This window comes from Lygodium microphyllum, chromosome 19 (genome assembly GCF_053477565.2).
Source record: "Lygodium microphyllum isolate KBCC chromosome 19, Lygodium_microphyllum_v1.1.10, whole genome shotgun sequence".
In the NCBI taxonomy this organism is placed as follows: domain Eukaryota; kingdom Viridiplantae; phylum Streptophyta; class Polypodiopsida; order Schizaeales; family Lygodiaceae; genus Lygodium; species Lygodium microphyllum.
The window spans coordinates 36,771,544-36,915,722 of NC_141153.1; the positions used below are offsets into that span (position 1 = coordinate 36,771,544).

At 41.9% G+C, this 144,179-nt stretch overlaps 1 protein-coding gene across 4 annotated transcripts; it reads right to left on the reverse strand.

Moving 5' to 3' along the window:
* Nucleotides 1-10,779: 10,779 nt before the first annotated feature.
* On the reverse strand, nucleotides 10,780-95,704 carry LOC148019754 (uncharacterized). 4 transcript variants are annotated; one of them, XM_087699907.1, is made up of 7 exons: nucleotides 95,509-95,704; nucleotides 57,321-57,484; nucleotides 57,147-57,228; nucleotides 55,688-55,754; nucleotides 12,970-13,155; nucleotides 12,821-12,881; nucleotides 10,780-12,686 (listed from the first exon to the last, which is right to left on the reverse strand). In XM_087699907.1, the coding sequence occupies exons 2-7, from the start codon at nucleotides 57,433-57,435 to the stop codon at nucleotides 11,032-11,034; spliced, it is 2,166 nt and encodes a 721-aa protein (XP_087556033.1). In that variant the 5' UTR covers nucleotides 57,436-57,484; nucleotides 95,509-95,704; the 3' UTR covers nucleotides 10,780-11,031. The 4 variants fall into 4 exon arrangements, with proteins under 4 accessions (XP_087556033.1, XP_087556031.1, XP_087556034.1 ...); XM_087699905.1 differs by having other exon boundaries at nucleotides 57,321-57,502; XM_087699908.1 differs by having other exon boundaries at nucleotides 57,298-57,502.
* Between the last annotated feature and the right edge of the window lie 48,475 nt (nucleotides 95,705-144,179).

Consider the following 144,179-nt stretch of genomic DNA (forward strand, 5'->3'; position numbering starts at 1 on the left):
GAGGTAATCACCTTGTCCTTATCTAGCTCATGCCTTCTAATGCCCATCACATCAAGCTTGAAGTGGATTTTCTTATCATCAAACTAGATGCAAGAATTATACTACTAGCTAGAGCCCTACTAGTTCTTGCTCTACCATTAGGGGGGAACCTTCCAATATAGACCCCTACTACCTAGGCATTGGTCAATTGCTCTTATGTAGTCTTTACTAGTTCAAGGTGCTGGAGCCCTTGTGAGGCCCTTGGGAAGGTGTGACATCCATTATTCCACTTTGACAATTGAAAGCATAGACTAACTAATCAATTACTTATTCTACTTTGGAAGCCACAAATAGATCTGATGCTATGTTGGTAGTCGTTCATTTCCAAACAAGGCTATAGAATGACACAAACCAATGCTTTAGAGTTTTGCATAAAATATTTCAAGTTTTGACTAGTAATAAATGCATATCATTTTAAGTTAAATCTTCAATCAAAGAAGGGGGTTTCTTTCCAATTCTATCATTTCATCACAATTATCCCAATTATTTTTTGTTTAAACTCTTTCTCAAGTTTTTATCCCAACCCTCGATTGTATTTTTTCTTTTTTTGTGGATAAATTTCTATATTCTTATGTGACTAAATCTATTTTTTATTTACCAAGTGTCTCTTCCATTAATTACAATCTATTTTTTTGTTTAGTTGAAAATTAAGGACTATCTAATTATTTGGATTTTTTGTTCTAATTTTTCTTACTCTTGAACTTCATTTGATGTATCCAAAATTTTTCAACCCCTTGGTTACATAATGTAGATTTTTTAAACTCACCCTTATTATTGATAGTGAAATTTAAAATTATCAAACATAAAAAAATTCTAGTATTTTTTCCATTACTTGATCCCCAAGTCATTATTATTACAATTTTCTAGTAATCTCCCTTTGAATTTTAACTCTAAAATATTTTCTAATTTTAAGTACACATTAAATTTTGCTACTTTGTTATCACCAAAATTTTATCTATATTTTTAATTTCATTATCAGTTTTTGTTTCTTATAATATTTTATCATTCTAAGACATTAAATTCTACCAAATTTTTATCACTAAAATTCATCCTTATTTTTATTTTTACTATCAAATTTTATTTCTCATAATTTCTAATTACATTTATCATTCATCTTTCTAACAATGATAATTTCAAAAATTTACCAAATAAACTTTGAAGTAGAAATACATAGGATAGCTTGGACTTTTTGGGTTATGTTTGTGTACTTGGATTTGTTATTCACAACCAAGGATAGTCCAATAATGTTTATACATCTCCAAGGTGCCATGTTATCAAAGGGTGAGGTGAGAAATAAAGAAGAGAGGTCGTTTGTCAATGTAGGCCCCCATGCACAATCTTTTCTACTTCCCATGTCTATCTCACAAAGGCATCTCACCCAAGACCCAAGAACAGATAGGTATCTACTAACTCGCCAAGGTCCACACATGGGAAACAAAGCTCTAAATCTGTCTTCCCAAAGGGTAGGAGATGAACATATGAACTGGTGTCTCATCATTAGTGCAAAAGATACATTGTCCATGCTAGATCTTATGTGCATATAGAACATCCCCAGTAGGCAGACCACTAATAAGCACTCTCCATGCAAAAAATTTCCCCTAATAAGGAATCTTGGACCTCCAAAATTAAAGAAATCTATTTTGCCACTTCTTTTAGCTATTTGGAGCACACCATACTATTATTAGCTTTCTCACTCACTCATCTCTTATCCTCTACCATCTTATGATAGATTTGATTTGTTGACCTTTCCTAAAAATCATCATGTTTCAAACACATTAAATGCTACCAAGTGGAAGTAGGTTTAAAAGCAAGCAGTGGAATATATTGTTGAAGCTGCTCTTGCAAGGTCAACCAAGTCTAGCTAAAGCCTCTAGCCATGCGAAAGTATTGGCAGGAATGATAGCATCACATACCATTTGCATCCCCAATCTAGCCATCTGATCAAATTTATCTTGATATCTTTATCAAGCAGCCTAGAAGTGGCCAACACTTCTGCCATGTAATGAATTAGACCACTTTCAGAGATCAGGAGGATGCCAAACTGTAAATTGAAGAATCTCTTTCCAAGAGGTAATCAAATGAGTAAAAAGAAATGACTACAACATTTTAAGAGGCAATCTAGAAATCCTAGCCCAAGCAATAAGAGGTTACACTAATGATGATAGATTGAGCCACTTTGAGGTGCATATCGAGAGGCTAGGCCTAGGATTTCCAATACCTCAAATGTCATGAATTTAGGAGGACATCCAATCAAGCAATGCTCAAGGAGGCACATCCACACCAATAGGATATCCCAAGTGCCCAGTAATATCTATTTTAAAAACAACAGCTTCTTACTAGCCCAATTCTTGTAGATTTGTCTCCATACAAAAAATTAATGAATATTTTTTAGCATTAATATGAAGACTTGAGGCCAAACCAAAGAGACTCCAAATAGCCATTACTCGATTGACATTGGTTTGGTCAGCTGCCTTAAGAAACATAAAGGAATCATCTACCAAAGATTGACCCATAAGTTGAGAACCACTAGGAAGAGATAAATCGTTTTTTGATTCATATTGGTTTGCCGATTATCTTTAAGAAACATAAAGGAATCATCTACCAAAGATTGACATAACTGCTAGGAAGAGATAAACTAATAATATTCCCATTATTAACCATATGATCTAGCAAAGAGACTGTAGGGTGAGTGACTAATGCAAACAATAAAGGACTGAGAGGGCATCTTTAATGAAGAGAACAAGATAAAGCAAACTCATATGTGACTCCCTGATTAAGCACAACATGTGCCACTACATCATGGCTAATAGTGTCAATAAAAGAACTCATGCGGGGACCAAAGCCCATGGTAGACAAATTGCCCCATGGACTAGCTGACATGATCAAAAGCCTTTTTAATATCTAACAAGATCATAATAACATGTTGGCCAAAGGCTTTGACATAATGAATCCCCATATGAACATCCAAAATATTATGCATGATGTTCCATCCCTTAATGAAACTATATTGACGTTGAATCAACTCTGGAAATGCTTTCTGTAATCTATTGGCAATGACTTTGGAAAAGATTCTATATAAGGATACCATAATAGAAATGGGTCTCCACTATGTTAAAGTATATGGGAAAAGAACCAAAGAATAGCTCATTAGGGAGGCATCCCAACCCAGGCTTTTCCCACATGGAAAATAGGATAGCACTTAATGTCACCCCCTTTCCTCCACCACCCATTACCATGCCTTCTCCTCCCCTCCAACATCATATACCTCAAGCCCCCTCCTTCAAGCCTCTACCATCTCACCCATGTTACCCCTCTTGGCAAGGCATACTACTACAAACCCTGGCCCCTCTCATTGGGGCTAGCGGTGAAGGAGAAACCATGAGGCTGTTGCAAGAATATGAACCCCCCCCCCCCCCCCCCCCCCAAAACACTGGACTTGGGGGTGAAGGAGAAGCTATGAGGTTGTTGCTGCTGCAAGAAGAGAGATAGAGAGAGAGAGAGAGAAGAAGAAGAAGAAGAAGAAGAAGAAAGAGAAACAAGAGAGTGTGAGAAGAAAATAAACTTATTATCACCACCCTTGGTTTCGGATATGACTCATCCATTGATGCATGCCCTACTTGCTTGCTTGCCTTTGTGTTTTAATCACTCTTTTATATGTTGAACAATTTGTTTTTTGGGTGCATGCAACAATTGATTGGTGCATTTAGCACGCATGTTCTGTCTAGGGATATTGATGCATGGCCTATTTTTAGGTGTAATGGGCATGCTTTGTCGCGAAAATATGGTATTCAACATACCTCTACTTTTCATGCTAAATTATAGTATTTGCACTCTTTGTTGGAACATTTGGTTAGTATGCAATAGGCTAGCACTACTGGTGATGACTTGGTCACATGCACCCAATGGATGAACTGTGAAGTTCAAGCTCTTCAAGAGAAAGAATATGCTAAGTTCAAATTTCTAGCTCATTTGTAAGCTTTGCACGATAATAAATATCAAACTCATGACATATTTGCTAGTCCAGGCCAGAAATATGCTCAGGAGTATATTGTGCGATTGATGAACGAGCAAGTTGATATGGTTGTTGAGCCAACATCTATCATTCAAATGTGCCGCTTTGAATACTATAGATCTTTATCAGGTCCACAAGAAGTTCTTTTTTATTTTGTTCATTCTACTCATAGATGGCCCCTAGCTCACACTGCTAGTTATGTGGAGGGAGAGGTTCGAGCTTATTAATTAGTCAATTAGTTATTAGTTATTTTTCCACCAAGATAAGATATTAATAGCATTTATAGTCTAAATAGTTACTAGTTCAAGGAGTTAATACTTATTTTAATATAGCTAAGTAGTGTTTAAATATACAATAGTAATAATAGCAATTAAATACTAATTGATGTTTGAGATTACTACATTAGTTTATCATTATTATAGGCTTGACTACAACAAAGATATGTGGGATCTTCAAAATACGATCTTTGTCAAGGTTAGAATCTTCTTACAAAACTATGTTTCTTACTAGAACCTATGTTTCTTATCTTGAACAGTAAAGAAAAAATAAAGAAAAGGAAAGAAAATTTAATAGTGTATAGGGAAATGGCACCTTCCCCATAATTATAAAACAATGCAGAGACATATGCTAGCTCTTTGACATGTTACTTGTATAGCATGTTATATGTTTTTAAGTTATAAGAGTTGTCTTTACAAAAAAAGTTAGTGAAATATGAAAGCCGCCACATCTCAAAGTTTAGCCAAGTAACTTTTTTGGTTTTTGGTTTTTGGTTTTACATGCAAGTTTATCAAACTAAATGCATGACTTATGAACTTCTTACCTCACATTCATGTGTAAGTTCTAGAAGCAATGGACGCCATGTGCAATCATTTTGAGCAAGGAGAGAGAAAGACAAGTCAATATCCACAATAACACAAGTCATCACTAACTATAATTCTCATGCAATTAAAGTAGTTGTAGTTATTCAAGTACCCAACAACACAAGGGTAACCCCACCAATTTCACATGCTTTGAAACAAGCCTTCATCCACACAACATTTGACTTGATTGTATGGACTTGGGCATGTAAACTAATTTTTTTTCTTAAATATGTAAAAATTACCCACTAGTTAAGTTTGATTAACTTTCCCACTTTTAAATTTGTTTCTCAAATATGTAGAAGCTAAAGGGTTAATACATCATTACTATTTATTACTTTAAGGTTTGCTTGAGTAACTCCCGAATCAAGGACACAACCCCCAAGCCTATGGCAAAAGGAGGAGAGGTTTGGTATTCAAGATATAAAGAGGGGTTTTTTTGAAGGGTGATTTAATAAGGAAAAAGGGAAAGGTGAGTCTTTGAAAAGTTGATACATGGCTCTCTCTCTCTCTCTCTCTCTCTCTCTCTCTCTCTCTCTCTCTCTCTCTCTCTCTCTCTCTCTCTCTCTCTCTCTCTCTCTCTCTCTCTCTCTCTCTCTCTCTCTCTCTCCAAAGGGCTTACAGTGTCACTTGGATGCACTATATACCTTTTGCAGAGATAGAGATCTCACAAGGAATCTCGAAAAAACCAAAGTCATGGTATTCAACACCTCGGCAACATGGGTTACCCAAGCTGTGTATCAATTCACATTTGGGGGAACTATAGTGGAGCATGTGAGAGAATATGTATACCTAGGAGTCACTTTCTCTAGCTCGAGATTTTTATTGAGGGTAGCTAAGGCCCAGTTGGCACATGAGGCTATGCAACACTAGGAGCCCTTGAGAGCCAGTGTGTTCATATACAAATCTCGCACCAAACTATGGTTGTTTGACACACTAGTCACACCTACTCTTTTGTACAGAGCGCATGTCTGGGGTTGCAACCTATATCACAAATGATTGAGCATGCCGCGAGACTAGCCCAATAGAGACTGATATGATGGTCATGATTGCATAGAGAGACCATTGGTGATGATGATATCACGCATGATCAGGAGTAAGCCCTCCACCCCACTCCCTATCATCAAAGTAGAGTTACGGGTAGCAACTATAGTTGTGGAGGCCCTCTTTAGAACAATGGCTTTCTTATAGAGGATATGGGAGCTCCCATGCCACAAATATCCTAGATTGGCATTGACTTCCTCTAGATCACTAGTAGAGGCAAGTGAGAGGAATTGTTGGTACTCACACACGGCCACTTGGATGAGCTTACATAGGCTAGACATCAACTAGCTCCCTCCCTTTGACTATAGCTTGGACTATCCTACACTTCATCTTAGCCAATCTCAGCTAAATTTAGTCATGAGGGCCAATGTCTAAAAGAGTTGAAAAAAGGACTTGGATCCAACCGACGCTCCCTCTAGGACTCAAGATGGAGTTTTATCGAAGAGCCACTTCCTACACCTCTCTAAGGATGGATTTATTGTCCATAACCATAGTTTGGAAAGTTTTATCAGACAGTCACACTAGACAAGGCCATTGCACTTTGTTGAGCACGGCGACCTCGACTATGTGGCTAACAATTGAGGGATCCATATCATAGTCAAATCAAAGCCATCATTACAAGACATAAGAGGCTAGCCCGTTGATACATTAGCAAGATGGAACTGGATCACATTATGGTTGGAATCATGTGTCGATCTTGACATTTAGAAGCTAAACATTTTATACATTTAGTTTTTTAGACATAGTGATCTTTAGATGTTAGCCTTATACTAGGATGTATTTTTTTCTCTTTCGTGACGATGAGATGACATTGGACAAAGATGTACTTTGGTTTTGCCACATAGGTCATGTTGTCTTTTTTGTGGATGTTTATATATATATATATATATACCTAGAGAGAGGAATTTTTTTCCAATTAAATATGTGAGATGAAATTATATTTTAATGGTTGAACATGTGCATGCAATGTGTGTATACCACAAAACACCCACAAACGCACATATAATAAAAAAACATATACTAGAAAAACACACACACCATACATATACATGTGCATGTACGCGTATATCCAAACCATCATATACATATGTATGCACATATGCACGCATGCCTATACTCATGTGAACATATGAGTGAGAAAATATGGAGAGAGCAAGACAGAGAGAGAGGGGGGGAGGGGGAGGGAGACTTAAAAAATCTAGGAGAAAGAGAGAGAACTATGAAAGAGAAAAGAGAGGAAATAAAAGAGAGGATAGAGAATAGATACAAACTTTAGTTTTTATTCGTCTCACCAATTCCAAACCTATGAGGTTCATTGTTTGGCAACCAACAACTTTGAACTACTACTTTTATCAACAAGGCCATGTTGTCATAGCCTCCTCCTCCTCAATGACCATTAGTGGTTAGCTTCCTTCACATTGTTAATGCTAGCCTCTGGTAGGCCCGTTACATTCTTCATTACATTAATAATTGTGGTTTGAGGTATGGGAGTAAACTAAGTAGATTGTCTATAATGCTAGACTCTAGCAGGTCCATTACATCCTTCATTACATTAATAATTGTGGTTTGAGGTCTGGGAGTAAACTAAGTAGATTGTCCATAATGCATCAAAAGAGGTAAGTTGAATTCAAATATAATTTCAAAAATAATGTTAATAGTTAATAAGTGTGCTTTGAGTTGCGACACCTAAGGATGTGAAGTGCCCTAATCATTACAAACACTAATGTGAAGCAATGGCCTAAAGTTGGTTCAAAGCACTAGGAGAATCTAAGCACGGAGTAACTAGTATGCTATTACTAGACACCCATTGTTATTATCTATGTGGACATAGAATTTAGAGTTTTGTACGATATGCAATAGTTTGTTTGAAGACTTTTTTGGCTTAGGCTCATGCTAATGACACATTTTTCATGCCAAAAAATGATTCTTGAGGTGTCAAAATACTAATTGATAGATTAGCTACATTTGAATTACGACCAAGCTCCACATAGATTTTACCAAATCCAGGCTTTTGCTTCTCAAATAATGTGTCTACCATAGTTTCCTCTAGCCATGACTTTTGCAACCACATGAGATTATTATAGACTTAGTATGTGCAAATTCATTTACCACTTTTGACATAGACCATCATGTGGTAGCAAGTGAGGCCTTACCAATTGCCTTGTTTGACAAAAACAAGCCTGCGGAATCATTTTGGCTAGACCATATGTATCAATACGAGTATGAGCATAAGGAGACTAGTTTGTGGATCATTGGAAAGTCGCAGTTGATAATTTTGAAAGGTAAATTACAAACCATTGATATTCAACCCAATGTATATCAATCCCACATGCAATTGTCTAGCAAACCACCACCACCAACACAAAATTATATGCACATTGATACATTGTTGTTTTGAAAGAACCCTTGGAGGTTCAAGGACATGTTAAAGCTTATCATTCTCTTAATTTGGACAGATAATATTAGTGATGTAGTTGATGGTGATGGTTAGGTGTTTACATTGCCATGTGTATATCAAACACATGGACTTGGTGTGCATCGTATGCCCATTTGGAGAAAAATAATTGGACAGATAATATTAGTGATTAGTGATGCAATTGATGGTGATGGTTAGGGATTTACATTGCCATGTGTATATCAAACACATGGACTTGGTGAGCATCATATGCCCATCTGGAGAAAAATAAGGATTTTCTTGGAGGACATTCAACCTAGCCTCCTATAAATAAAAATAACATACATGGATTGGGCAATTAAAAGAAACACCTCAAGATGTCATGCTTTTCCCACAAGTAACAAATCGATTGAGACTTATAGGTATGTTTCACATTCACCTTTGATACACAAGCATGCCGATGCATTGTGGCATTTGGATGAACCACTCATATTGTGGAAAATTAATCTTGATGGACTTAGAAAAATGGATTTCCTTTGAATCAAAGAATGTTCCTTTAGAGATGTATGATCGAAGCATTACCTATGGGGCAAATATTGGAAAAAGTATATATTACTTCCTCTCAATGTTTGAGATGCTCACATGCCACTCAAGCCATCCCCCAATCACCTTTAGCACTTTGCATAGCCACTAGAGGTGTTTTGGATAGACTCTTTTAACAATTGCATGTCAAATTTCCTACACAGACTTGAGAAAATCTTCCAATTGGTTGGCAAATTTTCAACCTCAACCTTCTAAATACTCCATCTTCTTCACCTAGGCCAAATTTTAGGCTTTATGGGCGATGTAGGCTCAAAAGAACCTTGCATTCTTGGGCATTTAATTGTTCCACACTGCAGGTGGTTTCAAGGCCCAATGAAACAATCTATCTATCATAGTTGCCTGCATGTGATTTAGACCCCACTCATATGGATCTAGTTTAATCATTGTTTTATACTTCCTTGGAAAAATTTTCCATGAAAGTCTATTTTCCTTGCACATTAATGAGTTACTCAGCACGTGTGTCTGTGAATGTGTGTGTGCAGAAGTGCACGTGCATGCGTCTGTGAGTGTGTATGTGCATGCAGTCAGGTGTGCATGCACCCTGTGATAATTGTTAGTTTCAAGTTAGAGGGCTAGCAGTAAAAAAATGTTGCAATTTCCATATCAATGTCCAAGAGCTCAACTAAAACCTCCATTACATCATTTGTACAATTAGTTGTGATATACAGTTTTGACTAGATAAGCTCTTTTATGTCTCAATTAAAGTTGAAGTAGTCATTCAGTGAGCATTCTGAACTAGTTCACCTTTTGCCAAACCATATTCACTACTTCAAAGTAGCCCTCAGATTTGAAGGGTACAGAAGAATCTTGATTTTGAGGAAAAGCTTACAATTAGACCTCCTAATAGTTCGTATCTGTAGGTTTTGGAGGCACAATAAATAAATTTACTTGTGATGGTCCTTTTGAAGGTAACTGGCTGCCTTGCCTTCGAACTTCAAGCTTCAGGCAAACAAGTTCAATCAAAGGAATACTGTGACCATTGGAGTCTTCAGCTGTGATATCTGGCTTGTGCATGGATGTTCTCAAAAGGAGTCGATGTCCATACATTGTACTTATTGATAAATGATGCGTAGGATGTGTGGATGCTACCTTACCTTTGATATGTTGTGAACATTCTACTCGCTGGTATATTTAGATCTAGCTTTCAACAGCATGGAACATGTTCTAAACCCTGCATTTGTACCACCTCATTGCCTTCTAACCAAGCTGGAGAAGTCTTGAGCAAATTAGAACACCAGAAACAGAAGCTTTTGCATTTTCTTCAGCAAAGCAGTTAGAAAACCAAGGGGTCTTGTTGAGACAAACATCCCTTACATTCATAATACCAAAGAAGCAAGGTCTAATCCTATGGAAAGTATCTTACCAGCTTTCAAGGGAAGAGCTTTATAAAAGAAATGAGATGAGCAGCATATCCTTGAGCAAATGATATTAAGTGCAACATGGAATTATAATCACTAGCTGGAAAAAATGCATTCAATAGTAAAGCAGCTCCCGTGGGACCGATTTCAGTTCATTACTGTAGGAAATTAACAGCAGATTACAGGCAAATCTTCAGGCTGATGCTTCAGCATGTAATTCAGCTGGTCCCCCATTACCATCGGACACTAGCACCCTGCCAAGTCATATGGAATGAATTTTCCCGGGTGTATGTCGAATTATTCTACCAAGAGCAGTTAAAAATAGTAGTTATTACTAAGCCCTTCTTGGCCAATATATTAGTTAGCCTCCAACTGCAGCATTCAGTTGCATTTGTCCATTTGGAATGGAGAGAAATTGCAGCAGCTGGTCACTTACAGGAGCTATTTAGAGAACCTTATTTCAGCCTAAGATACCATCAAGAAAAACATGATTTTAATTCACAAGGATTAAGCTTGGTTGATAAAGCAGTATGTAACTGCTGGCACTAGCATCTAACTGAAAACACAACTTCGATATTTTGTTAAAAATGATAGTGATACAAAAACATTGGATTGCTCCAGTAGCTGCATTCAATTTCCTTATCAGTAATTTTCAAGTCCACGCTTGGTATCAGAGTGAAATCTTTGAGCGTATTCTCTTGGCTCCCTTGAACCACTAGATACTCAATATTGTGGCCACTGCCTGTGACTTCTATTATATTCTGACCAGTTTCTAGATGATTGACTTGAGCCTTTATGTTGTCCTGACCTTTGATGAGAGTCACTGAATCTATTGATATAATCTGCATCAGAATGCATGCGGGAAACTTCACCATATGATGTCTGTTGAGCACCCAGTTCTATATTCCATTGATGATGAGCATTAACATTTTCCCCATAGTGAGATCTGCCAGGCTTTATCCATCCTGTCGATTGATTGTATCCATTTTCTTCGCTTGATAAGCCAATTTGAACTTTCAATGGGTCGTGATTGTGCGTGTCTAGGTTCCTTACTGATATCGTCCAGCCTGCACTTCTCTGGTTCTCTAACATTCTTCTTTCCCCATAATATGCATCCCCAAGTTCCCTTTGAGCTTTGGTTACCATCTCTGGTTGAAACCCTTCAAGGTCACAGTCCACAACTCTTGATTTGTTATAGTTCCATCTTTTGTAAGTGTAATTGCTAGCTTGATGGTGATATCTTGGGCTTCCTCTGTGTTTAGGCCAGTTTTTGGAGCTAAAATTATCCAACTTATTTCTAAGATCAAAGTGGCTTTCATTTTGTGGGTAATGAATTGCGCTACCACTCCTTCCCTTCTTCCCTGTGCCATACCAATTATTACTATGCGACTCATGATTGCCCTTATCAGTATAATGTCTGTGATACTTGAAGTATGAAGACTCTCTGGAACTTCTCACATACGGTTTTGCCACCCTTACTTTATCAAAACCCTTTAGTCTACTATGCTCAGTATAAAACTTCTTCCCGGGATTTTCACACATTGGCATTTCAGTCACCCTTGGCTCAGCAGAGATCAATGGGCAGTCTTCTCTTTTGTAGCGAACTTTAATCTGGTTAGCAGAACCTTCAAAATGAGACATCCTTTCATCAGGAGACTCGTCCATTGCCATATCCATGTTACCTTTGTTTTTTCCCAGTTGACTAGCTTCTCTTCTTTTTGGTTTCTTGTTTGATTCTTCATCTACACGTTCCCCACTTCGCTTAGAACTAGAGTCGTTCTTTCCTACAAGTGGCAGGCTTATTTGCTTATCTTCCTTGTTTAGTCTTTCAGTAATGCACCTGTATTGGTGATTACACTCATTCTCTTTAGCATGAGATGGAATCAACACACACTGGTTATCTGTGGGTTTGGCATTGTCCAAATCAACTGTTCGCACAACATTTGAATGTAGCGGCACAACAAACCTCAAAGGATATGAAGATGTGTCACAACATTCCTGCAATTTGCTAGACATTTCTCTGCATGTCGTTTGAAGACAATATGTCTCTTCACCTTTGTTCTGACTATGTAGCTCAATATCCAGATTTGATTCCTCCAAATTGACTTGATTGACATTAGTGCTTTTTTTGGCCTTTCCATACACTCTCTTTCTATGATGGCCATGTTTTTGAAGGCCTTGTTCATGCCCAAAATCCTGGACCACCACATCACCAGCTTTGCTCACCACATGCTTAGAAGTAAGCACAATTTCACTGAAGTAATCCCAAAGTGGACTTGCAGAGGTAAGGCTAGGCTCTCCAAATGGGTTCTTTTCTATGTAAGACTGAACATCTGTGGCAACAAGAATGCCTTTCAAATACCTTAGCAATTCACAACCTACATAATTGCCAAGGACAAAGCAAGTTTAAGAGTCAATAATGGCATACATTACCAGACATCCAACCAGTTTTAAAGTCAAAATGAAGTAAAATGTGGCATTCTCTCCTGGTGCTAGCAGGTGCCAGGCTTACCTAAGAAATTATCTTCAGAATCAGATACAGTGTATGAACGTGGGAAAATTGCTGTATGAGGCTGAGCCAAACAACAAGAGCATACGTCAAATCTTAGAATATGCACACAACTTCCCTGGTGTGGTTTTTTTTTAAAGAATTCCTCTTACAGGGTTGAGTAAGGCTTTGTATGGAGTATCATCAATAAGCAAAGTATTAGCAGGACCATAGTCCCCTTTCTTCCAGGGCAGATTTGGCTTGACAGTTTCCCACAACCTAGCAAGTTCTTTGCAAAAGACAGGCTTGTGCTCGTTATCGGGGGCTTTCAATCCAGTGTCTGTACAGTCTGATTGACCCTGCAAAGCAAAAATAACAACTAAAAACATCCTTAAAACAAAAAATTATACAGGTGATATTCAATCCAGTGTCTGTGCAGTCTGATTGATCCTGCAAAGCAAAAAAACAACTAAAAACATCTTTAAAACAAAAAATTATACAGGTGATATTTGCTGTGTCACTTTAGTGATTTAGGAATTGATGTACCTCAAATCCAGTTTGAATGATAACTCTAGACCCCAATATTGGTATCACAAACCCATGAAAATGGTGGCCAATTTCAAAAGCTGTATTTTAATACTTGCAGCCTTCTAGAACAACATAGTTTGAAGTACAATATTAGCACCCTAAGACAGGTGGATATCAATAGCAATGTTTGAAGCACAATGGTGGCACTCTAAGACACATGAGATTGCACAACCAATCATGAGGCTATGGTCAGGGCAACAAGAGAACATATGGAAATGAGAGTAAGGGTAGCTATTTATAAGTTTATAAGCCCTAAAGGGATCCAATGTTTGGTGCTAGTAGGTTTTATTTTTGTATAACCATACCTTACACATCTTAAAAGAATTAGGGTTGCCCAAAGTCTCTTACTCAAGGTAAAATATTCCCCTTGCTTCTGACACTTAAATATTTTACCATGTGAGACCACCATTTCATCATGACATCTCAATGAGTGTACTATCTTTATGCAACAAGGCTAACCTATGCAATCTCAGGGATTTCATCGCTCTCAAGTTGGTCACTGCTTATACACCAAGAAGGCAGCAAATGGCAGCCTTATTCTCTTGGTTTTGTATGTGGATGACATGCTGATTGTAGGCAGGGACGTTCATGCCTTGGACTCCTTGAAGCAGAGTTTACACAATAGCATTGATATGAAGGATCTAGGTGAGGCCAATCACATTCTTGGCATGTGTATACTTTGAGACAAATCAAAGGGTTATCTGTCAAAAACAGGAGTATGTCACTAAGGTTTTGCAACGTTTCCATATGGAGGGGGAGGAAGCCATTGATGTACCATTGCCTCCATATGTGAAACTTAGTGCAGATGACAGCCCTACATCTGATGATGTTAAGGGTGAAACGGCCAAGATACCTTATGCTTCAGCTGTTGGTAGCTTGATGTATGCTATGGTTGCTACACGTCCTAACATTACATTTGCGGTGGGAGTGGTTAGCAGATACATGGCATATCTTGGCAAAAAGCATTGGGAAGCAATGAAGGGTATCATGAGATACCCTAAGGGCACAAAGGATTTGTGTAGCTGTTGGTAGCTTGATGTATGCTATGGTTGCTACACATCCTGACATTACATTTGCGGTGGGAGTGGTTAGCAGATACATAGCATATCTTGGCAAAAAGCATTGGAAAGCAGTGAAGGGTATCATGAGATACCCTAAGGGCACAAAGGATTTGTGTATCTGCTTTGGTAAGCAGAATTCATCTATTGTTGGCTTCACGGATGTAGACTATGCTAGTCATCCTGACTGCAAGAAGTCTACTTCAGGATATGTGTTCACTTTCACACGTGGAGCAGTCTCTTGGATATCCAAGCTACAAAAGTGTGTTGCATTGTCTACTACAAAGGCAAAGTATGTGGCCGCCACTGAGGTATGCAAAGAGGCTTTATGGCTTTCACGTCTGGTGAGAGAGCTTGATATTATAGAGGTTCCTATCCTCCATTGTGACTATCAGAGTGCTATCATGCTAGCACGGAATCCTATCTTTCATGCAAAGACAAAGCACATACAGGTGAAGTATCATTTTGTCAGGGATGTACATGACAATAAGAGCGTTGAGCTTGTCAAGGTACATACAGATGATAACCCTACAGACCTCTCGAAGGGTCTTCCAACAGAGCAATTTGCTTATTGCCACCAGATAATTGGAGTTGGATAGTATATATGTATTTCAACTTTGTACATACATAGACTTAGCTGATTTTTTTCTCTACCTTCAAGCACGTTGCCTTTAGGTGGGAGGTGGTTGGGAATAAAGACTCACCGTTCTTGCATTCCCTAACCTACAAACAGGTACTCATATGTCCTTTATTGCGTGTTGCCTATCCTAACAATATACACCAACAATGTCAAGCACTATCTGCCCCATCACATTCACCTCCAACAAGCATAGTCGGCCCACATCACCTCACGCTGCCCCCACGACATTCTCATACTAGGCCCCAACGGCCATGACACCCCGGATTGCACCTATTTCTTCAAGTATCACAGATGACAATGCTAAGAAAAAGAGGTCCAATTATTGCACAAAAAAAGAGCATGTTGTTGACGAATGTAGAAAGAGCATGGCAAGTGAAAAGAAGAAACAATCAAACATGAGTGTTGCTAAAAATTCAGCAATGCAAATTATGCAACCACACATTTGGCACACTTGGACATTGGTCAAATCTTATGCCTTTAATGTTTATATGATCCTTCTTCCAATGAGCATAGTCTTTTAGTGGCAAAAAATTGCAGCACATGGTATTTTGACAGTGGAGCTTCCAAGCACATAACATCCTTTTGTAACTTGTTTGTATCATATGCAAATGTACAAAAGGGGGGATCAATTGTATGTGCAAATAATGCTTTATGTGCAATTCAAGGCATTAGTCAAATTCCCATTATTGGAGTGAATAGAAAAACTATCATGCTTGAAAAGGAAAAATTTTAATTTCAATGCCATTGCATGTGCTAGTTTTGTGGTTAAATTCCACATGGATTAATGTAGTATCTATGATTGTAATTATGGGGATGCCCTCATTGTCACCGATAATACATTGTATAATGGACTCTATGAGCTTTGATTTATATGAGAGGAGAGCATTAACGGATGCATTACAGGTTGATGCCACCATTGTGGATGACACTAGGTTATGGCATGCTTGGTTTGGTCATCTTAATTATGGAAAAATACATCATGCTTCATTTGCCAAAGGTGAATCTATGCATGCTGATAAAAAATTACAACTTGTGCATAGTGATGTTTGTGGACCCATGCATGTCAAATCCATCGAAGGAAACTTGTACTTTGTTACATTCGTTGATGAGATGACTTGTCATTGTTGGGCATATGCTTTGAGACACAAATCAGAAGTTTTTGCATGCTTTAAAACCTTCTTGGCCTTGGCTAAAATGGCAGTGGATGCAAGTAATTACACTACATACCAATTGAGGAGGAGAATATATATCGCCCGAGTTCAACTCTTTTTTGGCTGAAAAGGGGATTATCCATCAATGTACTATGCTTTACACACCTCAAAAAAATGGTGTGGCTGAAAGAAAAAATCACACCTTGATGAAAATGGCATGTATGACCTCACATAATAAGCTACCCCCAAAGTTTTGGCTTAATACTATCATGTGTGCAGTGTATGTGCTGAATCGTAGCGCAACTAAAGTATTGGCTAAATGTATGCCTTATGAGGCTTGGAATGGCCGGAAACTAGTAGTGTCACATATTCGTGTCTTTGATTGTTTGGAACATGATTTGGTGCCACAACCACGAAGACAAACTCCAAGAGAAGGCTGTCAAATGCATTTCTATTGGTTATAGTGCAAAAAGTAAAGGGTACCACTTATACTAACCCTCTACCAACAAGATTTTTGTTAGTAGAGATGTGGTATTCGAGAACGTGTTGTTCAGTCCTTCATGGACTGCAAAAATCAGCCCAAAGTGGGGCCTATGGACATGTTTGACAATTTGTTGCCATTGTTTTTTCTTTTTGAAAGTAAAATGTGGCTAATTATATTACTAAAAAAAATTGATTACAACAAAGTACTCATGCTCGATAAACTAGCTGGAGCTGATGCAAAGTCACAAATACATCATGTATACAAGCCTCTCAAGGCCGTCTAGGGGGGATGGGGGCAAGAAGCCATGGATGGGGGGTGTAACGCCATCTAGGGCTGCCTACCTACATCACGAAGAATAGGTCCTGGCCTCCCTGAGTACGCAGGAAGTGAAAACGGAGCTCCTGACGAGCATGAGACTCGCCCTGCACTTGGTCCCATCGGCCGCAGAGGGAGTGGATGATGGAGGTCCAGAGCTCTGCCAAAGTCGCTTATACTGAAAGGCTCTCCCCGCCAAAAACCTCCTGGCAGCGCACCTTCTAGATGTGCCACCCAGTAAGACTCCCTACGATCTCCCATACCTCAGAGCGGTCTGTTGTGGGCTCCAGTACATGGTGGCTGGGTAAAGCCTCCAAGCCGCCCACTGTGCAAGACCCAGCCTCAATGATGAAAATCGTGTCCTACATCCCGGCCTCATACAAAAGGTGACGGCCCTCGCCGACTGCCTTGCCAGCAGAAAGTTCCCCATGAGATACATCCAAAGCTAGGTGCCAGACGACGGAGAATGCGGCATGCTCCTCTCCATACGAGCTCTGCCGCCTCACACGACCAAAAGCAATGCTTTGGAGTTTCCAGAAAGAAACGTGAAATTTTTTTATAAAGGGTTTTTTAATAGTTTTAAACTAGGGAAAGATGCTTTAAACCTCCATGGAATTTTCTCTTAAACAAAAACAAGTGAATTGAGAAAAAGTGATAAAACATGAAGCAATATAGTCAATTCAGAATAACACATTACACATCCATGATCCATAATCCATTGTTGACTATTGTCAAAGATTAATATTTAAATAAGCTATACTATAATCAAACCTTAAACATCATGATCATTGATTCATACATATCACATAAAGAAAATTGAAAGACATTTTACATAGCCCATGTGCAAATAGTAATGTAAAATGGGTGAAGTGGCAATATCATGATTCTCATTTCAAAACAAGTTACAAAATGACAAAATGTCAAAATCCAAAATGAATCATGATACATCATAGATAACACTCATAAATGAAACTAAAGTCATATAATGAACTATCCAAACAATAATGGTCCATGGACGCTACACTGACTAAGTGAAAATCCCAAAAAGATAAGACTCTAGAGTCTAATCCAAAATCATGAACCCTCATGAGTTATGACTCATGAGTCACTACTCAGGCTCATCATCATCACCATCGCTACCACCATCATCATCATCATCTCCATCCTTATCCTCCTCACTCACACTCCAATCGTCCTTTGTGTCATTTATGACACTAGCTCAAGCACTAACTGCTACCATCCTACTGGAACCTTTTGCTAGAATTGATGCATCAGCACCCCTAGCCCTAGATCTTGTTTGATACCAAAGCTGTGCTCTCTCTGCTGCAAGTAAGGCTCACACCTCATCATCCTCATGTGTAGGATGCACCAATTTTTCTAAGTGAATTTCCACCTTGAAGGAGTTGGGGTTGATCTCATTTGGTCCCCTGCAATTCTGTCTTTTGCGTAGGGCTATTGACAAGGCAAAAGCTAGTAGGTGCAAAAGCGAACAGGCAGAGGAGCTGGCATGGGAGTTGGGACTGTTGATGGTCAGCACGGCAGGAGCAGATAGTCGACAGGGTGAACAAGCACACAAGTGGACAGGCAGAGGAGGTGGCATGGGACTATCGATGGTTAACGAGGTAGAATCAGGACCAAACGAGCGTGACAGGAGGCATGAGTCGTGATAGGCTGTGCATGCGATAAGTCACGAGTGATGAAAGGTACATTTCTTTTGATTTTTTTTGCTTTTTTTTTTCCATCGACCATAGACTAACACTAACCTTTATTTTTTTACAGAGGACTAACTCACGTTTTTTTTTTTGGGGTCCCCCCTTCCCACGTTTTTTATGTAAAGAAACGTTTCGTACTTTACGAAACGTTTCGTAAGTTTCAAAGGCAAAGAAACGCGTTTCTTTGCTGCTATGGTGTGCTCTAACCTCAGTAAGGGCATAGACATTGAGGACTCCAAGGCACGAGTCCCAATATCCAATCTAATCCATAGAACCCTCCCTGCCACAATCGTTCTATGGTCATGTACACAGGCGATGAGGCTCGGGCCAATAGAGGTGTATACGCCTCCACTCTCGCCGTGGGCACCGATGGCGTACTCCCAGTAAGTGTGTGAACTGCCTAGGAGTACCTTCCCTACCTGATGGGCCTGGGCAGGGTGAGCTTGTGCTCCTGTGCAGAAGTAAGATGTCGATCCGTCCGGCGAGGGCAAGCTGCAACTCTTGCTGAACAATCAACTTCCTAGAACCACATGTCCCACTGTAGTGGAGGCTATTCACATTCCAGGATGCAAGATGTAAACTCATAGGGAAACCTGTGACTCACCGAATAGGCATCTGTTCGGTGTGGAAGTTGCTGATGAAGAAGAAGAGCTATGGAACATGCAGATACGCTTTGCTACATGCCTAGACAATAAACTCCATTCCCCCATGGTGTCCCTCAAGCGGTGGCCCTCGGGCGAGACCATGGGGTGATAGATGCTCCAAGTGGTACCACCAAGGCATCTATCAATCAAGCTAAGAGGCGTGACTCTATGCACTGGTAGAAATGGGCCACATGTGCCAGGGGCCACTCGATCACATCCATCGGTGCTCTCCACTGTGGAGGGCTCAAAAAATGATGCTTAGATGTGGAACCTCAGCACTAGCCCATCAATTAATGTCCATCACGCAACTTGGCCATTGTTGGGAAAAGAGTACTAGTCCTCCTCCTCCCATCCACTGGGAGATGTGGTCTGCCACCTCACTCTTCACCTCCTCCTCTATATGTGTCATCGTCCAATCTCCTGTGTGAGAGGTCTGAAGGAAGAAAGCATAGTTTGGTCCATCCAGTGGTGCTAATAAATGGACCTTACCACTCTACCTTGACTTACGTACCACAAAGATCCCCACCCCCAAAGGTAGTGGAAACTCTTCGCAACTCTCAGGTAGGACCACGGGCCACTGCAAAAGAACTCCTGTGGTAGCAACAACCCGTCACAGGAAATTGTGACGAGCACCAAGGACACATGAACTTGTGGCTGTGTGGGGAAGGGGGGGCTAGACTATTGCTGGTGAGTGGCGAATGTTGGCGTATGGGGCTCCTCACCTCCTATGGGAACCGGGGGGAGGGGGGGGGGGGGGGGGGGGGATCACCTATCCTAGGTGGGGATCAGGGGGGTTGATCGGCGGGGAAGAGGAAGATCGAGGGATGGTAGAGTAGTTGGAGGTACGAGGCAGTAGGGGGCAAAGCTATGGAATCTCCAGTGAGGTAGCCTGTGACGCCTCCATGGGTGGCGGATGTGGAGGCCTGTGGTCATGCCGGGTGGGATCAACAAGGGGGGCTGCAGGGTGCTTTGTCGGGGGGCCGACACTTGCCCTCTTGTTCCCTGCTGCCGTGGTTGTGTCTAAGGGGCTGACTACAACCCCCCCTACCGTCTCCCTCTCCATCGTCTCTGGACCCGTGTAAAACCATCAGTGTCCACCTACGATCCAATCGGCGGAGCTGCCTTGGCTCCGAAGTGCATGCAATCTGCTACCTAATGCCCAAAGTCATGGCAATGTAGGCACTGCCTTGGCTGCCCAATCACAATAACCTGCTACCTAAAAGAGTGTCTGGGGGGAGCCGCGGGGGGGGCCCGGAGGGGGGGGGGGGGGGGTGGGAAAAGAGGATGGGCGGGGGGGTCACCTACACTAGATGGGGATCAGGGGGGCTGATCGGCAGGGAAGATGGTGGGGAGAAGGAAGATCGAGGGATGGTAGAGTGGTCGCAGGTACGAGGCAGCGGGGGGGAAAGCTATGGAGCTCGAGTGAGGTAGCCTGTGACGCCTCCATGGGTGGTGGATGTGGAGGCCTGTGGTCCTGCCGGGTGGGATCAGCAAGGGGGGCTGCGGGGTGCTTTGTCGGGGGGTCGACGCTTGCCCTCTTATTCCCTGCTGCCGTGGTTGTGTCTAAGGGGCTAACTACAACCCCCCCTACCATCTCCCTCTTCATCGTCTCTGAACCCATGTAAAACCATCAACGTCCACCTATGATCCAATCGGCGGAGCTGCCTTGGCTCCAAAGTGCATGCAATCTGCTACCTAATGCCCAAAGTCATGGCAATGTAGACACTGCCTTGGCTGCCCAATCACAATAACCTTCTGCCTAAAAGAGTGTCCACCTCCCTCAATCTCCAGAAACTTTGGTATATTCTTTGTATCTTCCACTGCCACCCGTACCTTTGGGACTCTTGTGGCTGTCACTACATCCGCGAAGGAGACGGGAAGAACTGTACCGAAGAGCATCCAAAGTCCTCCACTAACTAGCGATACTCTATTGCTAGTCTGGAGAAGAGTAAGGTGATCCAATGTCTAAAAAACCTGTTATGGAGCGCAAATGCCTCCACTGTAAAGCCACTGTACTAGGGAACCATGTAAATGACCCCCTTCATGGAAACATAAGGTGAGCTATCCATGAGCTCACGGGCTGCGTCTACAGCAGTGAGTCGAACCATGAAGATCCCTTGACCCATGAGAATTGCCTCCATGATCTGCATTGTGCCAATGCGCAACGTGGAGTGAAGCCAATCCCGAAGCTGGCCCCTAGATGGGGAGTGTCCTACAACCTGACCAAACATTGTTGTTTCTTTCAGCTCCAGCTCTGTGGCATGAAGGGCTAAGAGCTGTTTCTCAAAGAGGACGATGGGCAAGGAGTTTGACTAGGGGACGCTCGTAGAATGCACTGGCGTCTAACCAAAGGTCTCCATTGCGTGTCCTTACTAAGAACCTACCAATCACGCTGCTATGCTACCAGAGGGGAAGGGGAAGAGAGTTGTTGCAGAGGGAGGGAGCAACTGGAGGAGAGGGGTGGGAGGGGGTGGGAGTGGGAGTGGGAGTGGGAAAATGCTATTTTATGATGGTGGGGGAGGTGCTGGACACCACTAAAGGCCGGCTCACAACAGGCATAGCGCGGGTGTGGTGGATCTACCAAACGGGCCCTGGGGGGGGGGGGGGGGGGGGGGGGGAGTGGTGGGGGGGAAGAGGATGGGCGGGGGGGTCAACTATACTAGGTGGGGATCAGGGGGGCTGATCGGCAGGGAAGATGGTGGGGAGAAGGAAGATCGAGGGATGGTAGAGTGGTCGGAGGTACGAGGCGGTGGGAGGGAAAGCTATGGAATCTTGAGTGAGGTAGCCTGTGACGCCTCCATGGATGGTGGATGTGGAGGCCTGTGGTCCTGTCGGGTGGGATCAGCAAGGGGGGCTGCGGGGTGCTTTGTCGAGGGGTCGACGCTTGCCCTCTTGTTCCCTGCTGCCGTGGTTGTGTCTAAGGGGCTGACTACAACCCCCCCTACCGTCTCCCTCTTCATCGTCTCTGGACCCGTGTAAAACCATCAACGTCCACCTACGATCCAATCAGCGGAGCTGCCTTGGCTCCAAAGTGCATGCAATCTGCTACCTAATGCCCAAAGTCATGGCAATGTAGACATTGCCTTGGCTGCCCAATCACAATAACCTGCTGCCTAAAAGAGTGTCCACCTCTCTCAATCTCCAGAAACTTTGGTATATTCTTTGTATCTTCCACTGCCACCCGTACCTTTGGGACTCTTGTGGCTGTCACTACATCCGCGAAAGAGGCGGGAAGAACTGTACCGAAGAGCATCCAAAGTCCTCCACTAACTAGCGATACTCTATTGATAGTCTGGAGAAGAGTAAGGTAATCCAATGTCTAAAAAACCTGTTATGGAGCGCGAATGCATCCACTATAAAGCCACTGTACTAGGGAACCATGTAAATGACCCCCTTCATGGAAACATAGGGTGAGCTATCCATGAGCTCACGGGCTGCGTCTACAGCGGTAAGTCGAACCATGAAGATCCCTTGACCCATGAGAAGTGCCTCCATGATCTGCACTGTGCCAATGCGCAACGTGGAGTGAAGCCAATCCCGAAGCTGGCCCCTAGATGGGGAGTGTCCTACAACCTGACCAAAGATTGTTATTTCTTTCAGCTCCAGCTCTATGGCACGAAGGGCTAAGAGCTGTTTCTCAAAGAGGACGATGCACAAGGAGTTTGACTAGGGGACGCTCGTAGAATGCACCGGCGTCTGACCAAAGGTTTCCATTACGTGTCCTTGCTAAGAACCTACCAATCACGCTGCTATGCTACCAGAGGGGAAGGGGAAGGGAGTTGTTGCAGAGGGAGGGAGCAACTGGAGGGGAGGGGTGGGAGTGGGAGTGGGAGTGGGAGTGGGAGTGGGAGTGGGGAAATGCTATTTTATGATGGTGGGGGAGGTGTTGGACACCACTAAAGGCCGGCTCACAACAAGCATAGCGCAGGTGTGGTGGGTCTACCGAACGGGGCCGGGGCTGCAGGGCAGAAGTGGCGGGGGATCAAGGCGAAAGAGGGGGGGGGGGGGGGGGGGGGGGGGGGAGTGAGAGCGCGCTGGGGGGCAGCGCTCCACAGGAGGGGAGTAGGCGAGGCAATAGATGAAGGAACAGTGCGCCACGAGGCAGTAGGCGGGGGGGAGCTGATACGATGGCAGGGACGAAGCAGCACCGCATGCGACGGCAAGGAGCGTTCAGTCACGAATTTGTTTTCTCTTCATAAGTGTAATCTGTCATGCTTGTTGCTATTGTTTCAGCAAGGTGCACTTGATTTCAGCAACCTATTGAGGGTTTACAACAGTAAACCATACTGAACAACAGCCTGATTTTCAGCCCATTAATCAAGGCAATCCTAATTATGAAATGGCCAATGAGAGGGCTGGTATTTGGCAAGCTAAAACAGCCCCTAGATGGATGTTAAATACATTACAGGACAACAAACAATCCATTCCACTTCACGGTTGAACTAGAGCAGCCACTCACCATGCACAAGGTAACTTGGTTGCGTAGGCACTCATAGCTACTACATGCAATGAGAAACTTGTTTCTTTAAATGGTGCTTTACAAAATGAACATTGGATGGCAGCTATGCAATCAAAGATAGACTCTATTCATAAAAATGACACATGGGAGTTACATGACTTGCTTGTTGGCAAGCGTGCTATAAACACAAAGTGGGTTTATAAATTAAAACACAGATTTGATAGCAACATTAATCGCTATAAGGCACGTCTTGTTGAGAAGGGGTATGCCCAACAGCATAGGATTGACTATGATGTAACATTTGCACCCACTTCACATATGGCCACCATTCGCAATGTCATCACTTTGGCTACTCATTATGATTGGCATGTGCATCAATTGGATGTGAAGACTGCTTTTCTAAATGGTGATCTTCATGAGGAGGTTTATGTCACTCAGCCTCCTAGCTTTATTCAAAAAGAGTCAGAAAGTAAAGTGTGTTGTTTGCATAAGGACCTCTATGATTTAAACCATCCACCTAGGGCATGCTATGAGAAGATACATGCATACTTGACTACTCTTGGCTTCAGTAATTCACACACTAACTTTTGAAAGCACACTTTATGTCTGCAAAGATCGGGATAGCTTCTTGATTCTCATTCTTTATGTGGATGACATGCTGTTGAATGGACCTCATGAGACACATATTTCAGCCTTAAAAGCTGAATTACAACATATGTTTGATGTGACATTGTTCACTTGTTCATTGTGAGAGTATATGAGTGCGCATGCTGCTGAACCCTAATCTAACATGTACAAAGGTCACATTTTTGCACTTCACTAAATCTGTAATGGGAATCACAAACTCTCTCTAACAGCCATGAGCAGAACCTACCAAATTAGATGTACAAGAGTTGAACTAACCACTTAAATCATTCATTATCAAAACTCTATTAGTATCTTGTCTTTTTGCTATAGTTCTCCAATCAAAGGTCTTGTTCAATGATTAAAAGTGTACTTCGGCATAAGTGTATGTGCCGAATGTTTTGCATTGAGTGTTGCTTTTGATTTGGTTTAATCCTTAGGCAACCATCCAATGAATTGAAAATCACTTTTTGCCAACTTAATCACTCTTCTACTTTGATAGGTGATCAGTATTTTTTTACTATATATTTATTTACTTACTGACATTGGAATGTATAGAATAGTAACATTGAGGTTCCATACCCTCAATTGAAGACTTTTGGAAACCGACCTTCAAAAGTAATATAAACAAAGAAAAGTCCATGTTAGCACTAGTAGATGGTTTCAATGCGTACACTTGGAAAACCTTTTGGTGTCTTTTTCATATTTTTCTGACACTCAAGAATTAAAACATGAAGAGAAAATTCACACGCAATCACATGCAATGAACCAAGACACATTGCAATTGACGTTGACTATGGTATCACTAAAATCTTGTCTTCTAGTCATCCTCTTAGGTTTTTCATGAGTAAACATGCAGCGTCACAACATCCACCCCCTCTAAGCGTGCACATTCTCTAGATGGGCCACAGCTACTCATCCTCATCTCCTCCAAGCTCTACGGTCAACTCATACTCTTCTTCTACATCAGGATCATCAACTATATTATCAATGTCTTCCTCTTCCTCTATTGCGTCTCTGGCATCCGACTCGATCTCTATCAAGTTCTCAATTGCATAGGCTTCTTCATCTTTTTTCTTAAATACTTTAATCCTTTTACCCGCAATGGGTATCCTCAAAATTGTCCCATCAAGCTCTGAAAGTACGTAAGTAGCATTGTCATAGACATGCTTTACCACATAAGGCCGAAACTATCTTTTCACTATCTTTCGGATAGTGCTATGTTGATTTTCCATGTTGTTGTCATAGGTCAATACCCAAACACCCTCTTCCACTGTTCTAGGCTACAGCCTATGTTTGTTGTTATACATGTCCTTATTCTGCATCCTAGCTTCCTTAAGCTTCCACACTGCTTTCTATACATCCTATGATTTTCTATAAAGCTGACGTATGCAAAGAGCTAAGAGCTCCTCCTTAGACATATCCTCCTACCAAGGCAAAACACTGTAAGGGTGCAAGTCTCTCTAGGCATCACTTGCTTTTGCCCATACATCAACTTTGTAGGCACTGTGTAGTACGGTCTGCCCATAAGGCATAAAGCAACATCCTCAACCAATCCCTAATCTCTCCACTCCAAGATCTTTCACTCTTCCCATTACCCTCCAGATTATAAGAAAAAGTCAAGGCCAGCTTGATACCATGCCTAGAGAATAATTCCCTAGCTTTGTCTGCATCCAACTCACGTCGATTTGCAATGATCGTCCCAACACACCCATACTTGCAAAAGGTCTCTTCAAGCAAAAACTTACATATGACATTGGTAGCCTTTGTCCTCAACGCTCTACCCTCAACTTGGTTGGTTAGGTCTTCTCTAGCTAGAACAATGTATCTGATCTGCAAAAGACTAGTCAACATACTAATTAAAGGGCGATACGCAACGAGAAAGAAAGCAAGGTACTAGAATTTTTTACAATAGTGCGAATTTGGTAACGTCAAGAAGTAACCAATGTAATTTGAGTGCTAGGCTCACTCCCACGTAAGTTGTAATAATCCTTGTGGAGTCGAGTTCCACTTCGGTTTATAACATCTACTTGTAAATGCAAGGTCAAGTTTGATGGACAATAGAATGGTCTAGGCGCCCAAGGGGTAAAAGGGGTTGTAGCCCTCTAAACCTATGTATAAAAGCCAAAAAGTTAATGAAAGAGATCATTCGAGTGTGTACCAACTTCTGAGTGAGTTCTCTTCTACCTACATTCTATTGACTAAAGCTCATATGTGTGCCATTGAGAGAGGGAGTTTTTGCCTCAACACGCTTTGCTCAGCAGTCGAAAGAGGCGACTAGTAGATAGTGCATTCGGTTCAAGAGCTTGCAAAAGAAGGCAATGTCACTTGGATTGTGAGACCACCTTGACTTGCTAAGACTACAACGATGAGAGAGAGCTCTAGGTGTGTCTACTACAAACTTAGTCCGATTGGTTGCTTTTGCTGCCTATGAGAGTAGCCATTGCATGAGAGAGGTGAGAGATGGTCTATCTCGAATGGTTGAACTCTTGAAACAATAGGAGCTCTACATGCTGGCCGAGAGATTAGGTGAGAGAGTGAGAGACTAGATGAGAGCTTGTCTACCACGGATGGTCGAGCTCCTGAAACAATAGGAGCTCCGCACATTGTTAAGCACCATTGTAGCACGACATTTTGGTTCCATTCCCGAGATAGCGAAATCAACCATCCGGAGCATTCATCTCCCTACCATGCATAGGAATAGAAAACGGGCTGTGAACGCCAAGCGAGAGATGGAGGGAGGTTTAATTTTTGCTTACACAATAGCTGTTTTCAAAACATGCATGGTTAGATTAGGAAAGGAGAGAGTGTGGTGTTAATATTCCTCTCTCTTACAATAGGTTGCAATAGGTTACTGTAGAATCTAGAAGTAATCTCAGGTAAGGTTAGTATTGGTTAGGAGTAGGTACATGTCGAATGTCTGCTATAGAACTCCAGGGGAGACACTAAACCGTTGAGAAATGAACATGCTAAGGGAGTCCCCCTTCTAGATAGAACTAAGAGAAGCATTCAAGTGTGAATCCGAGTGTGACCGTTCAAGGGCAAGAAGCACTCGAACATAGGAGAGCTAAAGGGAAAGAGTTCAAAATCAAAAAGGAAAAAATAAGTAAATAAGAAAGCAAGTAAATCGGATGGCCACTTATGCTTGTGTAACATTTCGACTTGACGGCCTCTCATACTTGAGTAGCATTCTTGCTCGAATAGTGCATTTGCTTTCACATTTGGATGGTGCATTCACTCGAGTGGCCACTTGGCACTTGGATAGTAGGTATGCTTTCTCACTCGAAGGGTGTGTCAACTCGAATCCCCCATGGCCACTCGAATGGCATGTATGCTTCTGAGACTCGGATGGGTGTGTCCACTCGAACGGTGCTTTCTCACTCAAATGGTATTCCACTGGAGTGTTACCTTGGAAGCTATTGAATAGTCGCACTAGATGCAACTCTCCCTTTCTCCTTTGACACTCTCTCTCTTACTTAACCTACTTCTACTCTCTCATGCCTCTACCTCCTCTCATACCATACACTATTATGATCCAATTAGAGGGAAGAGAAGAGGCCATATGCTATCATGCTTTGTGGAGGTGTTGCACGATGGTCCAACTAAGGTGTGTGGCTCACGCGTATAAGCCCTCTATGCCTTGTTTTAATCTCTCTCTCTCTCTCTCTCTCTCTCTCTCTCTCTCAAGATGCGTCACCCTTGGAGATGCCCTTCTTGCTCTATCTAGCATCGAATCGCACACTCGGATGCGCATTTAAATACACCTTTGATGCCCTTCTCCCTCTCGTCTGATTCGAGTGTAGGTATTGATGGGCACTTGAACCTCCTTTTTCGAAGTGCACTGTCACTAGGTCTTCTACCTTAACTCAAGCAGTCACTCTTTGACATGCAGTCTCTCTCTGTCTCTCTCTCTCTAGAGATAGTTACCACGACATTCCCTCCTGCTCAGATCACCCCTTGACATGGGGTCAAATGTCAATTCAAGTGCCCAAGTGCATATACCAAGCAATTCTTGCACAAATTGATGAAATTCTGCAAAAGCCCCAAATTTTTCAGGTCCAACATGCACAAATTTCACTCAAATTGACGAAATTTCACTGAAACATGAAAAGCCCCAAAATTTCACGAGCAATTGTGCACTGATTTTGCAACTTCTGAGTCAAGTTGTCCACTTCTACATCAGAGTTCCAATTCCGGGAAAAGCCCCAAATTTCTGGATCAAAAATTGCACATTGTGCTTGTGCATATGAACACCCGGCAGAGGGGAGAATGTAAAATTTCAGGAATTTCACAAAAAATTTAACGAAAACAGGAAGACGTCCGTCGACTTGTTGACCTGTCCGATAGCGTCAACACCTGCCAGTGTGTGCCGTCAACGCCTGCCCGCATGTGCCTTTACCACGTCACGTCAGCGCCAGCATGTCACGTCAGCCCGTTTCGTCCCATCTGCCCGTTTCGTCAGGTTGCAACACGTCCGTCCCTTTTGGCGCCTGTCTGCACACGAGCCTGCCTGCGACTTGTCTTTCACACTTGCCTATTGAGCCCGCAACTTGTCTGCTGCACGTCTTGACTGCGCACGCCCTGATTAGCCTGCGACCTGTCGCACGTCCTAACTAGTACTCGTCACCTCAGGCGTGTCACCTCACGCCAGTTACCTCAAGCCCGACACCCGCTCTGAAACCGCTTTGTAGTCGAGAAGTCTGTGCGTGAGCTGAGCTGAGAGTGAAGGTGCAGAGAGTCTAGAGCAGTAGAGTGAGCAGGACACAATAGGGATACGGTACAATGACGAGTGTACCACATTTTTTAGGTTTTGAATATATATAAAGTACAAAGTGTAAGGGTGCATTGACACCCCAACACAATAAAAGGAACAGTGAGCCTTTATTCCCAACATAAGTGAAGACTTAGTCTTGTGCATTCGGAACTTGGATAACACCTTCACCGTGTTTGCCCACAACTACGACAAGCTAGACCTTGGTGTCTTGGATGAGACCACGGCTCAAGCCGTCGCTTCCCTACCCTGCTTGTGGAAAGAATTCCAATTTATTTTCACAAAGGTCCCCCTCAATCACTGATGAGCTAATCACCACACAAATTTTACATGAAAAAGCTCCTAAGGGCAGCCTCATCAACTCCTTCAAGCACAACCATGTAGTGACCGCTCCTGACGACCTCGTGTATTTGGATCAACTAGCCATATCTAAGTCTAGGTTTCTACAAAAGTGGTTCACACTATATGCATAGTGGGAGCGCACGGGGTGCCCAATCATGACCAATGCTGAGCAACACCGCAACATTAAGACATCGAAATATGATCCAACTTATGCTACCCCTATCTCATTCCACATCCTTGCAATGACCTATAGCCCACCACTTGAGGAGAACATCCTACTCAACCCCTACCTCGACAGAATTCTCACTGAGGAGGAGCTTCACATCGCTAACATGATGGACTAGAGAGACTTCCTAACCGATATCCTCACCTACATAACGCATGTTGGCATACACCCACATGACATAGATCATTATGCAGCATTGAGATATAACCCTTAGATCTACCATGCTCTTGCAAACCCCATAAGGTAGAATCCACCTTGTACATAGCTACCATGTGCACATACGTGCAATTCATTTTCTTTTATTCTTCTTAAAAAATCACAAAAGGCACACCTAAAATTGTCCCACCTCCAACTTCGCAATCCTAGGAAGTATTGCACCCAATAAGTGGAGCGAGGACACAAAAGAAAGAACATAGGAAAGCAACACAAAAACGCCTAAAGTGAGCACTTGAGTGTCAAATTAGAGATGTTGATATTGACTAAGACTAAATTGCTAGTGGCAATCATCTCTTCATGTCTCTAAAATTAAACTTTCATTATTAATATTCATCATTAGTTTGAGCAAACAAGGCCTCACATGAATGTTTCCTTTGCACAAATGGCTACTAAGACGCCCTAGCAAGTAGAAGTCGTCAGAGACACCAGGTACGATGTGGAGCTGAGTTCCGTCTCCTAGGAAACCTAGACAAGATAATCGACAACAACACCCTTGCCAAGAAGCTCATCTCGAATTGTAAGTTGGCCACTTATGTTAAGGCAATGTCTGGACCAACACGGGTGTTAGGATGCCCAACCTTCATACAAACCTTTGTTGTCCATGGAATTAGATGTAAACCATTGAAAACTGAGCACAATCCGATCATAAACTGATCACCTACTAATCTGAGAACTGATCACAAACTGCTGCAAATGTGACCCCAAATTGATCACAAACTCATTGCAAAAACTGACCAACAATCAATGTAAAAATTGATGCACAACTGATCCAATAAGTGACCATAAACGGTTCTCAAGCTTATCAAAAACTGAGCTGAAATTGATCAGAATTTTTGTCTCAAAATTGAGGCAAATTTCATGCTAAATTAATCATAAGCTGATGCAAAAGTATAGTTCCAATGCTCGGTTGAAACTCATACTCATCTGCATACATCTCACAGTGACTAGTACACTAAGTAGTGACCTCATGGGAAACATACTGTTAGCGCAGTACCTTGGATGCATGCTGAATATATCCGAGATCAACTATATATGAGAGCTGTCCCTAACTGGAGAAATGGAAGTGCTACCTCCCCCTTGAGCATCAAGTAATACCCCGGACCCTGGCTCTGCTGAACCTGACGAAGCCCGGACTAAAGTCGACTCTAACTGAAAGGCATCTAGGTAAAGCTACAACAACTGAGGATGGTCTGCCAAGTCATCCTCTTCCATCCATTTGGCATTCATTGGTGAATAATTCTGAAATTTCATTAAGTATCTCCTGGAAACTTTATCTTTGAAATTTCTTTCCTTATGTGCCAAAATCTGCTTAGGTACCAAAATCTCATCTAGCTCCTCAACCTCCAGCTGAATTTTAGTAGACATATCCTTTGGCACATCACCATGAAAAGGCCTCAACAAACTGACATGAAAGACTTTGTGTATCTGTCAATGTGGAGGTAATTTCAGCCAATATGCCATATCGTTGATCTTCTCCAACACCTGGAAGGGCCCATAGTATCTCATACTCAACTTCGGATACAATCTTTCTCTTCCTTTCATCTTTTTCAGCCTTGCCTTTTCAAAACGGAGTAATACATAATCTGCAAATTGCAAAGCACATCTATGGCGATCAGTTGTCCTCTTTTGCTTTCCTTGCGATCTCTGAAGTGCATATTTTATCTTTGCATAGGCTATATCCAAGTTTTCCACATAACGATCAGTCTCAAAGATCTTATCCTTAGTTTGCAGAATAGATGGTATCTTCTTGCCACCCTCAACCACTTCAAATGGAGCTTTGCCCATAGAACTATGCACTGTGTTGTTGTAACAAACTCAACCAAGGGCAAATACTGCTCCCACTGTGTCTTGTGGTCTGAAACATAGCACCTCAAAAGATCTAACACTGTGGAATTTGCTTCATCAAACTGACCATCTGTCTACGGATGGAAGGATGATGAGAATTTCAACGTGGTACCCATATTCTCAAACAAGCCCTTCCAAAATAAATTGGTCATCCAGGGGTCTCGATCGCTAATGATCGACTCTAGCATACCATGATACTTAAAAGTTGTGCTGCAAAAACAATCGTGCCATATGATCAACCTTTATTTTCTCCCTTACCGGAATGAAATGGGCTTGTTTACTAAACCTACAAATGATAGTTCATATCCCATCAATCCCTGTAGGTGTCTTAGAAAGCTCAAAAATAAAGTTCTGCAATGCTCTACCAAGGTCTATTTGGAATAGGCAAGGGCTGCAATAAATCCGACATCTTTTGTCTATCATGCTTTACCTTCTCGCATACGATACATGTCTTAACAAACTATTCTACATGATGCCTCAAAGCTAGCCAATAAAAGAAATGCTCCACTGCCTTGACCGTAGCATCAATACCTCTGTGTCCTGCATACGGAGGAACGTGACTTTCTGTGATAATTCTAGGCCTTAATTGCTTTGTGACACATAGTCGTCAATGCATCATAAGAAATCCATCTCTTAGCACAAAGTGTTCATGCCTTTGGCCATTCCAAATTTGATCATAAACATTAGCAAAGTCCGAATCAGTAATATATTGCTCTTTCATGGCATCCAACTCAGTGTGATAAACCATGCTTACGGCTGAAATTTGTGGCTTACGTGTGACAATGCATCGGCACCACAACATTCTGTTTACCATCAATATGTACAATCCGAAAATGAAACATAGAGAGAAAATTTGCTCATCTCATATGCTTCTCTAACAACTTTGTCTGCGTCAGAAAGTACCTCAAAGTTTGATGGTCTGTCTGCACTGTAAAATTAGCCCCCAACAAATAATGTTTCCGCATTGACAGTGCACGAATTACAGCCAAGAGCTCTTTCCCATAGACCTGCAAACTCTTTTCTGCACTGTGGAGAATTCGGCTCTCATAGGCCACAACTCAATTGTTCTGCATAAGAACAGCCCCAATGGTGTTACCACATGCATCACATTGAACTATGACTAACTTCCTTAGATTGAGCAACACAAGCACAGGATCTAAAGTCATCTTTTCCTTCAACTTTTCAAATGCTGAAATTTCCACTATTGTCCATCTAAATGGCACATCCTTCTTCTACAAGGCATGCAATGGAGATGCAATTTTAGCAAACCCGCGTGCATACTTCCTATAGTAAGAACATAAATCCAAGAAACTGTGGATCTAATGCATATTCCTCAAAGGTGGCCATGATCGTATTGCCTCAACCTTTGCAAGGTCCATGCGAATACCATCAACTCATACAATATGCCCCAAAAAGTGGATTTCATGCAAGAAGAATTCACTTTTCTTATCATTGATAACCAATCTATACTCACGTAATTCATTGAATACAATGTCCAAGTGTTTTCTATGCTTAGCCTCATTTTTTGAATAGACAATCATGTCATCAAAGAAAGTGTCCACAAATCCTCTATGTGGCCTGAAGATACAATCCATCATCCAATTAAAAGTGGCACGAGCATTTGTAAGTCGAAAAGGCATAACAAGAAACTCATACAATCCAAAAAATATCCTGAAAGTTGTCTTAGGCACATCTTCCAGTCTAATGCGCATCTGATGATACCCACTTTTCAAATCTATACGGCTAAATATGACTGCCCCTTGCAATCTATCCATAACATCATCGATCCGAGGAATCGAAAAGCAATTCTTTATTATGATCTTGTTCAGAGTACGATAATCAACACACATATGCCATGAACCATCCTTTTTCTGCACTAAAAGCATTGGAAAACAAAAAGGAGATGAGTTGGACTGAATCAACCCTTTTTCTAACAACTCATTAACCTGACTCATAATCTCCTCCTGTTGGGCTGCATTGACTCTGTAGGGTGGCTTATTAAGTGGGCTACTTTCAGAGTTAAGATCTATGCCATGATCTTTTGGCCTTTCAGGCGGTAGCTGCCCTGGAAGTGACTGAGAGAAGCAATCAACATACATTTTCAAAAATGACATGCGATCCTTCTCTAACTTAGACATATTCCCAACATTCTCACTATCATCTTTATCCTTAGTAAAAACCAAGTACGTTGAAAGATGATCTTTTATTACTTTAAAAATGGCAATTGCAAATACAACAGGGACAAATTCACCTTTCAACTTTACATCAAGTGTGAGTACCTTTCCCTTATGCTAAATAGTAATCTTTTTTGCACGAGAATCAATCACTGCATGCATACGGTAACACCATGGCATACCAAGCAATACATCACAACCCTTGAGTGGAGCAATAAAGAACTCTTTGCTGTCCACATATCCTTGTATGTGCAACCGAAGCTTTCCAATGAGCGGGGTGACAGGCTCTGCATGGCCTTTACATGCCATTCCAACTTCCCCCATAGGTCCCATCTCATACTCTCTGATGCCTAGACGGGCGACCATGTCAACAGAGATGAAGTTGGCTCGTACACCATTATCAAAGAAAATCAATGCATGTTGATCCCTAATTTTGCCCCATGCACTGCACAACTCAGTAACATCATCATTGGGCTAATCACTAACAACATTGGGCACCAATCCCACTGATGTTTTGGGCTTCTTTCCTTTAGAATCTCCCTGATTTTCTAATTTTCCAACTTGCTACCTATTGGGACAGCAATCCCTTGCAATGTGACCCTCCTGTTCACAAATAAAACATTTATTTGCAGCCATCAATTCCCTACGTTGTGCCAATGTTTTCGAGCCCTTTCTTTGTTGTTTTGGCCTCTTTTCAAGCTGATTTTCAGATGCTCCATCCCTTGGAAGATATCTTCTTGCTGTCCCCTGCTTGTTGAGACCTCCAAATGGCTGTCTTTTGCAGCAAATTGTTGTTCTTTGATTAGAAAATGAACCAACAACTCCCTTTTTCTCTCTCTTCCAGGCTATAAACTAACTAAATGGCTAAGATCCAGCCCCCAAAAACGTTTTCTTAGTTTGCACGAGCATTTTTGCTAAGTGGAGTCTTCATCTACCCCTTTTCTCAACCTTAAACACCTTTTTATTCGGCTTCTCCCCACTCTCTAGGAAGCCCGAATTCTTTCCACGCAGGAAAGCATCGGCTGTAGCAGTAGTCTCTATAAGCTAAGACATGCTAGACATGGTGGATTTAATGCAAAAATCTCTGGTTCCTTTGGGCAGCCCACAAACATATTTTTTCACTTGCTCATGAAGGAGTATGGGGTGATAAGAAGTAATAGGCAGCAATGCATCCCAAAACTTCTTATTATATTGCTCCGTACTCATCCTTTCTCAACATTTATCAGCCATTTGTAGCAAATCTCAGTCAAATTTCGTGGACAGCAAGAGGATTTCTGCTGTAAATCCTAAATTTCTACAGAAATTAGGGTTTGACAACCACCTTGGGACCCATGCTAATAGGAGAAGGCATCGTACATTGAAATCAACACCTAATATTCGTCGAATTGACAAGGATTTCAAATGCCAACCCGTCCATTGTAAATTGGGGCAGCATTTGACCAGTTGGTGGTTCCATTTGTGCAAGTCCTGGGTGAAAATCAAGGGGCAATTGGCCCAAATTACTTGCTGATTGTATATACAGCGAGGGGTTTTTAGATCAGCAAAGGAGATTGTGGAATCTCAACTTGTACACTGTCCATTGGTAATCAAAGTTAAAGAACTACTGAAAGGGGAACCAGTTTTGGGGCCAACCGGGTTTCTATTGTCCAAGATTGTTGAGGTAACATGTGCATTTCAGTTTATGCTCAATTTTTAATTGCTGTAATTAAGTGCTTGATCAATTTCACCACCCTATCCGAAGAGAAAGATTGGTTTCATACTCCACTCTATGTTCACATACTGTAAGCCCAATACATCAGCCACTAGGATTCCAAAGGGACTCATGGAGAACATACTATCTGAAACAATTTTTAAGCAAAATCTAAACAATCTCTGAATTGATAATGTGGTGGAATCGCTTGCAAGAGCAAAAGTAGTGATACACAAACCCCCAAGAATAGTGACCAGCTCATAAGCAAGACTAGCACATAGTTGCATTCGTACTACGTACGGACTAGTTTGTTTTGTATGGTTTATTCCATACCGTGCGGTACATGTCCATACCAATTCGTACCATAAAACATGCTATTTTTGGCCTATGAAGACTAGACTACACAATACCTTCCAACTCCCAAGCCGTATGTTTATTATCATAATTTCAAGCCTCTCTCACTCTCCCAACTTCCAAGATGAATATGCAATTCCAAGCGCATCCCTCCCTCCCCCCCCCCCCCCCCATCTCTCTCTCTCAAAAGAAAGAAGAGTCTCTTTGTCCAATGACCCTACACTTTGCTTTGTTGTATGGTGTATTACATATGCACTCCCACCTATCTTCTGGTAGCGCATTGCGCATGTTGCCCCATAAGGTTTTGCATTGTTACCTCATGTATTCATCCTATTAACTCAAGTGACATTGCTATTTTAGCTCTAAACATGTGTTCTATTATCTGTAATCCAAAATAACCATGTTATTGTTTTTTTTTCTTACTGATATAATTCCGTACCTGTTGGGCCGCCGCCACCAATTAGGAAGCACGAGAGTCCATTCGCCACCCAGCCACGCTTAGAAAGATGCCGAAAGGAGAAAAAACGTGTCTCCCCCTGCCAACCGTCATTTTCTAGCGAGTTATGCTAATTTAACTCACTTTCTTCCTAAGCCCCTCTGAACACCGTACGGGCGCCCAAGGCCCCCTGGACGGTCATCTCTCGTGTTGTTTCCCCATTCTCTAGTGTTACATTCATTAATGTATCAGTACCTTATAAAATCCTAAGGTTTCAATTAGTATCGTATTTTATTGAATTGTACCGTATCGTACTTGACAACCCTGGGCTAGCCATAATCACATAAGGTTCAGCTCTTACTAGAGTAATATGCACAACATTAAGTGCATCCGTGGCAAGAATCTTTACGGTTGGCTTCATGGTGAGCGGAGATAGTGGCCCTCCTAAAGCAAGCCCACCCATCACCAAAACAACCACCACCACCACCACCACCACCACACAAAGGAAAGAACATATACAAAGAGGAGATTAGGGTGCAGGAGGCACAGTAGAACAAGGAGAAGAAAAACAAAGAAAAAGAGAAAGAGAATGGGAGGATGTTGGATCGGCAAGATGTAGGAGCTCTTCATAGAAGTTGTAGACTCAACAGTACACAAAGAAGCATCCATTCTGTTAACCAACAACCTTGAGAGGCATTCTCAAGGTAGCAGCTAGCCAGAATGGCGCTATCTCATTCTTGAAAATGATGGAATTGCTTGGGATTCCTACTATTATGCACGTACAGCCAAGCAAGTTGACCCCACATATTGCCCCTATCCTTGCAAGCACCTCCAATACCACAAAGAAAATCATGGCCGGTAGAATTTCCCCAAAGTTCCCAATTTTCATGACTCAATGTTTGAGAAGACATCATTTCCAACCAAGGGACTTGCTCCCTCGTTCAAGTTGTTTGTAGGACATTCACCAACTGTCTTGATGAGGTTTTCATCACCACTTGCAATTACTTGAAGGTACTCATTATACTGCTACAACAACCACCCACCCTATACAAAGAGAGATTGTAACCCCTCTTCTTTGATGTGAATGCAGGAATAGACATAGTTGCTACGGTGTGGTTGCACCTCCGTGCCTTGCTCCTGCCCACATATTTCAAAAGTATTCTAGAAGATATGGTGTACAATTGGTTTGCCTTGTGCACCCACCCATTTTATCCAGAATCCTGCCTCACCTTGAAGCTAGACACAAAGAAGTACCTCCTGAGTGGGAGCTGCTTGACTAGAACGCTTTGACCACTACCTTAGGAGTGAAGCATGTTTGCATGGGAGGGAAGGCGGGGGGGAAGATTTGCATAAGCGCACCTTGCCTAGGGGCCTCAAGCTTCAAAGTAAAGCCTGAAACCCCAACCTTTCTCCCACAGCATAGATTTCGGGCTCATTAAGGGCGGACATCTCGAATCACCTAACTGACCTATCTCCTTGAACATCACATTGCACCCCCTCCCATGCACCAATTGGGTCCTCAAGTGTGGGAAAACATTCTAAGTTTGTTTGGAACTCAATCCAACTCCCGGTTGTACCAGCATGTGCACCATCCATAGTACTAATAAGGTCAGCGCACCCCTTAGGAAGGGCACCAACAAATCTGCAAGTATGGTAGACATGGTGCAAGACCCATCAACATCAATGTCCTAGCATCATCCACACCCAGCCATGTGCCACACACCCTGTGTGTTAGCCCAGCAACAAGCAATCTTACTCTTCCAGCATCAGTCACTATTCTCCCACTGCCTCAACACAACAGTCGTCCCTAGACGCCCTTTTCCAATGCAATATGCCCCACCAAATCATCCCCATAGGAGTGCCATGAAACTAGCACTCGTCTAGGAGGGGGTTAAATGTTAACTCCATCAAACGACGAGCAATGGAAAAGAAACCAATGTAATTCAATAAATATCAACTCCATAGTGCGAGTTTTAGTAACATCAACAAGTAACCAATGTAATTCAAGTGCCAAGCTCACACTCATGCAAGTTGTAATAATCTTTGCATAGTCAAGTTCCACTTAGCTTTAACATCTACTTGTAAATGCAAGGTTAAGTTTGATAGACAATAGAATGGTCTAGGCGCCCAAGGGGCAAAAGGGGTTAGATCTCTCTAAAGTTTAAACCTAAGTATAAAAGCCAAAAAGTTAATGAAAGAGATCATTCCAGTGTGCACCAACTTTTGAGTGAGTTCTCTTCTACCTATATTCCATTGTCTAAATCTCATGTGTGCGCCATTGAGAGAGGGAGTGAGAGAGGGATAGAGTGAGGGAGAGAGCACTACAAGGGGAGTGTGAGGAATGGGTCATGAAGCGCTCGGCAATCCTCCACCTTCTTTTACCTCAGTACACTTCGCTCAACGGATGCAAGAGGCAAGTGGACTGTGCGTTCAGTTCAAAAGCTTGCAAAAGAAGGCGGTGCCACTCCCATAGTGAGACCACCTTAGCTTGCTAAGACTACAACGATGAGTGAGCTCCAAGTGTGTCTACTACAAACCTAATTTCATTGGTTGCTTTTGTTGCACGGTTGTAGCTCAACAACACACTAAAGAATACAATTGTCAATCTCTACATGACTCAACAAAGTGGGATATATCCTTGTACATCCCTTTTCACTAGGAACGTTCTTTGATCTTCTCATATATAGCCCACACACCTCCGTGTCCAACCCATAAGCTCTCATTGAACTCTTTCATGACCTACAACTGTGTAGTCCTGTCATAGACTACTCTTGATGGTTCCCCACCTCTCTTCTTAGGATGCTTCCATAGCAACCCATCTCTAAAGAAATACCGTATGTCTTCCATCTAATTTTTCTAAACCCTATATCCGATCATTTAATTCTCTTAGTCAATGTACTCAACAACTGACCTATCTACAACCATTCTCATATGTAACGATGCTCTGAGAATGCCTCAACTAAAGAAACATGACATATGTGATCAATCATAGTGGCTGAAATCTCACCCTCATCATTATTTGCAATAAGTGTTTCCTCATCCTCGAATCCAACCCTAGATAGCATATTAGCACAACTGGATTTTCTTTCCCTACAATATGCCTAAATTCTCAATTCATGGACTTTATATATGTTATCCACCTAAGCATAGCAATATCAAATGTAGAGCAACCAGTGTGATCATCCCTTACAAAGGCAAACATTCACTCTCAACCACAAGAGAAGCACCAATGAAATATTCTTTGTCACACTTGAGAGCAGTCACAACTCTCCAAAGCTCTCTTTTAATCTATGGATACCTCCTCTGACTCTCATTCAATACAATCTCTAGATCCACACATCCAATCTCATGCAAGTAAAATGCAAATGCTCAGCTATATCTCTCTTAACATCCCCTCAAAGCATTGTCACTCTGCAAGAAGCAAAAAATCCCCATTCCCGATCTTTAACTCTGCCAATGTCTCTATCGAAAACTTATGACCGATATTTTTTGGATTCCTCAAATTCGATTACTTGGCAGCTCTCTTCATTTTCTCATCATTGTTAGGAGATAATGGCCCTGCAACTAGTCTCACTTTTTTGTCAACTATTTTGTACTTGATCTGAACCCTAGCTTCACTCTTTTTCTCTAGTAAACCCAACTTTTGATGCAAATGGGCAGCACCCAACTTTGTCAGCTGAAATAAATCAGCCCTCTTCTCTTTGGATTGCATGCAAACAGCCCTAAACCTGTATGCTGAAATGAATCAGCATCAAACACTTTTGGTTGAAATAACTCAGTCCCCCTGTAACTTTGTTGGCTGAAATAATTCAGCCCTCTTCTTAGTTTACTGAAATATATCAGAGGATAACTCTTTTTGCTGAAACAAAACTCAACATCCAAACCTTTCTGCTGCATAAAAAATATCGCAATGGGCACCAATTGTTGGAACTAATTAAGATTAATCAATGACGTGTGTAATTTCAAATTTGTGGATTTTTTGCTTGCTGTAAGTCGTATTAAATCAGGTCATCTACCATCCTATCCAAGAAGGAAGGCTGGTTTCAAGGTTCCATTGACCGGATACATCAACTCCCTTGAGTAGGTGTTGTTGAAATGCACTTAGCTAATCACAAATTCAACAAAGAGCAAATTCATTGGCTTGCGCACAAGTGCCTTGAGTCTGAGTCTCAGTCAAATGAGGACATTTGAAGCTCTAAAATTGAGTTTGTCTATCATTTTTATGTGTTTTAGACACTCTAGATGAAGGGTACACCGGTGCATTTCATTTCCGGCATGGTGACCATTTTTGTCAATTAGGCACGCTAGCCCACATTTTGGGACTGGCCAATTGTATACTAGTTGTGGTCCTAGTTTCCCTATTGATGGCCTCCACCAAGTTCGAGGTAAAACAACCCCCAAAATTAAACACAAGTGAACTGCCCTTTAGAAGCAAAATTTAATGAAAAATCATTAAGGTAAGTTAAAGGGGGGAAAAAGAAAATTTTGGATTAGCTCTATCATGGAGAGATGTCATGCAATGATAATGTGGCACAAGTGTGAGAGGAGATGAGAGGACGATGTCGGGCAACGTGTCTGCACTTGTAAGCGTCCCCTGGGAGACGGAGGTGGCGGCCACAGGCCGTTGTCAAGAAAGAGCAACAGGACATTGGAGATTGACAGCAAGCGACAGGATTGGTGCATCAACGACAACTCAGGCAAGCAGACTGAGCAAGCTCAGCACAACTGACGGTGGCGGGATGAAGTAAGATGGCGCTTCTAGCAACAAGTACAAGGCATGACTGATGGGCTGACTGGGCAGGACAAGTGGTGATCAACACTGCTAGGGTCAGCAGCATCACATGCAAGTAAGTACTGCATGGGACTATTCTGTAGCGCTTGGGACACTCCTTCTCCTTCTTCTACTTCTTCTTCAGCATGGATGGCAGTATTGGCAGCACAGCAAAATAGGAAGTCAGCAATGGAGGAGATGACACATCCAACCCACTATGATTCCACTATCGGGTATGGAGCTTGAGAGAAGACCGGCAGGCTACAGTGGATAAAAGTCCATTAATGTCTACATAAGGCCAATGTGGCCTATGAGACAAAATCCAGAGTACACCCATGTCTAATGTCATCTCATCAGTAAGGTAAAGATAACATTACAAATAAGTTGGTGACCTATGAAACAATACTGAAAATAACTATACAATGGGACTATGCTAGGGTTGAACCATGTGTAGTGTTGTTCCATCGATAGAAAAGGAAAGGAAAGGAAAGGAGAACCAGATCTGATAGAGCCATGTACAAAAGTGTGGTGGAGACTATGGGCTGTAGCTGATCTCAAGATCTGCACGTGATCTCAGCTATGATGCAGTCCCTAGCTGCTTCACTGATATGCCTGGTGGTGAGTCTTCAGTGTCTCATGATAATGGCTCTAATCCGACTATGGTGTGGCCTCCTCAGACGTGGTCCTGGTAGACAAGGTCATCATGCTCGACGAAGGGAAATGGCTCTATCCAATGTGACTCCACGGTGTGGCCTGTAAGGTGTCTGGCGGGGTGGCTCTGTCTCTGCTAGGCTAGTAGTGTCAATAGGGTCGGCTCTATAGAAGAAGTCTGTCACAACTCTCTGCGTGTGTACTTCTAGATGAGCTGGCCTCCTGTCTCGCACTAGTGCAGTTCGGCCCCTCTTGAGCCCCAGGAGGAAAAGACCTAGGCATCTCTAGTCCTCATACTCCATGACGCGACGAAGAGGTCCAAATCCATCACGGAAGATGCATCTGCATATGTAGTGCTCCTCCCTCTTAGGCTCTCGACCACAAAGTTGGCAAGTCCTATCCTCTGCTAGGGTATTTGTCCATTTGTCTGTCTCCATCTGAAGCCTATGTGAGGAGGTGTGAATCTGTCCGATTGCAACCTGTATGCTATGGGAGAGATGGGTGTCCATATATGCTGGCCGAATAGTGAAACCATCATCAGAGAGACACAAGAAATGACTTCGGTAGAACTCCATCCTCGATCCTAGAGGGAGTGGTGGATGGATCCATGTCCTTGATGTCTCAATCCTCAAGATATCAACTCTGATCACCTGGTTTAACTCTGATCAGCTGAGAGAAAGTGTAGGGCAGTCAAGGCTATAATCCAAAGGTGGAAGATGGTCAGTATCCAAACCATGTAGGCTCATCCAAATAGCCATCTGTGAAAACCAACAGTTCTTCTCGCCTCCTGCTGCTAGTTGTCTAGATGAGGTTAGTGCCAATCTAGAGTATCTATGGTGTGGAAGTTTCCATAGTCTGTGCCAAAAGGTCACTGCCCTAAAGAGTGCCTCCATAACTATAGGTGTTGCCCCTAGCTCTGCTCTGACAATGGGATGTGGGGTGGAGGGCTTACTCCTAATCATGCGTGCTATCATCATGATCAATGGCCTTCCAATAATAACCCAACCTTCATAATAATCCCTCTCTACTCCAATCTGATCAATGAGTGGGCTAAGACGCCTATGGTACAAGCTGCAACCCCATACCTCTGCTCCATATAATAATGTAGGTGTGACTAGGGTGTCAAACAACCAGAGTTTGGTGCGGGGCTCCTAGAACTGTATGTGAGCACATTGACTCTCGAGTGCCCCTAGTGCTACGTATCCACCTACCAAAGAGACACACACGTGCGCGCACACGACTCTTGCAAGCACTCGAGCTGAATAGATTGATTAAATGATTTAGTGAGATGAAAGTACAACTGATGGGGCCTGAATATATAGGCTAAGGTGTGTACCTGATCCTTCAACCCTCATTTAATGCTAAGTGGTGTAAAAAGTATTCACACCAAAATGCACACTCTTACACACAATAATGTGCGTTTGTACACAAGTATGAGTCACAACTAACATGACCAACCACCCTCCCATGATCTTCTTTCTTGTGTAGTCTGCTACATGTGGCATACATAAGGTATTGAAGCAAAGACCCCCAAGTTGTCAAGAGGAGATTGGCAAACAGCCAGTAATTTGGAGTGGATAGGTCAAGGATAGAGAGGGCTTGTGGCTTGGTGAGCACAGACACATTCAATGGGCAGCCTAGGAGGCTAGCCCAAGTTGCTCAATTAGAGTTGAGAGAAACATCTACTAGAACTAAGAAGACAAGCATAGAAGTCCCAATGCAAGTAGTAGGAATGGTCAAGTTACAGAGGTCCTAGCCGAGTCGAGCAGAATCTGCCAAGAGGCAGCCATACAAGCTAGGCAGCAGAGGTGGGAGGAGGAGAGAGCACTCCGGAGGGACCTTGCAGCCACGCAAAGATTATTACAGGAGGCACCAGGGGATCCCACCCTCCACGCACAGGAGGTGTGCGCGCGAGCAGCCATTGCTGGCCTAGAGGACAAGCGCTCAAAGTTCTCTTTTCGAACCTCAGCAGCCTTTTGGGCACGGAAGGGGGACACGATGTGCAGAGAGTTCTTCCAAGTGCACTAGTCTCGCACCGCAGGAGAGCAAATACGTAGCCTTCAGGATCAGTATGGAAGGACTTATTCTAGCCCAAACGAGGTGATGGAGATTGCCACCGACTATTACACGCGCCTTTTCCAACAAGAGACAGCTTCAACTAGAGGACAGAGATGTAGACAATAGGTCTGGAATCACATCCTGTCCCTCGTCACAGAGGAGATGGGGCACTCCCTCCTAGCCCCCTTCACAGAGAAGGAACTAGAGAAGGCTTTCCATACACAAGATGGGCAAAAGTGCCTGGGAGAGGATGGCCTCTCTAAGGCCTTCTTCACTACCTACTGGGAAGTGGTGAAGGATCCCCTACTGATGGCCTTCCAGGAGATTTTCACTTCAGGGCATATGCCAAAGAGTCTTTTGGCAAGTCTTATCAGTCTTCTCCCCAAAGGGGAAAACCGGTTGGAGCTTTCCCAATGGAGACCGATCACATTATTGTCAGTGGCTTATAAGGCACTGGCAAAGATGATTGGTAGGCGACTATGCCCCGTCCTTCCAAACATCATTCATGACACACATATAGGCTTTGTCCAGGATAGGAGCATCCTAGACTATGTATTTACCTTCTTCGAGGCGACAAAGTGGGCTCAGCACAGTGGGCAGAGACTGGCCGTACTACTCTCGGATTTCGAGAAAGCTTATGACAGGGTGGACTGGTATTTCCTAGAGGGCACCATGGTGAGGTTGGGATTTTCCCAGGTTTGGATTCGCGGGCTCTCCGCCCTTTACAGATCAGCCACCAACAGGGTTCTCATAGGTGAAAGACAAGGGGAGGAGTTTCGGCTGGAGAGATCGGTTCAACAGGGCTGCCCCCTAGCCCCATACCTGTTTCTACTCTTTGCAGAGGTGATGTCTCACTTCCTCAAGTCATGTATGAGCGGATTACGCGGCCACTGACTTCCAGTGAGAGAGGAGACTGAGTTGTTAGACTCAGAGTATGCAAATGATACAACACTCTACATAGAGGATGATGAGTTGATGCTGGAGAGAGTGAGACTGGCTCTTGACGTATTCTGTTCTACAACGGGAGCGAAAATCAACTGGCGAAAGTCGGTTGGTTTCCTCACAGACCCGGACTCTAGCACGGAGTGGGGTGTCCACCTGGGATTTAGATGGGTGAGCAGAAGACAAACCGTCTGGTACCTAGGGTTCCAGGTGGAACTTGACATTACTCTTGCCCAGTAGTTTCTTTCTATCCTTGATTCTATTTGGAGGAGACTGACCTACTGGAGCATGGTTCGCCTCTCACTAGCCAACCTAGCCCTGGTGGTTAACCAAGTCCTCCTAGCGATGGCCTGGTGCATCGCCTCATGTTGGTACTTCTCCTCATCATACATAGTACAGCTTCGCCGCTTAGTGCGGAACTTTCTTTGGTCAGGGTCAGATGGGTCTAGGGATTCCAGGGCCAAGGTGGCGTGGGCGACCATCATACGGCATCGGTCAAAGGGAGGACTTCGGATCATAGACCCAGTGAAAGGTGAGAAGGATCGAAGCTTGCACGCGAGCTATGGCGGGAGAGCAAGAGCAAGAAAAGAGAGAGACAAGAAATGGGAACTCCAACAATCACAATGTGTGACCGGGCCTTCCTTTATTCAAACTGTCACTAAAAGAATAAAGAATAAAGTGACGTGATGGGCGCCCGCCACCTGCAGTATGCAGTGGCGGGTACTGTCAGTGTAGTAATACACAGGGCGGCACGACGGAGGCGCCTTTACCCCCAACAACCTCCCACTTAAAGGCGAATCTGCCCTAGTGAGAGAGAAAAGAAAAAAGAAAAGACAGTACAAATGTACATAGGTACAAGGGATGAGGAAAGGCAACATCTCATCCAATGCCCATCAATCTCCTGAGGAAGGCAAAGCGCTCAGTAGTGAGGCTTTTTGTTAGCAGATCTGCAGGATTCTCGTCAGTGTAGATCTTGACAAGGTCAACAGACTTGTCCTCCACAACACCACGTATAAAGTGATATCTCACCTCAATGTGTTTTGTCTTCGCATGGAAGACCGGATTCTTAGCCAACTGAATGGCACTCATAGAATCCGAATGCAATGTAGGTATAGCATCAATCCCAAGGTCAGTAACTAAACGGCCTAGCCATATGGCCTCCTTGCAAGCCTCAGTGGCTGCAACATACTCGGCCTCAGTGGTAGACAAAGCCGTACACTTCTGAACCCTGGACATCCAAGAGACAGCCTCTCCAGCATAGGTGAATACATAGCCAAAAGTGGACTTCCTACTATCTGCATGTCCTGCATAATCGGAGTCAGTGTACCCCACGACCCCTGTATCCTGGCTGCCATAGCAAATACACATATCTGCTGTGCCCTTGAGGTACCTCATGATACCCTTCACGGCATCCCAATGTCTGCTGCCAGGTGTAGCCATATAGCGTGCCACAACACCAACTGCATGCGCAATATCTGGACGAGTGGCTATCATGGCATACATCAAACTGCCCACGGCTAAAGCATAAGGGATCTTGGCCATCTCAGCCCTCTGCTCATCTGTCTGCGGACAATCGGCCTGTGATACCTTCACATAAGAAGGTAATGGACAGCCAATAGGCTTTACGTCCTGCATGCGGAAGCGCTCAAGGACTTTATGAATGTACTCCCGCTGTGAGAGATACAAAAGCCCCTAATGCCTATCGCGCTTAATGCGCATCCCAAGTATATGTGAGGCCTGTCCCAAATCCTTCATCTCAAAGCTCTTCTTCAGCTGAGATTTAAGAGCATCTAGCTCATCATGAGCTTTCCCTGCTATCAGCATATCATCAACATAGAGTACCAAGATAAGCAAACTGCCATCACGGGCTTTCTTCGTATAAAGACACGGATCCATAGCACTCCTGCTGTAGCCCTGTGATTGCATAAAGGCATCAAACTTATGATACCATTCCCTAGGTGCCTGCTTCAAGCCATACAAGCTCTTCTTCAACTTGCACACTAGGTGCTCCCTGCCAGGTTCTGCAAAGCCCTTAGGCTGATCCATATAGATCTCATCATGCAAGTCCCCATGTAGAAAAGCCGTCTTGACATCCATCTGATATAGATCTAAGTCAAGCTGTGCAACCAAAGCCAAGACTAAGCGCAGGGTGGTCATCTTAACCATAGGAGAGAAGACCTCATCAAAGTCCACACCATGTTCCTGCTTAAAACCCTTTGCTACCAATCTAGCCTTGTATGCCGGCTTGGGGTATCCAGGGGTACTTTTCAGCTTGTACACCCACTTGCATGGCAAAGCCTTCTTGCCCTTGGGCAAGGCAACCAAATCCCAAGTCTCATTCTTATGCAGGGAGTCTATCTCAGACTGCATAGCCCTCTCCCAGGAGTGACTGTCACCCCTGCGCATAGCCTCATCATAAGTGAAAGGCTCTCCTGCATCTGTAACCAAAACATAATGCATAGAGGGCTGAAATCTATCAGGTGGACGTCTGTCTCTAGCAGACCGTCTCACCGCAGGCTCTGCTGCCTGTCTAACTACCTGTCCAACACCCTGGCCCTGTGGAGGAACTGCTGCAGGCTGTACTACTGCTGTGCTGGAGCGCTAGGCTCCTCCTGAAAGATCACTCTGCGGATCTCAACCACCTTCTCAGGCTGCCTGTGCATCTTGTCTTCATGGAAGACGACATCATGGCTGCGTACTATTTTCTGCGCTTGCGGATCCCATAGGCGATAGCCCATCTCTCCTGACTCACCATAGCCAAGGAATATGCATTTAATGCTCTTTGGATCCAATTTACTCCTCTTGTCCTTGGGCACATGGCAGAATGCCTCACATCCAGAGACACGAAGATGCGCATAAGAGGGTGGCTTACAAGCCCAAACTTCCTCTGCAACCTGGAAATCCAATCCACTGGAAGGTGATCGGTTTATGACATGCACTGCCGTACTAACTGCCTCAGCCCAAAAACTCTGGGATAGGCCTACATGGCTAAGCATAGAGCGCACACGCTCCTGAATAGTCCTGTTCATGCGCTCAGCCAAACCATTCTGGGGTGGGGTGTAAGGGGCAGTCAACTGACGCTTAATACCCATGTCATCACAAAACTGCTCAAAAGCATGCGAGACATATTCTCCCCCATTGTCAGTCCTAAGGCATTTCAGCCTATACCCAGTCTGGTTCTCAACAAGAGCAAGCCAACGCTGAAAGACTGCCAAGACATCGGACTTTTGCTTTATGGGATAAGTCCACACTTTCCTAGAAAAATCATCAATGAAGGTAACAAAGTACTTCGCGCCACCCATAGACATGCAAGGCATAGGCCCACAAACATCGGAATGCACCAATGCCAAGGGCTCACTCATGCGTGGCCTACCCGATTTCTTATGCGTAGACCTATTCTGCTTACCATAAAGACAATGATCACACGAGTCAAAAAGTGCATAGTCCAAAGGCGGAAGATACTGCAAACCAAATAACATTTTCATTCCCTTCAAAGACATATGCCCCAAACGGGCATGCCAAAGTGATACATGTGGGATAGAGCCCACTGCCAAAACATAGTCTACAGAAGACCCAGATACAACAAGAGGATAGAGGCTGCCAGCCTTGGCGCCTCTAGCAAGCACAAGTCTGCCTTTGGTAATCTTCCAGGCAGAATCCCCAAAACAGACATGAAACCCTGCATCATCCAACTGTCCTGCAGACATAAGACTGCGCGTAAGCGCAGGTACATGACGTACATCCCTGAGCAAAAAGGAACTGCCAGTGGAAAACTGCAACTGAATATCTCCACAGCCCACAATATCAAGAGACCTGTCGTCTCCAAGTCTGACTGATCCAGATACAGTACGGTAAGAGTGAAACCACTCACGGTAAGGCGTCACATGGAAGGACGCACCTGAATCCAATAACCAGCACTGTGCATACATACTAGATGTCTCAGTCAAGTGTGAAGCATCAGAAGAACTAGCTGCAAGTATAAACTCATCACCACCATCGGACTCCTCAGTCTGCGTGACATTAATTTCCTCAATCTTGACGTTGGACTTCGCAGGTACTATGCTACGATCAAAGGACTTCTCCTGCACTTTATCTTTCCCCTTATCCTTGCGCTTCTCATTGCGCAACTCATGACACTGTGGTCTAATATGGCCCTTTTTCCCACAATGATGACAAGTGACATTTGCATTGCGCCCACGCGACTTACTACATGACTTGCCACGAGATTTAGACCGACCCTTCTACGAGTCACGGCCTCGGCCATTACCACGGTCATACCTGTCATTCCTGCCTCTAACTGTCAAAGCATGACTACCACGAGAGGCATCCAAGTTTTTGCGATTCACCTCTTCCTGAAGAAGAGCACTCTCAACATCTGCCAATTTTAGAGTAGCACTAGAGGCACAAAGAGCAGTGCGGAATACATCCCATGACTCATTCAGAGTCCCAAGCAAGAAAAAAGGAGTTACTTCCTCTCCAAAGGTGATATCCTGCGAAGTCAGGTTCTTTAGTATAGCATGGAACTGGCTCAAGTGAGCAGACATAGTCGCATTATCCTTCATGCGCAGATCCATAAGCTGCTTCAACCAGTACATCTGACTCGCCGGACTTTTCTTATCATAAAGATTCTTGATCTTATTCCATAGATCCCATGCACTCTGTGCTTCCTCAAATACATTATAATGTACCTGTTCAGTGAGAGACAATACAATCGTGGACTTGCATAGCTCATCAAGTTCAAGCCAGTCGTCATTGTCCATAGTTTCAGGCTGCTCCCCACTTAACCGAAGTGGCTTAATCTGAGATTTCTGCACCAAAACCTGCCATATTTGACTCTTCCAGTAAGAGTAGTTGGTACCATCCAACTTTGTAATGTTAAAGATGGCACTATCATGCGAAGATGACGCCATTATGCAGGCTGGAAATGCCCAAACAGTCCAAAACTGCTTGCTGTTTTACTGCAGAAACTGCCCAAAAATGACCAAAACGGGGTCCAAAGGGCGAGCAAAGTGTGCCAAAAGTTGCTGCCCACTTAGTACTAGGTGCGGTACACCAAATCAGGATATTTCAGCATGAAAAGTACACCTCAGTCCACCAATAACTGCTTGCTGTAATAAATTGCAGGTATGCAGTCTAGAGAGCAAACTGTCCCAAAATAGGATCCAATGTCAAGCAAACAATGCTAGGTCCAAAGCTGGCATGAAACGGACATAAGCAAGGCCAATGACAGTGAAAAGAACATGAGGTCAACACCGAAGCATGTCAAAATAACATCTACCAGTGAAAGGCACACCCCCAGACACTCTAGGCAAAGTGTTCCTGTAACTGCCAAAACCTGACACAAATAGGTGTCTGCTCAAAGAGAAAGATCCAAATATGAGACTCAGCTCATAAGCATCCTGTGAACCAAGAGTACATCAATGCATATCCATAAAGATCGGAGTATGATCCCAAAGTCTCAATGCGTATGTAGCTGCTCAAGACATAAACTGCTCCAAATACATGTAAGTGCTCCAATAGCATGCAACTGTCAAAGGGCAAGCAAGCATGTAAAATGCTCCCACTGGCACAAAAGGCGTACAAAGCGAGCTCAGAAGCTCAAACAACCCAAGAGAAAGCACCAGTGATAAGTGACCCTGTCAATGCATCAAGCGCATCCAAGAGAGCATGACATACATGAAGCACCGGTCGTATTAACCATGAAGCAATACATAAGTCCAAATAAGCTCTCGGTCAACTCAATGACATCCAAATAGCAACCAAGATCAATGATCAAGTAAGCCGGGAATGCTCAAATACATCCAAATCCAAGCTCCAAATGTCGGTATGGCATACACGAACCAAATAGCATATGTCACGAACCAAAGCATGTAATGCAAAAGCCTAACTGTCAAGCAGAGACATGAGGCATAGGCGGTCCACGAGCATGCCAAGTCGGTCCAAATGCCAGTGAAGACGGAGCTAATACGAAGCTCAAAAGCATCCCATAATCTCATACATATGCTCCAAGCCGTCCCCAAATGTGAGAGACATCATGCCAAAGCTCAAAGCATACATCCGGTATCGGTAGGTAAGTGCTAAAGCATGTAAAGTACCTTCAGCCCACTGTTATTCCAGCATGTATTTACTATTCTAAACAGTAGATTTCAGCCCCGAATTCAAGCCAAAATCATGGTCAAACCAAATGCATACATCCCCAATATATCCGGGTAGGAAGTAGATCGCGTACGGGCATCAAATAAGGTAACCGGAGTAGAGTATAAGCATCAAATGCCAATGCCAAGTGTGGCTGCCCTGTTTCCAGCACTGTATAACAGTAAATAACAGTCCCAAATCAGCCAATATTTCAAGCCAAAATCATGGCATAATCATGTGCATACATTCCCAAGGCACTAGGCATCATGTAGACCGCATACGGGCATCAAATAGCACAACCGGAATGGAGTATAAGCAACAAATGCTAATGCCAATGGTGCTGCCCTGTTTTCAGCCTGTTATGACAGTTTATGACAATCCCAAATCTGAAGAAATCAGCCCTGAATGATCAAGACCAATGCCCAAAGCTTGAATGACATCAAACATAAAGTCTATAGCCCTCTTGATCAAGGTAGAGAGCAAGAAGCAATGGCCAAGTGTGGAGCTGAAGTAGATGAGTGCTCACAGCCTGGAAAAAAATGATGCAATCTGCCCTGTTGGTGCTGAACTTGCTGCTGCTCCACATGGGCTGAAAAGGGGGTAATGGGGGGCTCAAGAAGGGCCTATCAAAGGCCTATGACAAGCCTCTTTGAGCCTTGATAGGTGTAAGGCACAATATGAGGGGAATAAGCTTCAAGGGTTTGAAGCCATGGCTGCCCTTGCTGTTTGCAACCTGTAGACTGAAATAAAACCCTGAAAGAATGATCAAATACCTCAGTATCAATGCCTTGAAGGTGCCTCAATAGGCTGGGAAGATGCTCGGGAAGCCGGGGAGTGACAGGAGCTCAAGGAGATCGGATATGGATGCCGGGATGGAGATCCAATGCGTGAAGCGAGTCGATGCGAAGGTCGGGAAGCACCGAGTCGAGCTCGAGCAAGAGAATGCCAAGCTCTGATACCAGTTGAAAGGTGAGAAGGATCGAAGCTTGCACGCGAGCTATGGCGGGAGAGCAAGAGCAAGAAAAGAGAGAGACAAGAAATGGGGACTCCAACAGTCACAATGTGTGACCGGGCCTTCCTTTATTCAAACTGTCACTAAAAGAATAAAGAATAAAGTGACGTGATGGGCGCCCGCCACCTGCAGTATGCAGTGGCGGGTACTGTCAGTGTAGTAATACACGGGGCGGCACGACGGAGGCGCCTTTACCCCCAACACCCAGAGTATCAAAATATGGCCCTCTTGGGCAAGCTAGTTGTCCGCGGTCTCACACCAGGCAGGTAGACCTAGAAGGTCTTATTGCAGGAGGGCCTTCAAGACTGTAGACCAAGGCTTGGCGGTGAGTAGAGGCCGTCCCTGAGATGGATCTTCACGTCAGCCCAGATCATCCCCCCCAGATCACCTTTCCTACGCACCTTACTCCGCATGTGGCAGAGCCTCCGTAAGGCCCTAATCCAAAGCCCCCCAGGTTGCTAGGAGGAGATAGACTGTCAGCCATTGGGATGCCGGCCTGGCTCATACCATCAGGACATGGCGGAAGGTGTAAAGGATGGCGGACGAGAAGGTGCTACTACGAGTATCAGGCTGCCAGAGAGGAGTGGAGTTGAGGAGACTGGAGATAGATGCAGCAATACCTCTGGAGTGGCTTGCTCCCCAAATACGAGAGCCGATAGAGCCCAGGGAGGTATGGGCAACTAGGTTTTCACCACTGAGCATCCCCCTACAGGTGGCAGGTAGAGTGGGCGGCGCCCCACAGGGGACTTTCTTCACCGTTCGGGAGGAGGGGTGTCTGGCCCTTGACAAAGGGCAGCAGGATGAGGAGATAGCCGCCCTTTTGTGGAGGGGGATTCAGGTGGTGGGCCTTCAGGGAAAGACATGGCGACTGGACCCCTATGTTTTTTGGAAGGAGCTCAAGGAGTGGCACCTTTGGATCTGGGTGGGCAGACCACTTGATGAGCTGGAGTGGAATCTAGAAGAGTGGCTATGGCCTGCCACTGCGGTCGCCAAGAAGCCACCTAGGTTCCTAGAGTACACTGCCAAGATTGGCAAACATGTACTGATACAAGAGGATATGGATTGGGCGTTGTCACGTAGCAAGCACTAGGCGGAGCACACCATCACGGAGCCTTTCCGACAATCCTTCTGGTGCCGCCTATGGGATAGTGGGAGGCCGAGGAGGTGTCGTATTTCTTATGGCTGGTGGCACATGGAGGCTTGGCGGTGGGAAATTGGCTTGCCCAGATGCAGAAGGAGGGAGGTTGTAAGCATTGCACACACCAGCCTCTGGAAACCCCAAAGCACTGCCTTTGGTCATGTGAGGAGGCACAGCTCATGTGGAGAGGAGCATGCCGCATTCTTCGCCGTATAGCACCCAACCTTGGATGTATCTCATGGGGAGCTTTCTGTTGGTAGGCAGTCAGCCAAGGCCGTCACCTTCTGTATGAGGCCAAGATGCAGGACACGATATTCATTATCGAGGCAAGGTCGTGCACAGTGGTCGATTCGGAGACTCTACCCATCCCCCAGGTACTAGAGCCCACAGCAAACCGCTCGGACGTATGGGAGATCATAGGGAGTCTTACTGAATGGCATATCTGGAAGGCACGGTGTCAAGAGGCTTTCGGTGGAGAGAGACTTTCAGTACATGCGACCTTAGCAAAGCTCTGGACCTCCATCATCCACTCCCTCTACATGTCCTTGATTCACAAAACCTATGGGATCTTGTGCAGGGGTTGGAACCCCAACCTGATTTTGCATTGGTTCCATACGAGGTCGTTCACTCATGGAAGGCTAAGAATGCCTCCGCTATTGTCGAGCTGATACAGGGTTTATTCCCTGACCCCCCCCTGGCTTCTTGCCCCCATCCCCCTAGACCGCCTTGAGAAGCTTGTATACATGATGTATTTGTGACTTTGCATCAGCTCCAGCTAGTCTGTTGAGCATGAGCAATCCGTTGTAATCAGTTTTTTTGAGTAATATAATCAGTCACATTCTACTTGGAAAAAAAAGTAGTACGAATGGTCATCAACAAACACCCTCCCCCCGATCCCCCCAACCCGAAAAAGACACTTTATTCCTCCTTGTACAAGAGGGTAGCAAGTTAGACTTGGATAGAGGGCAACACTAGATTTCCCCAAACTCCCTTGGAGAAGGATCTATGTCATTGGACTGCAAGGCAAGTAATGGAAGCTAGACCTTCAAGGTACTTGATCAGACATCCATGAGTGGCAGCTGTGGATATGGAAGGGCTGAGCCTTGGATGACAGTTGGACACACACACACACATGCATTAACGTCTACACAAGGTCAATGAGGCCTATGAGACAAAATCCAAAGTACATCCATGTCTAATGGCATCTCATCAATAAGGTGAAGATAACATTAAAATAACTAAGTGGCCTATGAAACAATGCTAAGAAATAACTTTACGATGGGACTATGCTAGAGTAAAACCATGTCTAGTGTTGTCCCATTGGTACACACACACAGAGAAGAATGTATACTTGGCCTTACACGTGAAGTTAAGGATATAGCAAACATTCAAAGGGCATTAGACATGTTCATACACAATGACAAAACTCACATATAATCCATGAAATTCTAGCTTCCAAAATATCCAACAAAGCCTTCCTTAGATTAAATTTTCTCCTTTTTACCACCATCGTCTTCATTTCTCAGCATGATATGCCTTTATCCTATTTGCAGCTTATGATAAGGCTAATTCTGACTATGCACAATATCTCAAAAGCAGCTGAAATATCCAGTTAGAACAAGTCCAAATCTAAGTTTATGCATCATTCACAATTAGGATTATTGTCTAGTCATCATTAAAACCATAACCTTGGACAGCAAAAAACATGCCCATGTTGCAAAGATAACACACAAAAGGAAAGATCAAGCATCTCGTAAATTTCCCCTTCAGGAGCTCTAGTGTCTCATTATTTAAGTCAAATCCCTTAAACCTGGAGAATCTCCTCCACAACATAGGTTCAATCCTGGAGTCCCTAGTCCTATGGATCCACCTGTCATGTATTAAATCGAAACCACTAAAATATTAGATATGTAGGTCCAATCAATATAATTTTCTTTGTCGATTCCCATTCTTTGGTCTTTCACGCATATATTCGATATTTGCTTAAGTAAGATTTCTTGGAGCAGCAAGAACCAACCTACTATTTTTTGGCTATGCATTTCACATTAGCATTCAAAGTTAATTCATGTCACTATTGATAAGCAAGATTGTCTTCATCTATTGCAGCCATCGCCTTTCTTCTAGTTCATCCAGAAGTAGCTGCAAGCTGCTCTACGATATCATCTACTACATTGACTGCCCCTTGGCTGCTGCATTTTTCTTATCCTCACCTCCAGTCTACTGCATCAACTTTATTTTTGGCGGTTTTGATGCACATGGGATCTGTGCTCAAAGAACACTCTCCCTCAGTCAGCTCCCACCCACAAGGTGAGATAGTCATATTGAGCAGTGATGAACAAACTTTTGAAAAAGCTATAAGAAATTGCTTGGTTTTAAGAAAACTTCCATGATAAAGATTGCACCTGTGGAAGTAATATATGACTTAAATGTATATAAACACCATAACGTTTCATACCCAACAGAATGCTAATCTCTTTTTATCATCTCCCAACACAAAATCAACCAATCTCTTTACATTGCACCTGCATATTTCAAAAAAAAAAGGAACAAAATTTACTAAAGCCACAAAATTGGAGAAATCTCGTAATACAAACACTCCTCCCATACTAGTTAAATTATATGATACAGCACAATAGTATACAAGAGATGTGTTAATTAATATGTTATATCTTTTATTCAAATCAACCATGCTTCCTTTTAACCTTAACTACATAACACGCTGCTAAGGAAGCTATCCAAAAATGTAAAGTTCTAGAAATGATCAAAAAGCGGGAGTGATGAGTCTAACTGCCCCTTTAAATGTAAACCCTAGAAAGTTGAAGCCTACCAAATTCTAGATTCCAAACCATCCTTGCCTATGAGACATACTGACTAGGAATGGATGTTCATACCCCTTGAGATGCCATCTCCGGCACAAAAGTCAAAATGGCACATCCCAAAAAACATGGGGATGTCCCCCTATCCTACCCATCATAGACATCCCCCATCTTGCTCATCTCTTGCCCCATCTCCTTATGAGGGCCATTTGATACTTCCTTTTTCTTTCCTTTTTAGTTTTTTAAAGAGGTGGGTTTTGTAATTTCAAGGTCCTATTGCTTTTCCAAATGTTTTAAATTTCCAGACATTACCCTTTTGACACAAAATATTAGACACAAAAAAAAATCAGCCCACATCTTCCACTTACTCACACAAACAAATGCATGTCCTATGATAGTAACAATGTATACCACATAGCAGAAAGAAATTGAACTGTAATTGTTAACAATCTGCATCATACATGGTCACATATGCACATGTAGTCAAGCATGCACGTATGCGTGTACACACACCTATGCCCACACACCCAAACCTGATACACAACCACCCATCACATGACATTTGTTGCTTAAGATCCTACATCCAGCACTTGAAGATTTCTAAAAAATACCTAAACACAGTGCCTCATCAGTGATCAGAATAAGAGATACAATGAGCTTTGCTGCTTTATGCAAAAGACAAGAAGTGAGGATGCAGTACAACTTGAAAAAAAAAAAGGCAGTCTAAATGTAATGCATCACAGAAGAGATGCAATCTACTCTTATGTGTATTTTAAGTGAAATGTAGGAGATTGAAATTCAAAGCATGTTACTTCAGAATCCCATTAAACTCCCGAGCTATTAAAATATTATATCATCATGATGACACAGAGAAAATAAGATACAATCTAGCTACTATGGACATTAACAACAAACACTTGATCAACTGCCCCTGAGAACCAAAACAGGACTAAATGTATCACCTGCTAACTTCTGAAAACATTCTGCCACAATTAATAGGAAGTAAGCTTTTCTTTTTGCTTTCACTTGTAGTTCTCTTTGTTTTTTTTTTTTTACTAGGATATTATCTACAGTAAATAAAAAAGTTCCAAAACTTACATCCGAGCAGAAGACCATATGCCAACCACAAAGTTGTCTAGGCAAAACTGTAGGAACTCTTCAACAAATGGTCGCTTATACACTGCATGCAAGTTCACCATAAGCTTTTCAAATTGAACACCAGATAAACAAAGAACCATTGAGCACTTACGTGCTATTAACAAGGCTTAATACCAAAGCGTCTGCCAAGTTTGGCATCTGGTGCTTTTTCCGGGAGTGGCTCAGTGTCAAAGTAAGTATCCGCAAGAAGACCATTCACATCCAGCACAAGCAGCATTTTAAGCGGCATCTTTTGCTTTAGCTTCAAGTGCAAGTCTCCCCAAAGATCTTCAAAATTCCTGTGAAGCATCAAATAACTACTGGCAAAATCATGAAACAAACCATTTTCTTAGTGGTAAAACATGCAGTACAGAAATGGTGACTGTTATACATTAGCACTAACCCCACAAGAACTGATGGAAAATTATCTCAAGATCTCCCTCAATGATATCTGCCTCTACTTCAAAACGCAAACATTCTAACACTTGATTACAGACTGTTGCTGGCAGATTGCATTCACACCCACTCAACTTGCCTCTTGTAAACCAAGCCACAAAAATTGCAAGTGCTGAAATTGTTGCTTCTGGATAAATGCATTATGAATCCATCTTAACACATGCTCCCCAACATTGCATAAGCACAAACACCCTGGACAAAATCAGCATGATATAACTCGCCAGCTAGTTACAGCATGTATACTGCACCTGGGCGCTGCCACTACATGGACCCCTCTCAATGCCAAATGGGATAGCATGGCCAATAGAGAAACAAACTAGATTAGTCAGATGAGATGGATTGATCAGACAAGTCAAATGGGTCAAGTTGACCCTAACTCATCAAACTTGCAGAGACTGGACTTAGAGAAATCTATCAAGCTGTGGCAGGTTGGGCAGCAAATCCTCTTTAAGGCAACCCCATCATCATCACCATGACCTAACATTGAGACATCCCCTAGAATCCAACATGTACACAAGACATGACACAAGCCGTACCCATGATGTAAACCATAAGTGAATGGACATCAGACTCACCTCCCATCTGTAGAGTGGCTCACCCAAGTCTGGGGTCAGCAGTGTAAAACGCCACACTCACATCCTAAGAGCTTGCATACCACCAACCCACACAGTCTTAGTGTATGAATGCAACAGCCAGCCTTGAGGCCTATCAAAAAGACTCGTTTGCCTAATCCTAAAGTGCCCTTCATGCATTCACACTAAGTCACTCATGACCCAAGGTTGTGACTAATGCTGCACATGCCCATCCTCGATGTAGGATGTAACAATTCCCCCCTTTATGAATGATTGCTGTACTCGTAATATCCTCTAGACAAAGTGGGAAAAACAACTCTTCAATAAACGTACTGTCTACAAAGTAGCTTCCATCTCCAAGCGCTTTTTCCACTTGACTAAATACTCATGATACACGGACTGATGTGTTAAGAAGACTACTAGGGTTTGCACTAAGGACACATAGAGTGTACGACCACGACAGAAACACAAAGACACAGACACAGACACAAAGGGCAAAACTCAAACCCTAAATGCAAAACTCAAAACTCAAACCCTGAACGCAAAACTCAAAACTCAAACACAAAAACTCAAAACACAAACAGAAGAAGGGAGAGAGAGGACACAACTCTGAAGTGAATGAATGCTGTAAATGAATATAAGAGTGTACAGTGTGCTCAAGGGCAGAGCAATGTCGGAGTGTGATGTCCACCGAAGACAGATCCCAAGTCTGTGACCATCAGTTGGAGTGTAGGAGTGCTGAATAGTGAATGGCAGCAGGCTGGTCACCAAAATGCAGCAGTCTAGAGGCTGGAAACTGGTAAACACAGCAGTGTACCACCGATCGGGGGCTGGAAACTGTGCACAGTCTGCTGTAGACAACAGGCTGAAACAGTGTCTGAGAGTGTCAGGGCCTGCAATGCTGAAAACGCAGGCTGGCTGACCCCGCAGATGATGGACAGCAGGCTAAACAGCAATCTGGGAAAATTTGGAGCAATTGCCAGCAACTGAGAGCTATCGCCTACAGCAATGGACAGGCTGAAGATGATATGGCTGCAGTCGATGATGGCTGGACAGCAGATAGAGGCGGGCTGCAGGCTGGAAACTGGGCGCCAACAGCAGCAAAGGGTGTGTGGGCTGGTGTAACCTGCAAAACAAGGATGATGACTGAATGGGAGCAGCCTGTCTATTTATAGATGTGGAAGGGCGCCCCAAAAATTAGAGTTTCCACTAAACTTTCTTGAACCGCTCCCCGTTTTAGGGTTTCCACTGAACTCTCTCAAACCGCTCCCCGTTTTAGGGTTTTACTCTAAAAGAGCATTTTTAGTGTGTTTTGGGGCTGTTTAAGAGGCTAATCAGCAAGTAATGCATATTTTAGCTCAACAGATGTGATCATTTTGTCCTACAGTTAAGAATCAATTTGAGTTCAACTCGAACATGAAGTAGTATTTTCTAGTAATGGGACCTCCTCAATTGGGACACTCAATAAACCTTGTGCCAGTTGTTATTTCAAATAACTCACATGGAAAATAAGAGAATTCAGATATTCAAAGGTAGATCCAACTTATAAGAGATGCTACAATTGTTCTCAATAATTTGGAACAGTCCACAATACCACAAAGATAACTTCTAGCACTTGCCGGTAGTCATCAAATCGAAGTCCTTTGGGACATTGAGGTAGATCCACAAGCCCTCCTGGTGCTCGAGGAGTATCATTTCATTCAGCATAAACTATAGCACAATCCTAGGTTATTTTGATGCTTTTCTTTGCAATCGTCTCAATTTCAATATATCCTGCAGAAAGTCAACTACAAAATCCATCTTCACTCTCTTGAGCTTGATGGCAAACCGTAGTTTTGGCTCATAACCATACATCAACATAAATGAGCCAATCCAATGGCTGAAAGCTTAGCACCATTGTAAGCAAAATCAATCTGTAGAAGATAATGCTCCCAATCAAATTGTCTATGAGAGACATATGCATACAGCATATCCTTTGCTATGATCTTCCTCGCACGAATGAAATGAGCCTACTTGCTAAATCTGCAAATCACAGTCCATATCACATCATTCCTTGTAGGTGTCCTCAGAAGATCAAATATAAAATCCATGGTTTTGCTTTCCCATAGTCTATGTGGGATGGGCAAAGATTGTAACAAGCCTAGTGCCTTCTAATGGTCAAATTTTACCTTTTGACGAATAATGTATGCCCTAACATAGTAATCAACATCACGTCTCAAATCTAGCCAATAAAAGGAATGCTCATTTGCCTTAATAGCAGCATCAATTTCTCTATGCCTTGCATATGGCGGAGCACGGCTCTCGATGAGAACCTTAACCCTAAGCTACTTTGTAACACATAACCATCCATGCATCATCAGAAAATCATCTTTGATAGTGTAATGCTCATGATGTTTACCATCAAACAACCAATCACAAATTCTGGCAAAATCCTCATCTTCTCCATACTATATCCTCATCTCATCTCGCTCATGATGATAGGCAATGGACACTACTGAAACCTTGTGGTTTCCTAGACAATGCATCTGCCACAACATTCTTTTTACCTTCCATTTACACTATCAAAAAGCGAAACAAGGATAAGAAGTTTGCCCAATCCATATGCTTCTCAAACAACTTTGTCTAGATGGGTGAATATCTCAAAGTTGATGATCTATTTGCATAGTAAAATCAACCCCAAGAAAATAGTATTTCTAGGTAGAACGAGCGTGAATTCCAGTCAACAATTCTTTTCATACACCTGGATATTCTTTTCTGTACCCTGCAACACTCTGCTATCATAAGCTATTACACGTCCTTTCTACACCAGGATAGCGTAAGCTTTTCTTTCAGCTTTTCAAAAGCTGCAATTTCTATTCAACCCATTTGAAAGGTACACCCTTATGGAGCCTGACGGAGCTGGGATAAGTGAGCTGAGAGTGAACGTGTCCGATAACACACACAAAGAGTAGAGAGCATAGTAGTTACCAGGAACGGGGAACGGGAACGGGAACGGGAACGGGACCCCCCGGAACGGGGGGAACGCCTAAAGTTAGGGAACGGGAACGGAGGGAACGGCATAATATATATATATATATATATATATATATATATATAGAGAGAGAGAGAGAGAGAGAGCTCATAGATTAAGTTAGTTGGAAGATTGCATGGTGGAAGTGAGATGAGTAGCATGATATCACCGTTGCATCTTGCTCACACCAAATCTGGACAAATCCCCAAATTTTCCAAGTCCTGCGTGTACTAATTTCAGTGAAATTGAAAGAATTTCACTAAAATGTGAAAAGCCCCAAAATTTCCGGGTAGATGTGCACCGACTTTGCAATTTCTGAGTCAAATTGTCCAATTTTGTGTTAAGATCCCCAAATTCGAGAAAAGCCCCAAATTTTTGAGCCGATTTTGAACAGATAAGAGATCTTGTGCTCACGCATGCGAAACCCCATCAATGGGTGAAGGAGATTTCAAAAAAAAGACTGAAATTTTGAAAAAATCTACGGGTCAACGGACCCGTCAGTCGTGCGCTGTGACGCCCGCCTTTCGCCGTTACGTACTGGTCGCCGTGTCCGCCGTGCAGTCGCCCCGTCGCGTGCAGTTGTTCCCTATTACGTATCGCACAGCAATCGCCTCCAGTCGTCTGTCCAAGCTTGCTGCAGTTCCAGGGAACGGCCGTTCCAAACAGGGAACGGTTGCTGGAACGGCCCGGAACGGTGTGGAACGGGGCTGGGAACGGGCAGGAACGTTCCATGGGCGTTTCGCTAGTAGACACATGCCGGAACGCGTTAATCCGTTCCTAAGGCCCGGAACGGGCGTTCCCTGTTTCTATGGTAGAGAGACTAGTAGAGAGGAGAGTGAGCACGACACACTTGATGTTCGGTACAAAGACGAGTGTACCACTTTTTAGGTTTTGATAATATATATAAAGTACAAGAAGTGTAAGGGTGCGTTCACACCCTAACACGGTAAAAGGCACGGTGAGCCTTTATTCCCGACAACCTCCCACCTAAAGGCAACGTGCCTAAAGGGAGAGAAAAGAATCAGCTAAGTCTATGTATGTACAAAGATGAAATACACATATATTATCCAACCCCTATCATCTAGCGGCAATGAGCAAACCACTCGGCTCGAAGACCCTTCGTGAGAAGGTCTACAGGGTTATCATCTGTATGTACCTTGAAAAGTTCAATGCCCTTGCTGTCAAGTACATCCCTGATAAAGTGATACTTCACCTCATAGTTGGGTTCGTATGTTGTACAGACGTGTCCGTACCGTACTGTACTTACGGGTACGATCTATACGGGTTCGTACGAGATTGTACGGTTTTTTGCCGGTTTGTACAACTTTGACTGTGGGGAAAATAGCCATTGCCTGATTTTCAGCCGTTTATGGCCGTTAGGCTGCGCCCATACTTGCCTTATGCCATGGACCATAGTCCATATCATATATGCTATAATGCTCATTGCTTGCCAATGTTGAATGGCCATTGGGTTGCCTTATTGCAAATACCATATCATATATGGTATAGGAGAGCCTCTTCCACTGCCAAGTCCACACAGAGACAAGGAGTATTGATTGATCAAGCCATTCAACTTAGCCGATCCAGACATCCTAGGCCTTGACACAAACACCGACGACACCTTCATAGGTAGATATAGGGGATTATTGCTCGGCTCTAGCTAGGCCCTCCATACCCACATGAGATTGTACCATTTGGAGTTCATTGTTACTAGAGAGAGCTCTATGTTTACACATAGCCATAGTTAGTTTCCTTTCTTATTTTGCTTTGTGCTACATATTTTGCCCAGACAGTTGTATCACCATACACATGATTATAACTCATGGTCTCATAGGTCATTTTGGCCTTTTATAGACGTTAATATATCATTTCATCTCTCTCTCTCTCTCTCTCTCTCTCTCTCTCTCTCTCTCTCTCTCATGCTCCAAGGCTCAAGACTCAAGAGTCAAGCTCCAATGCTTTGAGTTCTACCGCCTTGCGACATTTGATGTATGTTTTTGGCTTTCCCTCCTTTTGTAGCACATCACATTAATGTAATGGCAATGTTATTTTGTCTCTAAATGTACGTTCTATCAAGTGTTGTCCAAATTACTTGAATTTAGAGTGTCTTTTTTTTAAACGTACTAATAACGTACCGTACCTTAAATTTTTATAAGGTATCAATTAGTACATACTAATAACGTATTGTACTGTACCCTACCGTACCTTCGTACCCGAACAACTATGCTTCACATGTATGTGCTTTGCCTTTGCGTGAAAGACAAGATTCCGTGCTAGCATGATGGCACTCTAATTGTCACAGTGGGGAATAGAAATCTCTGTAATACCAAGCTCTCTCACCAGGCGTAAAAGCCATAAAGCCTCTTTGCATGCCTCCGTGGCAGCCACATATTCTGCCTCTGTAGTAGACAATGCAACACACTTTTGCAGCCTAGATATCCAAGAGACTGCTCCTCCTGTGAACATGAACACATATCCTGAAGTAGACTTCCTGCAATTAGATGGCCAGCATAGTCTGCATCCATGAAACCAACAACAGATGACTTCTGCTTACCAAAACAAATACACAAATCCTTTGTGCCCTTAAGGTATCTCATGATACCCTTCACTGCTTCCCAGTGCTTTTAGCCAGGATATGCCATGTATCTGCTAACCACTCCCACCACAAATGTGATGTCAGGATATGTTGCAACCATAGTATACATTAAGCTACCAACAACTAAAGCATAGGGTATCTTGGCCATTTCAGTCTTTCCATCATCTGATGTAGGACTATCATCTGCACTAAGTCTCACATATGGAGGTAATGGTACACTAATGGCTTTCCCCCCCTCCATATTGAAACGCTACAAAACTTTAGTGACATACTCCTATTGTGACAGATAAAGAAGACCCTTCGATCTATCTCCGAGTATATGCATGCCAAGAATGTGATTAGCCTCTCCAAGATCCTTCATATCAAAGCTATTGTATAAACTCTGCTTCAAGGAGTCCAAGATATGAACATCCTTGCCTGCAATCAGCATATCATCCATATACAAAACCAAGAGAATAACGCTATCATCTACTACCTTCTTGGTGTATAAGCAATGATCAACTTGAAAACAATGAAATCCCTAAGATTGCATGAATGTATCAAATTTGTGATACCATTCTCGTGGTGCCTGCTTCAGCCCATGCAAACTTTTTTGGAGTTTACATACTGCGTGCTCTTTTCCCTTTGCAGCAAAACCTTCAGGCTACTGCATATAGATCTTCTCATGCAGATCACCATGTAAAAAGGCAATTTTTACATCCATATGTATGAGTTCCATGTCTTCAGATACAACCAAGCCCAAGATGGTTCGCAAAGTAATCATTTTGACTACAAGAGAAAAGATTTCATCAAAATCGATTCCATGTTCTTGCTTGTATCCTTTAGCAACCAAGTGTGCGTTGTACTTTGGCAAAGAACCAGAAGTGACTTTCATTTTATAAACCCATTTGCAGGGTAGCACTTTTTGTCCTTTTGGCAAACATACCAAATCCCAAGTGCTATGGTCCATTCTTCATGAGGGATTCCATCTCTGATAGCATTGCTTTGTGCTAATTCGTACTATCATGTCTCTCCATTGCTTCCAAGAAGCATAACAATTCACCACAATCTATTAACATGACATAATCAGCCACATAGTTTACACCAAGAACAAATCTATCTGGCTGCACTCTAGTCGACCTATGGATCCAATGGTCAAGATTTACTGGCTATTCAACCTGCAAATCTGCATTAACAGCTTGTTGTTCTGCAGGTTCAGCATGCTGTACGACTGGTTCAGGTTGTTTCAAAGGCACATGTTCTTGTTGAATTTGTGGGACATCATGGGCAAGATGCTCCTGATCATTTTCAGCATCATTCCCTGCATTTTCAGGGACATTTACTGCAGGTATTTGCTGTTGTATGAGCATTCTTTGCTGTCCTATTGGTACATCCTCTCGAATACAACCCTTCTAACCTCCTTTGTTCTTTCGGGCTGTTTGTGCATGCGATCTTCCTGGAAGATAACATCATTGATGCCTACTACTTTTCTTTTCTCAGGATCCCATAATCGACACCTCATCTCATCTTCATCACCATATCCTAAGAAAATACATTTACAAGACTTTGGCTCAAGTTTGTTGCATTCTTCCTTGCCAATGTGCGCAAATGTCTCGCAACCAAACGCTCTCAAGTGAGCATACGAATGTGGCTTGCCCGACCACTCTTCTTGAGAGACTCCCCCCTCCAAAGACCTATTTGGTGACCGATTAATCAAGTGTACGGCTGTCATAACAGCCTCTGCCCAAAATCCAAGGGATAAAGTAGCATGTGATAGCATTGTACAGACCTTGTCTTGAATGGTCCTGTTCATACGCTCTGCAACACCATTTTGGGGCAGATTATGAGGAGCAGTAAGCTCCCTTTTAATCCCTTTGCTGTCACAAAAGTCTTGAAAGGCTTTGGACACATATTCCCCACCATTGTCAGAGCAAGGGCATTTTAATGTCTTGTTGGTTTGATTTTCAACAAGTGCCATGATTTAAATTTATTCAAGGCCTCGTCTTTGCGACAAATTGGATAAACCCATACTTTGCATGTGGCATCATCAACAAAGGTAATAAAATACTTATTTCCCCCTAAAGATAATCTTAGCATTTGACATACATCTGAATGTACCAACTCTAAGGGTGAAGACTTTAGAGATAGAGATTTTTTGTGTGACGTTGTTAAGAGTCACCTCCTACCACGTGGCAGTTTTGCCACGTGGCAACAGTCGGATTGTCCAACAAATGCAGTCGGCTGCATTAAATGCAACTGACCTACCTATTTTGGCATTTTACAAGGCATTCTTTTCAGCCTTTTAGAGGCTGAGTTTCCAGCAGTTTTGATCGCTTGTATTTGACAGATTTCAGCCTGCTGGTGATGGAGACAACACTCAGGACTGACAGAGATCGAGGTCCTCAAGGTGAAGAGATACACAGATATTCTCTTTGCACCCGTATATAATTCTGCATCCTTATACAGCATTCTTCACTGCAGATTTTTTGTGTTTCACTGTCTCTTTCTCTCTCTCTTCTCTCTCCGTTCACTCTTTGTCATGGTCATTTGCTTCCGCATTGCTTCACTCTGACATGGTACCAAAGCATTGAAGGACTAGGGTGGACCTAACTAAAGAGGAGTTTTCAGCGCAACACAAGGCTGTGTTTTCAAGTGCGAGCAGGTGGGCTGCGCATCAGAACAAGGCTAAGGCGAGCGTGGGCGTGCGAGAAAAGAGAAGGTTTGCTGAAGCTGCTACTGTTTTTCTGCTGTTAGAGAAGGAAGAAGGCTGTACTTTTGCCTTCAAGTGCAGATTTTACCTTTTCATCGCCTCCAACGGGCTGAAGAAGGTTCAAGACTTGAAGACAAGAGCCCTAGCACACTGCATTTTCACAATCAGAGGGGTTTTCTTTTACGTTTGTGCAAGCATTGCAAGTGAAGATGTCTACTAAGACTGACATGGAGTTCCAGGCGATCATGGACTAGAAGGTCCCTGTCTTACAGGCCCTTCCATCAAATCAAAAGCTCGATGGTGACAATTACCACATATGGCATGTGATGATGTTAGCCATATTGGAGTCTTATGCTTGTGATGGAGGAGATCAACCAGCCCTCGATGGGAGATGAGTCCAAACTCTCTTCAAGTACTCGTGCGGAGTTGACCAAGGCCCACTCTCATTGGGACAAATTGAATGCCAGGATTCATTCTTTTCTTTTTCTATCTTGTACAACAACTGTGATAGCCCATATCGAGCACTTGACGGTGGTTCGAGAGATATGGTTGCAACTTGATCAAATGTACAACCGGATGACCCTTATAAAGAGGATTTCTTTGAAGGTGCAAATGCAGACCTTGTTTGTGAATAAGTCTTCTTCGCTTTGGAAACACGTCAACAAGCTTCAGCAGCTTCAGATACAGGTTCAAAATGCGGGGAAGCCCATTTCCTCCGAAGACATGGAGATCACTTTATTGTCCCAGTTGCAGCCACAATTCGGTACTTTTTATTCCGCTCTTATTGCTTCAGAACAAAAGTGGACTCTTCGATGGGAAAAGTTGGTTTCTATGGTCTTTGACCGAGAGGAACAATTGAAGAGACACAATGCTTCCAAATCAGAGGCATTGATTGATCAAGCCTCTTAGAAGAAGGAAAAGGACCAAAACAAGGAGGACAACAAATCCAAGAAGGACAAAGAGAAAGAATCAACATTCCATATTTGTGGTAAGACCGGCCATTGGAAGAAGGATTGCCTCGACAAGGACAAGAAGGACACCAAGAAGAAGGATACGAAGGATTCTGGAGCGCTGCCTGCACCCTCATCAGCTACTTTTCTACACTTAGCGGTCATTGAGGACCCTACAATGAAGACTTCTGATGCTGCGATGACAACTCCTCAAGCTTGAGAGTGGATCATGGACAATGATGCCTGTCAAAAGATGACGTACCAACGAGACAGTTTTGTGGAGAGGAACACGGAGTGAACTCAATAAATATAGAGAGGAAAAGAGAAGAGAGAAGAAACTTTGATGAATGGAATGATGAAGTTCTAAATCATGGAGTGAATGTGATACAAGGAAACAAGGGTGCCGCAGAATAAGGAAGATGATGAAGACAGCCATGAACCACGAACCGCAATGTCCTCTTCAAGGGGTGTGAGGGTAGTAGAGAGGCTGGAGAAAAGAGGTGATGGACTGAATGAAACAGCCGCAAGGAATGAATGAGAGAGTGGCCTATAAATAGGCATAGTCAGTCTAGGATGGCGCCCCCTTTTTAGGGTTGCAAACCCTAAACGCAAAACGCAGAAATGCAAAAACGCAAATTCCAAGTGAAGGGTGAAGGGTTTCTCAACACCCCCTCTCAGGCCCAAAAAGGAGAACAAGAGAAGAGTGAGGTGGAGATGCAATGCTTATGCAGCAAGTACCACTTGGACAGTGTCTCTCGTGGGGAAATTGTTCGCTTGCCCAAGCGCCCTAGTACAAAGATGATGAAAACATGCAATGCATAGGAGAAATGTTGAGCTTTGTGTGGTGTCGAGAACCATAAGGATATGCCCGTACTTGATCTCAAGAGGTGGCTCCATGCTGACCAATTGACGAAGAAGATCCACCCTATAATTTGAGAATACCACCTGAAAGGAGACCTTTGAAGATAGTCAGGAGACTAGATGAGCTGTAGAACCCGAAACTCAACCTTGGGAGTGAAGCCACTAGCTTCGTGACTCCATGCTGGAAGGAATACGAAGGCCTAGCCACCAAGTCGCTGTTGAAGAACCAAGGGGCCCGATCTAGGTGGTACCTGAAGATCCTGGGTATTAGTAGAAGAGATGACTGGTCGAAGATAGCCACCCCAAGAAAGGAGAGGATGGGTGAAGAACTTCATGTGGAGTAGGTTCCCCCTCTGAGGTGGGAGGTGGAGGGGCCCCCGCTGAAGTCGAAGAAGAAGTAGATGCCCCTTCTGAGGGCAAAGAAATAACATCCCCCTCTGAAGTAGATAGGAAATTCAAATACTCATGGATCACGGACTCCAAAATGTTTGATGACGAAGGAAGTGCCGCCGGTCGGGCCAAAAAAGGTATCTAGGGTGCCGAAGAACTCCCAAAGGTAGCCTCTCTAACCTGAGTAGTCGAGGGTGGGGAAGGGTGGGGCTCAGAATGAGCAAGAGGTGGGCAATAGTCGCTGTCTCTCAGTGGAGCAGACTGGGAAGACGAAGAAGAGGAAGGAGTCGAGCAACCACTGTCTCTCGAAGGAGTAGACTGACGAGGAGACGGTATCAAACAATCACGGTCTCTCAGTGGAGTGGACTGCAGAGCCGTAGGTCGTAGAAGCCACTGTACCTGAAAATAAGTGGGAGAAGACTGCCATTGACATTGCGACGATCTCCAGGAGATAGTAGCGCCAATCGATCCTCCATGTGCTCGAAAGGACTTAGTGCGCATCGGATGCGTCTTATTGCCTTGAGCATAGTACTCTGATAGCCGATGTAGAATGATCTCTATGGCCTAGAAAGGAGAGGTGGCACAAGGAGTGCTTGGTGGAAGGGGGGGTGGGGAGCAAAGGTCGAAGTCGGCAAGCATCGGTGGTGTGTCCGATGATGCCACAGTAGGAGCACCCAGTAATCTCATCATCTATTGGTAAAGAAGCCATGGATACCAGTGTGCCTTCCTGAAGAAAAAACAGGTCAACCACCATGAACCACAAACCGCAATGTCCGTCACAAGGGGTGTGAGGGCAATGTGAAGCACGAATTGCAATGTCCGCCTCAAGGGGTGGGAGGGCAATGGAAGGGCTGGATATGAGCTGCCTGTGGGAGGAGGATGCGACCGGTAGTAAGAGATCGCAACTAGTAGAAAAACGCAGGTGAGGAGAGAGAAAAACTAAAAACACACGCAGGACAGCTTGCAAGAAAGAGAAAGACTAAAAACGTAGGTAGCAGGAGAGAGAAAGACTAAAAACGTAGGCAAGATAACTTGTAGGAGAAAAAAAGGCTAAAATCGCAGGCAACAGGACTATGATGACGTGGCAGGTTGTACGGCAGCATGTCTACATAGGAACAACAGTCGCTTGGCTGGAATCAACTCCAGACTGCATGAAGAGAGCTGGAAATTAGACACCAACTAAAAGAGACACCAATGGACAGCTTCGGCTGAGATGTCCTTCGCGAACAGGGTGTGGGCAACAAGCTGAAACACCTAAAATTTGCAAAAATGAGATTTTGATGCAACGGAAGAAGAAAAGTGGATGCCGAACCCGCCACTGGTCTTTGCCTTCACTGGAGTGGAGGATCTTTGCCGTTGTTTGAGCAGATCCGGCTCTGATACCATGTCAAAAGATGACGTACCACCGAGACAGTAGGGTTTGCGGGGAGAAACACGGAGTGAACTCGGCAAACATGGAGAGGAGAAGAGAAGAGAGAAGAAACTCTAATGAATGGAATGATGAAGTTCTGAATCATGGAGTGAATGTGATACAAGGGAACAAGGGTGCCGTAGCACAAGGAAGATGATGAAGACAGCCACGAACCACAAACTACAATGTCCTCCTGAAAGGGTATGAGGGTAGTGGAGAGGCTGGAGAGAAGAGGTGACGGACTGAATGAATCAACCGTAAGGAATGAATGAGAGAGTGGCCTATAAATAGGCATAGTCAGTCTAGGATGGCGCCCCCTTTTTGGGGCTACGAGCCCTAAATACAAAACGCAAAAACGCAAAATCGCAAACTACAGGTGAAGGGTGAAGGGTTTCTTAACAGTGCCTCCTGGCACATGACTCCTTCGATAGTAGATGTTGCCCATTTGCGACCATCGTATGGGCAGATACTCATAGGAGACAACTCTTCTGTGTCTATTGCTGCACGGGGTGAGATACAGTTGATTCCAAATGGACGTAGTGGTACCCACACTTTCGAGGTGTTGCATGTGCCAGGTTTAGGGTATCATTACTTTCAGTGCATAAGATTTATTCTCTTAGTCTCTTGGTGGAGTTTGACAGTGATGTTGTTCAAGTTCTTAATCATGGATCAAGGAAGGTTCTCTCTTCAAGGTATGAGGAGAATGGCATCTACAAAATGAAGTCTTCTTCCGCTCTTACCTCTCTTCTTTTTACCTCTCAGACAAAGTCCGAGCTATGGCATGCTCGGTTTGGCCACCTAAACTATGAGTATCTTCGGGAGGCGTCACAAGGATCACTTGTTCGAGGTTTGCCAAACATAGTGGTGAGACAACAACCATGTGTCTCCTATATTCATGGGAAACAGCATAGGGATGCAATTCCCAACAAAGCTTAGAGGAGGTCTACTTCACCTATGGAGCTTGTATCTACGGATCTTTGTGGCCCGATGAGGAGTGAGTCCTTCAAGGGGAGCTTGTTACTTCATGCTAATCGTAGATGACTACAGCAGGATGACATGGGCCTATTTCTTGACATTGAAGTCAAAGGCTTTCTCCCACTTCAAGGATTGGCTTCTCTTCAAGGAGAACCGATCGAGCCCGAGATTGAAGACCTTGCGCTCAAACAAGGGTGGTGAATTTTTTTCTAATGAGTTTGCTCGTTTTTGTGCAGATAGAGGTATTCACCATGAGTTTGCTAATACCAACACTCCTCAAGAGGATGGCATGTTGGAGTGGAAGAACCGAAGTGTGATAGAGATGGCACGCACCATGACGGAGCACAGACAGACATCTCAGTTTTTGTGGGCCGAGGCAGTGGCTACGGCAGTCCACATCCTAAATTGATCCCCCACTTTGCCCTTTAATAGGATGACACCTTTTGAGGCTTACTTTGGGACTAAGCCTGATGTCTCTTATTTCAGGATCTTTGGGTGTGATGCCTATGTGCACATCCCGAAGACGCAGCATGACAAGTTTGAGGTAACTTCCCGATGACAGCAGGTCTTTGTTGGCTACAACTCCCAGTCCCAAGGTTATCGCTTGTTTGATCCCGTCAAGCGGGATGTCTACACGAGCTGAGGTGTGCGGTCCGTGGACGTTCTGGCCACAGAGGGGGGTGAGGAGCACCCCATACTTGGAGATCCAAGTGAGAGTTGGGCTCCCGCGACATTTCCTTTGGAGCCAAAGCCTCTTGATGGAGATTCTTCCTTAGAATCTGAGTCTTCTCTTCCTCCGGCCACCCCAGTGGAGATTTCCCTAGTGGATGTACCCGAATCTTCAGTAGATGGAGAGCATCGAGAAGAGATTCGGCCTCCTCCTCGTTGGGCCCATGACACCCTCCGAGATTCAGGGATCGAGGGGGTCCCTAAGGAGTGGGAACCGCAGGATGGATTGTGGAGGTCATGGAGGCACCAAGCACATACTACGGAGCTTGTTTGCTCTAACTACTCTTTGGTGTCCCGTGTTATGCAGGATAGAGAGCCTACATCAGTGAAGGAGGCTTTACAATCTGATCATTGGCGGAAGGCGATGAAAGCCGAGTTGGAGGCTATTGAGCGGAATGGCACTTGGTTTCTTGTGCCTCGTCCCTCTCATAAGAAGGTGATTGGTGTCAAATGGGTCTTCAAGACCAAGTACCATAGTGATGGCTCCTTGGACAATGACAAGGCTCGCCTTGTTGCTAAAGGTTTTACACAGCGCCCAGGTGTTGACTTCCATGATACTTTTGCCCCTACAGCTCACATGGCGATTATTTGTGTTGTTCTTGCCTTGGCTGGCCATAGGAGAAGGCCTGTTTTTCAGTTGGATGTGAAGTCGGCCTTCTTGAATGGTAATTTGAAGGAGGAGATCTATGTAGAGCAGCCTCCTTGCTTTGGTTCCTCATATAGGCACGTTTACAGGTTAAAGAAGGCCTCTTATGGCCTGAAGCAAGCTCCGTGTGCTTGGAACGAGAAGATTGATTCATTCCTCTAGGCCAAGTTGGGATATCGGCACTCTAGGGCCAATCCGCAGCTTTATGTGCACACTTCCGAGGGAGGTCATGTGTTGTTTGTTTTGAATGTTGATGACTTGATTATTGCAGGTGCTCATAGCCAGAAGGTCGAAGAGACGAAGGCAGCCCTACACCAGACGTTCGAGGTGACGGATTTAGGACTTTCCATTTCTTTTTGGGCTATGAGATTTATCAGTCTCAAAGGGGGATTTTCATCTCTCAGCAGCGATATGTACAGGAGCTCTTGGTGACTTTTGAGATGGAGGATTGTCAGTCGATTTCTACTCCTATGGATCCGAACTAGAAGCCCACTTCACACCTAGATTCTCCTTTGGTATATGCTACTCGCTACCATTAGTTGATTGGCTCATTGATTTGGCTCCTCAACACACGGGTTGATCTATGTTTTGTCGGGCATCAAATGACCATGTAGCATGAGCATAAAATGTAATGACAGGGGGCTGCCTTGTTTTGGGCTGCCTGTGGACTGTGTAAAACAGTCAATGGCTAAGCAAGATCAGCTCCAAAACCATCTCACATGATAGGCATACATTCCCACATCATTCGGGACCAACCGGGCAATCAATGTCAATGCCAATGTGGTCCAAACATAAAATGCTAATGTATCACTGCTGTAAACTGTTTGTGAACAGTCCTGAACTGAAGTAAATCAGCCCACAAATCAATGCCAAGTCAAATGCCAAGTGCCGGGGGGTCCAATGGACCAAGATCAAGTGCCAATGAGTAGCCGAGTGGGTGGGAGAGCTGGAGAATGATCATGTGCTGTCCAGGGCCTGCCAAAAAATGGCACAAATTGCCCTGAAGGGGGCTGATCACGTTTTTGATGAAGGGGGGGCTGAAGGGAGCCATAAGGGGGCTCAATAGGTGCCAATGAAGGCCCAAACAAAGCCTCATCAAGCCAAGCAAGGCGGGAAGCTTCAAGCTTCAAGGGGGAAGCTCATCAATGGCTGCCCCAACCTGTAAACCCTGTTGTACCTGTGTGGACTGAAGAATGAGAGAGAACAAGATCTCATACCTCGTGTAGATGCCGGGAAGAGCTCGCGAAGGAGTGGCTTTGATACCAGTTGAAAGGGATGCAGGAAACGCGGGAGAGAAGAGCACACACAATGTAGGTGCTGTCAACAATGTTATGACAGCCTTATTGCACTTTCATATATATATGGATAAAGAATATAGGCGGTCACTATACACGGGCAAGCCCAAGGGCCTTTCCCCCAACACTCAAACATTTGTCAAAGTGAAGCAATGCAGAAGCGAATGACCATGACAAAGAGTAAATGGAGAGAGAAGAGAGAGAGAAAGAGACAGTGAAACACAGAAAATCTGCAGTGAAGAATATCGTATAAGGATGCAGAATTATACACAAGTGCAGAGAGAATATCTGTGTATGTCTCTGCCTTGAGGACCTCGATCTCTACAGCCTTGAGTGCTGTCTCCATCATCAGCAGCCTGAAATCTGTCAGATAGAAGTGATGAAAATTACTGGAAACTTAGCCTCTAAAAGGCTGAAAAGAATGCCTCGTAAAATGCCAAAATAGGCAGGTATGCAACCAACTGTAGTTGGATAGTCTGATTGCTGTCACGTGGCACTGTTGACGTGGCAGGAGATGACTCTCAACACCCCCTCTTAGATCCTGGACAAGGCAGCAGACTGAGGGATTCGGAATGTCGAATGAAGTAAAGCCTGGGGAAGGGCCTTCATAAACAAATCTGCAAGATTGTCTTCAATCTTACAGTACTCCACATCAATGGTCACATACAAAAGCTTCTCCTTGATGAAGTGATACTGGATCTCGATGTGCTTCGTCCGGGCATGGAATATGGGATTCTGTGCCAAGGCAATGCAACTCTCATTGTTGCATCGCAAGATAGTAGGATGAGTTTGGGGGCAGCCAAGCTCCTCCAACAACCGCCAAAGCCACACAGTCTCACATGTGGTAGAAGACGTAGCCCAATCCTGAGCCTCAATCGAAGATAGGGCTACCGTGGGCTGTTTCTTGCTACTCCAAGAGATAGCACCAGCCCCCAAGGTAAAACAATAACCTATAGTAGACCGCCTGCGATCCTTGCTTGTGATCCACATCGCCAGCCCAATCTGAATCACTCCAACCTGCAAGAACAAGATCAGAAACACCTGTACATGTTGGATAATGAATCCTAAGTCGGAGGTTCCCCTCAGATACCGTAGTATCCTTTGAGCAGCCTGCTAATGCACTTATTGAGGCGCACTTATGAATCCAACCAAGAGACCTACCGATTGGTGCCTACATGTCTGGGAATGTATGCCTATGAGTTGGCACTTAATTTAAGCTTGGTTTGAGCATTATTTTACTCAGTTTTGGACTATTATTTGCTGCTAGAAACTTCAGGGTTGAAGCTATTTATACTACAATTGGGTTATGCCTATTGGTCACGGGGTGCTCCCGGCTACTCGGTATGATGTCATGATGTATTTGGACTATGCCACATGTCCTGTTTATGCTCTGGAATGCTTTTGAGCTGAGATTAGAGCTTGATTTGAATTTGACTGTCACTTCTTTGCAGCTGGCATTTCATCTATGACATGGTTTATGCCTAGGCTATCCAGTACAGGTTATGATGTCTTGGTGAATGCTTTATGCTTTGGCTGTGGATGGCAGTTGTTTGAGCTCGTCTCAACATTCATTTGAGTATTCCCTTCAGCAGTTAGACATTGACTTGGCTTTTTCTATTACGACTTGGCTTTTTCCGTTACGACCTTGGATGCTATATGGGACTTGATGCTCTGATTATGGATCTTGGCTATTACTTGGATGCACTTACAGGCATTGAGCAGTGAACTGCTCCCTTGTTTTGGCAGTTGCCTATTCAGCTGTGATTGCTCGTTTGCATTCGATATGCGGGATACTTACTGATCAGTGGACTTGGATAGTGCTTGGGATTTACAGTTATGGCCGTCCTGCTTCTCTATTGTATGGCATCTATGCTATTTGGGCTGCTATTGCCCGTATATGTCAGGGAGCAGTTGATCTTTATGGCCATCCATGTATGCACATGGTCTGCTGCTATGTATTTTACAGAGCCTCTTACCTGGATGCTTTTACACAGATATTTGGGCTTTTACTAGAGCTTGATTCTTGCGGGCTTATTTGCCACCTACCGTTCTTGGCTGGACATGTATGTCAGTACATGGTATGAGACACTGCAAAGTTATGTATACTCCTATGTTTCAAGGATGCTTATGCATTTATGGCTCCGAGGCATGCTTATCCTTTATGGCTGCGAGCTACAGTGGTTGGATATGTCATGCTTTTGTCTGCTAGGCTTGTCCGTGTGGGAGCCTTTGCATCCATGGTTGATGTCTGTGTGTTCTCCCCTTCTGGTTTGGATGAGTCCCCTTTGTAGTATGCTATGACGACTTCCAGCTCTTCTAGTCATGCAGACAGTCCTCTTGATAAGCCTGTTCTCTCTAATGAGAGTTCCCCTGATTCTTTGAGCTCCTTGGATGTATTGGACAGCCCTACTCATGCTATTACGGAGTAGTTGTCCTCTTCTACAAGTTTTACAGGTTTTGTTTGCTTTCATTATGGAAAGACACGGTATGTGAAGCATAAATGCTTCAAGTGGATTAGAAAGCAGAAAAGATTGCGCCACACTAGACATGAGAGCAGAGTCAGTGATACAGTAGGTGACACCACTGTTAATAGTGGTATGGTGCATGTAGTTACCCATGATGATGCAGCTAAGCCTAGACTCCTGGCATCGTGTTACCCTGCAGATTACTTGCTCAATGATACGGCCTATACCTTTGATTGGCTTTTAGACAGTATGGCATCTTGTCATGTTACTCCACATAGAGCTTGGTTCTCTTCTTACAGGGAGGTTGACGGATGTATTTCTTTGGGCCTTGAGCAGGATTGTCATGTTATTGGTACAGGGAATATACACTTGGCTTTGCCAAATGGGTCCTCTCTTATGCTCCGTAATGTCTTGCATATACCTGCGCTCAGTAAGAGCCTGATCTCTGTCAGTCAATTGCATGGTGCAAGATATTATGTCTCTCTTGGAGATACTTCATGGAAAATCCATCGTGATTGCTTGGTATTGACCAAAGGTGCTAGATATGGCAGTGATTATGTAGTGCATGTCTCTCATGTGGGAGATTCTATGGTTGCAGTTACACAGATACCACATGCATTGTTATGGCATTGTCGCCTAGGCCATGTATGACACACTGAGATGGATGCTTTATGTGATATGGGCTGATTGTCTGCTCTTCCCCATGCTACTTGCCCTCATTGTACTCATGGTCCGTGCAGAGCCTCTTTGGCTTATGGCGATCGTGTGAGGCATGCTCCTCTATATCTAGTCCATGTTGTAGTATATGGACATATGCCTTCCCAGTCACTTGGTGGAGCGTCGCATTTTGTGACCTTCATGGATCATGCTACCCACCGTGTTTGGGCTTACCCTTTGGTACGGATTGAGGATGCCGTTACTATGCTTGACAGGTTTATGAATTCTGCTAGTAGCAAGCCTAGATGCTTACAGATGGATTATGAGAGTCATGCTATCCCTCCCAGCTTACGGATCTCTTGTCAACAATATGGCATTGATTTCTTATGCCACGGTATTATGGGATTGCTCATGGCATGCGCCTGACTTTACAGGCAAAGGTTGCTTCTATGCTTACCACAATTAGGTTGTCTTATGGCCTTTGGGCTGAGACCCTTATGACGGCAGTCTACTTGGTTAATCGGACGTCGTGTTTCTCTTTGAATGTTATTACTCCGCATGAGGCATGGAGTGGCATGAGACCCTCCTATGATCACTTGAGGATGTTTGGCTGCCAAGCATCTGTCAGTATGCCACATGAGCCTATGTCACGCAGATACATACTCCTTGGTTATGGAGATGGTGACTTTACGGCTTACAAGTTTTGGGATTTAGATGCCCAACAGGTTCTACGCAGCCGTCATGCAGTCTTTTATGAAACACAGACACCTCTCAAGCCTCTTGATGCGCGTTCAGTGCGCTTTATGACTGATTCTACAGTCGTATGTCAGTCTTCCGCTTTGCTGAGGTCGCATATTATCTTGAGACCCCGTTTGACTTGCGTCCGGGATGCTGGCTCTCTTTCGATGATTGACCTTCGAGAGTCTGTATACTCTCCGCTATCTTTTATATGCTACGCTGATGCTATACACCACTCTGATGCTTTACAACCATGCGCTTATGAGTTGTGTTGCTTGCTTCATGGGAAGCAGTCATAGATTGCTCTATTGTCTAGAGCTATGGGATCGCTTATCTCCTGGATGTCATGGACTCAGGGATGCTTGACCCTTCTTGTGAGAAGGTTCCCGCCACTTATTGCACAGCTCGCTTTCCGATTGGGCGTTGGATGAGATGTCATGATTCCTCACCCTATCTCTTTTGTTTTATTTTGTTTTTTCACTCCCTCGCCCATTGGCCTTTTAGTGGGAGATTGTTGGGGTAAAAGGCCTTTGGGCCTACTCGTGTACAGTGACTGCCCATATTCTTTATTCATATATATATATAAAAGTGCAATAAGGTTGTCATAACATTGTTGACAGTACCTACATTGTGTGTGTTTCTCTCCCGCGTCTCCTGCATCCCTTTCATTGAGCATGTTTACCATAAATACAATGATTGCACTATTCAAAATCAACATACCTCAAAGGCAATAAATAACCCAAACGAGAAAGCACTTTCATTCCAGATTGACTCATGTGTCCCAACCGGCTATGCCACAAAGAAACACTTGGCTGCTCAGTTATGGCGACTACATGATCACGCACACTAGATACATGCAAAGAATACAAGGTATCACTTTTGGACCCCTTTGTAACAATGCAAGAACCCTTACAGATTTTTCATTTGCTATCCCCAAAGGTGGTGTAAGAGCCTTTATCATCTAGTTGCCTTGCACTTATCAAGCTCTTCTTGAGTTGAGGTACATGTCTCACATTATGCAAAACAAACATGAAACCATGCTGATATTCCAATTTCACACTGCCAATGTCTACAATTTACATGCATAGTTATCCCCCAAGTAGACAACGCCACATACACCACCATTGTAGTCAGAGAACCACTCGTGATGTGGTGTGACGTAAAAGGACACACCTGAAGTATCCAAGTGTGCATCTCATCCTCAAAATCTGCAATCAATGCATGTGCACTTAAAGAGGAAGCAAGAAGTACATCACCATCACTGTCAGTATCATGAGTGACTACATTAGCCTCTTCTATTTTCACATTGCTCTTCTTTGCAAGCTAGTTGTCCTTGTTTTCAGCCTTGTTGGCTTCATTGTTTTTGTTTTTGCCCTTCTCTTTCTTCAACTGAAAACAATCCCTTTTGTAGTGCCCCGTTTTGCCACAATAATGGCACTCCATATTCTTTCCACAAGATTTGTTGCGTGCTTTGCTTTCAGAACTGCTCTTATGCTGAAATCTACCTCTAGTGCGTAATGCATTTAAAGACTTGTTTGCTGAGTTATTTTGCCTGTTGAGTTTTTCCATCAGCAAAGAACTCTCCACATCAGTCTATAACAACTGAGCATTCGAACTACTCAAAGCTGTCCTGAAAGTATCCCAACTTTCAAGTAGAGTACATAGCAAGAAGGTAGCTTTGAACTCTTCATCAATATGAAAATCCAAAGCAATTAGCTGACTGAAAATTGAGTTAAACTCATTCAAATGTACAGACATGGCTGTACCCTCTTTCATGCGAAAGGCTATCAGTTTTTTCAACCAATAAACCACGCTGGCTGCACTATTCTGAGCGTACAATTCTTCAAGCCTTTGCCACATTGCATATGCTGAATTCAGCTTCTCAATGTTGAAGAGCAAGATATTTGACACTGAGAGCTCAATGGGAGAGCAAGCAAGCTCATCCAAGTCATCCCACTCGTCTTGTTCCATATCTGCTGGTTTGATTCCCTTTATTTTGATGGGCTTTACATGTTTCTTTTGCACCAAGACATTATAGCATTGTTTCTGCCAGATTGCAAAATTATGGGCATCCTCAAGCTTCTTAATGTGCAAAAGATTACTGATGTCAATGTTTCTAGCCATAATTTGCAGTCCCAAATTGACTAACCACTCACCAAAGGCAAGCCCAAATGTGACACAAGTAACCACGATATACAAAAGTACCAAGCAGCAATGGAAATCCCGAGAGTGCAGAAAATTCAGATCTGCAAATAGATTTTTAGAATTAAAAGGTGTCTATTGTTGCACTCCTCAAGCAATTACTGACACATTTAGAGACCAAGCCACCAATTAAATGTGAAATCCCCAAAATTTCACTGCAATTTCTACTCCAAAGGCCTTCCCGAGCACAAAATTCAAAATTTTGATCAAAAGCCCCAAAATTTTTAGAGGAAATCCATCCAAATTGCATCAATACATGTACCCACGTGCATATACTAGGCAATTCTTGCACAAATTGATGAAATTCTGCAAAATCTTCAATTTTCTCTAGTCTGATGTGCACAAATTTCAATGAAATTGAAAAAATTTCACTAAAATGTGAAAAGCCCCAAATTTTCCCAAGTAAATGTGCACTGATTTTGCAATTTTTGAGTCAAATTGCCTAGTTCTGCATCAAAATCCCCAAATCCGATAAAAGCCCCAACTTTCTTGGGCAAATTTTCACTTTGTGCCTTTGCGTATGAACGCCCAGTAGAAAAGGGGGAAAAAAAAAGATATTTCTGAAAATGAAAAAAAAAGCGTTGACTGCTGCCCAACATCGTCGCCTGGCGGCGCGTGCCAGCCTCGTGGCGACTGATCTTGGTCGCTGATCCCGTCCACCTGGTTGCACATCACTACTGTCCCATCCACCGCCTGGTCCTGGTCACGTGCAGGTCTTGCGCGACCCCCTGTCGACCTATCACCTGCTCTCCAACAGCCTGCCTGATCTATCATGCAATCTTTGCCAGGCCCCCCGTCAACCGCCAATCTGTTACACCTGCAACATGCGTTAATAAAGCTGTCGCCTGTTGGTCCCAGTGAAGACAACTACACTATCAGCAATGACTACCGATCACAACTGCCTACTTGCATGAATCATCAGCTCTGCTACCACTTTGATGGAGCCTGACGGAGCTGAGAGTGAGCGCATCAGATAACACACAGAGAATGGAGAGAGCAGTAGAGAGAAGAGTGAGCACGACACACTTGATGTTCGGTACAAAGATGAGTGTACCACTTTTTAGGTTTTGATAATATATATAAAGTACCAGAAGTGTAAGGGTGCATTCACACCTAAACATGATAAAAGGCACGGTGAGCCTTTATTCCCAACACACCCCTTTTGCAAAGCATGAAGAGGCAAGGCAATCTTTGCACAATAGCAAAGAAACCTGCAATAGTGCAAACACAAGCCCAAAAAGCTGTATACATCATGCAGATTTTTTAAGTGAGGTTAGAGAGTATTGCTTCTCCTTCCACTAGGTCCATATGCACACCATCCATCAATACTATATACCCCAAGAAGTGAATCTCTTTCCACAAGATTTTACTCTTATTTGCATTAGTGACCAGCCTATGCTTTCTAAGTTCTACAAATACCATTGCCAAATGCTTTATATGCTCTACCTCATTGTTTGAACACACAACGATGTCATCAAAGAAGGTACCAACCAAAAAGTAATGTGATCTAAAGATATGATCCATCATGCAATTAAACATCACAGGATGGCAAGACCAAAAACTCATACAAGTCAAAGGTAGTCCTAAAAGCTGGCTTATGTACATCCACGAGCCTAACATGTATTTGATGGTAATCACTTTTCAAGTCTATGTGGCTGAAAACTACAAATCCTCTTATTGATCAAGGATATCATCAATCCTCGTAGTACAAGGAAACAATTCTTTATGGTATTTGTATTCAAGGCACAATAATCTATACACATCTGCCATTAACCATCTTTTTTCAAAATCAAAAGCACGGTTGAATAGAAGGGTAATAAACTAGGTTGAATCTATTAGAACAAGGTATAGTGATGGAAGCATGAGAATCTATTGTAATAGACTAAATAAACACCCAAAAGGGGAAAAAAAAACACTACGAAGAAAGAAAAACATTGCAAAGAACAAAAGAACTCAAAAGAGATATGCTTAGGAGATCATGAATCAAATCCATATATCTACACACAAGACTATACAAGACTCATGCAAGCAACCTTCTTTCTTGAAGAGGATGGTAATGACCTAATTAATCGTAACTACACCAAGCACAAAATTCACATAAACTAAAAATGCAAATGTAGTCACTTACTCTTGGCAGTCTATAGGCCCCAAACTTAGCACCCCTTGCGGTATTTCTTTATCTTGAATAGCAATCTAGATGGAATATAATGACATTTCCTAAATCTCCTTTGGTCTCCAATTGCCTCTTGTTATCACAAATTACCAATAAGCCTTCAAACCAATTTGCCTTTTGATTTGCTTAGGGATTGGCATTCAATTGTGCTCCTTCGGTGGCAAATTCCGCCCCAAATGTTTACTGACAAAATGACCCCTTGAATCCTTGAAATTGCTCCAATTTCAATGACTGAAAATCAAGTCTCTAGGTCTTCAATTTTTTTAACAAACTTCCCGAGGTGGCTATCAAACCCTAATTTTGTGTATTAGGATTTATACTGGAGATTAGTCAAAATCTCAACCTCTAATGGTTGATTTTGCTAGAAAGTGCTAAGGAAGGATGAGAGAGAATGATGCCCTATCTTTCCATAGTGAGAAAATGACAGAAACCAAATGTTGCCCTATCTAGACAACCATGAAAGCTATCTCCACTAATGGAACACCTAGAATATGATGTTGCTTGGCTGAAACAGCCCTCAAATTGCTGTCATCTACTACTATAGTCTCTTCTGGGCATGTCACAAACTCCTAAAGGATCTTTTGTTGGCTGGAAATGGCCTATCAACTATTACAACAACAATGGCAATTCTCTCTCTCTCTCTCTCTCTCTCTCTCTCTCTCTCTCTCTCTCTCTCTCTCTCTCTCCCCAGCCTCACTGCAATGCATTTCTCTTCAAGAAAGTAGTTGCCTTTCAAATCTTAGAGGATTCCGTGAAATTGCTTTCTAAATAGGTCTCTTAGTGGGCAGACTACCAAGCCGAAGGTCGTGGTCGCCACTAAAACCAAATATAAGTGAAAGCAACCTCCACGGCACATTGTAGGGGCCTCCAAGAGGGTTTATCACCTCCTAAGATCTTGAAGTCTTCTTTTGCTTGCAAGGGCTTAGTACTCATTGTATGCATCTTGATGCTTTGAGCATAAAGCTCTTATAGCCGATGCAAAATAATCTCTATCGCCCAAAATGGCGAGTTAACACAAGGAGTGCCAAGCTGTAAGTGCATATACTCCGATGGAGTAGGGAGCAAAGGTCAATGACAATAATATGCATTGGTGTGACCATTCTTGTTGTTGTAGGAGCACCCAATGGTTTGTGCTTCCATCTTTGGAGAAGCCATAGCACCAGTGTGTCAAACCTATAAAGGGAGGATAGGAGGGACAAGAAGATAATGGTATCCCTTGATGGTGTAGTAGAAATAAATAATATTTTGGAATCTGAGAGAGTAGCCAATCTTGCAACACTTCTTTGCCTCAACGGAAAATGAGGATCTTTAGCTCTTGTAGCATCTCTGCTCTAATACCATGTTGAGAAATGGTAGGGTTTGTAGGGCAAAACATATAAGTGCAATGCAAATAGTGTGACAGAGGAAACTCAATACAGAGAAAAAGGATAAAGAATGATGAACACCGAATCATGATGAGCTAAAAATACATTACAAACTGGCTAGCTCTTTAAAACAGCCCCAAAATATATAAATTACCAAAAGTTTCTATCTCCCATAAGCAAAACCCTAATTTGGGAGGATCCTTCTACATCTATAAAGGGACAGCTGCCCACCATTCAACCCATCCTTTTTGCAAGTTACACCAATCCACACATCCTCTGCTGCTATTGGCGCCCAATTTTCAGCCTTCAACCCATCTGCTGTCCAACCATCATCAACTGCAGCCACATCATCTACAGCACCTGCCATCCATTTTGCTACTGCAGACCTGCTGCCTGGAGAACCCAAACATCTGTGTTTTGTTGCAGACATGTTCGTACTGCCACGTCAGCATGCAGGTGTCAGTCAACAGCCTGCATTTTGTATTCTACAGGACATCTTGCATCAGCACACATCACCCCAACTGTAGCCCTACTACTTACGACTCAGGTGATCAGTTTCCAACCTCATTCAGGTGATACCCTGCTACATTTACCAGTTTCCAGCCTCCCACTACCGCATTTTAGTGGTCAGCCTGCTGCCCTTCCATATTCAGCACTCTCTCTACTCCAACTCATGGCCATAGCACTCAAGATCCTTCTCTAGTGGCGTCGCACTCCGACTACATTCATTGTTTTGCCTTTCTTGGAGAGCTTAGTTCTGTGTGAGATACACAAATGACACGTAACCAATTCACAATGTCTTGAACTCCTCCATCTTGGGATCCTACTATGTCTTATCAAGCTTCTCCGTCATTGGAAACCCTAAGGAGTCATTATGGACTCGACGAGGAAGACAACCCTCCACCTTCACCTTCTTCTTCATCGCCAAATATACGATTTATGACAAATGAGGAGTTCCATTGCCTATTCATTTTTTTGGGTTTGGCAAGCTAAAGTGTTCATTCGCAGTTTTGAACACTCTACAGCTGGTTGGAGGCTAGCAGTGAAGGTGTCAAGGCCATTGTGCATCAATAACCAATTATGTTGCAAGAAATGTTCAAATACAACCATTTGAAACCAATTTCAAGTATATTTCAATAATCTAAAGAAATACCAAAAGGGGTGCCAAGCTTTGGGGCCAACAAGTGTCAATGTGTGGTGCAACAACACTCTAGCTCCCATTGTGTGTGCAGTTTTCTTACTGAATTAAGTGTTTGCTAAAATGTGATTTACTGAGCTTTGGGCTTCCAAAGGCCAATTTCAATGGACCACGACGATCTCAGGGGAACCAGGCACATACCACTAGGCTTGTTTGTATTAACTATTGTTTGATGACCCCTACCATACAGGATAGGGAGCCCGCCTCCATTAAGGAGACTTTGCAATTGCAACATTGGAAGAGGGCTATGGAGCAAGAATTGGATGCTATTGAGCAGAATGACACTTGGAATCATGTGTGTAGACCCGTTCATAGAAAGGTGATTGATGTAAAATGGATCTTCAAGACCAAATATCCTAGTGATGGTACTTTGGATAAGCACAAGGCACGGTTCGTTGCAAAGGGCATCGCCAACAAGACCAGGTGTGGATTTCCATGATACCTTTGCCAGTAGGGGAAACGCTAATTAGCTTCAAGAGCACCATAGTAGGCAAAAATCTACTTTCTAGTGCAGACATGGAGCTACAATGAACAATAGGCAAAAGTGAGCAGCTCTATTAGAGTTGAAATAATTAAGAATTCTACATGTAGGTCCAGGAATCAGCTTTACTTTGAGACAATAATGTAGAGACATCAAAATAGCAAAGGAGATCTAGCTATTAGGTCTGCAATTGATGATGACTTGACTTAAGTTGTCAAATCACAAAACCATACTTCCAAGATACTCATCGGTTTCAAGTTTGAGAAGCTATTGTCTAGTCTAAATTATATTTGTGATGGTGAGATTGTAGGTAAGATTATTGATACTAGAACTATAAAATGTCTAGAATTTAGGATCCATTCATTGTCAAATTTCAGTGTAGCAATATATCCTAGACAAATACAATAGCTAGGAATGTTGAGATTAAGCATCAAGCTTTTATGACAAATTAATGTGTAGCATACATTGTAGCATTTGATGACAGGTCCACGATCTTCTTCTTTCATGAAATGAATTGTGTGTTGGATTTACGGTGATAGGTCCATGACCTTCTTGTTTCATGAATCGGATCTTGGAGAGCTTCATTGTATAGGTTCATTGGCTCATGGTTTCTTTCTATGATCATGAGCCTATTGAAACTACTCATTATGTGGGCTTCTAATCAAATTGACCACCCAAATGGGAAAAGTCTTAGTTATTTGGCTTTTTGGTCAATTTGATCGCTTGACTAAACTTTTAATTCCTCTTGAGCATTTTGTCCATGATGACCCAATTATAACTTTAGGGCATTTTGGACATTGGCCATCCTTGAATGAAAACTAGAGTATTAAACCGTATTTTGAAATACTTTAAAAATTCACATTTCAAGGTCTATGAGCATCAAATTAATTTGAATCATTGAGTCAACACGTCTCGATAATAGTGGATATATGAAAGGTTAGTTACACATGTTGCTTACTTGCGTAAGCAATTAGAGAGTGGATATACGAATGAAGGTGACTCTATGGACACTTTCTAAACAAAGATCAAAGATCTTAAGGAGTAGTTGATTGTTGCAGATAAGAAACTGCCATACAATTCACTTGCGCAGATTGTTCTCAACAGTCTTTCTAATTCTTATCAGGGTTTTGCATCTACTCTCCCTTTGATGATGAAAGGCAATTCCAATGCTTTGTCATTTGATGCGTTGGTTTCTATTTGCCAAAAGAAGAACAATCTTGGCAAAATAGTTTCACCATGTTACGAATCAAGATTTTATGGCTAGTTAGATAAGTATAGAAAAAGCTACAATTTTTACTAACAAGCAAAAATTTACAAATATTGTTCAAACAAATAAGGCTGATAAGGATAAAAAAGAAATAGTAAAATCTATTATAGCTATTGTAAGGCAAGAGATGATGTCATTACGGATTGTCCTAAATTGGGTGTAAAAGAGGCTAAGAAGAAAGAGGTTATTGTGAGGTTATTGTGACACTAGGGACTAGCATTGATTAATTAATTAATGCTAGTCTAAGGATTAATAAAAGTTGGGGACCACTTCATGTTGCAAATGGCCCAACTAATTTAATTATGGATGGGCACATTTAATTTTGGGCAAGGTCAAAAGGGTTGAAATTAATTTTCAGAATTACCTAATTTTAAAAATTAATTTAATGGCTGGATAATGTTGAAAAATGGGTTTGCAAGGCTGCCACTTGGCAAAAGTATCCATGCAAACTGAGAAAACGTTTTTAGAGGCTAGGTCTCAACCACTCGGTTAGTTTTCAATTAGTAGGGAAGAGAGAAGGCTGTTGATCAGAATTTGCTGCTATAGAGACATTCAAGAGGCTGCAAACTATTGCAGGTGATCCTAGCGATGCAAGCAACATCATTTATGATACCTATACAAATACAGGTGACAACAGTTGGGCACTTCCTCTTCAAGAGGTGACAGCAATCTAGGCCGATTAGTGCAAGCAACACGCAATTTCAATCATTTCCCACGTGGAAATCAGGAATTTTCTCTCTCTTTTGGTATTCTCTCACCTTCTCTGATCAATTCTTAGGAGATCTCAACATTTCTCAGCAACCATATTTTATGGACAGCAAAGGGATTTTTGCTGTAAACCATAATTTACAGCAGTAAATAGGGTTTAGCAACTACCTTGGGGCATGTGCCATCATTAAAGAAGGCCTCGTGCACTGAAATCAACACCTCCAATTTGTGGTATTGTCAAGGATTTTAGATGCCAAGCCATCCATTATAAATTTGGGGTAGCATTTGGCCAATTAGGGTCCAATTAGAACAATTCGTGGGTGAAAATCAAGGGGCAAATTGCATAATTTGTTTATTAATTGTTGGTGCAGCAAAGGGCTTTTGGATTAGTCAAGGAAATTGTGGAATCTTGGCTTGTAATAAATCCATTAGCAATTGAAGATAAAGAAATACCAAAAGTGGCGCCAGTTTTGGGGCCAACAGGGTTTCCATTGTCCAAGAATTTTGAACGTAAAGTGTGCATTTCAATTTATGTTTATTTGTTGATTGCTGTAATTAAGTGCTTGATTAGGAAATTACTACCCTCTCCGAGAAGGCAGGTTGATTTCATGGTTCCATTGCTGGGATACCACTCAATCCCTTGATTTGGTGGGACTAAGGCACTTGATTGCAAGCCAAAGCTTTATGCTAGTCTTGATTTTTGTGCTCATGTGAGAAATTACAGCGAGATGTCTTTATATTGTGAGATGGAATCAAGCAATGATGATGCCTCTCAGTATGGATATTCACATAGGAAAGAAGAAAATACAATGCCTGATCTTGGACAAGGCTCACATAATGGACAGCAAACTAAAAATGTTATTGTTGGGCAAGATGCAGGGCATTCAAGGCATACCAACAAAGTGAAGAGGAATTTGATGACTAGTTCAAGAATCGGATGAGGACACTACTAAATCTCTTTTTTGAATGGGCAAAAGATCCTCAGTTCACTCGATTTTTTAATGCTCTTAAGAAGGACAGCGAGGGTAAGAAGAAGAAGTCATCTTCTACACCTTCGGGATAGCAAGGTGCACAAAAGGTAATGCCAAAGCCTTTACTTGAAGCTCCCAAAGGCGCAATGAAGCGAAATAGTTGCTGCCTATAGGGCAAGGAATGCAAATGCAAGGCCAACATGGAAGTGCCAATCCAATAGATTCTGGACAATCAGGTATACATGCCATGATGGGGTAGCCAGAATACTTTGGTGATAGCATAATTTTCATGTTATGGTTGAACAAGGACCACACATGGGAATGTATGGCACAAATCCCTATGATATGTAGCAGCCAATGCATGGTGTACAAGGCCCAATATATTCGGATATAGCTGAAAATGTGCAAAACCCTATGTATGATAGCATTGGCTTGATGCCTAGGGCACAAAGTAGAACGTTTAATCACGCATTTGCACCCTCGAATGCTTATGGGGCTCAAGGAATAAGTGCTAGTCATGCAAATGCTCTGTTTGGTGTTGGCTTTGATGTAAATTCAGCAAATGCACCTTTTTTACAGCAACCAATGTACCACAACTTAACACCCAAAGGGGTAGCAAAAGACTATGATGAGGATAGAAAAGTAGTGACGTTTGAATCCCTCAGTGGTGCACAAGATAGGCTAAAAGCTTTGACTTTCATTCAATAGTTTGATGCAGCCTATTCAGGGGGAAACTTCACTAAATCCTCAAAGATTCGAAAGGTAGCCACTTTTTTAAGGGGAATGCATTGCAACGGTGGTCCACTCTTTTGATGCAAGGTAGAGCACCGTCAACATGGGTATGATTCAAGCAAATGTTTGTATCGAATTGATTGACAAGTACCTATGAGGTGGACATCATGACAGCCTCAAACAAGTTGGATGCTAAGGAATGCAAGACTTTGGAGCAATACAATAAGAAGGTCTAGGATGCATTGCTGCACATTACTTCTTATCACCCCATACCCCTTCGTGAACAAGTGGAAAAATATGTTTCATTTTTGAAAATGTATGTTGACTGCTCCTCTTAGTCACTTCTAGGGCAGCTACCGCTTGAAAGGCCTAAAGATCAGGGCATAGATCTTATCCCTGGAAGTAGCCCCCTAATAAGCCACCCTACAAAGTTAATGTAGCCAAGTAGAAGGAGATTATGAGTCAAGTAAATGAGCTCTTAGAAAAAGAGCTAATTCAGCCTAGCTCATCTTTTTTTTATTGTCCATTGCTTTTGGTGTAAAAAAAGGATAGTTAATGGCATATGTGCATTGACTATCATACATTGAACAAAATCACGATAAAGAATCGGTTTCCGACCCCTTGGATTAACAATGTTGTGGATAGATTGCAGGGAGAAGCCATATTCGGATATATCAATTTGAAAAGTGGATATCACCAAATATACATAAGACCAGAAGATAATAAATAAACCCTGCATCCAACCAATAGTTTTTTAACTTAAGCTCTAAGTACATTTTCTTGAATTGTACCAAGTCTTCTTAACTTCTAAGCTACTAGTTTACATCCTTCTTTCAATTTAATGTGGTGGACAATGCTATTGGTTCCCCTAAACTAATAATATTCAGCAACAAATAGCTTTGGGTATTTTTGAAAAATGGCCAAATACTTAGCTCTTTCACCATTAGTAAAGTCATTTCCTAGCATGTTCACCAACTTAGGTGACCCAACATTCATTTCCTGCTAATTATGCATTTCTTGTATAAGATTTACTATTTTCTTCTCTTCTTTTGGACCCTGAATCGATAGCTGAAAATGGTCAACATCTTTAGAAAGCTACGTGAGCCCTGGCATTGGCTCCTCTCTCCAATAAGAAGACCACTTGAAGAATGATGATGATGATTGAATGAGGAGGGGGAGCCACAAACTAAATAGAACAAAAATATGGGAGCAATAAATGTTGGTTGGCCAATATTAATGTTGGCCGACTAGTAGCAATAAATGTCAATTTGCATGAAAAAGGCCCATTAAAAAATGCCTAAAATACATACCAAAATGCCCAATCCATCTAGCATGCAAAATGCCCAATCCATCTAGCATGCGTAGACTCACATACGACCTGACAAATACTCTGTTAATGGGACTAGCATTAAATAATTAATTAATGCTAGTCTAAGGATCGACAAAGGTTGAGGACCACTCCAAGTTGCAAATGGCCTAGCCAATTTATTTATGGATGGGCACATTTAGTTTTGGGTAAGGTCGGAAGGGCTGAAATAAATTTTTGGAATTATTTAATTTTCAAAATTAATTTAATATTTAGATAATGCTGAAAAATGGATTTAGAAGATTGCCACTTGGCAAAAATACCCATGCAAACTGAGAAAACGTTTTTGGGGGCTAGGCCTTAGCCACTTAGTTTTCAACTGGTGGGAGAGAGGGAGAAGGCTATTGATCAGAATTTGGTATTGTAGAGATATTTAGGAGGCTACCAACTGCTGCAAGTGACCTCGATGATGTAGGTAATAGCATTTATGATGCTTACAGATATAGATGACAGCAGTTGGACACTTCCTCTCATAGCACGCAACAACAATCTAGGCTGATTGGGGTAGGCAGCAAGCAATTTCAGTCATTTCCTACATGGAAATCGAGAATTTTCTCTCTCTAGCATTCTCTTACCTATTCTGGTCAATTCTTAGAAGATCTCAGCATTTCTCAGCTATTTGAAGCAGATCTCGGCCATATTTGATGGACAGCAAATGGATTTCTGTTGTACACCCTAATTTACAGCAATAATTAGGATTTAGCAACCACCTCAGGACCCATGCCATCAATAGAAGGCATCGTGCATTGAAATCCAGCATTTGGCCAGCTGGGGTCCAATTAGAGCAAGTCTAGGGTGAAAATCAAGGGGCAAATTATCCAATTTATTTGCTGATTGTTGGTGTAGCAAAGGGCTTTTGGATCAGCCAAGGAGATTTTGGAAACTTGGCTTGTAATAAATCCATTAGCAATTGAGGATAAAGAAATACTAAAAGAAATGCCAGTTTTGGGGCCAATAGGGTGTCCATTGTCCAAGAATTTTGAAGATAAAATGTGCATTTCAATTTATGTTTATTTGTTGATTACTATAATTAAGTGCTTGATCAAGGAATTACCACCCTCCCCAAGAAGGAAGGCTGGTTTCAGTGATTGTTGTAGATACCTCTCCTTTATATTTAGAATATGCAAATGTTGTGCAAGATACATAGTAGGCATTTAGTGCACAACTTAGCTATGACCCTTCTTTACATGAGCTTGGCCAAAAAACGCTTTATTTGTGTTATTTGCTGCTGTCTGGGGCTCGGGCACCACCTAAGACAATCAGAGAGCCACCTTGGATAGTTCGATGACTTATTTGTATATGGATAGGGCATGAGCACTATTGCAATACACGCCCAATACTCTTTGCATGCATTCTTCATCATTCTCCCATTTATTTACTTGATCACACTTTCAGCCTCAGCTCTCTACCATTGTTGTCCACACCCCCCTATTTGGGCAATATCCCAGTTTGTGGTGCTGTCCAACTAATTGTGACACTATACCAATAGGTGACTTCATTCTAAAGGTCCTCTTCACATTGCCATCAACTCTAAACACTTTTGATTGCTGTGTTTTGAGCCCACCCAGCTTGATGACATGTTCTTCATCATGTACATGGCTGCGTTTGCTGGTTTTACTCCTCCCTGGACTAGTATGGCAGATCACCTTTATCATTATTGTGCATCTCCAACTCTTGCTGCCCCTTGGCACCCAGGCAACAATTCCCATCAGCCACCTTATGTTAGAGTGTAGCGAATGTAGAAGCGTATGGACAAGACTAAAAGACAATGAACACGAGAGAAAGGGAGAGAGAAAAGAGATAGAAGAATGCAAACCTTGAGAATCTAGCAAGCATACAATCTTCTCTCATGCAGATTACTGATGCAATCTTGCAAATAAATCACATGCAACAATTATCATCTCTCAAAGAACCCAAGCAAGCCAACAACTTCTATTTTTTATAATGTTGTGCTTGCATAGAGGCCACTATGTCAAGCTAAAAAGGTGTATTAACATTAAAACTTCAATCAGCTCATTAAATAGCTCCAAGACTCAAATGCATAGTTGCCTAGAGTTTCGAAAACAGTGAAACCAAAACGTTTTTCAGAGTCACAAAATGGAGTTTGGGCCGGAGGCCAAAATAGTGAAACAAGAAAATAGATTTTACATCTATTTCTAGGAATATTGTAATAATAGGCACACATAAAGGGATAATACCACTTATATGTTGAATACATATACCAAAACACTTAAATTCCTCAACAATATAGAGTATACATGTAAATTTAGAAGAGATTTGACTAGTATACACGACTCTACCAAAGATTTGAGACAGTAATACTATATAATCATAATCCATGAGTTTCAAATACTTTCGAGATCAAGATTTAAAACTCAATATAAAATACTACAATATGCCATGGCCCATAAATGATTATGACAAATGTCAAGATTGAAAACTCCACAATGAACAGCCACAAACTCATATTATGGCATATAGACTCAAAAAAGAGAGTACTCATTAAACAATGCATGAAAAATAAGTACAACTCTAATGATGTATCAATGTCAAGACTCAAGTGATCATAGTATCTCATGTAAATGCCAATGAACCATGAACATGATTAACTAACAACAAATCTATAAAGTACAAGTCTATAAATCATGTCTCTCCCGCCGACACATGAAAGCAAGTGAGAAGGGCAAACTGCCAATGGGATATAAATAGCCCGAATAAAAGCCATAAAATAACGAGATCAGCCAACAAAAAATTGGCCAACCTAATCAACAACCAACTGATAGCATCATAAATGAATAAAATAATCACCACTGACCAGCCAGCCTACCACATGGCATAATCACCTACCCAAAAAGGTGCCTGTACACAGTGACTGCTGAAAATGCCCACAAATTGATAGGAAAAATGTGTAATGCCCTTCAAGAGTACCTCCGGGAGAACTGACTGCACCAATAGTAGCATAAGAAATGCTAGTCCAAGGGATGACTAATCTCCAACACTCCCTCTCAGATCCTAGACGTGGCATAATGCTTAGGGATCTGAAGTGTTGTCGAAGAAACCTAACATGAAACATTGGGTTCCGTACCAAAGCAATGCAACTCTCATTGTCGCAATGAAGTATCGTAGGACCTATTTGAGCATAACCAAGCTCTCCTAGCAACCTCGGAAGCCACGTTGACTCACATGTGGTCGAAGATGCCGCTTGATACTTTGTCTCTATGGAAGAAAGGGCAACAATGGGCTGCTTCTTGCTACTCCACGAGATAACACCTACACTCAAAGTAAAGCAATATCCTGTTATTGGCAGCCATTGGTCAACATCTCCAGCCCAATCTCAATCCATCCAACTTGTAAGAACCAAAGGTGAATCTCTAGTACTTGCTGGATAATGAATACCAAGATCGGGGGTCCCCCTCAAAAATTGCAAAATCCTCATAGCAGCCTGCTAATGTAGCATCTTGGATTCACTCATGAAACCAGCCAACAAACCTACGCGAATGCACAAATCAACCCAAGTGTTAAGAAGCCAAATCAAGGACCTAATCAACTGCATGTAGGGGGTAGAATCCGCTACCGGAGAATCTATATAGGCCGTAGCTTTCCAGTTTCTATCCATAGAAGTAGAAATGGCCTTACATCTCTCCATTGCAAATGTGACCGAAAGCTCTTGCATATACCACTGCTGGGAGATGAAAATCCCCCTCAGAGCTTGATAAATCTCATGGCCTAAAAAGAAAATGGAGATGGCCCATATCCATCATCTTGAACACCTCATGCAATGCCACCTTAGTCTCCTTGACCTTCTGGGCATGGTCACCTATCAAAATAAGATTATCCACACAAAGCACGAACAATGGGTGGCCTCCAACTGAGATGTGGACATACAATTGGGAACCAGAAGAGGAATGTCAATACCCCAATTTCCCTTGGAGGAACGAGTCTATCTTGCCATTCCAAGCATGTGGAGCTTGTTTAAGGCCATAAAGGGCCTTCTTCAACCTATACAAAAATAGGTTGCCAAAGAAATCAAAGTAGAGAGCTTGAATGAAGGATAGAATAAGGTCAAGATTTTAAAGGATGAAAAGATAGAGAGAGATGTTTTTGTTCCAAGACACATAATCATACAAAGAAAGGTGTGTAGGGCCATTCCCTTCATTAACAATTGGAGACCCCTCAATCACAGTCAAAGGAAAGCATCTAGTTTACAATACAAAACAATGCAAAAAAGTCTAAGATAATGAAGCAAGCTAGATACTTGCAAGGAACTAAGATATGGATGGCAAATGAGCTCACACCCACACAGCTCAAGAACAAGAAACAAGAACTTGCTAAGATACTAGAAGCATGAAAACAAGGAAACTGGGTGGTCTACAAATGAGGTACAGCCCTCATTGCAGAGTTCCAAACACCCAAATGAAAAGGAAATGATCATCTAATACTGTCAAGGTGGATCATTTGATAAATTGTATCCCTATCCTGAATGATAGGATAATCTTAGAGTTTCTTTATTCCATCTTTTAGATTCTAGTGTGCTTATGCTTTTGTTGGTATGCATTAATGAGCACATGGCTGCAATTACATGGGCTACACATGGATCACCTCCCAGCTCTACAATACAACAAGGACCTTGCTTACTAAGGGCTCAATCAAGAGAAGCTCGATAGGGTCATTAGGATGGCCATCATCCAATTGCACGTGGCAAGGACATGGGTCAAACCTACCACGAGGGATGATAATGGCTTTCTATTAAGAGCTTCTTCTTCTTCTAGCTCCTACTGGTTTTGTGATTCTCATATCCATGGACACACGTCTTACATAGATTAGAGTGTGACATTGGCCAGCCATCACAACATGTGCAAATAGAGAACAGTAGATATGGACCAGATGTGAGATTTGGATTTGCCAGCTCTAGCAATTTGAGCTAGACACTGATGAGCACTATATATGCAAGTGCCCAGAGTAGTATGAGATGAGGTGTCGCTTCCACTGCCTATTTCAAGAGGGATTTTGACCACTATCCAAGGTGATGGATTTTCGAGATGAACATTGCCTTTGACTCTTTCTCTTGGACTTATGCTGACGTAACACCTCAAGAGGAGGCAGGCAGCTCTGAGATGTAGGCCAGCGCACTCGTCCAGATTATTTCCGGAGCTACAACTGCATCGGATTCTACAAAGCACACCCGGATTATCTTTTGTTCGGTAGTAGTCGATTTAATGCCACCACGAGTTCATGACTTACAGATATAGCTCTCCTACAGACGGCTTCAAAACCAGGTAGACAAAAGCTTCAATGGCCTCGCTGTGAGATATAAGTGCTCCATCGAGGCTAAATGAGAAAATGTCAGGTAAAATCTGAATCAAGCTTGAGCATTTTGCAGGATGCGTCTACGTGAATCCGAACGATAGACCGAGGGTATACCTGCAAATTTCAGACGGAAGAGGCGGTTGTTGCTACGACAGAGGAACCGCACGCAAGCTCAGGTGCCTTCCTGACGCGTCTGATTTTCTGCGGTAGTTTGAGGCGCCAGTCGATTGGGAGTGTTCCATAGACGATGCAGGCGGGAGAAAGGACCAGAGGCAGCGTCATCAGCTTCTTAAATAAGGATGAATCACTGGCCCCTCGCACCTACGAAGCTTTTCTGTGATATTAAGATATCTTAATAAACTGTCGTTTTTAAGTTATGATGATTGCTAGAGATTATTATTACTATTATTCTTATTATTATTATTTATTATAGTTCGCATTGCATGGTCACGCTCGGATCCGACTCTTAAGACGTACATATCACATATCGCAGTCCCGTCGGTTTCTGACTTTTTGATTTTCTTGGATGCGAGTAAATTAGTTAACCTTTTGATATTTTGCTTCTCCCATTATATTATTATAATATTATTATAACAACATGTTTTCCTTCTTTCTCTTTTAAATACTTTTTGGAATAGTCTATCCTTTATTTTTTTACAAGATACTCCATTTATACCACAATGTTTCTCGCCATCTCGTCTCCCTTATTAGAGACTTTCATGACAAGGCTTGGGTAGGCACTTTTCTTGTGAGCGATGGAAGACACTTTTGTTGGCACTGACTGAGACTCCATCTAACATGTAAAAGTTTGGAGATGAGTTAGGTTCATATGTAATGGTAAGGAGTGGAGAGTTGGTGATCTAGGCCTGGGGAGTTTCTCGTGGGTGACTTCCGAAATCACATAAGTGAAGGGAAAGGGGTTTTTTCAAAAAGTACATAAGCATTAGGGGTAGGGCCCTTATTAATTTCCCCTTTGAACCTTAAAGGGGGAGGGAGTAGGGGAGAGGGGGGGTGTGGAGCAATTACATAAAGTTTACATAAATTTACATGCACACATATATGAGATATTATTTGTCATCGAGAAGGTTTGATATCAAATATAAGTGAAATTTTTAAAAGTTAAGATAATATTTTTATTACATGTTTGAAATACTATATTTTTGGTATCCAAGATAATGCACTATCACGAAATGCTATTTTTGGAGTAACGCAACAATATATCACGTTTACACAACAATGTATAGCTCTTATGTTAGTCTTTTAAACTTAGTCAATATGAGAAACTGAACAAAATACAAAATCTTATATCTTTTAAAAAGGTACGTAATAAACTTTCTTAATACATCGTATAAGTATCAAAATGGGGGATCATACAACTCTGATGTGTCTCCTTTACAAAGAGTGAACTCCTTAGGGATCTAGGTATGTTAATGCTTTTGATTTGTGAGCCTTGGGTAGATAGTTGTTTGTTCCTCAAGGGGGACTAGAATTATGAGGGAGCAATTATGTTTGATGTGGTGAGTGTGTTTGTATTCATAGTACTTGATGCTATGTATATTACACGAAAGTGTTTTCATGGTATACTTGCTATCAAGTTTATCAAGGAACAATTGTAAGTAGACATGCTGATAAAAGAGAGTTGGCCATAAAAAAGTGACGTAAAACTTGCTTGGATCTATGAGCGGTGTTGTAATAGTTATATAAAAGTTTATCTCTATACAGTGGCCTTATTCTATGATTTTGTTGTCTTGATATGCGGGGTGTTTTGTTTGAAATTGGTGTTCTTGTAGCTGTGATGGTTGCACAAATACTTCAGTGCTTCAAGCTTTATATAAGTGGCAACAACAATCTATGTTTGACATGATAGCAGACATGGATAGTACGGTTTTGGTCTCCTTTTTATTTCCTTTGCAAATATGAATATAAGTTGCAACAACAATCTATGTTTGACATGATAGCAAACATGGATATCAAGGATTTGGTCTCCTTTTTTTTCCTTTGCAAATATTAATAAAAGCATCAGTATATTTTTTCTACAACTATTGGTACGATCTTTAGAATAAGCATCGGTAAATATCAATTTTTTTTAAAGGCTTATAGAAATGCATTTTTTGGCATGAGAATACCATCATACCTAGACTAACACTTATTTTGACTCTTATACCGATGGTAGAAGGTAACATTCTAAAACAATTGTATACACGTTGTTGTCTTAAATTTCAGTATGTGTTGTAGTGGAGGTAATCATTTAAGCAATAAAACTTTGAAGTGTCGCTAATGTTACACCTTGTAGTTACGATGAACATTGCTTTGGTCTTCAAACTCCACGAATGACAATACCAACTCCCAAGCTCCAAACACTCTTGTAATAGGTAGTCAAGTCTCTACTTCCACCTACCTATAAACCCCAAGCACAATACCACCTACTCCACAAGAAGGATGGCCTTCAATACTCCACAAATCTTAGCCTCTTCAAAGGCAAACATAATGAGATAGTAGCTATATGCTCCTCTAATACTCCATGAATCTCCTTGGAGGGGTAGGGTGATGGCTCTCCTCATAATGTTACCCTACTCCATGCATTACCTCCTTCATATATAGATCTCCTTGGCTTAGGGTAATGCCTTACTTTCCACTAGCATAAAAAGCATCATCATACAAGCATCCACGTATGGTTGTTCATTAATCATGATACTCCAACTCTTTATTTTTGTCATTGCCATGCTATGCAATGGGGACTTTGTTTTAAACATAAGAAGGGCATCAGGATTGAGCTAGTACAATGGGGACTTTGTTTGCATGCACTACTTCTCGCCCAACTCTTGTGTTCATTCTATTTGGACCCATCATGAGCACATGAACCCTCCTAGTGTATCCCTTGTGATGCTCCTCCTTAGGTCTTTGCCAATCTTGTAAAACTTGTGCATCCTCAAATTTGAGGGTTGGTAAGGCAAAAGGGACAAGACAAAGGCATAGCGTGTGGTATAGATATGACAATATCTTAGCTTATGAATAGGAATTTGCTCATAAAGAGAGAATTTGATAGAAAGCTAAGGGAGAAAGTACTAAAATGCTTCAAGGTATTAAAGCAAGGAGTTGATATATCCTTGGTGGATTTTGAGCGAGAAATAGAATTTGGACAGGAGATATGGTAAGGATAGAGTACATAGAGAATCTTTTTCATGAGCATAGGCTATATAATAGCCTTCCCCTATAATACAAGAATGTTAATCAATCAATCATTTTCTTGTAGTGTCCACACACGCAGGCACGCACGCACGCACGCACACACACACACACACACACACACACACACTTAGGTAGAGAAGAGACAAGGGGAGGTTGAAGACAAGGATTTTGTGTTTGGAGACGACATTAGTTCCCTCTCTACCCATCCCCATTGTCCTTATCACTTTCCTCCTTTTCTTTCCACTTACCTCTACTGCATTCCTATGTATCCTCCTTAATCCTCATACTTCATTGTTGTCACTTTCTACTTGTCTAGCCAACTTGATTAGAGTACTCACATTGTCATTATTGTCCTTATTCAATGAGGACTCAATACATCTAGTTAAATCTAGAAAGCTTTGTAGTTCCTTGACCAACTTCAAAGGTGACCATTCGTGTACATCTTTGATCTTGTTGAATCTACTATAATTCCCTTATTGGATACTATGAATCCATTATGCTCTATCTGCTTCTTAAAGAAAGCAAACTTACTCTTCTTAGCATAGAGCATGTGCATCCTCAACATTTCAAGCACAATTTGGAGCTTCTCTTCATGATCTTCTTCTTCTTTAGAATAGGTTAGGATATCATTGAAGAAGATGAGGATGAAACTCATCAAAAGGTAAGACTTAAAGATGTCATGTACCAACCTGTTGAAGTTAGTTAGGGTATTAGTCAAACAAAAGGACATTACAATAAATTCATAGTTCCCATATCTTGCATTGACAATAGCCTTTGGAATATCTTATTCTTTGATTTTGATTTCTTGACCTTAGAATCATTTTAAGAATGTGTTTGCCCCTTGAAGCCCATCAAGAAGCTCATCAGTCCTAGGAATTGTATATTTGTTCTTCATCATCACCTAGCTTAGCTCACAATAATCAATGAAAAGAAAAAGAGTTCCGTTTTTCTTTATTTGGAATCAAAGGGAGTGAGCCCGGAGTGGAAGCACGAGCTGTGGTGGAAGGAGCAAAAGACACAGAGAGAGAGAGAGAGAGAGAGAGAGAGAGAGAGAGAGAGAGAGAGAGAGAGAGAGAGAGAGAGAGAGAGAGAGAGAGAGAGAGAGAGAGAGAGAGAGAGAGAGAGAGAGAGAAGAGAGAGAGGATGTGGGAACTCCAACAGTCACAATATGTGATCAGTCCTCCTTTTATTCAAATATCATTGAAAGAATAAAGAATGAAGTGACAATGATGACCGCCCGCAACCTACAATGTACAGATGTGTGGGTACTATCAGTGTAGTAATACATGGGAGGCCAAGCATTGACGCCTTTACCCCCAACAACCTCCCACTTAAAGGCAAATGTGCCCCTAGTGAGGAGAGAACAAGAAAAAAGTAACAAAGTACAAATGTACATAAGTATAACAATATGAGTAAAGACATCATCTTATACAATGCCCATCAACTTCCTAAGAAAGGCAAAACGCTCCACTAAGAGACTTTTTATGAGTCGATCTGCATGATTTTGGTCATTTGAGATATTGACAAAGTCAATAGACTTGTCCTTAATGACCTCTCAAATGAAGTGGTAACACACCTCAATGTGTTTTGTCTTTGTATGGAAGATTGGATTCTTGGTTTAACTGAATAACGCTCATAGAATCTGAATGTAGTTAGGAACCACATCAATAATATCAAGGTTTGCCACCAAACGGCCTAACTAGAGAGCCTCCTTGCAAGTCTCAATGGTTGTAATATACTTGGCCTCAGTAGAGGACCTGTGCATTTCTACACCCTGGACATCCAAGAAACAACAGGTCGAATAAAGCTTAAGACATAGCTAGAGGTGTGGACTTCCTACTGTCTGCATGTCTTGCATAATTAGAGTAAATGTACCCCATGACTCTTATATCCTAGCCACCATAACATATGCACATACCTTCTATGCCCTTCAGGTACCTCATAATACCCTCGATGGCATCCCAATGGCATCTACTAGGTGTACCCATATAGCATGCCACAACTTCCACTGTAAATGCTATGTTAGGATGAGTGGCCATCATGGCATACATCAAACTACCCATGGCAAATCCATAAGGGATCTTGGACATTTGCTCATCAGACTATGGATAATCGGCCCGACTAACCTTCACATGAGAAGGTAGAGAACAACCAATAGGCTTACTGTCTTACATATAAAACCGCTCAAGGACTTTCTAGATATACTCTTGTGAGTGATAGATAAAGGAGTCCCTTAGAGTGATCACATATGATGTGCATCCCAAGAATATGCAAGACTTGTCTCATGTCTTTAATCTCAAAGCTCTTCTTGAGTTGAGTTTTCAAGGCATTTGGCTTATCATGAGCTCTCCTAACAATAAGCATATTGTCTAGATAGAGTACCAAAATCATAAGGCTGCCATCATGAGCCTTCTTTGTGTTTAAACATGGATCCATAGTAATACAACTATATTCCTATGAATGCATAAAAGCATCAAACTTGTGGTACCATTCCCTAGGTGCCTGCTTAAGGTCATAAAGGCTCTTTCTCAACTTGCACACTAGGTATTCCCTGTCTTTACATCAATATGATAAATGTCTTTACATCAACTTGCACACTAGGTATTCCGTGTCCCCATATAAAAAAGCCGTCTTTACATCAATTTGATAAAGCTCTAGATCTAGTTGAGCAACTAATGCTAGTCCAAGCGCAAGGTTGTCATTTTGACCACACGAGAAAGGACTTCATCAATGCGAATACCATATCCCTACTTGAAACCCTTAGCTACCAATTTGGCCTTATGGGCCTAGGGCATCCAGGCATGCTTTTTGGCTTGTATACCCACTTGCATGGTAATGCCTTCTTGACACTAGGCAAAGGAACCATATCCCACATATGGTTATTCTGTAAGGAGTCAAACTCCGACTGCATAACCCTCCCTATCCCATGAGTGACTATCCTCTCTATGCATGGGCTCATCATAAGAGAGGCTCACCTACATCTATCACCATAATATAATCCATGAATGTCGTAAAAGCGCTCACATTAACGTCTAGGTCTAGTAGAGCGTCTCAAAGCAGGCTGATCTTGCACAACATGTGGGGCCAGGGCCACTGGAGCATCAACTATTGTAGGTTGTCTAGATGGCTATATGGGAGTAGGAGGCTCCTCCCGAAAGATCACTCTGTATATCTCAACCACTTGTGTAGGGTGCTTATGCATATTTTTCTCATGGAAAATTACATCATGGCTACGGATAACATTACGAGCATGCATATCCCAAGGCGATAGACCATCTCACTTGCATCCCCATAACAAAAAAAGATGCATTTCACAAACATGATCTAGCTTATTGTGCTTGTCTTTGGGAACATGGAAGAATGCCTCGCAACCAAAGATACAAATGAGTATATGATGGAGGTTTTCTAGTCCATATCTCCTCTACAAATTGGTAATCAATAGCAATGCAAGGGGACCTGTTAATCAAGTGTACAACAATAGTAACTACCTCAATTCTCCAAAAGTGGTGGGGTAAGCCTGCCTGGCTAAGCATACCATGGCTCTCTCTAGAAATGTCCTATTCATACATTCGGCAATCAATAGCAGTGCAATGGGACCTATATAATCAAGTGTACGATAGTAGTAATGCCTTGGTTCAAAAGTGTTGGGATAAACCTACTTGGCTAAGGATACTATGGACTATTTCATAAATTGTCATTTTCATGCGTTCGGTAATACTATTCTGAGGAGGGGTGTAAGGGGTGGTCAATTGACGCTTAACACCCCGCTCATCATAAAACTGTTCAAAAGCTTTTGAGACATACTCACCCCCATTATCAGATCTTAGGCATTTTAGCCTACCTAGACATGTTCTCAACAAGAGTAAGACAATGCTAAAAGGTAGATAAGACATCTAATGTGAGTAATCATCAATGAATGTGACAAAGTACTTCACACCACCTAGTGATTGATAGGACATGGAACCGCATACATCCAAAGGAACAAGATCTAAAGACTCACATGTGCACTTCATGCCAGAATTCTTATTTGTACTACACGTCTACCTGCCATATAAACAATGATCACAAGACTCAAAACACTTATAGTTTGGGGGCGGAAGATATTGCAAACTAGTAAGCATTCTCATTCCTTTCAAAGACATGTGCTCAAGGTGGCGATACCAAAGAGATATATGTGTAACTACAGCCACAGCCAAAACATGGTCAACTGACCTAGATACAAGCAAAGGATAGAGGGTACTAGACTTAGCACCATGTGCAATAATAAGATTCCCATAGGAAATCTTCCATGAGGAATCACCAAAAGAAACAAAACCTACATCCAAGGTGCCAACAGAGATAAGGCCCTTTGTGAGAGCTGGTACATGACGTACGTAATGAAGAGTGAATATGCCACTTGAACCAAAACATACATGGACATCACCAATACCAATGATCTCCAATGCCAGGTCATTACCCAAACGGATAGATCCAATCATACTGCGACAAGAGTGAAACCACTCTTTATAAGGGGTCACATGAAATAAAGCCCTTGAATCTATCACCTAACATTGAGTATATCCTAACAAAGCATTAGTCAATTGTGAAGCATCCAAAGAAGAAGCTACCAAAATAAGATCATTAAACACATTAGGTTGTACCACATTAATCTCCTCAATCTTGATACTAGACTTGCTAGGCATAATGTTGTGATCATCATTCTTGTCCTGCACTTTACCCTTTCCCTTTTCCTTGCGCTTTTCTTTGTGCATTTTATGGCATTGTCGCTAAATATGACCTACTTTCCTACAATAATGACAAGTAAGACGGGACATATTGCCAATAGGACTTACTGTGAGATTGTCCACGTGTCCTAGACCAAGACTTATTAAAGTCTCTACCATGGCCCTTTTCATTTTGCTGTCTGTCACAATTAATGCATGGGATGTACAGGAAGTATCCACATTCTTTTTGTTCACCTCTTTTGTCAAGAGGGCACTCTCAACATCCTCTAATTTCATTCCATTCTTAGCATAGAGAGTCGTACAAAAAGTATCCCTGATGCCAGGAGGCATACTCCACGGTGGATTCCGTAAAATTTTATTATTACCGGGGCTCATACACTAAGTGGATTCTTTGTGTGAGAAGTCGATAGAGACGCCTATCCTTTTCGGGCGTTTTGTTAATTTTATGTGTACATGGGTGATTCCATAGCGGGTGATTCCGCAAAATACATATTTAAATTAATAAACGTTTATGAGTTTAGAGTGCGCACTCGTAATAAATTAAGGTTAGGATTGATTTCTAACCAATTTATTTATATAGCTGAAGACTGCTAGGTATTCACTTTTGTCGGTTTAATTGTATTATTTTTCTAACAATTAAGAATGCTTCAGTTGATGTGTAGAGCGAGCAGCGGTGGAATTGGGAAGCATTGGAGGATAGCGTGTATTCAAGTTATCGTCAATATTTTGATAGGTGCGTATCTTAGGCATGGCACCTATATTTTGTCACGCTTATTTATCAAAGCGCTTGATATTTATTTATTATTTTTGTATGCGTATGGGCGCACAATTTAAATATTTGTATTGGACATTGTATTTGGGTACCGCCTGACTTCTTGGGCGTCCATTAGCTTTAATTCTTTATTGGCACAAAAGCAAACTTAAAAGCTAAAGCGTGCTATTTTGTAATTTGGGCTATTATTTGAGCTTGAAGATGAATAATATATGAAATACATGCTTTGTGGAGCGTTCACACAAGGCATGGGGGGAGATTGCACACAATTGGTCTCTTGTTCATGTCGTGCAAGCTTTCTTCATTGATGTGTGTGCAAAAAGTAGAGTTCTTTTGTTCTTGGGGACCTTCTGACGCTCACTACATGCGCATACAGCGACCGATCTATGCACCAGTGGTATCAGAGTGAAGCTGAGACTGAGAGCTTCTAATCGCTTACCATCTTGCGTGAAGGCAGAGCTCGTGGAACGATCGAGCTCTACAGTCAGTTTCGTCGTGAACGGTCAATACCAGCATGTTCCTGGCGGTCAAGAACCCCCTTTGATCGCGAAGGACCAGCCTCTGTAGGTGAAGGACCGGCGGCTAAGCTCCTTTAACAAGTCGTGAGTAAACAGATAAGCCTCCATAGCCAAAAGCTTTAAAGCTTTTACTCAAAGCTTAATAAGCTTATTAAAAAAGCTTATCCACACGGATTTTTCCGCCTGCGGTGTCATTATAAACTGACGGCCGCTGATTCTGCCACCAAGATCCTGACATCCTCAAAATCACGATTGGATTAGTCCATTAAAGTTTCCTCATACTCCAAGTCTTCTAAGCAATCCTGCAAGTCACCAAAGTCACAAAGGTTATCTTCAACCATTACTATAGCGGCAGTTCACATGCAGAAGCACACGAACTAGTCTATTGCTCTCTGGTAGACCCTTTTCACACTTGTAGACATACTGAACCAGTTTCAGCAAGAACAGAAGTTCATACGTAGGTCATACGTAGATTATACGCAGTTTCTACGTAACACTATTTTTTTGGATGCAGCTCGAAGAAGAACGAAGAGCTCAACAAGCTTTGCAAGTTCAATTGGCCAATTTGCAACGATCTACCACCGACCAAGATGGACCGTAACCCGAAGGTCTTATACAACGTACCATTGATGCGACACTTGAAGCCCAATCCATCTACAAAGAAACAAAGATAATTAAAAGAAACTTCAAATTTCGTACTTTCAATGGATCACATAATGGAAAGACTGTACTTGCTTTTATCAGTCAATTTGATGATTACTTCCATGAAGAAACATATGCTGAGAACGACAAAATTAAATGTGTCACTAACCATTTAGTTGACCGAGCATCCTTATGGTGGACTATGGTCCGCAAGAGTGTTGATTGTCCCACTACCTGGGAGACTTTCCAAAAGAAATTTTTGCAGAATTTCCTTCCTCCTCAATTCCATGAAAAAGCCATCAAGCAATGGGATCTTCTACAACAAAGAGATCGCGAACCTATTTCCCAATACACTGAATGTTTCTGGAATGCTCTACTGCAACTACGTATGCTCGAAGGTGTACCTGAAGCAACTCATAAACGCAAGTTTATGTCCGGCCTACTTGGACATTACTATGCGGAAGTCAATATGTTCAAGCCAACAACCCTTGAAGATGCAATTTCCTTGGCTCATGACACTGAAGACAAGATTCGAGGAAGAGACAAGCGACCACAAAAATTCCCAACTAATGGTAACTATGGTTCCAAACAATTCAATTCAAATTTTCGAAGATTCAATCAAAGTCGTTTTCTTCCATCTTCATTCCGTAAATCTTGGACACGACCACCTGCCTTGCCATCAAACACCAATCCAAACCCTAAGCCATCTCCATAGTCAAATCCCAACATTCCTAAAATTCCTGCCATTACCAATAATGTATCCAAAGCAAAACCCATAGTTTGTTACAAATGCCATCAACCTGGACATCTAGCAGCCAATTGTCAATCGAAAAAGCCACCTGTTCATATCAATTATCTTGGCGCAATAGAAGAAGAAGAACGTGAGGAAATGCTAGACTTTACGGAAGATGATGACGACATTGGTACTACTTCGGATACTTTGCCAAGTATGCCAAATCCTCATTCTTTGTTAACAATGAAATGTTTTGTGCATGGTAAAGAAAAGACTATTTTACATGATGATGGGAGCACACATGACTTTATTTCTGCAAAATTAGTCAAAGAATTGAATTTACAAACTGTTTCTACACATTATCGCATCAAAGCTGCATTCCTAGGAACGAGATATAATAGAACACAAGAGGTGCATAATTTAAAAATTAAAATTGGTGAATATACCGAATGGAGAAATTTCCTAGTTGTACCTTTGCAGTCTAGTGACATTATCTTAGGAATGCCTTGGCGTCATCAATACAATCCTGACATAGATTATTCTACGCATTCAATTAAAATTTATTTTCAAGGAAAACAAATCACATTGCATGGTATGCACGCTTCCAATAATTTTCCATTGTTTACTCATACTCAAGCTAAACGTGCATTACGTAAAAGTAGCAAATCTTATTTAATATGGATGAACGAAATTCAAGCTAAAGAAAAACAGATGCATCCTAGGCATACACAATTTCTTGCCCAATTTCAAGATTGTTTTGCTGCTGATTTACCACCTGGATTACCACCTTCACGTCCTGAAGATCATAAGATAGATTTAATTCCTGGAATACAACCAGCATGTAAAGCACCATATAGACATAACCAAATTGAACAGAAAGAAATTCAAAATCAAATAGAAGAATTACTTAATAGAGGATTAATTAGACCTAGTAGTTCTCCATTTGGTGCACCTGTGTTATTAGTGAATAAGAAAAATAATACTTATCGCATGTGCATTGATTATCGTGTCCTAAACAAAATTACTGTTAAGAATAGATATCCGATTCCTAGGGTAGATGATCTTATGGATAAGCTACAAGGATCTGCCATATTCAATAAGATAGATCTTAAATCTAGCTATCATCAAGTAAGATTGGACAAATCTAATATATTCAAAACTACATTTAGAACACAATTTAGACACTATGAATTTCTAGTTATGCCTTTTGGTTTAACTAATGTACTAGCCACATTTAGTCGTATGATGAATCACATATTTTTGAAACATCAGCATTGTGTCATAGTTTTCTTTGATGACATATTAGTATTCAGTAAAAATGAGAATGAGCATTATGAACATTTGTCTTTAGTTTTTAAGTTGTTAAAAGACAATCAATTATATGCTAATCCAGAAAAGAGTGAATTTTTCAAACAGAAATTGAATATCTAGGACATATTATTTCATCAGAAGGTATTAAAGTCGACCCTAAAAAGATAGAAGCAATTTTAAATTGGCCCATACCCAAAAATGTGCATGAATTACGTTCTTTTCTAGGTCTTGCTAGTTTTTACAGAAAGTTTGTGAGGAATTTCTCATTAATTGCACTATCTTTGACAAAACTTTTAAAGAAGGGTATTGTGTATAATTGGTCTGATAATCAACAAAAATCCTTTGATTTATTGAAACATGCTTTAACTCATGCTCCTGTATTACAACTACCTGACTTCAATAGACCATTCTTCTTAGTAGTTACTGACGCTAGTGGATTTGGAATAGGAGCCATCCTTATGCAAGATAATCATCCCATAGCCTACTCTAGCTGTAAACTCAAACCATCTGAACTTAAATATTCTACCTACGATAAAGAATTGCTAGCTGTAGTACAAGCCTTACGTCAATGGAAACATTATTTAATGGGATCTGAATTTATGATCAAAACTGACCAACAAAGCATTAGACATATTCTTAGTCAACCACAAATATCTGACCGACACATTAAATGGGCCGCTTTTATTCAAAGTTTTAATCCCCTTATACAATATCAACCTGAAAAAGAGAATGTTGTAGCTGATGCTTTGAGTAGAAGACCGATAATTCATAATATTTCTGTGATATCATTTGATTCCCTTATCCCTATGAAAGATACTTATCATCAGGATCCTACTTTTCAAGCTGATTGGAATAAACTAGTTGCAAATAATTGGATTCCTATTGATTCACTCTCTAACAATAATGGATTCATGTTTTATGAAAAAAGATTATGTGTGACTGTTCCATTTCGATCATTTGTTTTGGATGAAATTCATTGTCCTCCATATCAAGGTCATAGAGGAATTATATCTACTTTGCGTACGACTAAAGATTTTTATTGGCCACATATGGACACTGATGTATCTAACTTTGTATATGAATGTTTAGTTTGTCAACGAGTTAAAAGACACCATGGTAAACAATATGGTTTACTAATGCCATTATCTATTCCATCACGACCATGGGAACATATTTCAATGGATTGGACTGTTGTAGAAAGGTTTAGCAAACAAGCATATTTTATTCCATGCAAGAAAACTTTAACTGCATCTCAAGCTGCTCAAATGTTTTTGACAACTGTTTTCACTAATCATGGTTTACCAAAAGTTATTATATTTGATCGTGATTCTAGATTTTGTAATAATTTTTGGATTACTTTATTTGCTAACTTAGGAACAAAGATTGATTTTTCATCTGCATTTCATCCTGAAACAAACGGTCCAACAGAAGCTACTAACAGTACTATTTTAGATCTTTTGCGTGCTTATACCATTTCATAGCCACACACATGGGATACACATCTACATTTACTTCAGTTTGCATACAATAATACACCACATACAACTACAAAGAAAGCACCATTTGAAGTTATTTATGGATATCGATTGTCTACACCTGTTGCATCATTATCAAACAAAATTCAAACTACTGATGATATTGCTAACATGCATGCAACTATTTTTGATGAAGTTAAAGATATGATTGCCAAAGCCTAGCAATCATATACAAAATAAGCAAATAAGAAAAGACAGGCTATGAATTTTCAAGTTGATGATTATGTTTGGTTACGCATAGAAAAACGAAGATTACAAAGTGTTGCAATTCTAAAGCTGACTCCACTCCAAATATTGGTGTGGTGCAAGATTGAACTAATCCCACTCACTCATAGTCTACCACCTCTAGGAATTCTAGCCAAGCTCGATCACAATCTACCTCAGTAACTCCTTTGCTTACTCAAAATGTGTTGATCTCTCGAGGTTTAGCGTCACTTTGATTTGCTCAAACACACTTCCACATGTGTCATATTATATGGTCTCTACTTCCTCTTTGCTCTCCTCACTAATGGACTATTCATCGTCAGAATCCTCATATTGGGACTGTGTGTCACTTGTAGGGTTCCTACTTTTGAGTTCTACGACACTTGTCATGAGATTCTAGTTATATGATAAGTTTAAGTCATGCACCTCAGTCCATTGCCACTCTTTGCTTTCCATAAGTTCCTTGAGGGGCTTTAAATTGGCACAATTGGGTTATCTGCAAGCTAACTTGATAGGTACTCAAGGATTTTGTGAAGTTCTAATTTGTTTGCTGGGATGTGATAGGTGATTGGTGTTGGTTGGTCGATGGATCTGGCCATCATGCATAAGGGTACTGCAACTAGATTACAAGCAATGGCATTGCTAGGGTAGCTAGCTGAGTCTATAGATTACATGTATTCATCCTTATCCTTTGAGAATGGGAGATCAATGGTTGCCAATCCATGCATCCATTCTCACTCATCCTCAAGGCAAGGAATGTACCTTATAATCACTTCTAGGCCTTGATTCACCTTTTAGTAGGGTAGGGATGGCATCTAAGTCCACTGGTGAGGTTTTCCAAGCATCCATGGACTGCTTGTGATCTATTGCCCAAAAATATCAGGCCATTATCCTAGTACTCTTTCACTCTCGCATTCCTCATCCAAGTCTTGTCGAGCATGATATCATAATCCACTCCCTTCATAACTATGAAGTTCGCAGAGAATTGGATTCCCACTATCTTTAGAGGCCAGTCCTTCAGGACTCCAAAAGGTCTAACCTTCTTCCCATTCACTAGAGTGACATTGAATTGTGTGGTTTCCAGGAGCAGGTTTCCCTAAGCTTGCACGACTACATGACTAAGTACACTAACCCCTGCTCTTATGTCTACTATCCCCTTTCGTGTAATATCTCTTAAGGTAGCGAGACAAGTAAGACAACGTGCATCTCAGTGCCTTCCCAAAAGGCATTCGCTTGTGGAGACTTAGATATTGGATTCAGAATTAGGCTTGGTATGTGTATCATGGCATCATGGTCTGGGAAGTCTTGCGGTTTATGTTCATTACTACATTCTACCCATCACTTCAATTCTTGTCAAAGTGTAGAGTTCTACTTAACCAATTCTCCCAACGACAATGTCATATGAGTTGTTATTAGTGTGATTAGCAATTTTCCATCCGTCTTTCCCACCTCAGCTTCATGGGCTTTGTACCAATGCTCTTGAGTTGTTTACATAGTGGTGGCCTCCTCATTCTACCCATACATATGTTCTCATTGGGTGTTTTCTCTCCTGCTCTTAAATATGTGGGAGAGACTTGTAGGCTCACAGTTGAGAGTTTGTTAATCTTGTTTCCTCAATGATATGTTTGGCATATTGAAGGTGAGCTTGCACTTCTTTTATCCATTCCTTAACTTATCCACAGCCTTTAGCTCTGCTAGTTGAGGTCTTCCCTTGTCTCTCGTCTTAGGAGTAGACGTTTTTGCTTTAGCTTCAACGACCTATTTTCCTTTAGTTAATGTGGTCTCACCCTCAGTCTTGAGCATTATTTTCACCTCGATTCTTTATTTTCTCTATTGTTGACTCTTCTTCCCTATAGAGGATGCATTCAACTTGTTAGGTCTAGATAATGAGATACTAGCTTTCTTTGTTTGTGCTTGTGTCATGACATTTATGGGGATAGGTGTGGCATTGTTGTCACATGACTTGACACAAAAGAGTTCGAGCAGCACATATGGTATGATTGCTAAGCTAGTGGAGGGTTTTCGGCTAGAGCAATTGGTGAGCAGGTGTGTGACTTCACATTCGGGGCATTTCAAGTTGGCCTTCTCTCTATTTGCCTACTCATTTTTAGGGTAGCGAGATGAGGTATACCCTGAATGGCCACACATCCAACATGCTATTGGTTTCTAGTTCTAAGCTCCTCCTTCCTACCTGGGTCTCTACCTCTTCCTCTACCCTAAGGCCATGAGTGACACATGTCTATAGTCCATCAATATGGGACTACCCTCTTTGTCATAAGAGACATAAGGGTTCACGTAAGAATCTTCCTCTAGCGGTTCCTCCACAAAGTGCATTGGAGCATTGCTTGGTGGATGGGTCAAAATAGGTCCTCGGGGTGTAGGGATTCCCATTGGGTTGATGTCTATCCTTAGGGTGGTTGGCTTTGAATCATTATGTGTAGGGAGAGCCAAAGGGGCTCCCCTTTAGAAGTATGGTTGCCTAACTCCTAGATAGAATGACTGAGTGTAAGGTTGTTGGTAAGGCAATTGCCTTGGCAACCAACACTACATGGTGTCATGCCCAAATCTCCTGCAATTGGCATAAGGCCTTGACTTAGGATTGGGACATTCAGATGGTAGATGGTTTCCTCCATAATGCACACACTGCATGTCAGGTCATATTCACCTTCATAGTGACTCTTACAGTTTGGTCAATTTCGATTTTAGGTCAGCTATAGCTTGGGTCTGGTCAACACTCTTTCCCTTTTCTTGTTCACTAGGGGCTACTCGATCACTCATTATTGTAGCTCTCTCGATGTTCCTAAATGCATTGCTACCTTAGTGTGTAGCTCGATAGCTTCTCTACTTGAGCAAGTCATCTACTTGTATGCCCTCCTCAAATACCATTGCAAGCACATCCCTTTGCATGTTTGAGTTGCTTGCTAGGGCCTTATAGAGTTCTTTGTTGTAGATCCCGTTAATGAACACGGTAGAGACCGCTCTCTCATTGGGTTGCTCAACCGCTGCAAGTATCCTCTTATAGAGACTTCTCAAATGTGTGATGTAGTCTTGTATGTCCTCTTTGTCTTTATGGTTGACATTCATCAACTTAATAATGAGGTTATCAAAGTATCTTGCCTTTGAGAATCTCTTGATGAAGAGATCCTTCAATTGAGTGAAGTTATTGCATTTAGCATTTTTTAGACTGGTGAACCAAGTCTATCCCTTGTCTCCCAAGCAAAGATTGAATGCTTGTGCTCGTTGAGTAGGGTTAGTGAGGTTTTTAGCCTTGCACACCTACTCCAAGTGCTCGACAAAGCTATAGGGGTCATTGACTATTTAGTATTTATCGAGTCGCTTTACAACTATGGGTATTTTTGTTTCGCTTCTAGCATTTGGGGTACAACTAGCAATGATGCTGCCAAGGCTACCCCACTTTGCTCAGCACTGGTACTATTTAGCAATCTTTTCGTGAGTAGATCACTCATTGTAAGGTTGTCTTCCAGGGTTCTCCCTATTTGCATTGCCTTCCATTCTTTCCTACCTAAGATGGCTAGGATCCGGTGAACCTTATTGAGCTCTCTCTCTTGACGCAATCTCTGAGCCCTTTGCTCCTGGCTATAACTCACAGTGAGCTACAATGCCATCCTTGCCAATGTCCTCTCCTCCTTAAGGTTAGCTATGATATCGACTACTAATCTTCCATGGTGCACTATCATTGTATATCAATCTAATTGTGTAACAAGCTGTCAAATGTCATCTGAGTACTCTGCATGTTAAGGTCAAGGTCAAGGTTGAGATTATTCTCATTCGAGTTGGTGCCTACTATAATAGTTTCCTCTTAACCCACTAGTGCATCAATGAGGTCAACCAAGCTAGCTAAAGATGTATCCCCAATCTTGGCTAGCCCTTTCTTCCCTTAGTGGTCTGATGGGTGTGTCTCTTCTAGGTCTTTATTCTTGGTATCTTGGGCCACTTGTTTGACTCTAGGAGTTGTACTCCTATTGGTGGGTTCATTTTTAGCTTAATCTCCCTTAGTGTGTTCCTTGTTAACCCAATAGTTTGCAAATATGCAACACTTATACACTAGCAATGCAACTTGATGTGCACTGTGTGAAATCAAGCTTTCTAGCTTTCACATATGCTTAAATGCCTTCAATGCCAAGTGTGATCTTTGATGAAGCCAACTGCATCCAATCAATTTCCTATCCTTGTTGCTTTTCGAGGGGGTTTTGATTACTCCTAGTAGATGAAATTGGGTCGTCTATAGGTTGTGGCAAATGCTCTAACTGGTGTAGCCAAATGAGTCAACTTAGGTCTCTATCCAGGGTAGTGGCCAATGGTCGATTCTTTCAGTCACCCCCAAATTGCTAGGTCAAGATTTTTGAGTGTAAACAATTATGTGGTTTCACCTACTGGTCTAGACTTCAACTTGGTTGTTGGTCAATTGGAAATAGGCCCTAAAAGGTCCCAGAATGGCCAAGAAACAGTCAAACAAATGTTTTGGACAACTTGTTCGAGTCCAAGACTTGACCATTTGAGTCACAGATTTGGTCTTCCAAGTGGACTCCTCAAGGTATCTCATTGTCCCGATGATTAGATTTGAACTCAGATGAGGGTTGCCCATTGGAGCGTCTGAGTGGCCATCTAAGGTCGAGTGGTCAAGACCCTCCTCTGAGTCAAACGTTCAAGTGGGTCAATCCTAAGTGGCTCAAATGTCCGAGCTAGGTCAAGACTTGGCCATCTGAGGCCCGCGGTCATTATTCGAGCAATGCTTGAAAACCTGTCGAATGGCACAAATATCCTTTTTTATGACTTAATACTCACTAGCCAATGCACCCACAATTATAGAACAATGCAATAATTAGCAACAAGAATTTACACCATACTTAGAAGGGCTGAATGTGTCAATGGCAAGGATCGTAGATGTTACTGCCTGTAGACCTGTCACTCCTTGTCTCTCTCTCGCTAGCTCTCTCTCAATCTCACTAAGTGCAAATGAGCTTTCTCTTCCCCTTTTTCACCTTTTATATTCTCTCTTTCTTCCCTCACACTCTATTTCCTCCATGGACATTTTTTTTTTCCCCTTTCTTCCCTTCTTTCCCTATTTCCTATTATCTAGAGAGTTATGTTTTCTTTCTTTTTTCTTATTTCTCAAACCTTAATGTCTCAAATCTGATTAAAATGCACAACTCCTACTCTAACCAATGCACATGAAGCTTCCTAAATATAAACTAATCCACAAAAGAGATCAAATGGCCTCCAATTCCCTTGCTTCCTACCTAAAACCAAGTGCCATTTCAGAGATGAGCTCTTACTTCATCACTTGATTTGGAGCATGCAAGCACTCAAGCTTGAATTCGTAGGTCCTTGTTAACCCTCAAGCGAACAAGGTGGAAAATCCAGAATATCTAAAGCAGAAGACAAGGCCAAGGCAAAAGTGAAACAGAAGATGAAGGTACACTAAGAAAAATATGGAAACACAACAAGTGCAAAAAAGTCTGAAATCAAGGAGAAAGGCGCACAAGAAAAAGTGCAAGTTAATACTTTTATAAAAGAGTGCAAGGCACACCATGATTTATTTTAAGAGCAATGCCTCTCACCTGTGCAAATTGTAAATGTAGATGGGTGGTAGGAAGGAAGCTAGAAATGTAGGAGGACAATGGGAAAAAGGGCCTAGGCCGACCATGTAAAAAAGGGGATAAGGGAATGACTGCCCAAAAGGGATTTAGGGTTTTGTATATAAAGTTGAAAAGTGAATGAGAATCTCATTCTTGTGTGTGGCCAAAAGTAGCTCTCTTCTTCTTCCTCTTCTTCTTGTTCTTACTTGCTTGAGCTTGAGCTTGAGAGAGGGAGTGTGAGTGTGAGGGAGTGAGTGTGTGAGGGTGAGGGACCATGGTGGAGAAGCTCTCCATCTTCTCCTCTCTTATTCTCTTCTCTTCTCTTCTCTTCTTTTCTCTTCTCTTGCTTGCGGCAATGGAGCTTGAAGTGTGGAGCTTGAGGATCAAGCTTGCTTGAAGCTTGCACTTGGATCATGGAGCTATCGGAGTGCTCGGGAGAGAAGGCAACTCGATCAGGCATGGAGGTAAGCTCACTACACTAGTAGGGAGAGATAGCACATTGACTATGCGAGAGGTAGCCATTAGTGCTCGGCTTGAAACACTTGAACAATAAGTGGTCCATAGGTCTCGGCAGTTGAGCTTATGCTCACCTCCACATTTTGGCTCTATTGTTGCCAGGACCAACGGATTCAAGCCTTGAGTGCTTGCAGGCTTCGAATCGAGCATTGAAGTAGGGTTTTCCCCGAATCGGTGCTTGAGCTAGATAGGTAGAAGCAAGGGAGTTCGAAGAGGTATTCGATCTCCTTAGCAAGTAAGTTTTTGGTTTTTTTAATTCGGAAAGGTAGATTGGAGTAGTATAGGTGTTTTCTTTATGATTTTTGTTTACATTTAGGTAGGATAAGAGCAAAACAATGTGAGCACACAATAGGATTTCTACAGCTATATAACATGCTGAAACATGGAAAAGAAGGGCAAAAAATGAAAATTTGGGTTAAATGCTGGTAAGGGGAGCAAGATTAAGGTGAATGCAGACCTGGGTGGTGTAATAAGAGGCCAGGAGTGGCAAGGAGACTTGATTTTGCATTTCAGGGATTTGGGAGAGCTAGGGAGAGAGAGAGAGAGAGCACTTCATTGTGTGGACCTACTTCAATCTCGTTGCTGAGGAGTTCATTGCTCACTATAGGTATTCCCACACATTCCCTTGCATGTGTAGTTAGGATTTGGAGGTGCTCAACCAATGGGAAGGCCTCGATCATTCGCTGTGATGATGAATTTTGCGCAAGCTTGACAAAAAATGCATTGCGTTCGACCTGTTCGAGTGACGACGATTTTGGGCTGAGTCACAGAATCGGCCCTCGGCTCACCCTGTATTCGGTCACTTGGCCAAACCCATTCAGAAACCCACCTTCGGCCCATCTGAATCGACCATTCGGATGGCCCAACCCCACTCGGACAAAGTTGACATTCAGCCTTGTCGAAATCAGCATTCGGACCAACTTTGCATTCGGCCCACTACCGCTTGGCCATTCAGCCCACATTCGGATGACTGACCGAATCAGACATTCGGCCTAGTTGCATTCAGCCATTTCCTCATTTGGCCCTTAGCCATTCAAACGGGCTGAATCGGACATTCGGCCCCTGCAATTCGGACGCGTTGGTCCAAATTTGGATTTTTTCAAAATTTTAACTTGTAGACCCTGAAACCAACCTAGAGACCATATAGAGCCAAAAGCACATCATAGATCTATCAGTAGATTGAAATCTAGAGAAAGTAGTTTAAAACTTGGCTATGAACGGTCCTTCAAATTGCATATGACCCCCCCCCCCCCACCTCGGACCCCTGCAAAGGGGTGCCCCCTCCGCACCTCCCCCAAGTAGGCTGGAGAGAAAATACGCGCTGTGACAAGTCCTCTAAATTAGATCCTAGTGTAGTAATGGCTCTACACAAGCATAGACTATCACTTGCAAAATAGCAATTGAAAGCCCATACCTGAACAAGGACAAACACAGACCCTAGAACCTGAATGGGCCAATCTAGCCAACAAGGGAAAAAAGGCCACACCACAAAAACATGTAGAGGTTGCATTTGGATTGCATCTAGTTAAAGCGGAACGGAACAACATCAAGCTACAACTGGGAGGATGACTAGAAATGATAGTCCTAACGACAGATGCACCTTGAATGGCACTGCATAGACTACCCAAGACATCAGTGGAGAGTCCACATCCAGTTGTGTAGTTGGGGACTCAAAGGCATTTATCACAAGGCTTGAATTTATAAGCCATGACCCAGAAGATGATGACATAGTACCGCCTACTTATCTTAGGGTCAAACTCACCGCAAAAATAGAGCATAGTATCGATGCTCTCATCGATGAAGGAGCATATTTCAATATCTTGACCTATGAAGCATGGACTCAACTAGGCCAACCAGAGCTCACACCAACTAATGCAACTCTTAGTCCATACGTGAGACACCCACAAGTACTTATAGGGAAGTGCAAAATCCTTATTACTATTGAAACTGAAAGCTTGCCTTTCCTATTCCATGTTCCTCCAAATAGTGCTAATTGTGGAAAGGAAACCCTCCTAGGATGACCCTTCAAAAGGGCAATGAAGTGTGAGGCCGATTATGTAGCACAGAGGATACATTTGACATTACCAGGTGTGAGGATAATCACAACCTTTAGTAAGGGTGACCTCATCAGAACTCGAGGGAAGGACAAGAAACATTCTGACATACTAGGCAAGTCTAGTGATGAGAGAAAGGACTTGTTGAAAGAGTTGATACAAGCACATGTTAAATAGAGAGAACTAGTGAGCGAGGCCATGCTTGAAACTGGAGGGTTAGGAGACAATGCCAAGGATAGGCTTTGGACTTACAAATATCATAGAAGGCCACAAAAGAAGCCCAAGCCGTATAGACGAAGGTATAATGAAGAGCCAACAAAACACCACGATGGATATCCAAAGCATTGGTACTATGTGCTCAAGGGTATTACGTAGGTAACTAATGGATTTGGGTGCCAAAACCCCCGGCTAAACCACCTTTGTTAGCTGAAGTCCAGATCATATCAAAAGCGAAGAAGCACGGTAGGAAATCTAAACAAAAATCCAAGTCTTCACTCAACAAGGTTGGAGTGATTGAGCCCCTCACGATTGAAATCAAGAAACCAAACATGACTATTCAAAAGGTAGATCCTCAGCCTAGCATGCTTAACAAGCAAATATTAGATGTAATCATTGAGGGTGCACAAAAGTCACTAGTGCCCAAGGAGCCTTTGATTTCCCAAGAGGATAACGAGCATCATAAGTGCAACATTGCTCATGGTAAGTTTGATTGCTCAACAAAGAAAATGGCAGAATCATCTAACAACCACGAGAAAATATTCTAGTCAGTGCCAAGTCCACCTAGAAGTCCCAAATCTCCTACATCCTCTTCCCCTAAACGAACACAGGAAGCACAACAGCAGTTGTCAAGTGCAACTACTCAATCCCAATCTCTATCTCCATCTAAGCTTCCAAATGTCCAAGAGGTGGGACATGACACCACCCTTAGCTCTTAGCCTAAGGATATGCATGTGCAATCCATCATGACTAGCTCAAGTGACACTCGTTCGATTTGCATAGGTGAATGTGCAAAGGTCAAAACAAGACATAGCCACTTCTGATCTGGTTAAGGACTTGACACTGTAGTCTATCAATAGTGGCCAGTCTACTGAACTAGCTGTTACTACTTCCAATCAGGAATCACAACAGTCACAGCCTTTGGTCGTGATGATGCCCCTTACTGAACGTGTCTTTAGAATTTCACCTATGGAAGAGGTGTTGTGACCAACATCCTTGACACATCCATCACTTTTGAAGCACCTAAAGCCTAGGCTTGAGGAGAAATCTCTCGAAGGTTTGGCCAAGGAGATGGGGCATCTAACCAATGAACCAAAGGTGAAGTGCATGATGAATTTTGATCACAAGCTGACAGCCATCACACGTGTGTACTTCCATGTGGACATTGGAAGGCCAATATTGGAGCACACAAAGCTCATAGCTGAACCCCTAACTTGTGATGAGCATTGCACTTGATACCCTCACTATATATTGCTCAATGTGAGACAAACGAGGAAAAGCTTGAAGCAATCAAACGAAAAGGGAAAGGGCCAGTCAACTTTGTGCATAAATGGTATTGCAACCAGAGTTTGGTAACCAAAATTGGCCACCGACTAATGACACTCACTGAGCAAAGGAAAGCCCTTTGGACATCAATGCATGATCCCACATACATTGCCCCGACCTCATTAAGAGTGTTGGAAATGGTCAATGGGGTCCAGCTTTCTGTCACTGTCCAAAAACATCCCTAGTATAATAAATTGCTTCGAGAAGAAGATTTATACGTGGCTAGCAGGCTAGGAGTAGGGAGCATGATACTTGATGTTGGCGCATATGTCTTTTGCCTCACTCAAGACTCCACAATCCTAGATCTCTATGCCTCCCATCAATACAACCCTGACTTTTTCAGCTGGTTCCATCCAAGCCTATAGGACAGAAATCCTAAACTACCTCTTGGTTCTATACCAGAGTCACCCAACCCTCCTGAGCAAGAGAAAAACAACTCTAAACACAACACCCATGCTGATAAGAAGCACTGGAGGCATGTTCCAATGGGAAAGGACAAGAGCCTAGAGAAAACACCCCTTGACCTGGAGCAATTGCCAATACAATTGGATGAGGGGCTAAATGGAGGGGAATTAGCTGAAGAGCTAGACTCTCCAAAAAGAGAGGTAGTCATGTCCTCACAACCTAGCGAGGCTGTTCAATAGGTTGTGGCTATGTCCCACAAGGACATGCCAGAAAAAGAGAATGTTGAGGCCCAACCAAGCACATCAATAGCCGACCTAGTTCAGGGTCCTGAGTCTTTAAAGGATACACCTCAATTGCCCAAGAAAAAGAGGAGGAAACAACGAAAACAATGGCAATTGCAAGTGGTTGTAGACGCCAAGAAGATTGAGACAAAGAGTGTTGAAGAGCTGAGGAATAAAGCATCGAGTCCACCCACGAATGAACCCATTGCCATCTCTCCTAACAGTGGTAAAACCTCGGACATATTCGTGTGTTCTGATAAGTCAAAGCAATCATTACCATCAACGGTTGCTTGCAACACTCAATCCACCAATAACAGAACTTACATTGACCAATCAAGAGTGGATGCAACACTTTCACAACAGGTTGATAAAACTATACGAGTCACATTCGAGGAAAACCATGACACAATAGGAGCAAAGCCTCAAGAGAGACATGACAATACCGAGGACAATCTAGCATTGACCAATCTTGCTAATCTAGGCTTGAGCCCCCAGCTATGCTAAAGCCTAGGGAAACTCCCAGAACCTTGCATGAGATAGCAACCGAGCAAGCCCTCACCGAACATAGAAGTGTCATAGAGTGCTTGATCGAGTTAGATGCTAAACTCAAATTATTTGCATGTGCTTACATCCTTGTAGGCATGGGCACATTCCCAAGGGAGCAGCTTGAGGAATACTTTCCATATCCATTATCATGCAACTCATCTCTGACAAGGAAGCTGACGAACTACACTTAATTGTGACATTCAACGAAGTACTTTGCCAACCAAATCTCTTTGAGATAGAGCACCTAAAGTGGCAATCAGAGGGTCAAAGTCAATTTGAAAAACATTGGTTTGAAAACCGCACTACAATGGCCAAACTTGGAGCCCAGATTATGACACAGTCTCTGAGGAGCGATTGGCCAAATGGCGGTCTCAAAGAGACCCAACCTATGTGGCGCCAACTTTTGTTCGAGTACTAACTAGCCAAGAGAACTCTCTGATTGATTAAATTCTCACTGAGGAGGAGCTACATGTTGCCAGTAGACTCGGACAAGGTACCATGCTACTCGATGTTGCAAAATATTTATTGTTATCGAGTAGGTTGCCATGAGTACTAGATGTGTTTGCCACACTCCAGTACAATCTTGAGTTCTACAATTAGTTTTTATCCTCACAAAGTGACATGGATTTATAAATATGTATATAAATAAACAATGTGTTTTGTGACTGTGTATAGATAATACAAAAAAAAAAAGCCAGCACACACACAAGCAATGATAATCAAGCGCAGGTGATATGCATCGAAATCAACACCATGGGATTCAGATAAGTGATGTCTCTTTGAGCTACACTTGTTCATTATGGTTGAAGCATATGACTTGCATGTACTCTCATGGGTTGCCAAGTGAAAGCACGATGATATAGGTCTCTGTACAAAAGTGTTCAATGTCCAAGTCACCACAAGACCACCAACCTCACAAAGAACCATTATGGAGAAAGTGATATAAATACTAAGAACAAAGAGCCATGACGGAAGCCCTGCTCCCGTTCACAGTGGAAGAGCAAGCAAAGTATGGCTTAATGGTGGAAACGAGGGGTTTCAGCTAGTTTACATTCAAGCTTACCCTAAACCTAAAAGATACCATCATGGAGGAGCCAGCCATAAAACAACTCTTGGACCAGTGCAGTCTATAGAAGTATGTAGAGAAGATCGGGCAGGTTATCGATTGTAGCCAATGCACATAATTTTTGAGGAGCTTCAATGTCGAAAGAAATTGTTACATGGTGATGGTAAGAAGAGGAGAAGAACCTCCTCAAGTAGAGGTGGAGTGGAGCCTTGAGATGGTGGAGAAGGCCTTGGGTTTAGCCAATAGCAAGACTAAGAAACGCCTAAGGAGGGATGTGTTGGGGGTGAGCCGTCACCAATCCAAGAACAAGAGGGAGACAAAGTCCACAAGGAACAGCATGACAACATGGAGAGAGTTACTAATAAAAAGGAGAATGACCAACCATCTCAATAGAAAGAGAGTAAGAGGACAATCCGTAATCAGCAAGGCTAAAAAATTGTCAAGTCAAGCGGAAAGGAAAGATCACACTCTCAAAATCCCCATAAGAAGAACTCGATCCACCTCCAAAGAACATAGAGAGTTGCAAAGGGTACAGGAGGAATTGAAGAGATTAGAAGAAGAGCACAAGCAAACGCTAAAAGAGGAGGAAGAATGACTAAGGCAAAAAGGGAGGAGGGAATTACTCTAATGAAGATGGAATCAAAGATTTAGCCTACAAGCTGGTACATCGTTGCAACATGGACTCCATGCCATGACACCTAAGCCTAACAATGGCTTAGGAGTAGAGGAGCAAGGTGCTCCCCTAATCTCAACCAGATGAACCTCAGCAGAGGCCACGGAGCTGGTCCACGAAGAAGGGCGTGACTCTGAATCAGATCAATGAAAGAAAGAACAAGTGCAGGAACCAAGCCCCTTTGTGGCGATAACAAGTATAGTTAGAAGAGAAAAGGGTTCCATGCCAAGCCATGCATTCCTTGGTAAATCTCTTAGGCCCCCTCGGAATGTAACTACTGTAGAGCATCAAGATGATGTCTCATGTGCCCCCTCCCAATGCATCTCCAAAACAAAACAAAACAAAAAAAAAGAGAAAGAAAGAAAGAAAAAAGAGAAAGAAAGAAAGAAAGAAAGAAAGAGCAAACAAACAAAGACTCGCACAAAGAAAAAGGAAAGAAACAATGGGCTTTTCCATGTATATCAGAGTGCGACAAACATTGCACATAGGGGTCCTCAGGTTAGGCATGACTGGTGGCCTTGGTCAACTGGCTCCGTGCATGACCCCCTAGCCCTTCATGTAACCCCCACTTCACACTTAGGGCACATCAAGGGTAGGACACACCTAGGGAGTTTGTGTTCGCCTATGGTTAGATCTGTTTCCCTAAGTGATACCTACAGCAAGGGTAGGACACACGTAGGGAGTTTGTGCTCGCCTATGGTTAGATCTGTTTCCCTAAGTGATACCCACAGCATCTCCCCTATACACAAACTGGGTCCTCAAGTGTGGGACAACACCACAGGCTTCCCTAAGGTTTGACCCAACTCCCAATTTTACTAGCATGAACACCATGCAACATTGCACAGTGTGGTAGATGCACCCCCAGGTAGTGCACTTCCTTTTTCTTTTTTCAAGTATACTCAACAATGGCAATCAACCACCGACATTGAAGGCCCCTGCTACTTGATCAAATCTAATCCCGGCCTTCGCAATCTAATCTTGGTGTCAATGAGCTCAGTTACGCTACATTGTGTTGTCAAAATCACAAATGATGTCTCAAGAAGCCTTCAAGTGTACTTCTCCTCAACAACGGCACTTTTTCCACCCCATTGAACCCTTGCTTCATCCACGCATTGTTATGGGGAACTAGACCAATAGTCTTCTACTTACATAATATCTAAGTATGCACGTGCACTCACATAATATCTGCATCACAATCTATACACAGTTTTGGTCCTCAAGTACAGGACGATACTCCCAACTTGCTTAGAGCTCGACCTGTCTCCCAAACTAATCAAACTACATCTTGTGCATGACAAGAAGACTAGCACTACCCCCATGGAGAGACCATATATGAGAGGTTTTCAATTGTAGATATTGAAAACTCCAACGAAAGTGTCATCAGCCCTTCATCAACACTCAGCTTTGGATTCTTATCTTTTATTATCATGCAAGCCCACTAAAGAATCATTAGACGCAGAATCCCTTGAACACCAACACCTGTGACAGCCATGAGTGCAACTCCCAACAAAGAACAACCCTATCTCCAACTACAAAAACCCTATCACCATCCAAACCTACCACCAAAGTACCACCAATGACCTTCATCCGCACCACCACAACAACTCATCCATGACAAACCACAACAGTCCCTTTCAAGAACGTCTTCGATGCATGCCAAAGCCTGCTACTTGCGACAATGAGTGCCATGGACTGGCACTCGTCTAGGAGGGGGGTAATGTTAACCCTCAGACGAACAAGGTGGAAAATCTAGAAAATCTAAAGCAGAAGACAAGGCCAAGGTAAAAGTGAAATGAAAGACGAAGGTGTGCCAAGAAAAATATGGAAACACAAGAAGTGTAGAAAAGTTCGAATTTAAGGAGAAAGATGCACAAGAAAAAGTGCAAGTCAATACTTTTGTAAAAGAGTACAAGGTGCACCATGATTTATTTTAAGAGCACCATGGCTCTCACCCGTGCAAATTGTAAAGGTAGATGGGTGGTAGGAAGGAAGCTAGAAAGGTAGGAGGACAATGGGAAAAAGGGTCTAGGCCATGGTCGGCCATTGTAAAAAAGGGGTTAAGGGGATGACCGCCCAAAAGGGATTTAGTGTTTTGTATATAAAGTTGAAAAGTGAATGAGCAGCTCATTCTTGTGTGTGGCCAAAAGTAGCTCTCTTCCTCTTCCTCTTCTTCTTGTTCTTGCTTGCTTGGGCTTGTGCTTGTGAGAGGGAGTGTGAGAGTGTGAGGGAGCGAGTGTGTGAGGGTGAGGGACCGTGGTGGAGAAGCTCTCCATCTTCTCCTGTCTTCTTCTCTTCTCTTGCTCGTGGCAATGGAGCTTAGAGCGTGGAGCTTGAGGATTGAGCTCGCTTGAAGCTTGCACTTGGATTGTGGAGCTACCGGAGTGCTCGGGAGAGGAGGCAACTCGATCGGGCATAGAGGTAAGCTCACTACACTCGTAGAGAGAAATAACGCATTGGCTATGTGAGAGGTATGCTCGGCTTGGAATGCTTGAACAATAAGTGGTGCATGGGCCTTGGCGATTGAGCTTGTGTTTGCCTCCACAGTCCTAGCAAACGGAACTAAAATATTGTCAACCTCACGGGAAAATCACTAAGACTCATGGACCACTTGTTGCTTCAAGCGTATCAAGCCGACAGCTATGGTTATCTCTCATATAGTCGTGCACACTCTTCCACAAACCAATACAGTAAGCTTACCTTCAAATCCAATCAAGTACCTCATCCCACGAATCTGTTGATGGCTCCACGACTGAAGATGCACCCTCAAGCAAGCTCAGAGCTTCAATCTCCATAGCCATGCACGCAAGAAGGGTAAAGAGAAGAAGAAGATGATGAAGAGAGGAGAAGAAGAGTTTGTCCATGGTCCCTCACTCTCTTACACACACTTTCTCCCTCTCTCATGCACAAGAAGGAAGTAAGAGCAAGAAGCAAGAAGAGAGCAAGTTTGGGCAAACACAAGAATGAGCTTCTTTATTCATTTCTTAACTTATATACATGCCCTTATTCCTTCCTTGGGTGGCCATCCCCTTTTTGGTGTATCCATTCCTCTACGCTACTTTTTTCTCCTTCCTATTAGCATAGGCCTCAACCTGCACCTCTCATTCTTTACAATTTGCATAGGAGAGAGCTTGGTACTCTTTTACAAAATTAATTGCAATGTGGCCGTCACTTTTCTTGCCAACATATCAAGGTGCACTTACTATTATGTGCTTTCTTTTACATTCGAGGCTTTTTCCTAAACTTCAAGTCTTGAGGTTTTTTTTTAGTGTGTCATTCTCTTCTGTTTTTCTCTCACCTTGGCATTATCCTCCATTTTTTATTTTTTGGCTTTTTTATCTTGGTCTTTTGAGAGGGTGTAACAAGATGGGAGTGAGAAACAAGGGGGAGCTAAATACATCAACCCCATTACTTGCATGATAAAGTCTCAATTTGACTCCCTAAAATGACACTGGGTTAGGATCTAAGATGACATCCTGAGATAGTTGGTGTTTTGCTCTTCCAAAAAGTTCCTAATCTAGCGTATTCTTGTAGGAAACCTCTCAACTAACCCAGACTACCCTATCGTAAGATGAACTCATTGGGGATTCCCCATCCTACTTTCCATTTGTAATGGGGTTTGCTTAGCTATCTAATTACCTAACACATAAGTTTAACATATGCAAATAGCTTCCTTAGTTAACTCATTAAAATAAGATTCATTCATGTAATTTAACACAAACAAAAGACAAAAGTCTTTTCTAAAAAGCATGTCCTTTATTTCAAAGCTTGAATAATCATTGTCTTATTACATTCTTTTTTGTCTATATATAGGACTTTGTTTGAAGGCAAAACCATTGATTTGCTCTCTCCTAGTATTGGGCCCTTTCGAGAGATGTATCTCAGGCTCATAAGTTGATGGAATTATGGCCAGAGTCCCTTGGGTCATTAGCTACTCCTAGATAACTCATACTCCCTATAGAGAGATCTCTTGCATTTGGTGACAATCCTAACATTTGAAGCAAACAAATAGCTCCTTCCTAAAGAGCTCCATGACTAACCTTGGGAAAAATCTAGTACACATCTCCAAAAAGGTCAACATGTGTTGATGTAATCTTAATTTAGAATACACAATCATTCAAGCAATCTTTTCTAATGCACTAAACAAATTTTAAAATACAACTTATGCATGGAGATCTCTTCTAGGTGTCATTCCCTCTTGCATGAGGTTCTACTTAACTTATCTAAGTTGCCATGAACTTGTCATAGGACTAAGCCTATCTCTTGAAGAAAACTCAATCATTGGGATTATTGTGGTATTCTTAGTCGAGTCTCCTTGAAACTTCACTATTTCTAAGTTCAACTTAATGGTTTATATAGGTCTGAGATTCCCTCTAGCTCTAACCTATTGCTAGATTTTTGGGGATTTGATGTTATGACTTGTTCAAGAGTCACAAGAAAACGTTCTTCATAGATTATCTTAGGCCTCTAAGTATATTGGCTTCTAAGCTCTTTCTAAACTACTTGCCTTAACTAATCTTTATCATTGAAGTTTCGTAGTAAAGATAACGCCTTATTAGTTTAAAGGAATGGCATTCCTTAGTTAAAAATGTACTAATTCTTATTTGCTAATTCTTTCCAAGGACAAGGCCTTGATGAAATGGATCTAAAAACAATGTTAAGGTTGTTTAACCTTGTTAAGATGAGCTATTCCTTTTTTTACGCACATAGAATAGCTTATTGCCACTTAATCTATCAACTTTTCTTCTTAACAAATGCTAAGTATTAAATCTATCATTCCTTTGATCCTAACTTCCTTAAGAAAAAAAAAAGATTTGTTGTTTATCATATTATTGATTGTAAATGGATTTTGATGAGGCTAATAGAGATGCATTTGACTTCGATAGAAATCAACCTTTGGGATGAATGAGGTTCTAATTGTTGGGCATATGTGTGGTCCATATGGCAAAAGGCCATCACTAGCAAAAGTTGATGCTATTGATAGGATGGAAGAGAGGCTCTTTAGTTTCAGAGTTAATGAGATTTTTGGGATCTTGTGTATTTTAGCTTATCTAGATACCTTATTTTGCACATATTGTAGGTTCTATGTATTAGTTACTAAGAAAATGATAGAAATTTCAATGGGATGGAAATACACATAAGGCAATGAGAAAATTTATGAATCAAGTTGAAGGTTGAGCTTAGAGGACTAAAGCTAAAAATGCCATATGTAGGTTTTTACTAGAGAATGTGATTTGTTGTTATGGATTGTGGGCAAGATTATAGTTGACAAAGGAGAGATGGATACCAATGAGGCTAGAGATTTCTTCTCTAGGCTATGAATCAAGCTTGCACTCACATTGGTATATAACCTAGAATGAAATGAAAAGAGTGGAAGCAGACATCCACCTATTATCATGGCATTTGCAAGGGCATGCAGGGAAAATATTAGAGGGTGGCCTTTGTTACTTCCATATGCATTATGGGTTGATCACATTACTTATAGTGATATGACATGGTACATGCCAAAAGAGTTTATGTACGAGTAGAAGCCAATCATGCCAATAGAAGAAGTAACTGCTACACGGAGAATGTTGCCATGGGATGAAGGGATGAGTAGAGAAGAGTTAATAGCTCTAAGAAGCTATTGGTTGGAGAGAAGGCTATAAAATATTGAGCTTGCAGTACAAAGACTAAAAGAGCTAGGTTAAGAAATAAAGACAAGTTTGACAAGAGACATAGACTACTGCCTAGAGCTATTGAAAAAGACATTGGATACTTGCGTACTATGACAACAACCTAGATAATTAGCATATTATTATCATAAAGGTATCTAATAGATGGTTTGGTATCTACATTGTAAATCATGTATATGATAATGCAACATATTCACTTAGTGAGCTAGATGAAACAGACTTGAATGTACCCACAGTTAGAAAAAGGATCAAACTATGTAAGAAGAGAGATTCTTCCACTTATGAAGAAGGAGAAGATGACATTGAAACTACTCAAAAAAGTATAGATGAAGAGGAGAAAGAAGATACCGAAGATGCACAAAATATCTTGATCATGATGAAGAATAAGATAAGTGGGATATGCTAGACAATGTGCAGGTTTAGAGAGGTGGACGTCATATGGCTATATGTTCACTAATGGAAAACCATAGAATATGACATTTACACAAAGAATTCAATTACATGCATATGAGATAATATTTGTCCTATCATCATGAAGTGATAAGTAATATGGACATGGTTGGAAATTTTATAGGGCTTTCTAAGAAGAGAATTGGTCTTTGAAATAATCCGAGTATCCAACATGAAGTTCCAATGACTTAAGGAGAACTTTGGGTGGATCTAAATATATGCAAGGACTTATCTTGAGTGGTACAAGTTGTCTAAGCCTAAATAATAAAAAAATGGTGTGTTTATAGAAAATCAATGTTTGTGACTACTATACAAGAAATTTCATAATATTGCTCATGCAAGCTTATTAAACAAATCTATTCACTTCACTTTGAGTCCTTGAGTGACCCTATTTGGGATGCTTTTGGGGTGCATGAAGAGTGTTGATTAGAGATCTTTGGGAGTGTAATGGACTGATTCGTGTAGAGAAAACATGTAGTCTATCACTATTCATGCAATGAATACACTATTCTACTTCAAATATGGAAGAGATTATGTTTTCTTGCTATCCTAAATAGGGATATTGTGCGGCCTCTTTTGGGGGTATTCCTCTTCTACCAATGTAATAGAGAAAATAAGAGATTATTGGGTTGAAAAAAGTGGATTTAGAATTCGGTTGTTCATAAGAAAGTTTGGGCCTATTTTTGAGTCTCATATTTATTGTTTAGTGTTTGGTCTCAGATTTAGGATCCAAGTGCTCATAAGCAAGTTTGGGCCTATTTTTGAGCCTCATACCTATTGTTTGGTGTTTAGACTCATGTATAGCAAACATTGAAACATTCAAGTTGAATCAAATTGGGTTTTGTTTGAGCTATAACCTCACATTTATAGTTTATAGTTTTGATGTGGATTGTATATTGCATGCACATGCACGCACGCACGCATGCACGCACGCATGCGCACGTGCGCGCGCGCACGCACGCACGCACACACGCACACACGCACACACACACACACACACACACACACACACACACACACACACACACACACACACACACACACACACACACACACACACACACACACACACACACACACACACACACACACACACACACACACACACACACACACATTTGTACAAAGGCCAAAGTGGCCTACGAGACCCAATAAACACAATCTCATGATTTTGATAATACACTACTTGGACAAAAGAAAGAAAAGAGTTTTCTAAGTAGATATAAAGTGTTTCAACCAATAAAGTATACTAGGCTACTCTAGGTCTACAATTATAATAGGAAGTAGCAAGGCATATGCACATATATCACATATGAGAGATCACAATTTTTTCGAGGGGAATAATCTCATGAGGAGAAACTAGATCAAGTGAATTGTATGTCTTCTAAGGATGGTCATCGTGGGTCATTGAAGCATGGTGAATAGATCCTTCTTACTCGGATCACAAAGCCAAGTTTCCTTGAAAGTGGATAACAATAAGCTAGATTCATCCATGGTAGTAGCCTCTCTCTCACCTCCTGGGACACATATGATGGGCTTTATGGATCTCTATGGTTATAGCCAAGTGCATCCCCTTAGGATGGGTTTGCACCCCTAGGTTTGAAGGACAAGAAATTGTAGCCAATGGTAAAAAAGTATGGTTGATATTAAATGGTGGACCCATGGGACAAAAGAAGTCTATGAGGGCTCTTTATGGAGTCCCTGTAAGTACGGTTCCAATTGTGTCAGCTCAAATGTTGTGGTACTAGTTGGAAATCTCTACATGTGAAGCTTAGGTAGTTAGAGTCCAAGTTGATATCACACTAATGTAGAATGAAAAGGAGGCCTCTTTAGTGATGAGGCTATTGTAGCTATCTTTGATCTCCTAAGATGTTGAAAAGTGGCAAGTGAAGATTCTCTAACTCCATCTCCTCTTGGCAAAGTAGGGTGTCCATTGGAGTAGGCTCTATCTAAAGGTAGGTAGTGTATTGACATGGAGTTGATGTGAGGATATGCTGAGCTAGCATATTATACACTAAATCCCATGAGATAGATGCACATTCATGTAGCTCAATCGTATAAAGAATATGTTGGGTGTTAGAAAGAGTAGACGATCCTGCTAGGAAGGCTCTCTTTGTATCCAAGGATCACATTGGTTTGCCAACAAGTCTTGATTGTATCTAGTTTTATTGTTTTGTGTTTGATTATTAAGGTCCTCTCGTAGCACTTAAGTATAGAAGATGGAAAATCCAAAGTTGTACTAGGAGTGTCGCATCTAAGGTTGAATATCCCAAACTAGACATCAACTTGTGAATCCTAGTAGCTTAAGCCCCTATTTATAGCTATTGTGAGGACTCTATTGAGTATTTCTCTATGGCACACAATGCAAAAAGACAAAGGAAATAGGAGTTGGGACATATTGGACATGCAAACCAAGCTAAGAAGAAGCACGTGTGTTTACATACAACATATGAATATTTTTATTACTTTTGAATCCCAAAACACACAATGAACATTCTTTGTAAATTTGAGCAAATACTCTCTCTCATGCAAGGTGTACAATACCTTGGCTAATGTTGGAATGGCCATGGCTAAGAGTTCAACATTATACTCATCAAACATCTTTAAAAAAAAGCTAAGTGGAAGGGTGGAAACACTCTCCAAACATGTATATAAGTCTCAAAACTACATGATGAATGTATAGATCTTATGTGTGCAATCTTATGAAGCTCATTTTCTCTATTCTTCTTTCTCTTTCTCTCTTTTATTTGCTCATGGGAGGGCACTGCTATAGATCTAGTGAATGCAAATCAAAAGGAGCCCATAAAAGCTTGTGTTGCAAATCAAAAGACCATTGAGAGTACCTCTCTTGAGAAGTAGACTACAATGGTGGAGATGGAAGCTACAGTGAGTGTGTGTGCTCTCTTCTTTGTTTGCTTACATTCTTGGGGATAAGGGCGAAGTACGTGAAGAGAGGGTGAAGGAAGTGGAGATACATCAAAGTAGGTGAAAGATACATAGCTTGTGAGTATAGAGAAACTCTTTAAAAGATAGGCGGTTTCATCAAGTCCTCGAGGTTGATCTTAAGTGCCTCAACATTTCAATTTTGCTGCTAGGACATGATAATACTATGCATTGTTATAAGTGTGCTCTTGATACTCATCACATTGGTAGAATAGGGTGTCCAACACTTGCTAGTTTTGAAGTGAGCTCTCTCTCATACAGAATGAGCATATAACCTTGGGAAGTTTAAGATAAGTTCATTAGGTAATTGATTTGGATAGAAGATATAGTTTGAGTGAAGTGAGGGAAAAGTATTATGTTTAGATTTGAAAACCATTTCATTATATATGCTTTTCTTCGAAACTAGCATAAGAATGTATGCATTGAGTCCTTGATGTTGGAGTAATGAACTCTCCAATTTGGAGACTATAGTAAAGACCACAATGCATCACAATGAACTGCTCACTTTTACAATGTAAGGAAATTTAGGGATCCTCGTCAAAGGGTAGAAATGAAGGCAAAACCTTGATTGCTTAGTGAGGGGCATTTGCTCATTCAATTGTGTAAGTGTTTGGGGGTCATAGATCTTAGCATGCCCATAAAAACAGATATCACAGAGTGAAGATTTTCATTTTGACGCTGCACTAATTTGCTGACTGTAGCATCATAATACGAAAATGAAGTGACGTTCCAATGATTGAGTTTTGTTGAGGATGAAAAGAAAACCACTTGCATCTAAGGGACTTGACTAGTGCGTAATGTGAACTTAAGTGTTGTGTGGTCCAACCTAGAGTGTATACTACCTCATCAAGCAATTGTGAAGATAGCTAGGCAATCTTGAACTTAATGTTTATCCAAATCAATTAATCAAGTAGGAGTGGTTCACATGCTTAAGGAGTGGCTATTTGATATGTTTTTTGAACCAATCTAGAGATCCTAGTTGGAACCTTAACCACCCCAACACATCCTCGCAAGGGGATGCCATTGCCATACTTGTGGATTGAATAAAAGAGCTAGTTTATTAAGAAAACCTAGGACGGATCCCCTTTCGTGAAGCCTATTGGAAACTAACCTATCAAGAGTGACAAGGATGCAATAAGAATGCCATAATGACTCTTCATGAAGTCAAAGTGACTAACCTAATTGAGTGCTCCAGCCTAGAGGTGATGGAATACCTAGATACACTTAATCAACAAAGCTTTGGGGTCGTAGCTAGGGTAGTAATTGCCAATCAAGAAGTCATATGAATGTAAGAGAATGAAATGGGAAGAATGAGAATGTTGATGATTGATATCTAAATGTTTGGCTCTTTCAAAGGCTCCATCACAAACATAATCCTAAAGCAAATATTAGATAACAATTCAATTACAAAAACTTGTGCCAAGATGGTGGCAAGTGTGCTTAATAGTCTTAGATCGAACACCACTTCAAATAAAGGAGCAACCAATGGTTCAAAGAGTAGCATAACAAGTGGATATGTATGCTTGAGTGATGGCCCTTATAGCTTCACAATGCTACTTGTGCAAGTTTGTGAGGCTATCAAGCTCATGGCAAAAGACAAATGGGCTTCTAACCTTTTGCATGTGCTTGGCTAGAAACAGTGGAACTTGGTTCATAGTTTGGATGCAACTAAGAAGGGAGCTTCTCCACATTAAAGGATCTCCTCTCATCAATTGATCTCAAAGGTTGGCTATGGGGAAACCTCATTGTTAAACTCATGAATACCACATATTGTTAGATTATGATTTTTCACATGATTATGTATCAAGAATCCAAGATTGAGTCAAATGAATACTTACAAATAAGCAACACCCTAGAAAAGTTGTTTCAATGACCCTCATCAATAGCATATGAGACGAGTGATTGTATGAGGCTACCAATTCTAGCATAGATTACCTAAATCAGTACATTGATTTTGATGCAATGAGTAGAGTAAACAAAGATTGTGCAAGGCCATGACTGTCAATTCTAGCCTAGATTGTCAAAATATGTACAATGTCTTTAATGAACTAAGCATAGTAAATAGAGATTGAAAAATCTCAACACTAATGTTTGTGGAATGATAGTTTGTAGATCTGTTAATGGAAATGAGAATGAGATATAGCTATGGATTGAACTCTCACTCTTAGCCAACACAAATGCTATAGTCTAATATCTAGTTCAAGAAGACCCACCTTGTATGAATCTCCATGTAGTCAACAAAATCTTCTTGGATCTTGTTGCTTGCTTTGAGCCCTACATTTTGCTTGAACCCATTCTTACCATGAGGTAAGCATCCATAAGTTGGAGGTGGTAAGGAAGGAGAGGGAGGAGGAGGAGAGGGAGAAGGAGAAGGAGGAGGAGCCGAGATTCACTAAAATACTCTCGCTCCATCACTGCCTTCCTTCCTTTCTCACACAAGCTATGCAACGATAAGAGGAAGACGGAAGACCGAAAGGGACAAACACTGAAAAGATGAACACAAGGCGAGATTAATGGTTTATGTATTTAGTGGCTAGTCACTGGCTTAAGGCTCCTTTAAGGTGGTTTCCGCCGGCTAGTATATGTAGATCTAGATGCTAGTATTTTATCACGTAAAATGTGGCCGCCGTCCTCGAGACGCGTGGATAAAGGCTCGCAATCATGAGGCAACGATCGTAATCATACACCCCACTCGCAATCTCCGGGATGGCCATCGCAGTCGTTGCCACGGCTTAAGCCGCCTGTGCACACGCAAACATAGAGACCACCCCGCCCATAATAGTCCTACCCGCAATCATTGCGGATGAGCTAACCACGAACATGGGCTTGCAGCTAACTCACAGTCATCGTCAGATCGATACCTTGCGCTACTCGCAACCACCATTCGTGCATGACAAGAAGCGGTTCGCAATCATCGTTTCTGCACTTGTAGTCGTTACCGTAAGGACGCAAGGCACATGCACACTCATAGGAAGGCATTCACTCGCGGTCCCATGAGCGTATTGTATCCTGGCCGGTCAGTCCACGCTAGTCGCCGCACAAAACAATCAACCATGGGCACCCAAATCCGCCTAGTATTACCTTACTCTCATTGGATGATCACCCACTACACACCTTAAGCACTTTAGGCACCCATACTCACTCAAGCCTATGCACACTCCTAGGTCAGTTAAGCACAATGCTGCATATTGACCTCCGAGTATTGCAAGTACAGACACATCCCCCTCTCATCGAGATCACATAAGCACACATTTCTTAGGAAAACCTAGCTTAGCATGAGCTTAGGTACTTGTTGTCACCTAGGACACTAATACACTGACCACATAAGACATACATGTTGGCACTTTGGAACTCTTGGGCTTCTAGTCATGACTGTAAGTCGCTAGACACATTAGCCCACCTAGGCACAAAGTGCACTCTTCACATAACACACTCCACTCTCCATAGGGGTATTCTCATATTCCCTTAGGCATGTCCATACACAGCTTAGGCATCTAGGTGCATACATTCTCTTTTAAGCCATCACGTCTAAATCACCCACTATCCCTAGAGCCCAATTGAGGCATCTGCCTAGCCCTTGTGTAGGAGCATTAAGCACCACCACATATCAAGTCATTGAAGACACATGCCTTCATTAGCGCTTGACATCACCTTAGGAACATAATCCTCACACTAGCTTAGAGTGCACTCCCCTTAGCACTAAATAAACCCTAGCCATTTTATCACACACAAAAACACAAGTCACCCATCTAAGTCCTAGACATACCTCCCAATGCTAAGTTTGGCACAGAAGTGCTTTCTTCTCTAAGTATGAGAGCATGCTTGGATAAAATTTCTAAAGAGAAAGATGCCACTTTATGTGGCCCTACCTCCAAGACTACAAGAAAATTGTAAAGTGTAAGCATTCTTGAGCAATATGAATAAGAACGTCTTAGAACTAGACTAAAGCTAAAAGAATTGATGGTTATAAAGGATGCTAGGTTGAATAAGATCATGAAGATATTAATGGAGAAACCAAACTCCAAATTTGGTGTAATGATTTCAACTCTATATGCGGGAAAGGTTCAATGGAATGGAAGCATGCTTTGTATACTTCCTTTCCTAACTTCATGAGAATACACATTTTGGAAAGTTGCCTAACCACTTTTAGGCCAACCATAGTTTAAAACATATAACAATGCACCCATATACCACATTGTAAGCATCACAACTCACTTAGTGTGTTACACAACTAGTAGTCATAAACAATGTGCCCTAAAGCCATTTGACTTACCCCACCACTTACCCTAAGTCCTTGGGCACTCATAGTCACCTATGTTTCATGAACATAGTTAAGCTAGACAATAATGCACATTGTACTTAGGTGTTCCATAGGATAGACCCATCTCTTAAAAGACCCTAGCCTAGGAATGAACTTAGGTATCTACAAGTCCCTCAATCATACGTGCACGTGCAAGCCACCTAGGAGTGTTGGCTTAATCCATCTCCCAGGAGACCCTAGCCTTGGAATCAAATCAGGGATCCACAAGCACCTTGGTCATATGTACACATGCAAGCCACCTAGGACCACCAACGTACCTAGGCACCTAGGCAACCATTAGAAGCCTTAGATTTCCCATGCAGGATCACAAGCATAGGGTAAAAATTTGTAGGACCATTGCATTGACTAGAAGCACATGTGACAACGGTTGCTTGGGAAATAACAATTGTGAAATTTGGTTGCTTGAAGGAAGGAATTGATTGGACATTGACACAATTGATCTCAGAAAAGAAGAAAGCTTGGTTGTGCACTTCACCACACTTTGTGTATTAGGAAGAAGTGTTTGAACTTTAAGTGTTAACTCATTTTGTGGTTAAAACTTATTCCTCAAATTGAGAGAAGAATAACTAGTCTAAATAACAACTACTCAAGGGATTGCAAACACAATGGAAACTAATTGATATCACAAGAGAAACATAAACCGACTTAGAGATAGGACATCAAGAGCCTAGGTAATCTCAAGTATGTGCGCTTCTATTGTGGCAACTTTATCCCAACTCTAGGAAAAGGAAAAGGTCCTAATACTAGATGACTACCAGAGGAGCCTAATAGTGAAAATACATTGGTACTAGAGTTAATTGACAAATTCATCAAAGCAGTTAGCTTAGAAACCACATGACTCACACATAGTACCATGGCAAAATCTAAATATGTGAGGGACACATCTTAGAGTACCTTAAAGTCTTTGTATACCTTCCACGATACATAGCGTTTGATATTTCATTGCTAATACCTAAGGCTATAGAGCAGAAGCTCCTAGAGTTAAATTACCAAAGTAAATGTATCCACAATAGACTTGTTGATATCAATAAGGATACATAGCAACAACACCGCAACATTGAGGTTGAGAGTGATAGAATCCATAACATGCTCCTCAACACAGGAGCAACATGGTCAAAACTCCATATTAGACCTAGTCCAATGACAACTTTTTGATAATTAAAATATGATCATGTTTACTAATAGCCCGAACTCTATTGATAGGAATGGGAAACATGCCAAGAATCCCCTTGTTGTTAAACAAATAGACAAATATAGAGGAGGGGATGATCCTTATAGCTCTTCTAAGAAATTCGAATAGGTGTGAGGCTAACAACCTCACTCATGACTCGAGGCAAGCACAAACATTTGGATTTCACTTGCGTTAAAAGGGTAGAACTTGGTTTACTAGCCTCAACACTATTGAGAAGTCCTCTTTTGCCACATTCAAGGATCTCTTCATTAAGAGTTTTGTGGAAGTTGGATATGGGGATAAATCTGGATCATGAATATATAATTATAAGAAGAGGAGACCATGAGAGACTATGTGCCAAAGGTCCATAGTCTTTATACATAGATTCCACTTGGCTATTACCAAAGCTTCCATCAAGGGAATGTAAGATGAAAACATCTATAAGACCATGGAAAGAAACTCAATTCTAGACTGGCCAACTATCAATAGCATTTTAGATGAGGATAATTCAAATTGATGACCTCTATTGAGAAAGGAGTATTGATAAGAAAAGCTAAGGGCTCCTTGAACCTAGTCAAGGTATAATAGAACTTCAACTCGACATGAGACCTCAAGTCGATGTCAAAAGGAAACAAGAAGAGCTCCTAAAGATTGTGGAAGCTCTAAAGTAGCCATGACCTTATAGATAAAACATTTAATTTGTACATTGTAGTGGAGATCACCTCCCCTCATAATGCTCGAGACAAAATCATCCGTGCATTAACAATAGGTGCTTCGAGCATGATGTAGCCTATTGTAGAGCCTCAAGAAGACTTCCTTACCCTATCCCAACACCAGCTTTGGTTATTAGCAACTCAATTGAGAAATGCCATGCCCAAGGCAACCCCAATTAGCCTTACTTGCTCTACAAAAAGAGATGTCAGTAACCATAATGGAAATTAATCTTTCAAGGATCCCTAGACCATCAGGGCTGATAATTATTCATCCTCCTAGTGACACTCCCATGCATTGCATTAAAGAACTTTGGCCAGTGTTGAGGAGTACACTAACCATTTGTTTGCTAAAAAACCATCATTCTTATGGACTACTATCTAGTACCCATCTCAAGATGTTAGGATGAGGGAGGGATGAAAAATAATTCAATCCCATGAAACCATAGATTATTGAGGTTGCAGCCAACCCCACATATCTTCATAATGTCCCCAAAAGCAAGAACCACCAAAAGAGAACGAGTTTGACACCAAAGGTGTGTTGAATGCAAAATTAGCCACATGTTTCTTAGTTTTCCTAAATAGAAATCCAATACCGGTAAGGTAATCACATCTTTGATGCCCCTCAACCTCTTTGTAGGTGAAATGCTTTTAATGACAAGGATGCCAATCCTAATCCCTATTAATGCCATTAGAAAGATACAAAGCAAGAAAGGAAAGTAAGCATCTCTTGATCAAAAATTACTAATGGATCAATAATTTGCAAAAATAGTGCCAAAAAAACACAAGAGCATTGCGAAGATTAGACGAGAGAGCAAAGGGTTAACCACCCTCCTAGGATAGAAAAATGCTTCAAGTGTAGAAAGCACAACCACTACACTCCCCATTGAAAAGCTACCATAGCCAAGGTGTGGGAATATCTTGATCCATAACAATAATGATATTTGATGAATAAAGTAAAACACTAGGTCAGGAAGGCATAAGAAGGGCCACCCAATGAAAAATTAGTAGAGGTTGTGAGTATAAGAAGGCATAAGAAGAGCTACCCAACGAAAAAGTAGTACGAGATGTGAGTATACGTGACCTAGTGTAACACCGTTGTCTAGCACCATTGTCCAACCCTAGTAGCACTCCTTCAAAGAACCTATCATCCACTAGCTAATGTTATCAAATTGAATCTCAAGACAAACCCATATTCTCACATAATAAAGTACAAAGCACAAACAATTTCAATTTCACAACATTTAGTCAAGTATTATTGCAACTTCGGCCTCCATTAGTATCATAATCCCTTAGGTACTTTATTGATTGGCAAAAAGATAATGAACATATGTTCCACACAACTTTATATACCCCCCCTTCTGTACCACTAAGTTCTATGCTTCATTATAATAAGATAATATATTTTCAACACTTTTTTTAAAAAAGCTGTGAAATACAATGATTTGGAGAACATTTAAAAACTAGATTGATAGAGAGAAAGCAATTGCATTAGTTGTGTAAGAGTCTCCACAAATGATCGTACCCAACCTAACCACCACTCCAACCCTGTGTGCCCTAGTTGTAGGCACATTTTGGGAAGAAGTCGAGTGCCATGCCATTCTTCCAGTAGAGGCCTCTTGTGGCTCCATAAGACAAGGAATCATTAATAAATGAGTGTGAGTGAGTATTATGAAACAAGAAGTACTCAAGGCTTGGCAAACCCTTCTTTCAAACAAGTTCATTTAAATCTAACCATTACTAATGGATTCAAAGTTTGGTTACTAGATATGCTTTAAGATATGCAGGTCATGATTTTAGAGGTGAGGTTCTCTATCAACTTTGTTGTTATAAAGGGTTCAACTATAATCTATTGCTCAATCACCCTTTGATGAGAAACACTAGGCTGATTGAAGATTAGGATTGAAGCTCAAGCAAGCGTAGTGTTTCTCATCAAAGGGTGATCCTAGTAGCTACTATGTTGAATATATACAATACACACAAGAGGAAGCTCAGTCAAGAACACAAGAAGAGAGATGGAAACCAAAACATTTTTTGCTTGGTTTTTTCCCTCTTTACTCACATAATATGAGCACAATACAATGTACACAAAGTATAGATAAGATACAATATAAAGAAAAGTGGCCTACTAAGTCAAATAGTATATAATTGACTATACTAATTGATTAGTGCTATAACTATACTAGTTGTAGGTAGGTGTAACAAACCAAATATAATAAATGATAAGTAAGTGGCTATGTGAGGATCATAATAACCACCAATCTACTGAGTGTAGATATGCAGAATCATCTAACTAAGCGGTCCATCATCAATGTCCAAATGTGTTAAGCTTGCGATCTCAATACTCCCCCTCAAGCTCAATTGCATCTCTACAACTTGAAGTAAGCTTAAACAATTTTCAACCTTCAAACTCTACAGTCCTTGTTGTAAGGAAGTAAGAGGAAGCATGCCAAGCACAATCACAAATAATGACATGCTTCATAGTGCTAGCATAAAAGTTTGGATAAGATAGGGATAGGCAAATATGTGGACAAAAGGATCCCAGAGTTATCCACCTTGTAAATATCTCAGATATTTAGAGAAGAAGCTCACCTACCTCATTTAATATACCATATGGTATCAGAGCACCAGGTCCTAGTTCTCTAGCTTATCACATTCTCCTCAAAATCATAAACTATTAGTCTTCCTTTACTCTCATTCTTCCAATGGCTCTAATCAATACCACTACCTCCTACAATAATCAACACATCAAGATCGACAAACTCAATGGCAGCAACTATCAAGTATGGAAGCCAAGGATGGAACTTTACCTATCTCAAGCGAACCTATGGAATATTATCAATGGCAAGGAAGACTACCCTGAACAAGAAGGAGCCGACAATGAAGATTGGATGCAAAGAGATGCGGCTGCGAGAATGGGAATACTTGTCCATTGTGGAGATCGACAAGTACAACTAGTAAGAACAATACCCACTGTAAAAGGTTTTTGGGATTTCTTCAACAATACCTATGAACACACAGATATTGTTTATCAAATGACCATGTTTAGAAAACTATCTATTGCCACTATGTATGAAAATCAATTTGCCACTAAGTTCTTAGAACAGAGGCAATCCCTCCTAGATGAAACCATAATATCTGGTTTAGTCATCTCTAAAGAATTACAAGCCATGTTCCTCCTCTCCTCCTTGCCTCTATCTTGGAGAGATTTTATTACTACTCAAACCTCCATTGATAAACTCAAGCTTCAGCTGGCTGATTAATATAATCAAGCAAGAGCAAGTCATGAGAGATACTCTTTCTACTTCTTCAACTCAAGAATCCAAGGCCCTAGCTGTAATTGCCTACAACCCAAAACATCTTCACAAAAGAACTCAACCCCTTCATCAAAACCCTAAGTTTTCTCCTTGGTCTTAATGGCAAAGGAATTCTTGGTAATCCTCAACATAGGCCCAACCCTTATCAGTCATTTCAATCCCTATCCTTAACTAGAAACCCTCATTATCATCTCATATGTAATGTTTGCAAACGACAAGGTCATATTGAAAAGGACAGTCGTAAAAAAATAGATTCAACAAACATCACTGAAAAGGTTAAGCTCATTTTGTTAGCATTGGCAATTATGACATAGAAGAGCAACCAAAAACTATCATCAGCCTAGCCATGAGTGTTTGGGCACCTTCTTCAAACTCCGAAGAAGAATATACATGGTTCCTAGACTCTGGAGCTACTCATCATTTGATTTTTCATAAAGAATGGTTGGTCAACTTCAAATAAATGTCCACTCCACTCAGTGTTGCCATGGGGGACAACAGCATTCAACAAGCTTAGGGTTATGAAACCATTCAAGTGGAGCTTCCCTCCAATCACATAATCAAGGTACATAAAGTTTATTATGTTCCTAACCTTAAGAAGTTTTTTTAAAGTATTAGTGAGCTCACTTCTCAATCCTCTCTCATTGCTCACTTCTATAAAGATCACTGCATCTTACAACTATTCTCACCTTCTCTAGAGAACTCACCTACTCAAAACTAGGTTGACTTTACACACTTGGCTATTTAGTTCTACAACCTTCTTCAAATGCTTCGGCTAACTCCACTTCACTCACAAGTACACCACAACACACTCTCCTATGGCACTCTCAACTTGGTCATGCCTCTCAAAATGTTCTCCAACAACTTATTCATAAGAAACTTGTCCTCGGTATTCCACCTTCCCTCTCTCAAGTTCCATTTTGTCAAGCTTGTGCTCTCAGTAAAGCCACAAATCTTCCTTACCCCAAATCCTACTCCATTACGACTCAACCTCTTCAATTTTTACACTTCGACATTAGTGGTCCTATCAATCTTGTATCACTCACTGGAGAAAAATACTTTATGGTGCTCATTGATGATTATTTTGGATATACTGTTGTATATTTTCTCACAAGTAAGTCACAAGTCTTCTCCAAGTTCCAAGGATACAAGGAAGCAGTTGAAAATAAGTACGAGTTACAACTCAAAGCTTTTCGTACAGAAAATGGAGGAGAATACACATCAAATGAGTTTGAAGATTATTGCAAAGGCTTTAACATTCAACATGAGCTTACCATACCACATCATCCATAGCAAAATGGAGTTGCTGAACGTAAGAATCGTACTCTACTAAATGCAACAAGAGCTATGCTGTGACTAGCTTGTCTTGGAAAATAATATTGGGAGGAAGCAATTGCTATAGCAACATATCTTCAAAACAAGTTGTACTCAAACTCTCTACACAATAACACTCCTTACAGATTATGATTTGATCACCCTCCTAACCTATCACATCTAAAGGTTTTTAGATGCACTCCCTTTCTTGTAAATAAGGATCACAAATCCAAATTCTCTTCTAGAGCCACACAATTAATCTTTACAGGATATGATGAGCCCCATGGTCTCAAAGCTTATCGTTTTCATGATCCACACAACGTCTTCATTTATGGTAGATGTGCCATATTTCATGAAGTTAATCTCTTTTCCATAGGTTCTACCATCACACAACCTCAATCTTTGACCCTTTATCCAATTGCCCCATTTGCCACCACATCTTCCCAACCAACATCCAACAATACTCAACACGGGCCCACTATATCTTCTCCAATACAATCATCTCTTCTTGTCCCTTCCATCCACGTGCTTCACTATGATCCTCTCCCTTATTGCATATTAATCTTCCCACACCACTTGCCACATGTGGACAAGCTCTAACTCCAACAAAATCTCATTACTTTAACCTTAAACAAACTAATCTACTTTCCAGCTCACAAATGCAGGTCCACGATGGAAACTTGATGCCTTCTTTTGTGTTGAAAACAATGCCAATCATGCCTGCAGCAGTAGCCATTCCGCCTGCTCATCCTGACATGCGGCCACTACAGCTCTTGCCTGATACCAAGGTGCCATATTTGGAGCCACAGCTACCACATTAGCAGCCCAGACTGTCTAGCAGTTGATTTACTACTCCTCCAACTCCTTCACAATCAAGGACTCATGCTTTCTCTCTCTCTGCAATTCCCAGTACCAACTCACTACCAGAATATGTAGAAGTACATATATCTCAGTAGCAACAAACTCCTCTCATTCCATTTTCCAAGGCACAAAATCCTACTATCCCACTAATCAAGCATCCTCAAAATCCCTTCCCAAAATTTGAAGGTCTGCTCGCAAAGCTGCAATGTATGTCCTCCACTACTTCAAGTAACTCTTCTCCTACTACTCTCATTGTAACCACTCTGAAACCCCCATCTCCAACTTCCCCCTCTATGCCTATTACTCTCTTCAGCTCTTCCGACTCTGACACTAATGAAGTTCTTTCCCTTCCAACTCCATGTTACAAGAGCTTGCATGACCTTCATCTCCAAGCCAACATTGCCCTTGGACAAGTGCGACAGTCACCTCCAAACACCATTCCCGAGCCACCAAACTGCCCTTTTGTCTCTCAAGCACTTCACATGAAGCCTCTCAATGGCAAGATACAATGCTTGAAGAATACAAGGCTCTTCTTCATAACAACACTTGGACATTGGTCCCGCTTCCTCCTGGAGAATTTGCAATTAGCTGCAAATGGGTACTTCGCAAAAAGCTCAAACCAAATGGCACTATTGACAAGTATAAAGCCCGACTTATAGCTCATGGTTTTGAAGAAATCAAAGGCCTCCATTACGGAAGTACATTCTCTCGCGTGCTATATTTAACCTCCTTATGGGTATTACTTTCCATGGCTGTTCATTTCAAATTAATTCTCCATCATGTTGATGTTAAAACTACCTTCTTACATGGTCACTTAGATGAGAAAATCTATATGTCTCAACCCCCAAACTTTGTTGATCCAAAATTCCCTACTCATGTCTGTTTACTGCATAAAGCTCTCTATGACCTGAAACAGGCACCAAGGCAATGGTACACTTGCATTCATTCTCACTTAATACACCATGGCTTTAGGCGGCTAGACACTGATCACAAAATTTATATTCTTCTTTAGGGCAACACTGTTATTATCCTAGCCCTCTATGTTGATGACATTCTCATTCTTACCGACTCTCCTCATGCCAGGTCCAAAGCCAAATCCATTATATCCTCACAATTTGCTATAACAGATTATGGTCCTATTCATTATTGTATTGGCATTGAAATTGAACAATCACCCACATATATCAAAATGCATCAACATACCTACATTATGTCTATTCTCTCACGTTACTCCATCCTCCACTGTAACCCCATGGTCACTCCACTTGCCCAAAATCTCCAACTAAATCCATCCTCATCACCCAATGCCTTTGTAAATATCAAGTATCTAATCTTATATGCTAATATATACCATGTTGATCTCTCTTGCAAGTACCATCTCACCATAAAACAATAATGCATCCTAATGTGTTTTGTCCTAGCATAGAATACTAGGTTTCTAGTCAACTATATACTACTCATGTTGTCACAGTGAATGATAAGCGGACTATCACCTTGCACATCCAAATCACCCAATAGCTTTTGTAGCCAAACCTCATATATTGCGATAGTAGCACCTCTATACTTAGCTTTTGTACTTGATAAAGTAAGCATTGGTTACTTTTTGCTATTCCAAGTAACTGCTACACTACCAAGGGAAAACATGAATCTTTTGGTAGATTTTCTATCAGACTTTCTACTACAAAGGGAAAACATGAATCTTTTGGTATCAGACTTTC

Bases quoted from the DNA above. Each gene is read 5' to 3' on its own strand.
- LOC148019754 (XM_087699905.1), bottom strand. From the start codon at position 57,495: ATGCTTCACAGGAATTTTGAAGATCTTTGGGGAGACTTGCACTTGAAG. The intron at 55,755-57,146 runs GTAAGTTTTGGA...TGAAATATGCAG, and splicing joins ATATGGTCTTCTGCTCGGAT to GTGCAATGTAAAGAGATTGG. The intron at 12,687-12,820 runs GTAAGCCTGGCA...GCAATTATGTAG, and splicing joins TTCTGAAGATAATTTCTTAG to GTTGTGAATTGCTAAGGTAT.